The sequence below is a fragment of the Sceloporus occidentalis genome, unplaced genomic scaffold (genome assembly GCF_023333645.1).
Source record: "Sceloporus occidentalis isolate IW3139 unplaced genomic scaffold, rSceOcc1.0.p SCAF_35, whole genome shotgun sequence".
In the NCBI taxonomy this organism is placed as follows: Eukaryota; Metazoa; Chordata; class Lepidosauria; order Squamata; family Phrynosomatidae; genus Sceloporus; species Sceloporus occidentalis.
This window is the reverse complement of record NW_028317015.1, coordinates 3830616-3970376: the sequence shown is the minus strand read 5'-3', so window position 1 is coordinate 3970376 and position 139761 is coordinate 3830616. Positions and strand designations below refer to the sequence as shown.

Sequence of the window (139761 nt, the reverse complement as noted above, 5' to 3'; positions counted from 1 at the left end):
TTAAGAAATTACATTGATGAGAATCTGAAGATGTGGTTCATTTGTTCTACAACAAATTACTAAAGCTGTTATCATGAAAAATAAGACACGAGTTCTCCTTCACTGCCGCATTTGAAGAGACCAGGTCATTTGTATTCTCTATAAGAAGCACTTACCCTTTGGTTGGATATGAAAATGTTTAGATTCACTTGCTCCGTGTCTGACTTCCCTTATCACTTTCTTGAGTTTCTACTGTTAATCTCAGTCTGTTTCCTTATATCACTACTTGAGCAAGTGGGTTTCTGACGACTTGTATAAACCCAGCCCTCTGCCTCCTTGTTGACTTCTGAGCAGTTTAACAGTAATACGTTGACATCAGTTAGTGATTTCACCATTAGTTTTTTCAAAAAGACACTTAAAGGCTAGCCTGCTCTGAAGCTTAATGGTAATAAGTATACCACATGGTAGTAGAAATGTGGAAATAGGGTTATTCTGCACATCATGACACACACGTGCTCTGAAAAATACCCCTCTTCTTATATTCAAGGTCGTCTTATAATCAAAAACTATATATTCCCTGAAAGCACAAAGCGCAAGGACCTCAGTCACCTCTTACCTTTTAGTTTAGGGGGTTAGCTGATAGCATAAGGGCTAACACCAGGATTCTGTTGGTGGATAGTTATGTTAGGTTGCAGTACTGTATAGTGTCAGTGTTAGGGATGAATACAAGATTAGGTCTCTTGCTATTGAAGTGAGATGGATCAATGAATGAATCTTCAATCCCTTTAGTGAGTAATTCAGATAGAAAATTTGACTTTATCATAGATTTTATGGGACATGTTGGATTTTTATGTTATATTAAGGACATAAATAAATAAAAAAAAAATTTTCCATTACACGGAAAGAAGAGCTGCCAATCGACATAAATTCTAAGTTCATTTTTTATCAAAGATCCTTTTCAGCGGGCAGAATTTCTACCTTGCATTTGAAGAAGAGGGCAATATACAAAAACTGATTTTAAAGCATTGCCCTCCAGGAAAACTGGATGAAACCATACAGATGAAAGTTTTTTAATCCAGTAGCATCCTAAACCATCAAACATTTTGCCTACAGAGTGATAGGTCAACAAGCATTTAACCCAGTGAGAGACATACCTCTACTTCCCATATTGACCTTGTGTAACCATCTCCTTGATATGATACTGTGTATCAATAAAAGTATTTTACAGTTACCATATACAGTAGTTTCTTTACTGCTCATCATGCAAGTCAAATGCAATGTTACAATTGTTTATCACGTAAACATATGCCACACCCTCTGCGATGTTATACAGATGCCCCCCACATTTGCAGTGTAAGAATGGTGGCCATAGAGGGGGTGGCCAAGGGGTGCAGCTCCGGGTCAGGTGCCCAAGGTAAATATGTCCCTATTGATATTTACTGACAGACCAATAGACAAAGGGAGCTTGAAATTATTTAAGTTTTCTAATGTTGATATTATTATTATTATGAATGAAAAAAAAACCAGAATGGACAAAGGAGAAGCAACATTAAAAAGTGGGCTACTTTATGTCGTTTAAAAAAGGAATTTTTCAAGCAAATGCGAGTGAGATAATGGAAACCAGTATAGCTGAAAATAGAATAACTTCATGAATATGGTTTCATCAACCTCCTCATCACCAGCTCCCTTCAGGACTGCCTTGTACTCTTCATTATAAGACATATCGCTTAGTGGCATCACAGAAGCACTATTTCCTGGTACAACATCTGCTATTTTCCAAAGAAAAACAAAACAATCAGTCAACTCTGCTGGTGCCTGTTTGATTTTTCCGTGTTGTTCTGCTAAGACCTCTGCAAGTTATTTGAGTGATTTACTTACCTGTGTCCCTGAATGCCAAACATTTTGTTAAATTCAAACATTGGTTCTGGGAAGTGGAACCATTTCTTAAGGAGCTCCTATCATAGCACATGCATTTGGGTGAGATTTTTTTTATTGTTATGTGTACATTGGATTATTTGTGCTGACATTCTATGAACTTTGAGCCTATGCTGCTATGACAGAGTATTATTTTGGAGCAAATTACACTTTTTACCAATATTTTTTCCATACAAGATAACATATAAGATTACCACTTGGATTGATAATGTATTTACCAGATATATAAAGAAATCTGGGACTCCTATATTTTTGATGATTTGCAGTTTTGTATTATGTTTCAACCTAGATATTAAATTGGTGATACTTAGCACCTGTTTGGTATAATTTTTAATTTTTCACCCAACTATCTGCATAGAAAATGCCTGACGTTTGCAAGTGTACTTAGAAGAATTGATGGAAAGGATGGTCACACCTAATATTTATGTGATTTAGATTTTTCTTCTGTTTACTCACTTTGCTCTGAAGTTTTCCAAAGTGTCTATATTCTTCTGGAGATCCGGTCTCCAGTACTGTACAAAATACTCCAAGTGAGGTCTCACCGGCGCTCTGTACAACAGCATGAAACTTCCCTCTTACTACTAATTCCTTTACCTATACAACCAAGCATTTCCTGCAGCTCTATTGTATTGTCTGCCTACCTTTAAATCCTCTGAAAGAATTACCTTTAAATCCCTTTCCTCACACGTTGAGGTTACGACTGTTTTTTCTAAAACTTTTGTTTTTGTGTGGTATGACTCAAAACCAAACCTCAATTTGTGAACACTAAATCTAGTATGGCCTCCTTATGAGTTCGTTCCTCAACAACTTATTTTAAAGGTATTTGCAGCAGAGAATTTAGAATATCTACACTTCGGGCACAACCAGCTACTTTGGTCTTCCAGTTCCCATCAGGAAGGTTAAAGTCACCCATGATTATAACTTCCCTCTTCACTGTCATATTAGGTATTTCCCCAATTGGTAGGTTATCTAGCTCTTCTACTTGTCCAGGGGGTCTATAAATCACACCTACACAAGTTACTTTACTTTTACCAAATTGAAATGTAACCCAAACGGACTCTATGTTCTCCTCACCAACTTGTGTTAGGTTAGTTTTTATGTTATTTTTCACATATAGGGCCACCCCTCCCCTTTCTTGCCTTCTTTATCTTTTCTATATAAAGAGTAGCCCGTTATTGCTGTGTCCCAGTCATTTTTCTCATTATACCATGTCTCAGTAACAGTCACTAAATGAACATTCTCAGTTCCCCCCACTGTCACACGTTTTATGCGGGGCCTATTTTAACGTGCGGTGAGAAATGAAATCTGTGCATTATATATCCTCATGGATCTTATTCCCGAAACTGCGAACATATGACTCTTAGCGTGTCATTTTTAACACACATGCTACTACTTCCTAGCAATTTTGAAGTGGCCTATAGGCTTCTCCCTATTATCTGTACTAACCAGGCCCCAGATCCACTCACCGGGGTACTAACTAAAATGCCTTCCTATTCTATGCTGTCTAGCCTGGTATTTATTGCCACTCCTTCCTAGGTTAAAATGTCATCCAATTACAACCAATTATGGCACCCTTATGACTAAAAGCAAGTGAACGCAAAGTTCTTGCAGATCACCATGCTGGCTGTCCTATTACAAATCAAGAAAATAGAAAGGCCAAAGCAGGAGTAACATTAAAAATTGAATAGTTTATTTTATTTTAAAAAATGCATTTTTAAGCAATCACAAGTGAAATAATGGAAATCATTTGTCAACTAAATCCATCATTATAGTTTCATCAGCTTCCCTCTCATGATCAGTAACTTTTTTTAGGATTGCTACATTGTTTTCATTATAGGACAAATATCTGTCTGTACCATCGGCAATCTGCAAGGTGGAAAATCCATCAGCGGCATTATTCAAGTAGAAAATGAAATCACAATTGTTTCCTGACACACGAGGGGGTGGTTCCATTAGCTGAAGAAAGACAGAACAAATTGAACATGTCATCGCTTTAATGGTAGACGTCACATATTTAATATGCTCTCCAGCTATGGTCTATAAAAGTATGTAAGGTTGCAACTGTTGGCATGTGTCGGAAAAATATGTGAGGAGCCTGGCTGAGACAAAGTTAAGGAAGAAGTCTTTATCTCTTAGTGATCTGAAACATGAATTGTATCTCTGATTCTAAACCTGGTACCTTTTTGTTATATTATTCCTTTTACTGTGTTATGGTGGTACATCCTTGCAAAGAGGCTAACAGCTATGGTAGTTCCAATCCAGATGTATAGGGATATACAATACATTAAACATATTTAAAAGTAAGTTTTGTCAAGCAAGCATCAACTAACAATGTTACCTTGAAGTGAAGATATTCATCTCCTGTGGAACATATGATGTATGGCAAGCCATCTTTTTTAAAGGAGATCACAACTGATTGTCCGTTATGGCTGATGGTACTTTTATATGTGTCAAATGTAAATGAAGAAAACACTATTGAAAGATTAGAGAAGAAAATCAGTGGTCAAAATCCATTATGTAACTTGGTTATGTTATTCTACTGTTCTACTGTATTCAAGTAAAGCACTTGTGGTTAAATAATCAGCCTGGGAATTATAGACTGGTGAGCAGCCACAGGAAGCTTGGTTTTAAAGATTGCTTTATTAATTAAACCAAACGGATTAGGAGGAAATATTTGTACTTTCTTTGGGAGTTGTCTAAAAGACAGAATGAAGAGGGCTGCAGTTCCAGTTGGACAAAACTTATGAGTAGAGCAACTAAGGGCAAGTCCTAGTTCACTTTCTTTGTAAGTAATATGCATTTAGCCTAAGGTCGCATCTTGCATTTGCAGTACATAGTCATAAAAATGGCACAACAAAACCAGAAAAAGCTTGAGAAAGGCAGCAAAATGAATGAAATTGAAGGAAGATCAGAATATTTCAGAGCCATAGAAAGATCCCTCTGGGGAATTTCTCAGCGATGTTACAGACAAGAGATTCCTTGTTAAATAAAGTTAAACAGTTTAGATGTGGAATGCACTACAAGAGAAGGGGTTTTGAAGAACTCACTAAATACTTCAGAAAATGGGGTTTGATGCCTTTCTAACGAACACAGCCAATCAGGTTTTTAACAATTTAACTTTATTAATAGTAATGTTTATTCCGTAAAAAATCTCATTTTCATGAAATAATACAATATTGGAAAAAAGGTAGTATTCATTTCTCTCTCTCTCTCACTCATATATATATATTTAGTATCGGCCATTTTTAAAAAGGGAATGTGACTTTTCATAGCTATATGATCACTGTGGTAACATTGGCTACCACAGTTATCATTTAGCTAGAATACTTAAACTTTTTTTTTTTTTAAAGTTAAACTAGTTTATGTTTAGGTAATTTAATTTGGGGGTCTCTAGGCAATTTTGATCTTTATTTATCTGCCTTTAGAGACCCCCAAATAATTTTTTTTTACTTTTTTATATTTTTATTTTTTAACTTAATATTTTTTATTCTTTCTTTCACAAGCCTTATACCGTTGGAAAGGGATTACCTTTCCAATGGTATATGTTGAGGGTCTGTAGCTGCCTAGATGCCTGAGATACAGGCATCTAAGCAGCATGCCCCCATACCTCTTTAACTGACAATTGTCAGTTTTCAATAAAGTTGCGCGGTGACGTCATCGCGTCATTACGCGCGACGTCACCGGCCAGATCGGGTGGTCCTGGTGATGCCCTTCAATGTGAGGGGCAGATCGCCGGGGTAGATGGTGATGGAGGTCCACAGACCCCCATCAAGGTAGGGTAGTGCTAGCGACGGCATGGTGCCGTCGTTAGCACCTGACTGGGACTGCTAGCGACGGTACCATGCCGTCCTTAGCAGTCAAGGGGTTAATATATAAATTGGCAACAGAGTCTAATATTTATATATATATATTGTCAGCAGGGGCTAATATTGATATGTATCGGCAACAGGGTCTAATATTAATATTTACTGGCAGCAGGGTGCAAGGCCCCATTCAGGCTGTGGAGTTGCTTATCTCTAGGTTCCCCTGTCTCGCTACAGTTCCCCTGTCTCACTGTAATCCATTCCTGGATTTCCCTGTGTTCTTCCGTTTCCTTCTGATACTTTGTTCCAGTCCTGCTCTTAGCTTCAACTTCTGTTTCCTTTATAAGGTGTGCCCCACCCATTTGTTATATTTATCTCAGTCAGCAGTCTACAGGTATGTCCTCGGTTATGTGTTTAGATTCAATGTTTAGTTTCAGCTTATTAGTAATTAAGTAGGCAGGATTAAGTGCTAGGACCCACTGAATATTGGAGTACTTGGCGAGTTTTTCATTGGCGTAGTATTGGGCTAAGCATACTATGGCCATAAGATGTGAGTAAATCTCCAATTGTTTTCTTATAGTCCTAGGCTAGTCCTGTATTCATGTGTATCAGTCTTTTGTGTGCCTTTGCCCACTTTTCCCTGAATCATCTGAGGATCTCGGTTCCTCTCTCCTCTCCCCATGCCCCAGTTTAAGATATGCTATCCTTGCTTAAAGGAGAAGTGTCAGAAGATCCCGGCTCCTCACTCCATCCCCTGTGTTCCTTGCCTTGTTCCCTGTCCTTTGTTGTGCCCTGTACATGTATGTCTTGTCTGGCTGTGTTCCTTGCTCTGTCTCCTTGCTTGCTCTGTCCCCCTTGCTTGCTATGTTTCTGCTGTTACTCTGCTTAGCTTCCCTACTCTCAGCCTTCATCATCCTGCACATTTGTCTGTAGAGCTATGTCTCATGCCTACCCCAGGGTGCCTGCAGGATATCACTTTGTTTTGTTCTGGACAAATTCCGCTGCTTTGTCAGGGCCCTGGAATGTGGCTGCACAACCCTAAGTGCTCAACACCCTGGAGAGTGCAGTCACCCTGCTCCAGTCTCTGTCCAACTCTGCTACTCCGCAATACCTCCTGAATACTATCTTTGGGTGCTCTAGGTCTTTACAGTCGTCTAAAGGGTTATTTAGTTTAGAAAAAAGACGGCTTAGGGGGGACTTAATAACTATGTATAAATATATAAGGGGGCAGTACAGAGATCACTCCCAGGACCTATTTATACCCAGGACTGTATCCATAACAAGGGGACATCCTCTACGGCTGGAGGAAAGAAGGTTTCTACACCAGCACAGACGGGGGTTCTTTACAGTAAGAGCGGTGAGACTATGGAACTCTCTGCCAGAGGAAGTGGTAATGGTAAACTCAATAAAAGAGTTCAAAAGGAGCCTGGATGTGTTTCTTGAAAGCAATAATATTACAAGTTATGGATATTAGATTAATAGGTACAGAACATTGATCCAGGGATTTATTCTGATTGCCATAAGGGTTTTTGCCTTTCTTCTGGATCAACACAGTAGGGACGCAATAGGTATATAGGTTGAACTTGATGAACTTTGGTCTTTTTTCAACCTTATGAACTATGTTACTATGTTACTATGTTATTATGTCTGTATGGACCCAGTCCCTGACACAGGGTATAATATTACCGTATTTGCTCGATTATAAGACGAGGTTTTTTTCAGAGCAAATGCTCTGAAAAATACCCCTCGTCTTCTAATCGTGGTCGTCTTCTAATCAGACCTCAAACAGAGGTCTGATTATGAGACAGATCCAGATCCCCCGCACCGCTGCAGGGGACCTGGATCCTCCTGTCTCCCCCCCCCACACACTTACCGGTGCTTCCTGCTGTATTGCCGGGGCAGCGGGTTGACGTCTACGCGATCCACGTAGACAACGTCCGCTGCAGCCGGAAGGAGGTGTGGCTAGCAGCGGGGGTTGTCTGCGTCCGTCGCGGATACCTTCCTCGACTGTCAGAGATCAGAGTTCCCCGCAGGGTCTAATATTAAAGAATGAAAACTAACTGCCAATTCAGCTGTTATTTTGAAATCATATTTCAATCACGGTCTTTACTTCTAAGGGATAAGTACATATTATGTAGTTAAAAATGCATGTCTAACGCATATATATATATATATATATATATATATACACATATACCTGTGTGTGTAATCTCATGCGCTCCATAGTGTGTCCCTGAATGGCAGAAATGAAATGTGGTCACCCTAACTCCCATGTGGGTACAAATGTAAAGCCTTATATAGAAAGACCTAGTAGGGGCCCACAACAAAAACCTTAATACATACAGAGAAGGTCCAAGCAGATTGCCATGAACTCAAATGAAAGAAGTTGAGTGCTCTGATTGTGAGTTATGTAAGACTGTTAGTAGCTGAAGAGTTAGGCATGTATATTACCTTCACATAACACCTCAGTTGAATAAGTATTGTAAAAAAATGCGTTAGAGAGATTTTGTCGGACCGCAAACATGTATTTTTTCATATTCTTGATCTGTTGTATCTTTCTTCTAGAAGGACCTGTCAAAAAGGAAAGAAAATAAGTACACACAGCTGAAGCTATCCCAAAAAAACACAACTTTTTCAAATCACTCATATAAAACACCTCAGGTACTTGAGGTAATGTGGAAAATTAATTTGATAAATTTAATAATTAAGTTAAAAACATTTATAATCCCGCCCCCTTTCCTTGGGGTTAGATGTATACATACCTCTCCTCCATATACACTCTTCCATTCTTGAGCAGAGTGAGCAAAGACTAAAAACAAGAAAACAATAAATTGGAATTTGTCATAAAGATATGACTCGTGTATCTGGGTGCCAGGACTGGCCTTTGGGGTGTGCAACCTATGATCTATACCTGTGATTTAGGGTTTCCATGCATTATTTATTTGATTTACACCTTCAATGCTGAGTTTGCGTGTGAATCTTCAGTTGATCTCTACCTCAAAGGCTGGTGTTATGTGTTATTAAGTTGCTCTATACCTGCTATGTTTATTGGGTTATTTATTTAATCTATACATGCAAATTCACTGTGCACATACATTTATATTTATTCTGTACACACCAACTACTAAAAATTGGAGGAAACATTGCTGATCAAAGCAACCCAAGTAATAGCACGGGGCTGCAATGGTTAAATTAAATGAAATTAGCTATTAAAACACTTTTAAAAGTACCCACAAAAATAAAAATAGGTTAAATAAAATGTTAAAAACAATTAGCATGAAAAACCTTGGTCACAGTTTATTACAGTGCTCAGGAAGGGATGGGAAGGGATCATTATCATAAAAAAAATGTAACACTCTGAAAGGCTGACACACAATGTAACTCTCTGTACCTCACAATCAGTGTGCGGGGTACAGTTGGTCACACAAAGACAAAGTCAATTTTTCAGAACATTGACTATGCCATGTGAGTCTCAGTGATTGCTGTGATTGGTTAATCACAGCGATAATCTGACACCACGTTCGCCAACTGGGTCCAAGAGCTCTACCTCAGTTCCGAGGGGGAGTCACGGACCCAGGAAACACTGAGATCAACGATCAACGCTTTTTGACAAGTTAACTCGTCATAAGGACACCTAGGGGTTAACATCTACTACTTTACCAGTAGGCCTAAGAAATCTACAATAGAGTAAACATAGGGTAGACTCTAAAGTAGACTAAATGAGGAGCTACAAGGAGAAAGCATCAGAGTTGGCATCATAACACACTCAATGCTCTAAGAATCTTAGCTACCTTACTGAAGAAACGCCTCAGAGAACAATAGTCTGAAAGCTTAGCCTCTAGCAATACAAGTTGGGGGAAGATCCTCATAGCAGGTCTGCTGACTCAAAGCCTTGTGCAGGGTGAGCACTCTCCACCAGGAGTGGAGCAGCTGCAAGCAGACAGGCCATAGCCAGGCAGAGTAAAAGTAATTAAAAACGAGCAAAGTCTGGGTCTTTGATTCAGAATGGTCAGGAAACAAGCCAAGATCCAGCAGGACAGTCTGGAAACAAGTGGAATTCAGGTACACCACAAGGCAAATCCAAAACTACAAGGCTAGCAAAATGTACCTGGACTGATTGCTGGGATGATGAGGTTTATGTATCCCAAGGGCTCATTAAGGAATAACCAGAACCTGGACTTCCGGGAGCCGGGCCCCTGTGATGGCCGCTTTTTAGATGAGCTCCGTGAGGGCTAGCACAATCGACATCCATCCACGCTTTTGACCCGTAAATTTTGCACCAACTTACCATCGTTGCTGAGGTATACCTACTCGGCATTGGATCGCGGGTTTATTGGCTACGCTGCCCTCTTTTCTTCACTCCCCGGGAGCCGTGTGCGGACCACACATGTTAGGCCTGGAGTGGGGTACTTCCTCTACTCTGCCTTACCAGATCCAGCCGCTTCGACGGTGCCGTCCATCCACTTGCCTTCTGCCGTTCCGGTGGTGAGCTTTGCCTTTGCCGTGGTCCTCCATGGCGGGCGACGGGGTTGGGGCTGTTTCCCTTCCTCGCGTGCGCTGGATGAGGGCCTCTGCTGCCCGGCTAATCTACGCCGACGACCACGCTGTGCCTGCGTCTGTGTTACACCCTCTGCTGCTGCTCGACGGCCCTACGTTACATTGCACCTCATTGTATTGCATCTTGCGGCTGACCTCGGTACCTGGTCAGGTAGGCCCCGGCAGTATACCTGCAGGGCTGGTCTATTTTTATTTTTATTATTTTACTTTCTCTTTTTTTTCTGTTTTTAGTTCTTTTTCTTTGCCATTAGTTAGCTAAGGGTACGGGAGGGTTGTAGTTAGGTTGGGAGGGTTGGGAAGGGGTATTGGGGACATATTGGGGACATATTATTATTTTCCACTTCACTAGTCCTCGGGTCGCTGGATATTCGGCTGAACTGTCTGCCTAATCATCACGGGACTCTGTTGCCCTTTTTTTTTGGTTTTGTTTTTTTTTGTTGTTGTTCATCATTAGCTAGGTCAGGGTTACGGGTGGGCTCTAGTTAGGTTGGGTGGTTTGGGCCCAATTTGGAAGGGGTGTGCATCATATCAAGCAGGACTGCATCACGCTCTGACAGCGCGGGGTCATACCTCGGAGTGACTACGCCTGACCTGTTGTGCTACACTCACTGCTTTTGTGCTATATCCATGCGTATATGTATGTTTGACTGCTTAACCTTATCAACATTTTTGTGATCAGATTGTAGTTTTGTGTCGTATCTCCTTGTGCTGTCCCATTCTTTCCTACTCTTGGGGGTGAGTTCCTCACGGCCTCTAGTCTACACATGGAGAAATACATGGATCCACCACCTAAAACATCCACTCGACAAAGCAAGACAAGAGATAGGTCCACAGCGTCCTTCAAACCGGCTCCACCTCCTGGGCCGGGCTCTGTTGTAGCGGAGGGCGACTCCGTGTCGGACGCCTCCTCCAAAGATCCACTGACGGCTCAAGACCTTATTGGTGTCATATCTCCACTCTTGGATGTAAAGCTTGAAAAATTGTCTGATTCCATTAATGCCGTTCTCGCTGAGTTGGTCTCTCAAGGACAGAGAATTACTACTTTGGAATCCAGGGTCTCTGACGTAGAAGATGGGAACGTCTCCATGGCTGCATCCCTCCGCTCACAGGATCATGTAATTACATAGTTACAGGAACGTATAGATGATCTTGAAAATCGTAGTAGGCGCAATAACCTGCGTCTGGTTGGTCTGCCTGAGGAGGTTAAGGGCACGGCGCTGCATGACCTTGTAACGACCTGGCTTCCCAAGTCCTTGGGCCTGGTGTTTCCTCAGGGTGAACTAATCATCGAAAGAGTGCATCGTATTGGTCAATTACCAGTTTCTACTACATCTCGCCCTAGGGCGGTGATCTTTCGGGTCCTGAACTATACTGACAAGGTCAAGATCCTGGACGCTTATAGAAAAGTTACATCACTCTATTATCACAAAAATAAGCTGTTACTTTTTCAGGATTTCTCTGCGGCGGTCACAGCCAAGCGACGCCAGTTCTCCGAAATCTGTACGGAACTTTACAATAAGCGTGTGAAATTCGCTCTTCTCTATCCTGCTAAGCTCAGGATTACCCATGAGGGACATGCCTACTTTTTTGACACCCCTCAGGCGGCCAAAGAATTTCTTCACGCTGGATCCAGATCTCCTCCCCTCTCCGACTGAAAGTTCAGCAGTGCCTGGGCCTCCCCCCTCCTTCTTCTCGCTCTCGCCCTGCTTCTCTGCCTCGTTCCTCACCGCCTGTCTCTCCTAGGGCTCGAGATCTTTGAAAACCGTTGGTGTCTGGTTAGGTATCTTCCGGCTCACCTTTATTTGTCATTGTACGCTCTTTTGTTGGTTCTTAGTTATACTTATTTTTTTTGGTTATCCTGTTGTGTTTCTAGGCACACAATTCATTGTGCCACGTTCTGGTTTATGCAAAAAAACAAAAAATGGGAGAAGCATAGCACTTTACAGCTAGTGATGTACAGTTTTGTTCTCTACATGGTCTGTTGGGTGTTTGGGGGGGCTGGCTGGGACCTCCCTAAGCCAAAATGTTCCGGCTCACTCTTTGCTTTATCTTTTCCTCAGCGGGGCATTGGGTGAAATCCTGGCTCCGTTGTCACTGTTGTTGTGATACCGTCAGATAATAGATGTGATGCGCCATCCTCACTGCGTATTGTATCATGGAAGGTGGAAGGTTTAAATACACCTGTTAAGCGTAAAAAAGTTCTTACCCATCTCAAACGTATGCCTCCGGATGTTATTTATCTCCAAGAAACCCATTGGTGTGACCCTGTCAAAAATGCGCTAAAAGCTCCATGGCTTCGCGCTTGTTACTCCGCCATGTATACAAAAAAATCTAGAGGTGCCACTATCCTACTCTCCAAACGATTGCCCTTTGTTGTAGAGTCTGAGATTAGTGACCCGGAGGGAAGATATATTATTCTTAGGGTTAAGCTGTTTACGGAGTCTTTCACCTTTGTCAATATATATGCTCCCAATTCTGATCAGCCCGCTTTTCTGGCCAAAGTTTATTCGCTCCTGCTGGAAATTTCGGCCCCCAACGTAATTTTGGGGGGTGACTTTAATTTAGTGGCCAACGTTTCTTTAGATGTATCTGGCCCTTCCTCTCGCCCTGTCGGCCTCACCTCCTTACCTATGCTGGATCACCTCCGTTTGCGGGATACTTGGAGGTTTCTTAACCCGACGGATAAACAATATCTACTCTCATCCCCATAACTCCTTTTCTAGGCTGGACTACCTGTTCATACCCGTGTTATTTTTACACAGGTTAAAGGATGCCCACATTGGTCAAATTGTAATCTCTGACCATGCCCCTATCTGGGTTGATATCTGTCTGGCTTCCCCATATCAGGTGTCCCGTAATTGGAGGTTTCCTAATTATTTATATACTTCGGAGGCGTTTAAACAATTCCTGATTGCAAAATGGAATGACTATGTCGATGATAACCATGAACACCTCGATGACCCTGATCTATTCTGGGGTGCTTCTAAGCCGGTTTTGAGGGGACATATCATTGCTTATGTTGTGGGACGCAGGAGAGAGGCCCAAACCAAACTTGTCCAACTCACGGATGATCTTTCCAGGGCATATGCTGCCCATAAAACCCACCCAAGTCCAGATACCCTAAAAACGTATAAAGAAATTAAATCCCTCTACGATGCTTGGGTTACTGAAAAGGCGCAGCTTTCTTATAATTATACTCGTAATACCTTTTTCTGCTGGGGCAATAGATCCGGCAAGCTTTTGGGCAATCTTATCCATCACTCTAAGTCTAAGTGTCATAATGTGACTCGGCTCCAGGACGCTTCCCAATCGGTTGTGACCGAACCTAGTGAAATTACACAGCTCTTTGCTAAGTACTTTGAGGATTTTTACTCCTCAGAATCCAATGACCCCGACATGATGCTTCAAATGTTTAGGCAGGCTAATATTCCAAAACTGTCGCCTGCGGACCGCGAGCGTTTGATTAAACAGTTTACCCCTCCTGAAATTGCTGCTGCTATAAAATCCCTTCCTAACGGCAAATCCCCAGGCCCAGATGGCCTGGGGGCCGAATACTATAAACTTCTTTCTACGTGCCTGCCGACGCATCTTACTGATGTTTATAACGGATTTCTGCAAGGAAGGATTCCCCCGAGGGAATTTACAGCCTCCCGCATCATAGTCCTTCCCAAACCTCACAGGGACCCTACCTTGCTCTCCTCCTATCGCCCCATTCCCTTGTTGAACCAAGATCTAAAAATATTTACCAAAATTATGGCCTCTCGATTGCAACCTATTCTATTGAAACTCACCTCCCCCTCTCAAACTGGTTTTGTTAAAGGGCGCAACTCCACTCAAAATATTAGAGGCCTTATCTCAGCTATCCTTACTGCCAAGCTTACGAATAGTAGGGCCTCTATCGTAATTAGTTGTGATGCTGATAAAGCATTTGATAGAATTTCCTGGCCCTACCTTGTTAGTTTTTTTAAATTCCATCATTTTGGTTTACCTTTCATTCAGATGTTTCGAGCATTGTACCATTCACCGATGGCTCAGGTTACGGTGAATAACATGAATTCCCGTTGGTTCTCTCTTGGCAGAGGTACTCGTCAAGGTTGTCCCCTGTCCCCTCTACTTTTTAATCTGGCAATTGAACCTCTAATACGTGTCATTGAGCGTTCCGCCGAGCTTGAGGGAATCAGGGTGGGTGATATTGAAGTAAAGATTGCTGCCTTTGCTGACGATCTTTTGTTGTATCTTTCTAACCCCAAAGCAGTGATGCCTTACCTACTTAACTTATTTGATCAATTTCATAAGGCCTCGGGTTTCTTGATAAATAAGCTTAAGACTGAGGCGCTTCCCATTTTCCCCCAGGCTAAGCGCGGATGGGGTGGGTCGTTCCCCTTCAATTGGACTCAACTTCTCTCTTTGAAATATCTGGGCCTTACTATTCCCACGAATTTGGCGCATCTTTATAAACTAAACTTTTCCCCATTGTTGCGTCAAATGGAGGACTCTTTTAAATCCTGGTCCAAATTTAATCTTTCCTTTTTAGGTAGATGCCACCTATATAAAATGGCCTTTTTCCCCAAACTATTATATCCCATCCACATGCTGCCCATTACCTTGAGGAATAACCAGAACCTGAGCAGCTGGAGAAAGTGGACGAACAGGCAGAGAATAGAGCGTCCAGTTAAGGCTGATTGTGACATACGCGTGTCTTTTTTCAGCCTATGTAACTATGTAACAAGAACATGCGCCAGAAAAAACAGAAGTCATGGTTTGAATCCCTGCAGATCATGACAGTATTTGGAAGATGTTAGGGTTGGTATGGGTGCTTCCTCTCCAAAAGCAAAGCAACACAGAAAAAAAACTGAATGCTGCAGTTCCCCTAACCACAATCTAGATAAAGTGGTTATCTGTACAGAAAATAAATACTGTAGTAATTTACCATTACTAAGCCACAAATTAAACCTCTATCTTTACCCGTATAATTACAAGACACTACAGTAAACAATGACTACATAGTACATATTAGTTTACAATGATTATAACTCAAAGTAGCTTTTTAGAGCGGATCAAGCTACATGTATATCCTGAGGTTTTAGTTAGAGCTAAGAGATTTACCTTTACAGTGTAAGAAAGGGTAGGTACAATAAGTGGGTCAAATAATTAGTAATACTTTCTACAGACATTTTTATTGGGGTACAGTAAGTATGACTACATTAAGAAAGGAGGTCTGTGCCCTGTGGCACTTACAGATCCCACTTTTCCAGGCCAATGCTGTTCTCAACCCAGTTATTTCTTTTATACCACCCTGATGACTCTTCTAAGGTCAAAGCAGACAAACGTCCAAGCTATGCTACTGTCCTACTGAACGCGTACACATATACAGTATGGCTGTGTTTTCCCTAATCTGTAGAAGAACGCATGCTTAAGAAATTACATTGATGAGAATCTGAAGAAGTGGTTCATTTGTTCTTTTACTGCACCTGAGGATTTAGGTATATTTTTGTTCCAAACACCCCATCATTCTGTACTGCATAAAAGACTGCTAAACTATTCTACTTACTCATGAACCATTAGAAAGACTAAGAACTACAACAAATGTCACTAAATATTTTACAGTCCGTTACTAAATCTGTTATTATGAAGAATAAGACATGAGTTCTCCTTCACTGCCTCATTTGAAGAGACCACATCATTTACATTCTGTACAAGAAGCACTTACCCTTTGGTTGGATATGAAAATGTTTAGATTCACTTGCTCCGTGTCTGACTTCCCTTATCACTTTCTTGAATTCCTACTGGTAATCTAAGTCTGTTTCCTTATATCACTACTTTAGCGAGTGGGTTTCTGACGACTTGTATAAACCCAGCCCTCTGCCTCCTTGTTGACCTCTGAGCAGTTTAACAGTAATATGTTGGCATCAGTTAGTGATTTCACCTTCAGCTTTTTTCAAAAAGACAGGCAGGATTCTTAAGTACTTTAGTTAAATGCTAGCCTGCTCTGAAGCTTAATGGTGATAAGTATACCATACCATGGTAGTAGAAACGTGGAAATAGGGTGATTCTGCACATCATGACACACGCATATACTGTATTTGCTCAAAAAAATGCTCTGAAAAATACCCCTTTTCTTATATTCAAGGTCGTCTTATAATCAAAAACTATATATTCCCTGAAAGAGCAAGAACCTCAGTCACCTCTTACCTTTTAGTTTAGTAACACCAGGATTGTGTTGGTGGATAGTTATGTTAGGTGACAGTACTGTATAGTGTCAGTGTTAAGGATGATGACAAGATTAGGTCTCTGGCTATTGAAGTGAGATGGACCAATGATTGGTGACCAAAAAGGTCACATAGCATTTTATTAGGTTAAATATATATTGTATTTTTTATACCATATTTGCTTGAATATAAGATGAGTTTTTTCAGAGCAAATACTCTGAAAAATACCCGTACTTTTTTTTCCTTATAATCGGACCTCAAGTAGAGGTCTGAATATAAGACTAAGCATTTTCTCTGGGGCTTTTATGACCGAGCGCCGGCATGACATGACCTTAGTGCTCTATCATAGATGCCCCAGCAGAAATGCCTGGCAGAAGCATAGGTTGTTTGCACACATAGCACAGCCATTCATCAGCTGCCAAAAAGGAGAATCCCCCGCAGTGCTCCAAAGGGACCTGGACCCTCCTCTTTGGCAGCTTGTGAACGTCTGCACTATGCGGCAGGACAACCTCTTCTTCCACTCGGCACTTCCGCTGGGGCTTCTATGATGGAGAACATGACCTTCTGGTGCTCAGTCATAGAAGCCCAGGCGGAAGTGCTGGGTAGCAGCAGAGGTCGTCCACCAGGGAGTCTGAAGCACTGGCGACAGGATGCACTGGTAAGTGTGGGGGCATATCAGGGGGGCACAATCATGTGGGGACCGAAGAAACCTTACTCCCTGTCCCTGAAGCTGCCTCCGGTGATTGTGGGGAGGAGCCTCTTTGATAACTCCAACAGAGTGAGCAAAGGGTTGGGGGGATCTTTTTTTGCTGTTACTGGTCTGCTTGGCAGCAGCAGAGCCCCGTACAAAATTGGTATTAATACCCAAAATGCACTGTTGCTCTCATGAAGAGATCAGGCAGCAGGGGACTCAAGCAACACACAGCTCCCTTCCCTGAAAGGCAGCTGGGAACACGATTGCAGGTTTAACAACTGTTGCGTGTTGAGTCTGTAGAATTGCTCCTGTAAGAGCGATCAAAGGCTCGGGGTGGCTATGCTGGTCTGGACAGACAGCAGCAGCAGTGCCCATGACAACGTGGGGGCATTTTTTTTTGCATGACGTACCAGGTACATCGCAGAACCAATGAGCCTACTTGGGCATGACATACCTGCTACGTCACCGGATATGAAGAGGTTAATCTTTGACTTTGGCCTCTCTTACCTCTAGAATGTAACATTCTACATCATTGTGGTAATTTACTTGCTTTGTCTGCATGGTTCAAACTCTGGTTCTTTATCCATTTCTGGTATTTTACGATTGTATTCATGATTTACCATTGAACCTATTGGCCCGCGTCTTTTAGGCCATTAGCAGCATATACTGCGCTATTTGAGTTTGGGATATACTTTTTTGTGAGTGTTTTATTCTTCAAATTATAGATTTAAATAAAACTTTAAATTGAATAAAAATCATTTACCTTCTTGCATTCACTGTGTACATTATAATTTTTTATTTGTAAAGGGTCAGCCTTTTTGAAGAATCACTGATGGAAAAGGAAAGTGGATAAACTCTGTTTTGATGGCTCACGTCACAGATGGTCCTGCTGATGTCAGCAGACGATTCCGCTGATGTTGCGGGCTGTGCGGTCGAGGTTGTGGCAGTCCTGCTGATGCCGCAGGAAACACACCATTGTTGGAGGGTAAGAGGGCAGGGATTGGGGTGTGCTGGAGAATGGGGTGAAACCTGGAGAGTTCCCAGGTATGATCCCGACTTTCTACTCCATGCAGTAGCAGAAGGGAGTCAACAGAGATTTGTGCTGGTATGACACAGATTTCTACTGCCTCATGTCCCAACAGGGCAGCATTCAACCCCGAGGGCAAGTGCCGCTTTAGACTTGCCTAACACGTAATACAAAATAAATATGTAGCCCTGGCATTTTAAGGCTGGTGGCCCCCTAATGACAAAACTGCGGCCAACAGCTGTATATGACAAGTCATAGGTTATGTTTTTATGCTTGCTGGCGGCAGAAACACTATAGCTGAAGCAGCAGAATGGGTGCGTATGGATCGATTTCAGGCAGCAGGCAAATGTCCAGTCAGGGCTTTATAGTCATACCTGGGAACTTCTGGGCTCCGGCTACTCGGAGCCTTCCCTTGCGGGACACGGCCAGGACTGCCCACTGACGTGAGTGGGCGGGTCTTGACCCGGAGTATTTAGGTCTTGACCCAGAGGACCGGAGAAGCTGTGCTCACCCGGCCTTCTCCGGGTCAAACCCAGAGAGTTTCCAGGTAGGTTTATAGTAGTGCAGCAACACTCTTCTACTGATAGGTAATTACGAGTAATGCTATATAGTCGATGTAAAACCAATAGAAACAAGTGACAGGCATTTACAGAAAGGGCTTGCATAGTCAGTTGATAAAATGAGCCCAGAAGGGATCCAGTTATTATGTAACTGACTTAACCCTTTGAGTGCTGGAGATTGGGGCTCATTTTTTCCTTTTGGGAAACCACGTCTATTTTCGTAATTTTGCTTTAGTTTTTAAATTAAGGTGATAACCTTATAAAAAGTTTACACTTTACCTAGGTTAACTTATATATTTTATTCAGGACAAATTAAGCTGTTCACAAATATCTAGTTTCAGGCAAACTGTGCATCGGATTGCTCTGTCACCTGTTTCCATTTACTTGTACTATCCTTCAATCATGCTATACAATGAATTTTGTTTGCCCTTCACCTATTTCTGCATCCCTTCTGTTCATTTCCCCTTACTTTTCCCGACTCTCATCTGTTTAGCCCACCACCACCTTACAATTAGTCCATCTCCTTCAGCTGCTTCTGATCTGCTTCTTCAATCCCATTCCAATATCCAAAACACTTAATCAACCCTTATTCATATATATATATATATATATATATATATATATCATTCAGCTAATCCATGTCCACTTGTGCCTCCCCATGGCCAAGGGCTCTCATTCTGGGTAGCCTCCACAGAACTCGTCTCCCCAAGCCTTCTTCAGGCTCCAGATCTTCCACCAAAAAAGTGGCTAGCCATGACGTTCTATGACTAAAACAAAAGAGAACACCAACAGCAAGCAACATACCATGAGATAAAGAATAATCCAACATGGGAGGGGGTAAGAAGCTGCCTCCTGTCACCAGCAACTGCCACTGGCTCCAAGGTAATACCCTCTACTTATACAACCTTCACACTTGCAACATAGTTGCTACTACATCTCCTGTCCATTATTCTGAACTATTGACCCCGGCATGTGCCACCAGTCATGCTTCCCCTTCCTGCTAGTCCAGTGGGCGCCTTTCTCTTCAAAGAACCAGATAGGGATCTCCTATCTCTCTGCTTGTGGTTGGATGGTGACACCAACTTGAGACCAAGCCACCCCAGATGTGTGCAACATACAGTTAATATCCCAGCACCATGAGCAGGCCTAGCTGTGCAGATGACACACCTGAACACGAAATAAAACGGCTCATTATGTCTTCATAGTGATGGGAGAAACAGCCTTCGGATTATGAATACAAATGAATTAATGTATTTGGCATAACCTCTATAGTATCTTATTATACTTAAATTTATATAGATAAACGGTCAAAATATCCGCTTTGTACATTCTGAAAAGTGAAGATCTATTTCATTTTCTAACCCAAGGAGGTTACATTTTTGTATGACTGCTTCGAATACAACATAGTACACATAGTACACATAGTACACATAGTACACATAGTGCACTTACAACATAGTAACAACCCACCTTCTACTACTACGGTAGTCATAAGTATCTAAATGAATGTACGCTAAGGTATTTCACAAAGTGACAAAATGACATCCACCCACCTAACGAATGACCTAATGAAACCCCAGCGGAATCCTCGCCACACCCTCAGGCTTTCTCTCGGAGCTGTACAGTATACTACCGGTATTGCATTATAGCTGCAAATACAACTGCATGTGTTTGACGTTCTCCGAGTAAAATTATCTATGATGGACACTGATCAATGCCGTTTCGAAATGTCTGGTAAATTTATACTATATTTTTTGGAGAAAAAGTAAAAAGAAAGAGAGGGGGGGGTGATAGAAACTACTAAAATACTTAAATGGATCTAACAAAATACAGGAAGGAAGTTAATTTAAAAGGGGGAGGAATGTTAGAACAAGAGGTCATAATCTAAACGTCTGGGTGGCAGAGGCTTAGATGTAATACAGCAAGTTTTACTTTACCGAGAGAGCGGTAGATAAATGGAATGGCTTCCCAGCAGAAGTGTCACAGGTTAACCCAATAAAAGAACGTAAACATGCATGGGATAGGCATTCGGCTAAAAATATGAAACCAAGGACTAGACAAAGGTTTTAAAGCAGGAAAAGAGCAGACTAGATGGGCTAAATGGTTCTTATCTGCCGTTAAATTGTATGTTTCTTTTTATACAGTCTGCTCTTTATACCATTGTAGTTGTGTTAATGCTTTGCCTGTATATGTAAAGTGCAGGAAGATTACTTGTCGTATCTGTAAAACTGATCCTCCACAGGTGAGATACACACAGTACAGATACTCAGGTTAACCCTCCGTTTTCCATTTATGAGCTGATATTATAGTTTTTGAACATTTATTTTGCCGTTAAGAAATAGGATTCTTTCTTGAGGCTGGCTAATAATTGTGATCGTGAAAAACAAATCTTTGTATACATGAATGATTGTCTGTATTTTACTGATGAGAATCAGCCCTTAACACTTTCATTTCCATGCCTGTATAGTGCATGTTTTTTTGCTTAAGGGCAGGTGGGCAGTTTTTAATAATCTAAACTCAAGAAGCTCCTTTCTTTTACACTTTGTATAATTACTTTATAATTATATAGTGGTGCTATTTACAATTAAAAAGTAATTATATGATGCCTCTTGATGACATCATAGAAATGTTCACTGCCCACCGGAGATTATTAGGGCACTCATTAAACTTACTTGGACCTTAGTAGGATGCAGTTGTTTTCTTGAGTATGTGAGTATGTAACTATTATCATTTTTCAAAGGGTGACAGTTTAACTGAGGATGTGGTTGCTGGCATGCGTTTGGTGCATTCCAAAACTTTTGATTGAGTTTCATGACCTGTTAATGACACACCAGCCATTATATGCAATTTAAATCATAAAATAACTGGGAAGTCCCTTCAAAGTTCCATAGATGTCTCCGTTTCCGGGGACAGTCCCTGGATTGAGGACAAATAAGGTCCCTGGGCATGGCCCTGGAAAAGATTGAGAAATAATATGCAATATCATACAATCACTTCATAAACATATACCAAACACACTGCATATATAGTTTGAAGAAAATATGCTTATAAAATAGATTTTTACCATTTGCCAATTTTTAAAAAAATCTCCCCGGGTTTCATTTTAAAAATCTGGTCACCTTACCCTAGTGTTTCGAGTGCAGGAGAACGTACCTGTTGACATGTACCAGTCTTTTCCAACCCTGTGTAGGTGAAAGCTTCAGGTGGAGGGTCGCTCCATACATATACATTAAAAGCACTCCTATTGAATTTCGGGAACTGTGTCACTATATCTGCTAGCTGCCTTGCTTTCCCGCATTTGAAGGTTGTGGGGATGGTTGGTCATTTGGGGAGATCTAGGGAGATCTCTACAAAAAAAAGATTAATTAACCATGGTTTTAATTAATAAAGACCAGTACAATGTCTGCATTGTCACATTGTCTTTTATGTTTAACAGATACAGAGTTCTACCTGCATGTCACAGAAAGAGGAATTCTAATTTTTATAGGTAAGTGTGTATCCATACATTTACTTGGAGTTTAGTCCTGGGATGTCAACGTTTAAGCTCAATGGTAATAACATGGAGATTAGAGCACTGATTCTAAGTAAAAGTATTAATCTTTCGAGCGGCGTCACAGTTTGAATATAGCAAACCGTCCAAATGCAGGTTCATATTCTGATTGTTCACATAGGTATAGATAGACAAATGGATTAACACAGAGCCAGATTGGGGATGACTAAGGGGCCCCCGGCACTTTAAGGCCAGAGGCTGAAAAATTCTGTACATGCGCCGGCGGCAGGCAGAATATACATGGCTTCATGTTACATTTTTGTATTATGTGGCCGCACGTATCCAGTCGGTACCCACACTGCATAACTGGTTTCCACTCCACATATAATTGGAGCCCAGCGAGCCAGATGGCCAGTATGAGCCTGGATCACCGAAACTAGATATTGGTATTTATAACTTTGCATCGCATCGGGATATTTTGTATGATTTCACTTACTTGATGACCATGATGGTTTGCAATAACTTGAGATTTATAGTAATAAGAGAGACAGCGAATAAAGTACTTATCGCATGATGTGCTTTTTTCCATGTTGTGTCCGGCCATCCTGTAGTGTCATAGAAAATATAGTCCAAGAAAAAGTGTCATGCGATAATATTAAGTGTGATTAATAAATATCACTATTAAATATCAATTGCAATCTCTAAATGATACATTCTAATTAATACATCAATAAATAAATATATAAATAAATAAAATATACATACAAACTTAAGAAGATTCAGTTCAAAAGAAAGAGGTATCAAGAGGGTAATTCAGTAGTTCCTATAGTGTGGTAAAGGTAGACAATTTAGTTCTGGACCCTAAAACCAATACTGCTTTCTCACTTGATTGTCTGGTATGCTTGTTATCTTGTTTGAAGAGTTTTTCGCCTATATTAAATAAGCAATAACAATGAAATAGGTGATACTTATTCTACACTGTAAAGATATTACTTCATGAGCTACGTGAGTTTATCTACTAGATGCATGATCGGGGAACGTGAAGTCAGAGTAAAAATAACTGTCAGCTCCAAAGCCTTGTGATCGTTGTCTTGTCATTATTACAGAAAGTGAACTGCAGTGTGATTCATGGGCGAAAGCTCCGAACACCCCTCTCAAAAGCATTATTTTAAATTGTTTTAAACAAGGACTTGAAGCTTACCCTGAAGAACTTAACGGGTCATGCACTCTTTTCAGGACGGAATATGATAAAGGTAGTAAAGAAAAATGTATCCATCGTTTTAATGACTGTTGTTGTGTAAGGAATGGAATAGATGTAAGGCCTTCAGAAATATGAAATCTACAAGTTGCATACATTTACAGCTCCTTTGGGCCATGTAAAATCACCTCTGTCAATCATAATAAGATGAAACCACAGTTTCTATGTTTTTTGTGGCACCAATCAGCATATATAGCATTATTGTGCGGCATTAGGAGGGCCGTGAAAAGTGTATGGCGTATGGTGACTTTAATGGAAGAATGAGAGACCAACAGTAGGAAGATCTACCCCTGGTTTCGTGGAAAAAGAGAAGACTATGTCTCTGCTTATATGAATTGGTAAAAAATGTTGTGATATTTATTTGCTTGAAAATTACTACCTTTTGTGGCAACTTATAGATATGCATTCTCTTATAGGCTAATTCTATATGACCATAATAGCATTCCATAAAACATAATTGCCTTGGTATTAATAGATATGGCCTTTGCACTGTACGGCCCTTGAATGTTTTGAGGCAGAACCCACATTAATACGATTCAATCCCTCGGGGGAAGAAGGGTAGGGAACAATAGATGCTCATGGGGTGTAGCAGAGGGAGCTGAAGTCTGGTGACCGCAGGAGTGCTAAATTATTAGGAAAAGGGGCTAACCCCTCAAAAACTGTTTTCTGCTTTAAACTTTAAAGATGCATAGTTTTGTAACGCACTTACTGTGCTACTTCGTCAAGTCATCTTCTATGCTATAGGAATAATTCAAGTCCTGTGTTTTGTAAAGAACTATGACACCGATCACTGATAAAGACACTGATAAGTGATAAAGAAGTAGCGAAGGACATTGTAAAGTATAACAAGAATGGTTATTACATGGGATGAATGGAATGTGGAGGTTACTACATGGGGTGTGAATTAACCTTAAAATGGGGACATTTAAATAAGAATGATAGTAATGAAGGGAGAGGTGTCCACATTTTTTCTGCAGTGGGCCACTTTATCAGAAATGTATGTGTGCGCGGCCCACTCGGTTTCCATTGGGAGAAAATATGGCATTTTAGCTATGAAATGCATGTCAATGCAGACTTGATTTGGCAATAACGCAAAAGAAGCAAACAGTTTTTAGATAAAACACACAGTAATGTGCCGTGTACGCGTGTAATTATAATTCACAATAATACGCAGTATGCGTGTAACACATAGCCCCGTAAAATTCACAGTAATGTGCAGTGTATGCTAACATACCTGGACACACACACTTTTATTAATATACCCAGACACATATTACCACACTAACATGCACACACACTTACATACTCAAGCGCTCACACTAACATACCCGGACACACACATCGGCACATGTACACTCACTAAAATAGATACACTCCTATTAACATACCCAGACACACACAAACATACCTAGACAAAGACACGTGTTCACACACTAACGTATGCCCATATACTAACATATCCAGACACACCAACATATCCGCACATACCAGTGTACACAGACACACCCTAACACACCTAGACACAAAGAGATGAATTATCATACCCAAACACACACATGCTATCTAGACAAACATACATAGATAGACACACAGGCAAACCTTTGCGAAGCCTTGCCGCACTACTCCAACCAAGGTCGCACAATGTAACGTTGCATGACGCCACTCAACCATAAATCCTTGAAAATAGGAAGATAAAGAGTTAAGTCCGGGCGTTGGGACTTACTTCTTTCTATCTCTGGATCCGCCAATGGTTCCAGGGGTGGTTAACACTGCAGATCTTATGCAGGCCGCACCTTGATGTCCTGCAAGTCACATTCTTTACAGGTTCCTTATGTTCCTCCAATGCTTTGCTGAGTAGCTCTCAAGCAACCATTGCGCTCCATATCTGGAATACGGGGTGATATATTTTTCTATTCTACCCAACTAACCCCCAGAAAGAAATAAAGTTGAAAGTGCAAACTTAACATATAAAAATATACCTTTTTATATACTATTAAACTGCTCATTAAATATAGCTAATTCACATTAAATGTAAGGTTCAGGGCCTCTGCTACTTTGTAATAGTTATTGAACTGTAATTATATTTGGTTTTATTATTGTCTAGTTCAAGGTTTGATCATTTGATAAAATATTTGTTAAATATGTTATATACATTTTCACACAACCCACTATATAAAGATTCTGATCTAGACCAGTCAAAAGCTTTGGCACTTGAAGAGGCCATTAGCCACCATGGCGTGGTGCATATATGGGGCAATAGAGAATGGTCTATCTGTTTTATCCTTCTATAGCACTGTTAGCAGGGTGTAGACACTGCCATTTGGTGAAATATTGGTAGTGGAGGGTCTGCACAGGATAGCAAGCCTGGTAAAGTTAGAACTTGTATACGTATGCATATTCGGAAAAGTAGGGTCCCTAACACAGCGATTAGTGTGATTTGAGGCTTTAAGGGCTGGAAGAATGGTTTCCACTGTGGTGTGTTAAACATTTTTGTTTGTTTGGTCCATGGAGTCTTTTACGTTTAATGAAACAAATAAATATTCACATTTACTTGACCTTGCATGCCTATTCCTTAACCTCTTCTGTTAAATTTCAACATATGTCACTTGTTTCCAAATGAATTTTTTTTATTATTTTTTTACACAGATAGAGCAATTTTTGAGCTGCAAGTTTATAAAGACACAACAAGAAGAGGATTTCCAGTGGCATTTTCCATCAAGTATAATGGAAAGACTTACTATCTCTACTGTACAAGCTCAAAGGAGCTTTCCTTTAAGGTAGGATTTACGCAATAAAACTGTTGCATCTGAAAAATAGCCGTAATAGATTTAAGATTTATGTTTTATATTTATATGTCAATATATACTGAGGATTTATGCGAATACGCCTTAATTTGCTTATCTCAGGTATGTTTGCTTTAGAACTAAACTATTAGCTCACGTAGGAAGTTGCGACACTTTAACTGTGTTGTCAGCACATGGACAATCAAGACATTGTTCCTCTTTCACTTTTATTATATCCTCAGACGTAGGCTCCAAGTTGGCAGTTCCTGCTCACAGCACAAAAGAACAGGTTTTTGTTTTTTTTTACATTGTAAAATAATCTAAGAATTGGGGAAAACTAACTGCATGTTCTCTTTTTTAAATAACCATGTAGATTTACACATAGTAAAACTGTATGGCTATAAATTATTATTAGAATGAACAATTACGCACCTTACATAAATGAAACTACAATGTTTAGCAATACTCACACCCTTTTCTCTTTTTAGAACAGTTTATAGATTAATTATGGTAATAAATCAAGTAATAATAATTTTATTATTTAATAGTAATGAGTCTACCTGGCTCCACACCAAAGTTTAGCTCCTGCCCTACTTTTTAGCAGGCTCAATAATTATCTCAATTAAAAAAAAACCTGTATTTATTATTATTATTTTTAAAGTTAGGTTTTATTTAAAATTATGCTTTGCGAACTACATAAAAGTATATTTAAAAAACATAGAATCTCTGAAAGCGTTTTTATGCCTGGAGTAGATAATTTCACAAATTCATCAATTCCAAATTTATACACCTGTTTAATTGACAGTATATTATGTAGTATTTTTTTTGTAACATTTTAATATTTTTATTTGTAACAATGTTTCCCCATAATTTTTGTTTTGTTCGCACATTTTATTTTTCTTGATGATGTTAAATATACTTTAGTCATTTTATATTTGAATGTTTTCTGAATAAATACATTACACAGAAGAAACTTTTATTTTATAATTTGCACAGATTTATGAAGCAATCTTCAGAAGATCAATATGTTAAAATTAAGAGGTCAAATAAAATCTTAGCTCTTAAAAGTTTTGCGGTAGTTGTTCATGCCCACTCCACTAAAGTGGTTGCGGCATACAAACGAATCGCTGATTGCGCCAAATGTAATGTTTTCACAAAATTGCTCATTTTGCTAAATTAGTCAGCAGCTGAGTTTCTCATCCACTGCATTTGTGTTCGCAATATTTAGGTTTACATTAAAAAGAAAAAAAGGAAAAAAAAAAATAATAATAATAATAATATTTTTTTTTATATATATATATATATATTAAAATTAAACTGTTCTTTACTTTTAGGAAGGAGTCCTACCTGCATATATCAGTGGGACAACCAGCGATATTATCTTCTATCAAAAGACATTTAGCAGAGGAGACGTAAGGGGCTTTCTGTTCGAATCTGCTCTGGTCGAAAAGCACTTCCTGGCTTTCCAGGATGGTGAAAATGGTTCACAAAAGCTAATCCTTAAGCAGTCCTTTGAAGATGAAGTGGATGAATTCAAACGTTTTCAAATTTCTGCCCCCTAGTAAATTTTTATATTTCAAATTCAAGTACGTATATACTTTAAGCCCTTTTAAGTTTATACTTTGCCTAAAGTCTACTTTAGAAGTATGTTTTATTATTGGAAATAAAATGATGTATATTTGTAATTATGGATTAAAAATAAAATATTTCAATGAGCACAGTTGGTAACACTTTATTTATTTAATGGTGGAGGATCAACAAATTATGCAGGCAACCACAACACAAGGGACAGAGGACTTTGCTTGTAAAACTGAACATATAGACTTGAGTTTTATATATTCTTGGGATAGAAAGAGGTTCTTTGAAGCTGACATTAGACTTGTGCATGGCAAGCAAAATCCCTTCCGGATACATTTTTGTTTCGTTTTTGCCGCGCTTGTTTTGGAGCAGCAAATTTTGTTTCCTGGCCGGTTGAAATTTGGGGGGGCTTTTGTGATTCTGAACAACATTCGGGAGGTGTTTCCAAAGGAGGGGGTCCCTGACACCTTCTTGACTCCCATTTTATTACAGAAACTTTAAAAAAATATTCCCCCAGAGTAAGAAGGGTTAAAGAGGTACAGTAGCAGCAAGTAGTAGTAGGGCACTGGACAGGCAGACACTGGAAGGTGTAAGGAACATGCACCCCGTGGAGCAGGACTGAATTCCTACCACAATATTATAGAAATTTAAAAAAAAGGACGGTCAAAGGGGTGCAGCAGTAGTAGGGCACTGGCCATGGAGAGGCAGACACTGTATATCATAGGCACATGCAGCCTCGTGGAGCAGGACTGAATTTAACAAAGTTAACAAAAAATGATCAATCAAAGTAAGGAAGGAGACAGAACAGCAGCACTAGACCTCACTCACTAGTTTGAATATTGAGTGATTGGTAGCCATCTGCTTAACCAGTTCTGAGGAGAGTTGTGTTCTTTGGGGGTTCAGTATGTTGCCTGTCACAGAGAAAATCCTCTGGCATTGAACACTGTGAGTGGGCATGAAAACAACTGCTGGATCACTAAAGAGATACCTTGCTAGCTTTTTGGTCCCAATAATGTAGAGGGTCAGTTCTATCAGTTCCAGGAGGTACTGGTAGTTCCTCAAGTTAAGCCTCTGAGTTTAACTTGAGGAGGTAGTCGGTCGGACTATCCAGCTCCATGACAAGTGCCTTTGCCCCAAGTAGTTTACAAGTGCCATCATAACCCCCAGTCTGTTTCTGCCATCTTTGCCCAAGCTTGTCAGTGTCCCAAACAACTTATCTGTGCAATCTTTTCCCCAAACAGCTGGTCTGTCCCATCACTGCCCTCAAACAGCTTGCCTGTGCCATCATTGCCCCTTGCACCCCCTTTGAACTTACTTTCTTGCATACATATGCAAACACAAATTACACACTTACTTACTAACATACATAGTAACATAGTAACATAGTTCATAAGGTTGAAAAAAGACCAAAGTCCATCAAGTTCAACCTATATACATATTGTGTCCCTACTGTGTTGATCCAGAGGAAGGCAAAAAACCCTTATGAAGCAGATGCCAATTGCCCCATACCAGGGGGAAAATTCCTTCCCGACTCCAAATATGGCAATCAGAATAAATCCCTGGATCAACGTTCTGTCCCTATTAATCTAATATCCATAACTTGTAATATTATTGCTTTCAAGAAACACGTCCAGGCTCCTTTTGAACTCTTTTATTGAGTTTACCATCACCACTTCCTCTGGCAGAGAGTTCCATAATCTCACCGCTCTTACTGTAAAGAACCCCCGTCTGTGCTGGTGTAGAAACCTTCTTTCCTCCAGCCGTAGAGGATGTCCCCTTGTTATAGATACAGTCCTGGGTATAAATAGGTCCTGGGAGTGATCTCTGTACTGTCCCCTTATATATTTATACATAGTTATTAAGTCCCCCCTAAGCCGTCTTTTTTCCAAACTAAATAACCCCAATTCTGATAATCTTTCTGGGTACTGTAGTCCTCCCATTCCCCTTATTACTCTGGTTGCCCGTCTTTGAACCCTCTCCAGCTCCACTATATCTTTCTTGTACACTGGTGCCCAGTACTGTACACAGTATTCCATGTGTGGTCTGACTAGTGACTTGTACAGGGGTAGAATTATTTCCTTGTCGTGGGCATCTATGCCCCTTTTGATGCACCCCATGATTTTATTTGCCTTAGCAGCAGCTGCCTGACACTGGTCGCTACAGGTAAATTTACTGTTAACTAAAACTCCTAAGTCCTTTTCCATGTCAGTCGTCCCCAGTGTTTTCCCATTTAATACATATTCCCAGCCTGGATTTTTCTTCCCCATGTGCATAACCTTACATTTATCTGTGTTGAACCTCATCTGCCACATCCCAGCCCAAGCCTCCAACCTATGCAGATCCATTTGTAATCGTGCGCTGTCCTCTATTGTGTTAACCACGTTACAGAGCTTAGTATCGTCTGCAAAGATTGATACTTTACTATGCAATCCCTCTACAAGGTCATTAATAAATATATTAAAAAGAATAGGACCTAAAACTGACCCCTGTGGTACCCCACTAGCAACAGTCACCCACTCAGAGTATGTACCATTAATAACCACCCTCTGTTTCCTATCACTGAGCCAGTTACTTACCCACATACACACATTCTCCCCCAGCCCAAGCATTCTCATTTTATGTACGAGCCTTTTATGTGGCACCGTATCAAATGCTTTGGAAAAATCAAGATATACGACATCCAGCGATTCACCCCGATCCAGTCTTGAGCTCACCTCCTCATAAAAGCTGATCAGGTTAGTTTGACAGGACCGATCCCTTGTAAACCCATGCTGATATGGAGTCATACACTTATTTTCATTGAGATACTCCAAAATAGCATCTCTTAGGAAACCCTCAAACAGTTTACACACAACAGAAGTTAAACTAACAGGCCTATAATTCCCCGGGTCACTTTTTGTCCCCTTTTTGAATATTGGCACAACATTTGCTATGCGCCAGTCCTGGGGAACAGACCCTGTCACTATAGAGTCCTTGAATATTAGAAATAGGGGTCTGTCTATTACATTACTTAACTCCCTTAGAACGCGGGGGTGAATGCCATCTGGACCTGGTGATTTGTCTATTTTGATTTTTTTTAGGCGGCACTGCACTTCTTCCTGCGTTAGACAGGCGACATGTACTGGGGCATTTATCTCATCCTGCTGTATATTACCTGGCATTTCATTTTCCTCTGTGAATACAGCAGAGAAGAATATATTTAATAGATTAGCTTTTTCCTGATCCCCGTCTATAACTTCTCCCTCATTACTTTTTAAGGGGCCAACGCTTTCATTGTTAACCTTTTTACTATTTATATAGTTAAAGAACATTTTGGGGTTTGTTTTACTCTCTTTGGCAATGAGTCTTTCTGTCTCCAATTTTGCTGCTTTTATCTGATTTTTACATATTTTATTTTTTTCCCGATAGCTTTTTAGTGCTTCCTCACTGCCTTCCTGTTTTAGTAGCTTAAATGCCTTTTTTTTGCCATTTATTGCCCCCTTTACATTTTTATTTATCCACATTGGTTTTCTCTTGTTCCTGACTCTTTTATTCCCATACGGTATGTACCTTTCACAGTGAGAATTTAAGATATTCTTAAAAATCTCCCATTGAGCGTCTGTACTCTTGTTTTTGAGGACATTTTCCCAATTTACAGTGTTAAGGGCTTCTCTTAGTTGATCAAACTTTGCCCTCCTAAAGTGCATAGTTCTTGTGGCTCCTCTAAGAGTTCCCTTATTGAAGGACAAGTTATAATGTATCATATTGTGATCACTATTTCCTAGATGTCCCCTGACCTGCACATTAGTTACTCTGTCAGGTCTGTTGGTTAATATTAAGTCCAGTAGGGCGCCCCCTCTGGTCGGGTCCTGTACCATTTGGGACAGATAATTATCCTTACTTATAGTCAGAAACCGGTTTCCTTTATGAGATTCACAGGTCTCGGTTTCCCAGTTTATGTCGGGATAGTTAAAGTCCCCCATAGTAACCACCTCATTGTGATTAGCTGCCTTGTTTATTTGCTTTAATAATTGATCTTCTGCTGCTTCCATTATATTTGGTGGCTTATAGCAAACCCCGATCAGTATTTTATTATTTTTCTTTCCATATATTTCTACCCATAATGACTCCACATTATCATTTCCCTCACATATATTCTCCCGCAGTGTGGCCTTTAGGCTGGACTTTACATAAAGGCAAACTCCTCCCCCTTTTCGTTTTTTCCGATCCTTCCTGAATAGACTATACCCCTGTATGTTAACCGCCCAGTCATAGCTATCATCCAACCATGTCTCTGTTATACCCACTATGTCATAATTTTCTTCAGACATTATTAACTCCAGTTCGTCAGTTTTATTGGTCAGACTTCTGGCATTAGTAAGCATACAATTTAGAGGTGTATGGTTTTTTTCCCTATGAAGCCTATCCCTATTAACTATTATAACCCCTCCCTCTGCTCCACCCCCAGGTACATTTATAAGCCCCAGCTCTCTATCTACACTATCTTCCCCTTCTATATTGTAGTTTCCCTCCCCCCCTTTCCCTAGTTTAAACACTCCTCCACCCTTCTGACCATCTTCTCCCCAAGCACAGCTGCACCCTCCCCATTGAGGTGCAGCCCGTCCCTACCGTAGAGCCTGTATCCGACAGAGAAGTCGGCCCAGTTCTCCATGAACCCAAACCCCTCCTTCCTACACCAGGTTCTGAGCCACTTGTTTAGCTCCCTAATCTCCCGCTGCCTCTCTGGTGTGGCACGTGGTACAGGTAATATTTCAGAAAATACTACCTTGGAGGTCCTTGCCTTAAGCTTGCTACCTAAGTCCCTGAAATCATTTTTAAGGACACTCCGCCTCCCTCTCACTTTGTCATTGGTGCCAATGTGCACCATGACTGCTGGGTCTTCTCCAGCCCCTCCCAGTAATCTGTCAACCCGATCCGCGATGTGCCGAACTCGAGCGCCAGGCAGACAACACACTGTTCGGCGATCCCGGTCTTTGTGACAGATCGCCCTGTCTGTCCCCCTAATAATTGAGTCCCCCACTACCAGCACCTGTCTGGTCTGCCCTGCGCTCCTCCTTCCCTCCTTACTGGAGCAGACACCCCTCTGGTGGTCAGAGGCAGTGACTTGCTGCAGTACTGCTAACTCTGAACTAACATCCCCCTCATCTGCCAACCGGGCAAACTTGTTGGGGTGTGCTAGATCAGGACTAGCCTCCCTGGCGCTTTTCCCCCTACCCCGCCTTCTAACTGTAACCCAGCTAGCTGCCTGACTGTCTTGTACCTCCATCCCACTATCCTCCCCCACCTCTACCTGCGAGAGAGCTTGCTCAGTGAGCAGCAGACTCCTCTCCAAGTTGTCAATAGATCTCAGTGTTGCCAGTTGCTCCTCTAGACTCAGGATTTGTGCTTCCAAATGAGCAACCCGCACACATCTCGCACAGCAATATGCACCCTCGAAGCGCTGCTCAAGGATTGCATACATTGAGCAAGATGTACACCTGACCGCATTGTCAAACATGGAGGACATCTTGGCAATGGGGATAGCTCCAATAACTGGCAAAAACAGACAGTAAGGCGCAAAATATATATAAATATATTATATGCAATCACAAGGATTTATACTTTACCCTCCTTCTTGCTTTTTAACTCCTTCTTTGCTTGTAACTCCTCACTTAGAGATGTCACTTAGGAGATTCGCCCCAGCTCAGGATTCGCTTGTGTGTCCAAGCTAAATGCAACTGCAAAAGCCAAGCAGAACTCACAGAGAAGGTTACTTAATTAGCAACACACCTGAAATAGCCCTTACCCTTTTTTATTTTGCTATTTTCAACAAAACTTTACACTGAACACAACACAAACAAACACAGTGCTCCCCCTTGCAATAGTAATGAATATACTCTCCTTCTTTGCTTGTAACTCCTCACTTAGAGATGTCACTTAGGAGATTCGCCCCAGCTCAGGATTCGCTTGTGTGTCCAAGCTAAATGCAACTGCAAAAGCCAAGCAGAACTCACAGAGAAGGTTACTTAATTAGCAACACACCTGAAATAGCCCTTACCCTTTTTTATTTTGCTTTTTTCAACAAAACTTTACACTGAACACAACACAAACAAACACAGTGCTCCCCCTTGCAATAGTAATGAATATACTCTCCTTCTTTGCTTGTAACTCCTCACTTAGAGATGTCACTTAGGAGATTCGCCCCAGCTCAGGATTCGCTTGTGTGTCCAAGCTAAATGCAACTGCAAAAGCCAAGCAGAACTCACAGAGAAGGTTACTTAATTAGCAACGTACACATTTATTCTAACACACACATTTCACCCCATTTGGATATCCATACTCACATGCATACATACCCCACCCCTTCCCAGTTACCTATCACTTCTCCAGCAGCTTTCTATCCAGCTGCTTACATGCTTTGAACTGTTATAAGAAGACTGGAACAATTGGTCGCAGAGGTTGCCCCAGGCCCGCTAGAGGCACCGGCCTGTCGCAGTTGCAACCACGGAGACCCCTAGGATGAGCATGTCTCTCAAACTTTTAAAATTATTTTACCCTTAACCCTTGGGTCACAGAGGGTTGCCAGCATGTACTCTGGGGTGTCTTAAATGGCTTGCATGCAACTTTTCGTTTATCTGCCTGCTGACCTGCTTTGCAACCCATCCCTTGTAATCTTTTCCCTGGAAAGACCTCATTTTTTCCAGCAAGTCCTGCATATGTTGTTTAAAGTAGGTAAGTAAGATGACCTAGCTCAAAGTGGCAGTACTCTGGCTTAAGTCCTGGGTCACATCCCTAAATGGCTTCAGGACCCCCACCGTTTGCCCCATTAATGCCCATTACTCTCTGTTGAATGGGCTGGACACCCTAATGCTCAGAGCATATGGAGTGAAGAGCCCACCCATACTCGAAGATCCGCTCCATCATGTCTTTGCCCTGGATCCTGACCTCTCAGTGAGTCCTTGGTTGTAGTCAGGCCCGGACTGGGACAAAAAATAGGCCCGGGCATTTCAGACTGAGAAGCTCATTTTTATGAAAAAACATATATGTACATACATATACATAATACTTGGTCATTCAACATGGGAAGCCTGAAGCCACAATTTAGTGCGACTAATCCTTGAAATAAATATTATAGAGTAAATAACACAATACCTTATCTTTTCCACTAAATGATTTCAGGGCCTTGAATGTTTTGTCCCCTGAAGTCACTACAAATTCAGGAGGGCGTTTTATCTCTGGATAAATATAAATTAAATAATTCCTACTGTAACACACACACCAGGACAGGCTTTTCCACACCGACACCCAGACACACACACCAGGACAGGCTCTGCCACACCGACACCCAAACACACACCAGGACAGGCTCTGCCACACCGACATCCAAACACACACACACCAGGACAGTTAAAAAAAAAAAAGAAATGGTTCAGCACTCAACTCCCAGGAAGCTGGGAGCTAGCAGCTAAAAAGGGCAAAACAAAAACAGAAAGCATAACAAAAATAGCAACGTTTCGGCCAAACAGGGCCTTTTGAGCTTGACAAAGGCCCTGTTTGGCCAAAAGATTGCTTTTTTGTTTTGCTTTCTTTGAATAAAGTAACCTAAGGATTGGAAGCTGATTGGAGTGCTGGGCTTTCTTTCTGTGTTCGTACACACACCAGGACAGGCTCTACCACACTGACACCCGAACACACACAACAGGATAGGCTCTGCCACACTGACACCCGAACACACAACAGGACAGGCTCTGCCACACTGACACCCGCATCCGGAGGGTTTCTACGGACGGTTTCACTCAGCCTGCCTGTGGCAACTTTGCCACCAAAACAGCCTGCCTGTGGCATCTTTGCCACCAAAATAGCCTGCCTGTGGCATCTTTGCCACCAAAACAGCCTGCCTGTGGCATCTTTGCCACCAAAACAGCCTGCTTGTTGCATCTTTGCCCCCCTTACACATCCATGCTATGACACACACATATTCATTCACTCGTTCACAAATATTTATTCACTAATTCACAGATAATCATTCACTCGTTCAGATTGTTGGATTCCTGCGTCCCCCTGGCGGTAGAAGAGATGCTGCTCGCGCGCGTCTGCCAGGTAAGTAGCGGGCCCACTGCTAGAGTTGCGGGCCCGGCCACAGTTGCCCCTTTTGCCCTGCGTTAAGGACGGCCGCATAGGCCCAGTCAGTCCAGTCCTGAATGGGCCTATTTTAAGGTAGGGGTCTGGAGCTGCAGCTCCATTAGCCCCTAAATCAATCCGGCCCTGCCCCGGCCCGGCCCACCGGGCAAATGATTGGTGTGCCCGATGGCCAGTCCGGGCCTGGTTGTAGTTGTGACTAAAACTGCGCCTTACTTTGGTAGGTGTGGTGGAAAAGATTTTACCACTGGTAGTAGATTGAGAGTGTCGGTACTGCTGCAGCTGCTCCATGCAACTCATGGAAGGGGTAGTTCAACCCCTGACTCCAAGCAAGAAGGCTTCTGCCTACTTAGGAGTAGTATACTGGTGGTGACCTGACTACAACTGTTTCGTATACACCTGTTGTCACGAATCCACCCTACTCCAAGCGTGCGCGTGACTTGGTTCTGGTGGTAAAAGGGTTAAAACTCAAAATCTGTCTGCCCTAGACCTGAAATAGTGATAAAAATATCCACCCTTAATACCACCCACAATTAACCATAGTGATATAAGTAATATCATAACGCTGCCACCACCAAGGCAATTTATAGATGGAGTGCCTTGGTCCCCCAAGTGAATTAGACTAAGAACTCACACAATATACTTTAACAGAATAATTATGTGATTTCAAATTACAATAAAATGGTCTAATCCGGTAACGTGAGTCTTTACCAGACAAAGGCATTACTTAAAAAAGGAAAATGTATTATGAACAAAATATAGTCACAGTGCATACAAAAAAAACAGATGATAAACAGATTATTTACACCAAACAGATACAAATAAAAAGGAGAAATTACAGAAAACCTAACTACTCACTTGAATGGTAAAGTAACAGTTTTTCTGTCCGTAAGGCTCCGTCAAGGAAATATGGTGATTTACTCAAAATTAGGTCTTGGCCCCTAGTAAGCACACTAGGGGCCAATTTCCTCTCATTAACTTTATACCTTTTCCAGTTCATCTCGAGTTTCCAAGCCGGCCCAGAGGTGGTATAAGCGTAGGGAAGGTGTACCTATAGGAACCATAAGTGCCCTCCCCCTTGTGTTGTGGAAACATATTAGTCAAAATAACTCATTTTCATTTTATTCTCCCTCCTGCGCTCATCACAGCAATAATTCATTTGCATTATGAATTTATGAATTTCTGGTAAATTATGAAGTCCATAGATATGTCACACTTGCTACTTATGACTCAATGCCACGGACTTCCCAATTTATTCCAAACAGCTTACGTTGCACTAGCCATATTTGTATTCTTTTTGTAGGGTGCGCTTTCCCCGTTCTAGATATGCACAAAAGGAGGTATGATTATGAATCTATGGGTTATTATTGATGTATATGTTGGATATGACCTTGGAAGAATTGGTTTTCCTGACTGCTAGTGGTCACTTAGTATATCAAAAGAATCCACTCTCTATGAGGGATACAGGCATATGGTGGATTACTCGGTCTGTTTACATTGGACCTAGACATAGCGCCACCTTCTTTGTAGCATTTCACACCTTGCGGAGGGCCCTGGTTGGAGTCCGAGCTTCAAAAGACAAATTCATGTTAAAAGACCTTTTGGCACCACATGCCTATACAATAGAATTAACCCCTCTCATCTTTGCCCAACCCAAGAACACTAGAATCACCCCTTCTCACGGACATTCTTAAATGTTTTATATACTGGCCGGTAAAAATGAAATAATTCAAAGGTATACCCCCCTAATGCCAGATTTTTGGTTGCATAACTTTGGTGTGGACGAACTCATATATTTAATTTTCTCTAAAGTGACCATGTTCTGAAAAGTAGCACTGGATTCATTACGATTTATGTTTTACAACCTCAATATAGACTGGGGATTTATGTCTTAACTTCCTGTGTTTATCTCAGTGATGTTTGTTTTAGAATTCAATTATCAGCTCATGTAGGAAGTTGCAACACTTTAAATGCAACACTTTAATCTAGATATTGTCCCTCTGTCATTTTTACTATATCCTCAGGCGTAGGCACCAAGTTGGCAGTTTCTGCACACAGCACAATAGAACAAAGGTGTTTTTTTACAGTAACACTAAAAATTGTAAAGGAAAAGAAAAATTGTAAAATAATCCAAGAATTGCAGTTGTAGGATTCATATTCAGCTGTAGGCACAATCATAAAACAGAACATGGCAAGAATGAAAACATTGAAATGACCCCTGTTCAAAGGTCTGCATACCCTTAGTTCTTAATACTGTGTGTGACAGAACTACATTGCTGGGCCAGACACATCCCTTTGCGGAGAGTTGCAGTCCCGTGGACACTTGCCCATGTTCAGCCTGGGCATTTGGGCCGTGGTTCTTCCTGTGGGGGAAGTGTGGGGGTCACTTGTAAAAATGCAGGTTGAAATGTTCAAAGACTATTTGCTCACACCACAGGAGGCCCCTTCCATAGTCACTGTTTCCCTGCACCTTAAATAAATTAATATTATAATAGTTCTGTTAAGTCTTAATCTTGTGTGATGTCATTTAATTATGCACTGATGTAATTGAGCCCTTTTGTTCTGTTTAAAACCTGGCTGTTGTCTTGATGTTTCTGGATAAATATGCTATATTCTGTTCAATAAAATGTTCATTCCTGTACTCAATTCAAGGTAGTTGTGTCTACTTATTGGGTACACATAGCAGGGTTCCAAAGTGTGCATGCTGACTGGTGCTGGAAGTGATTTCGGGGACAACAGGAAAATACATGGGTGATCTCTGGGAGCGACTACAGCTCTCTTGGGGAACCCGTTACACTGTGTTTTGTCCCCTTTAGCATCATAGACAGCAGTCTTTTGTAATGGTTGTCTATAAGGCCCAAAATTCTTGCAGGTGGTATAGCTGCCCATTCTTCATGGCAAATGCCTCCAGGTCATGCAAAGTCTTTGGTTATCTCGCATGAACCGCAACTGTGAGAGTGGCAATTTAAAAAGCCACAGGTGTGGGAAATTAACCTTTATGTAAGGACTTACCTCCAACATCTGTGCCCGGGCTGCTCCCGCGACTTCCTAAGGTGGCTCCCTGGGCTGAATCCAGACCTTCCCGGGTAGCGAGAGCGCGTCCTGGGACGCTTCCCGTCCGCCGGCTTCACCGCATGGTCGACCACGTGGCATACTAGATCAACAGCACCACCGTGTGTCCAAACCTCAAAATGCGCGTTTGACCCGGCTCGTCTACTACACAACTTCTCCGTTCCTGTCTCTCCTGGCAGGCTCTGCCCGCCGGGGTCCTACTTCACCAGACCGTTTCACTTTAAATGCCATTTTAACCTGTGTGTGGCATCTTGTGTAAACTTTTGATCAGGGCCATTTGCGTGATATCTGTTATCATTATGATTTAAATAAGAGCCAAACAACCGTGTGATAATAAATGGCTTCATCTGATCACTAGCCTTAAATAAAAGTGTTTTTCTGCAAGATCAGCCATATTTTCAAAATCAATGCCAACATTTCACAATTTCTGCCAGGGTATGCAAACTTTGGAGCACAACTGTATATTCATATATATATATATAAATAAATATTACATTTAAATTGTTCTTCAATTTTAGAAAGGAGTCCTACCTGCATATATCAGTGGGACAACCAGCGATATTTAGTAGAGAAGACATTAGTAGAGACTTAATATGCTTTCTGTTCGAATCTGCTCTGATTGAAAGATACTTCCAGGCTTTCCAGGATGGTGAAAATGGTTCACAAAAGCTAATCCTTAAGCAGTCCTTTGAAGATGAAGTGAATGAATTCAAATGTTTTCTCATTTCTGCCCCCTAGTAAATGCTTATTTTTTCAAATTCAAGTACGTATAAGCTATGTTTAATGTACTGTAAGCACTTTTAAGTTTCTACTGTACCTGAAGTCACCTTTAGGAGTATATTTTATTATTTGAAATAAAAACATGTATATTTGTATTAATTATGGGCAAGCACAAGATTTTCACTTACCTTATCACTTGCTTATTTCTGCATAAACATGTAATCAGCAGATAATTTCCATTTTGTATGGCATTACAAGAAAACCCCTCAATAGTCACCTCCTAAGCTTCAATGGTGTCGCTGAAACACCTTGATCGCGAGGCATTCAGTGACACCGAACACCCACCCCAGGACGCACTGTGACCGATCCGGAGAGCGGTCACAAGCGCCACTGCGAGAGAGTTTGCCACTCACAAGATGGAGGTGTCCTTTAAAAAAAATAAACAAGTTTCCAAAGTTTTCAAGACGGTCTCACCAGACCCTCCCTCCTGAAAACTCTCAAGTTGCAGGTTGAATACAGGTACTGCATACAACCATGCAAGTCAATGGAGCCCAGCTTTCTAATCAGAATGCGATTAGTAAAATATTTTTAAAAAATGGAAAGAAAAAAAAAAGAAAATTAAAAGAAACGCTGTAACTTTCCAAATATCCTGACATGGAAAGAGGTAGAATACTAGCATTTCAAATACCCAAGGGGTGTCTACTCCCACATATGGGGTGGTGTTTATACCAGAAGCTGTACATTCATACCTGAAGTACGATTTGTGTGATAAAAACACAAGATAAATTACTACTTATTTGGGAAGTCTTCAAAATATTTAACTTGCATTGCCCGGGTTCAATGATACCCAAAATAGCACATGGGGCAGAATGTCCAGATTTTGAAAAAAAAAGTGAGAAGCATGTTTTTTTTTTTCTTTCACCTTACATCAGGGCTCGACAAATCCCAGGCGCCAGGTCGCCATGGCGACAGAGAATTGTGTCCTGGCGCCTAGGTTTTGTCAGCCTCTTACATCCAGAAAAAATTGTGGATGTAAGAGGCTGAGTCACCACACGGGGGCGCTGCTGGTGCTGTCTGCCCAGGAGTCTGGGCAGACAGCACAGCCACTCAGAGCCCGCCCCCGAGCCTGAGATCCCTCCCACGGAGTGATCCTGTAGGCTGAAAACGCGGTTGCTGCAAAACCAGCAATCGTGTTTTCAGCTGCCACAGGCAGCTTCAGGGAAGGGGGTTGTGTGTTGATTGGGCCCCCACGCAAGTGTGGGGACCTGACCCAACACCCCCCAGCTGCCTGATCGCTCCATGAGAGCGACAGTGCAGTGTTAACCCCTTCAATGCCGCGATCGCGGCATTTAGGGGTTAATTCCCGTTTTGTACGGGGCTCTGCTGCTGGTGGTCTGCCTGGAAGCCCAGGCAGACCAGCAACAGCAAAAACGAGCCCCCCACAAGCTCTTTGATGATTCCTGTAGGCATGGAAGCCTACAGCAGTCATCAGAGACTCCCCCTGCAATGGCTGGTCTATAGACCAGTAATTGCGTCCCAGCTGCCACAGGCAGCTTCAGGGACAGGGGAGATGGTTCTTTGGTCTCCACATGAGTGAGGAGACCAGCCCCAACACCCCCCTGCTGCCTGATCGCTCCATGAGAGCGACAGTGCAGCGTTAACCCCTTCAATGCCACAATTGTGTATGACACATTTGTGGCATTGCAGGGGTTAACATTTGTCCCCACAAACTTGTGGGGACTAAATATCAGTCAATGCTGTGCTCCAATGGAACATCAGCATTGAAAGAGTTAATAAAAGTTAATTAAAAATTAATTAAAAAAAAAAAAAAAAAACAGCACTGACCTGAAAGTCCAGGGTGCTTCCAGGTCAAATGCTGTGAGTTTAGTAAGTGGGCTGATGATGATCAGATCACTCCTGACCAACTGTTAGTTTAAAAAAATCCTGGCTCCTAACTTTTTTACCTGGCGCCTAGATTCACAACAAATTTGTCAAGCCCTGCCTTACATCATATTGTAAGTTGGTTAGGTAGGTTGGTATGAGCCCTATTACTACTGACTGTGAGCACCATATACTATGGCTTTTGGCAGGATTTATACTGCACAACACCAATCACTAATTCAAGATATCTTACCTTGAGTGTAGGCATCTAAATAAAAAATCCACTGAGCTACATATTTCCAGGCAAGAATGCACAGAATTCTTAGTCTACTTGTAGCCCTTGAGGTCTGGAGCCATGTACCACAAATATGTTTTTTAAACACAATGACACTTCTGCCAACACTTCAAACTATTTACCATTTTAAGCAGCAAAAAAACAAAACACTACTCTTAAACAATTAAGTCACGCTTTTTATTTAAAGAATAATGCAAATTACATTTGCTTGCAAAATAACCATGTTTAGTGCCTCAAATGAAGTGTATACTTTAGCATCGCAATTCTTGTGAGCGGATTATTGTCACTTTAACGTAAAGCTTGAACATAAAGTAGCACGCTTTCAACATTGGGAAAACGTTAAACAGGTCAATCATGTTGATCATTCTGGCAAACTATCATTTTTTATTGCAAAATGTTCTCAGAATAAATGTTTTCTTAGAAGGAACTCATATACAATCATCTTCTGGCAAATTACAGGCTCCAAAGCATGGCTACCGCTTTGCAGATGCCCACATCATGGTAGTTGAAGTAACAAAGGCCTGCAAAGGTCAAGGCTGAAACTGCGAAGAGACCTGTGTTGGCCAATTTAACCTTTGTGTCTCCGTGGACGTAATCTGTCAACACTTGTCCAATGCCCCTGTAGATAACGCAAAAAAAGAGAATTAGAAGAGGGGCTTAGATGCCTGAATCAGTTATTCAAAGGAGATTATGAAAATACTACCCTTAAGGACTAATATTTTGGGTCATTTTTTCAGCTACTGCTCATTTGTATTCATGGAAGCTGCTTCCTGAGTTCAGCCAAGCAGTACTACTGTATTTTTGTGTGCATTAATTGGTCTTGAGAGATATTTTTAAAGGTCCAAAGGCATGGGAGAAAGACAGATAGGCCCGGGATTTATCTTATTTGCGAACAAGCAAACACTCCCATCACCTCAGTTGGAGATTGGATGTTACCAGACCAGGCTATAATGGTGTGGTCAGAGGATTCCACATTACAATCAACAAAAACTAGAGCAGAATTTACATTGACAATACAGTAAAAAATGTAGAGACATTTTAACCTCATTTCCTTACCAGTGCCCATGGAGGGTGAGGGCTGCAGCCAGCGAGTAATCCATTGCAGCTCCAGGATATAGGTATGCTGCAGGTAAGAGCCCAAGGAGAAACACACTCAAGGCTCTTTCACTTGTCCAGTGCAGCGAGGCAGCCTTTGAGCCACCTAAAGAGGACACACAAGGAAATGGCTTTACCCAATATGAAAATAAAAAAATATTTAATACCCAACTTTAAAAGTGCTATGGTGATGACAGCTTTTAATTTGCTGTGGGTAAGTTGCTATTCCACGAGCAGAAATCTGAAGGACAAGATAACTTATTGTCAGTTTAATAACGTATTACAGATGGAATAGCAAGAACCAGAACTGAATGGTTTTCAGTCAATTATATGAACTAAAACCTGGATCCTATATAGGAATTTTAAAATAAATCTACAGCTTCCATTATGGCTACATTTCTGAAGACTTCTCCTAAAAAGAAAATTAAAAAAAATGAAATACAACCTCTTGTCGCATACATACCTTGCCGGATCGGGGTAACATGGATCTGAGAAGTTTGAAGTGCAAGGCGGTCTTGTGGGACAACAGTCACAGGTCTGATCAGCAGTAATTTGTTGAATGTTAATGCTGCAAAATAAAATACAGTTTATGTTACATAGTTAATTAGGCTGAAAAAAGACAAACAGTCCATCAACTTCAACCGTACTGTCAACCCATATTAGCTGACCCAGAAGGAGGATCAACTTTACCTTGTAAATCTACCATATGTAGATTGCATTAGCCAAAAGGACTTCAGTTTATTACAAAATGTAACCGCCCTAACATTAAATAAACCTTCTCAAAGTTTAAGACGGAAGCTCCTGTCTTCTAAGTTTAAGGGGTGCTCACGTATGGGTCTGCATTAATCTCTTTTTTCAAATGACCATAAAGTATTATAAAACTTTTTTTTTTCCAGGAGACAGAAAAAGATCTGGGTTAACAGTGAAGTGATGGGCTGTCTGTAACACACTTGAGGCAGCTTGCTAGTGGAATATCCTATGTATTAACATGGAAAAGACGGAACTTATGTTTTTTTGGACTCGGCATGTTTAATAATCACGGTGGGCTTTCTTCTATTAATCTCTATGTATTCATCCTGTTGGTGTTTGTTCAATAAGCAGATGTTGGCAGGCGAGTGGCAGTTTCAACTAAACAGCATTACAGAACACGAAGGGCCAAATTCAGTTGGCTGCCCCTTAATAATGCATAACAAATTTAGTGAGATCTCTTAAAAGTTGTCTAGTCTAATAAACTGCATTTTATACAGACCAGCGTGCAAGGTATGACTCTCCATACTACATAATAATTCAGTGATCTGAAACCATTCCTTTCCTGCTAACTCTTCCATCTCTTACTTTAGTGAATAGACCCCAATGCCCGTCAAGCTTACTACATTCTGTATACACCTGTCCATGCATTTTAAAAGAAACTCAGATCATCATTTTGGTCTGCACTAAAACAGTGCTTTTATTGTATTCTCAATATAAACAGTATCACAAAACAACATAAATCATATTGAATAGTACAATGTTTCTAGATTCGAGGAATGTAATAATTACAGTTAGTTATTACGGTTTGTATAGGTATCAACTTGAACTTGGTCTGCTGGGTAGATTTTTCATCTCTACCTCATCTCATCATTTAGCTAATAAGCTCCAGTCATTTTAACATCACATGCTTTTATGCATACATCCACATTATTGACAGACATTTACTAAAAGGGACACTCCAGTCATCATATGCACATTAATGTATATGACGCTGAGAGTTTACATTGTGTGCTTGTTGCAAATGCACGGGTAGGTTCTGCAGAATCCCCCATATGCACTTGCCGTTTTAACCACCTCCTTTCTAAATCCTTGTACGTTATATAGGTTCCTGCTAGTCTGCTCTAGCTTGGCTAATGCTGTGTATAGGGGGATCTATTAAATCCCCTATGCGCATGCCTTGAAAGAGCTCCCATTGACCTCAAGCAGCCTATCAGGAGCAATAATCAGACCACGGAGAAGGGGGGGCAGCTGCAGCTTTTTCCTTTTCATTGTTGAAGAATACATATTAAAGCATTCCTTACATTAAACTTTTATATACATTCTCCGATTGTAGGCTGTCAGAGAAGGTAAGCCGTCCCTTAAAAAAAACAAAAAGCTAAGCCACGCAACAGGGGTTAAAATATAATGTCTCAAAGTACATCATCATTATTGAGTGCACTTCTGTATAAAACAATTAGCTGAAAAAAACCAACGTTGGAACATCATCAAAAGAGGGATGCAATTTTTAGTTTAGAGTTGTTTTAGGCTGTGCATAATAGGTATTGACCATTTTGTAGATTCTGCGATTCCACTATAATCCCGCAATTTATCTGACATTATTTGTAAGTAAAAAGCTTCAAATGGAAAATAAAAGTCAGTTTCTTTCTTTTTCCATTGTTTCTATTACATCAATTAGCATAGGGGTGCACAAATAAAAGTAGACCAAGGGGACAATGCCATCACTCTTAATATACACCAATCAGCCATAACATTATGGCTAATGTGTCCCCCTTTTGCCTCCAATACAGCCCTGACCCGTCGAGGCATGGACTCCACTAGGCCTCTGAAGTTGTGTTGTGGTATCCAACACAGAGACGTTAGCAGCAGATCCTTTTAATCCTGTAAATTGCGAGGTGGGGCCTCCATGGATGCATGCTGGTGCCATGTGTAATCCAGGTCAGCGGCACAAACGCACCCAGCCATCCACGTGATGTAAAAGAAAACATGTTTCATCAGACCAGGCCACCTTCGTCGATTGCTCTGTGGTCCAGTTCTTATGCTCACATGCCCATTGTTGCCAGTGGACAGGGGTCAGCATGGGCTCCCTGACTGGTCAGCGGCTACTCAGCCCCATACGCAACAAACTGCGATGCACTGTGTGTTTCAACAATCTGAGCTACAGTAGATCATCTGTTGAATTTGACCAGACAGACCAGCCTTCTCCCCCCACGTGCATCAATCAGCCTTGGCCGCCCATGAGTTTTGGAGATGCTCTTACCCAATCATCTAGCCACCCTAATTAAGTCCTTGTCAAAACACCCCAGATCTTTATGCTTGCCCATTTTTCCTGCTTCCAACACATCAACTTTGAGGACGAAATGTTCACTTGCTGCCTAATACATCCCACCCAGATGACCTGCCAGCGGGCATAATAGTATGGCTGATTGGTGTAAAACCTCCAATAAATCTCTGTACGGGTGTTATTTTAGAAAGACATAGAATTTGGATACAGTGGCCAAGCTATACAATATATATATGTCCAGTTCAAAAGCCGAGTTATAATCAGCAGATTGAATAATTAGTTGTAACCTTACAGTCGCCTATCTTAATGGATTGTGCAGATACACTGTATGTTCTATTAGCAGATGCTGTTTAAGTCAACTAATCATAAGTATTGCATCACAAAGTAACTTCACTCCACATGATGGATAATCTTGGTGCAATGCATATTACACATCCCAATTCTTTATATAGCACCAGCAGATTCCGTAGCGATGTTACAATAAGGTACTCTATATGAATTAATAATAGCTATTACACTGCTAAATCATGTTACTACACTATATTAATGATTTTATATCAGCAGAACTATATAATTACTATATACATATATATCAAGATGGGTCAGAAATAGTCATTACATTTTATGTATACGTGTTATTGCCTTGCGCAGCACTGAAGAGCAGGATATCGCTTTAAATGTTTTTATAATTTATAACAGTAATAATTATAAACAATATACTTACGTCCAGCTGCCCTACACAGAGAACTTATTCTCACTAAAGACGCCATATTCCCCAACAAGGTCACTTTGTAACCTGGAAGTGAATTGTCAGACACCTTACGATGACAGGAAGAAGTCTGATTTGCCCTCTTTATCAACAACACTTTATTTAAAGAACAACGTCCAATTTATTTACAAAGCACTTGGAATAGTTTCAGCAAACCCGAGGCTTCAGCGAAAGTTACATAGCTGCGTGCCACCAATGGTAACCGTTCCGGTTAAAGAAACCTTGCATCTGCCATTCAATGCGCAGCGACATATTATTGGTGGGAAATCCGAATTGAGCGAACGTAATGTAAAACAGGAATGAGGTTTGACACGCAGCTCCAGCCAATAGTTATTATGATCGTTTATGTCCAAGCCTCGATATGGGAAAAGTCTTCCGGATTCGCGCTGCGTGACCCGATGCTCTACACCAATAGCAGAGCGGCTCGGGCTCTCGGCTTTTCAGCGTGGTTGCACAAGGTTGCCCGGAGTTTGCTGTAGGTGAAGGTCGGAGCGGCTGGCCATGGCAGACTTTGATTCCAACATGGATTTGTCGGGGGTTGGCAGTTCAGCTGAAACGGCGGAGCTTCGGAGAATGATCGCCGTGGAGCAGCAGAAGGCGCAGTTCACAGCTCAGGTGAGAATGGGGATAAGTAGAGTTGTGTGGGGAGCCATGATATACAGGACAGGCCGCATAAGAATGTCCTGCCCGATGTTATTAGTACCCTCAGAGACGTTATATTGCAGAAGGATATCCTCCGTAACAGACCCGTAAATAGAATGTGGCGCAGCCTATCTCAGTAATAATATTTAACGGAGACCTGTATGGTTTGCGTATATTTTTCTATAAGGATGAGCTGTTTCTTAGTGGCAGCGGATCTAAGGATCTGGAAATCTGGCTTTTGGACTTTTATTGTTATTTTTTTAATAAATATTTAATTTGCCTACGTCCGAGTAGAACCCTGGAATGGTCCAAGGTGCCACTTGAGTTGCCTTCACAGGGATGGTAGGAAGAAGCAAGACCTGGTGTTTCCAGCAGAGAAGATAAACCAATACATCAGATAAAGAGAAGCTCTGCTTACTTCAAATTGCTTAGTGTGTGTGGAATGGCGTAACGGGAGTCACGTAAAGGAATGTTTTCCCCTAGAATAGAATATATGCTTTTAGAAGGACAATTTTGTCTTGGCTCAAGAAGAACCCTACTCCTTCCTCGCCACTCGAGTCCCTTAAGAGTTTAATTCGATCCTTATTCAAGTTTTCCCATTCAAGCGTTAAAATCAACCAAGGCCAGCTTGGCATTTGTTGAATAATCACGTTAAGCATTACATGTTCAACTTTAGAGCTCAGCACGCCGGTTAACTATACCTCAGATGAACATATGGTGGCTTAAAGGGGCTGCAGTGCAACGGTCACCTTGCCAACAATCAGTGGTGCTGATTATCAATCGCAGAGCCTCTTAAAGTTCTGCCGTGGATTGTTTTGCACAAAAAAGTGGTACCAGGTGGCAAAATGCTTTTATGTAGCATGTCTGTCAATAAAAATATTGTTGTTTTTTTTTGTCTTTGCAGGTCCATAACTTTATGGATGTGTGCTGGGACAAGTGTATGGATAAGCCCGGGACAAAGTTGGACTCACGGACTGAGAGCTGCTTGGTTAGCTGCGTGGACCGATTCATTGACACAACGCTGTCCATCACCAACCGTTTCGCCCAATTAGTACAGAAAGGAGCACATTAATGTAACCAACTAGTTCAAGGACTGATCCAGCATCATACCTCTGATACTCTGCAGTAACTCTCCGGCGATACTGAAGATATTTGCAGCAGTCGTGGAACTTTGAATATGTATCTTCTAGCATTGGTGCTGTCGGGCTCAGCTGTTTCTTTAGGCTTGAGCTGTGTAACATGGATAGTAAAAATACTAGCAGTCCATGTATTTTACCGAAAATCTGTTATCCATTCAAATTGTGTTAATACTGGTGAAATGACGAAATAAGAAAGTTAATATGGAATAAAAAAAAAAATACATAGCAAATGTCTGATATTCGTATGACTGCTTTGAGAAAAGGGGCAGATGCACATTTTTGGTGTGTGTGTATAGAACATAACGGAGTATTTGATGGGATGGTAACATACGGTGTTTTATTCACTAAACATCTGGTTTGAGTAGACTGGAAGTGGAATAATGGTTTGGCGGGCTCCTTGGATAGAAAATAAATCTTGCATTAACTCAAGCTGTAATAGAACAACATATCTACAATGGAAAACTATACAATTAGACAATTATATAGCTTATTATACAGTTTTATCAACAAAACTAACAAGCATTTTTATGATTTTAGGTATATCACAGTTTCAGTATATTATTTTCTGATTCTTCTGGTGTTTATACTTGTGCAGATGTGTTAATTCTAAAAATTACGTTAACTGTACAAAACATACATATTATATCAATGCATGAACGCAGATAAACCAGAAAAACAAACAATTGCTCAGTTTGGCTGAAGCAAACAATGGCATTATTTCAAGTAAGGCTGTTGCTGCTGTGTGTGTGTGGGGGTAAATCAATATTTATTGAAATTTTAAAATTTTGTAGGGATACAGAAGAGAAAAATCAGGGAAGGTAAACAAGGGAACACACACTCCAATATAGCATGTAAGGGGGATGACAAGGCGGCATACAATAGTGCAATAACCAGTAGTCATGCGGAGTACGTCAAAAACATGCCAAATGAGCATAGTCACGCGGTCATGACCCCCATCAGTGGTAGGAACATGAATACAGAATGGGTGAAGCCCCAGCAGATAGAACAACAGGGCATAAGAGCACATCAACATTAGCATATATGAAACCTAGTGCTTAGATGAAGCAAGTGCCGAGATAACACAGCACACCAGTACATCACATGAAAGAACCAGGCAGACGCCGAACTAGAGATACGATATACGAGTGTATGAGCGGGGCATGCCAAGGAGAGAGGTGCGTGTGTCCCAGAAGGGAAAATTTAAAAAAAGGGGGGGGAAGAGGAGAGAAAGAAAGGGAGGAAAAGGAGAGAGGAGGGAGAGGAAGAAGAAAAAATAAATAATAATAATAACATATATATAGGGGGGGGCAGAGCAGGCAATAGAAGTAGAATAAACAAAAACAGAACAAAATAAAAAGTCCCAACAGAAGCCCATTACAGTCACGCACGTGGCGCGTCAAACAAGGAGTTGGCCGGAGAATCGGAAAGGAGCTGCATCCAATAGAACCAGGTACGTAGATGTCTAGTCGCCGCATCCGAGGCAGAACAGATAAGCTCATCAAGCGCCCTCTCAACACGTTGAAACCATTCCCGAATCGTGGGGGGGGGCAGAATCACCCCAGTGCAGGGGGATCAGGGCCTTCGCCGCAGTCACTAAATGGCTGAGCACAGAGGATTTATACCAAGAGATCGGGTATGGCATATGGTTTAGGAGCAGAAACTCAGGGGTAAAGGGGATAGCGTTATCCGACAGGGTTTGAAGATAGGAGTGCACAGTCGTCCAGAAAGGGCGTATGCTAGGACATTCCCACCAGAGGTGGAGGATGGAACAAGGCGAGAAGCTGCATCTCCAGCACGCGCTGCTGTGTGTGTGAGCAGCTAATACCTTATGTCTCATGTCATTAGAATAGGAACAAGGTTTCATCCATTTAGTTAAGATTTTAATTACCGGTATATATATTAACTTATAGTGAATCTTAACCAGCGTATCCCTTTAAATGACGCATCAATAAAGCAAGCTTTGGTTGCTTCACTGATCCTTTAACTACAGTTTTGTTGCATTAGCCTAACCGGTCATTACAGTCCTATTGAGGATGGATTCCCTGATACACCTAACATCAGCCTTAGTTCTTTATGTGATTTTAGGGTTATTTCTATACGGTTATTCTATTTGGGATAATATAAACCCAACACCCTTCAAACTTATGTAATGGATTTATTAAATCCTTTAAAAACCTGCTACTCTGCCCTGTTTCCACAACAATGTGATTAGATGTTTCAAACTGAGTGAATAGAATTAATCTTCAGTTGTGATGTATATTAACTATCTGGAAAGGTGAGAAGGATCCATGATAACAGAAGACAGAAAAGAATGTAAGTCATCTCAGGGGATGGATATCTATTTTTCACGATTGTAAAACATTTCCACCGTCTCGGGCAGAAAATAGCGAAGGAATTAAATTCCACTTGGACAGCTAAATGTAGCCAGTTGTAGACTCAGCAAGGCTACCTCGGTATTTTGTTCACAAAGGGTCGATAAGTCTATTCGAGCTCTGAAGGCCCTTTATACCGGTAAGCTCCACAGTCCGGTGACAGCTTTACACCACTGCAGCCGACGTTTGGCATTGCACATAGTGATCTTTGGCTTGTGTACCGCTGCTTGGCCATTCCATGGAGAGAGCCCTGCACGCAAGCTTACAATCTTGAGGACTCACTTTAGTACTCGGCAGCTCGGCAGCTCCCCTTTGTTATATGTGGTCTGACCTGTTTTTTACTCCAAGATGCTTCCACTTCACAATAATAGGACCTACAGTGGACCTGGACAGTTCTAGCAGGGCAGAAAGTCTATTTGCCAATAACTGTGAAAGCCATAACTATACTGTGTGCAATATGGCTACCCATTCTAGGTGGGGAAGATAGGTGGCTGGCATCTTGACTCTTTTTATATAGTAACACTAAATTTGTTTCCCTGGCTGGTTATAGATTAGGTCCACCTTGTCATTAGTGTTGGATATATTTTACTGGCTGTTACGATAATTTATGTTTTTTTCAGTTATGATATATACTTGTCTCTTGTTTTATTTTTCCATGTTAGAATTGCTGGATGTAGGCAATGATAAATGATAAATACAGGCAATGATAAATACAGATTAGTTTAAAATATTGTACACACGAAAAAGAAGTTCACATAAAATACATTAATAATCTTTCTATGGTCTTCCAACACAGCAGAGCAAGTATTAACTTTCATCAGTCTCTAGATATTTCACTTCTTAACCAATGAAGCCAAAAGAACAACCACTTCACATACTAGTATGTACAAGGAGAAGCATATCAGCAATAGGAAACCAGGGGCATACTGGAGTAAATGGTCATATCATCCATGATATATGTACAAATGTGTTATTGAAACATCTCATTATATTAGTATTTGTATTAATTTCATTATTGAAGTGTAAGGCAACATTGAGGTACTTAATATATATATATAAATTGTTTCAGTAGTCACAGGATCATAGTTGAAGGTGATTTTTATACTATTAAGTTAGTTATAGTCTCATTTTCAGGAGTCATATGGGGTTACCATGTACCATGTATCCTATGCATTATACAGGTTCTAACCTTGTAAAAGTTCTACTGTTATATATTTTAACACACATACAAAAACTCTGTATTTGTTAAAGTATTGATTAAGTAATAATCTTTACTGCACTTTTTCTAACTGTATTTAGAAGAGGTGGGTGAGCCAGCCATGATGGGACATAAGCCAAGCTGGACCAATCAAGACCAAATGAAAGGAAGGAGGCATTTCTACTGGCATAGTGATTCCTCCCGTTTTGATGAGCTGGGTTTTGGACTCAAATCCAAAGCTAGTTCGCCCAACTGTAGTATTTCTTATGGCAGAAATTGTGCAGTTCTAGGAAAAAAGGTTGGAGCAATCACTATGTAAGTAAAAGTTAATGCTGGTGACATAAAGTTTAGAACAGCCCTTAGAATTATTTCTTTTATTGGGAGGGACTATCGTTTGCTTTCCTTTTCTTGTCAGCTCCTTTATATGAAGGTCTAGATGCTGCTCTTTGATCCATACTAGCTTCTTCATCAGAATCATCACTGGACATCATTATGGCATATTTTGTATCAAGAGTACGTTGCACATGATCTAACTTGTCATTGACCATATTGAAGGAGTTCTCCAAAACACGTTCATTGTTTTTTGACATCTTTTCAGTAAATATTCTAGAATCTCGCATCTCAGTTAAGTTATTTTTCAGAAGACGATTCATTTTCTTCTGGAGGCCAAGAGTTTCAGAAATAGCGCTCTGTATACTTTGCAAGATCTTATTGTTATCACTTTCTTTGGAAATTAGTAGATCTAACCTAGCATTCAGGTTTTTGATGTACCATCTTTGTTTAAGTTCAGCATCATTTTCAGAATCCTCAGTCGAAGAATCTTGTCCACAAACTAAGTGGCAATTGCAATGAAAAAGAACCAAACAAATAATATTTTTTATTACTTTTATAGTGAAGTTAACACTTGTATTATATATAAACCTGTTTGAAGACTCAAGTGAGCCGACGAAGCAGGAAAGGCCTGTTAGTTACTGGTTAAACGAGAACAAAAACCAGAACAATGTGCATGATCACACCTGCGGCAGCTACATACCTGACTAGTGAATCTGACATTACCTAGCTAGTCTTGGCTTGACAATTTTATAATATTTTTCCAGTCTCCTTTCTTTCTAACACCACCACAACTCAAATGTGTGTGTATATATATATATATATATATATAAAGTCCAAAATTAACAATTGCACTCCAAATGCCAAGTTTCTGCCCGGTGCCAAAAAGCTGTAGCAGTAAATAATATAAAGTCCATGAAGTCCATAAAGTCCGTGCCGGTAACTATTTTTGGACTTTATATATATATATATATATATATAGATATATACAGTATATCTATATATATATATATATATATATATATATATATATACACATAAATCCATTCTCACCCCGATGGGTAAGGGTTCTGAGCAGTATCTTAGCTGTTTCTAGCACAGCACTCTTCTGGACAGGGTGTTCTGATCTAACTCCTGGAATCTGTTGGAGTCATTCTCCCAGTACCTGCTTGTCTGTCTGAATTTGGAAGTCCCACAAGACTTTAGCTCTTTAATTCTCCACAACCTTCTGTGGAATCTCCCATTTGGACTTGGGAGGGTTTAGCACATACTCTGTGCAGATGTACACAATGCCAGCTACTTGGTTGTGGTGTTCACCTTCCATTATAGAATTTTTGCCACATGCAGCCCCTTGGAACAGGACTGGATTTCCCCAATATTATATATTATAATGCCTGGTTTTGTCACCAATATTTATTTATCAATGAAGAATAATATATGATATGATGGAAAAACGATAAAAAATAACTTGCCCACAAATTACAGGTTTGGCTTGTAGCATAAATGGTCTTAATCACCTAAACTCTACTCAGGAACAGGGGAAAATGTCTGCTGCAGTCCCTGTAATAGACTACAGTAGCCACTACAGCTTCTCCAATCCTCCCCACAACAGTACATTATCTGCGCTAAAATAAACTATTCATTAACTTGCAGTATGGTAGGTGATGGTAAATTAAAATGGCGTCAATAAACATACCGTATTGGCTCGGATATAGGCCGCACCCTAAAAGTTTGGTGCTTTTTTAAAGAAAAAGTTTTGTAATAGATATGCTGCCACTCTGTCCCCCCCACCCCCGAGATATGCTGCCACTCTGCCCCCCCGAGATATGCTGCCACTCTGCCCTCCCCCCCCGAGATATGCTGCCACTCTGTCCCCCCCGAGATATGCTGCCACTCTGTCCTCCCCCCCTCGAGATATGCTGCCACTCTGTCCTCCCCCCCTCGAGATATGCTGCCACTCTGCCCCCCCCCAACTTACCAGAGTAGACTCCCAGGTGTCTTGCGGGGCCGGAGGGGGACATCTACGCAATACGCGTATATAACTCGCGTATTGCGTAGATTGCGTTGTATACGCGTATTGCGTAGATGTCCCCCGCCGGCTCCGCAAAACACCCGGGAGTCTGCTCTGGTAAGTCTTGGGGGCAGAGGTAAAACGCATCGTGCGGACGTTCACCGGCTGCAGCGATGCGCGTAAACAACCTCCGCTGCCAGCATGTCTGCACGATGTGCTTTAACAATCTCCCTTGCCGGGACTCCCCTCGTGGGAATTCCCACCGTGGAAAGTGCCGGCAGGGGGGGCTGTCTGAGCGTATCAGAGAGTAGGATGCAGGTCCCCTGCACCGCTGCGGGGGATCTGAATCCTAATCCTGCTGCCTTCCCGGCACCCGGAACTGCATGTCCCGGGTGTCGGGCGCTAGACCCCGAATATAGGCTGCACCCCCACTTTAAAGACTTAAAGTGGGAGGAAAAAAGTGCGGCCTATATTCGGACCAATATGGTATATATATATATATATAATGCTTGTCTCTTCCCCTTGTAATTGCTAAGTGACCAGAGTGAAAAGTAAGGAAAATCAGGTTGCTGGAGCCATCAATCACAGCCATAACCATCAATGAGACGACCCCCTTTAGTTTGGCTACTTTTTCTATCAGTTATTGACATGTACCCTCCTGTACACAGTGCCTCCCACTTTACCTAATGAATCAGCGCCAAAACGCCTTGTAATGCCGGCTACAAGTGGCAATGAATGGATGAATCATGACAAATTTTTGGCACTTTTGCAGTTAGTTTTTGTCAGTTTCTTAGGGTATCGTCCTCGTTTTTGTTGATTCGTACAAACACAGGAAACAGGCAATTTCCGTTAAAAATAAAGTTTGTACGAAAATGAATGCACAAGTGTAACCGATAGCAGCCACTAGGAGAGTAAATGAGCGGCAATTGTTTAGTGAAACACCACTTCTTTGACTTTTGAAGGACATCAGGGATGGACTCTTTCATTCAAAGATTCCTTAAATAGCCCTAAGATCTAATTACTGTATTCATTTTGTACTTAATTAGCCAATAAACTGTAAAATGAGGCATACAATTTTGCCATGTTAGCCATGAAAGAAAACTAGCAAATTTGGTTGCTTACCAGATTTCCACATTTGTGTAAAACCAAAAAAAAGTCAAATGTTTCGATGTATTTGTTTGCTGACCCCTCAAAACCCAATATGTCACTTTTTATACTTCAGCCATCAGTAACAAAAACAATGATACCATTGCACCGGTTTTGAGAGGACATTTTGGTGTAAACTTTGGTTCTCCATTGTGTTGCACTTCTTATATTTAGTTCTTAAAGTTTTGAAGCTTTCACAGTTTTATTGGCTCCATTTTTTACACCATCAACAACTATTAACTAATTAACTCATCATATTGTAACTTACAGGGCCGGCCCAAGACAAAATGCCGCCTGGGGCGAAGTTTAAAATGCCCCCCCCCATTATCTACCTTTCCTCTCCCTCCGTCCCTGCCGCCCCCTCATTATCTACCCTTCCTCTCCCTCCCTCCCTATTATCCAGCCCCCCCCCTTGTACTTACCTTTCAGCAGTCCTGAGGCGAGTCTCCCTGTTCGGTCTCGGTGCCGGCTTGTAATGCTGAGCGCCGGAAATTACGCCATCTTCCGGTGCTCAGCATTACGAACCAGCACCGGAGAGAGAGAGGGCCGGATACTGACAACTTGGTAAGCGAAAACCACTCTGCGCCCCTCTCTCTTTCTTCCGCTTAAAAAAAAAAAAATAAATAAAAAAGGGGGCTTGGGGCTGCAAAGAGTGCCGCCCCTTCAAAAGTGCCGCCTGGTGCAGTTGCCCCACTCGGCTCCATTGTCGGGCCGGCCCTGCTAACTTAACACCACTGTCCTCTTTTAAAGATAATTTAATTTACTAATTGTTAAAATGCCCCTTTAGAGAATTGTTAAACACTTTATCTTAAAATTGCATATTTGTTCATTTCTATTCTAATTGTTCAACACCTAGTAAAATACTTTATAAAGAATAAATCACTTATAATAATAATAATAACAACTCAAGGACTGAATCATTTTAGACTTTTGGTTCTAACCATAATTTCTATCCCTCACATTTAGGTTACCCACGCAAATTACATATTATTTTAGTTGCACACTTGCTAAATAAAGTGCATTCACTTAGCCTGTAGAATAAATGATATAAGTCATATTAGGCATGTGCAGCCTTCTTCATCCTTTTATTATATATAATATGGTATTGTTTCTGCTGCTGAATTCACAGCATGTTTGCTATTTTAGTGGATGGGTGGTCTTTTTGTTTTGCTTTGTTTTTCTTAATTTCCATGTTTTATTATGAAGATGGATTGCTACAAAACCTTCATTATATGAATAACTGGTTGATGAGCCACATGGCAATGCGGTCAAATATGGAGTAACGTCGAATCACCATACCTGGGAACTCTCCGGATTTGACCCGGAGATTGCTGGGTGAGCGCTGCTCCGGGTCGTGGGATCGGCGTCTTGACACGCCCCGCTCCCTGCCCATTTTTCCTTTAAATGGGGGTGTTTCCCACTGCCGTCAGCGGGAACGCCCCCGACGTCAGCGGGAACTCCCCAGACGTCAGTGTGCAGTCCTGGCCGCGTCCCGCAAGGGAAGGTTCCGGGTAGTCGGAGCCCAGAAGTTCCAAGGTATGCGAATCATATGTGAAAAAAGTAAATAAAATAACACATAATAGTGCAATATGTATGGTATTGATTTGGACACTCGTATGTGTTTTGGGCTACAAGGCAGGCGAGAGTGCACCCAACAACCAGGCATCTTGGTGTTAATCTGAGTCGGGTCAATGTACTATAGATCATAGCTAGGTGGCTGCAATGGGACCGATTTCGATGGAAATTTGGTTGGTATGTTGGATACACAATCCTTTTCAGGACAATGAGAGCAGATTTGGAGTGGCTGCGTTTCAAGTATCCTGGTTTGGTTGTAGTTTGGTCTGAGGTTGTGAGACAGATTCCATGGTGCAGTGCGAAGTAAGTATTTATTACTAGGTATGGATTGTTATTATAAATTAAATGTAAAATAAAGTAAAATAATTTAATACATTCATTTATGTGTCTTTATTCATATGATTGGGGTCCTTAGACAATCCACCAGTCATGTAAAATACATAGAGCAGCACAGCATGAAGTAAAATTACCCAATGGAATCACTCAGGAAGCAGCCGTTACTGGAGTATGCTGGCTCGCAGTAATCTGAGCAAGCAGCAATACTATAGCCCAAAGAGTACACAATGAAGGTCTTGGGACCAACAAATAAAACTTCTCAATGTGTTTCACCTAGTAAAGATCCTGGCTTCATCAGGAGAAATTGGTTTATGTGAGTCACATTGCTGGGTTTTAAATGCTATATCATCTTGGTGGTTTAAGCAGCTCAAAAAGAATTGGGGCGCAGGTACATATAAAGGGAAGAAAAAATAACACAATATAGTGTAGATGTATATTCAATGTGAATGGAAGATAGTGTATTGCACTCACAAGTGAAGAATGTGATTCTGACCCATCAGCATGGAGTATAAGAAATTCTTTAATATTCTTCGTAAAATCTAAAAAAACAAACAAAAATGGTGCAATAACTTCAGATAAAACGCAAGTTTGCTGGTAGAAATGCACTCACAATTTTGTTCATGCACAAAGGTGCATATGCAGGCGTTAATATAAAGTCCGCCAAAAAGCAGAAAGTAGTAAAAGTCCACATGGATCCCTCTCTCGGCGCGTTTCGCCCCTTGGGCTTCCTCAGGAGATCAAACGGTGAGTATATCAGTGATCGGTAAGTTTGTTTTTTTAGAATTTACGAAGAATATTAAAGAATTTCTTATACTCCATGCTGATGGGTCAGAATCACATTCTTCACTTGTGAGTGCAATACATCACCTTTCATTCACATTGAATATACATCTACACTATATTGTGTTATTTTTTCTTCCCTTTATATGTACCTGCGCCCCAATTCTTTTTGGTTTGTCATATTTTCTACACTTTGAGGAAGAAGTGTCGTTTGGGCAGCTGCGGTCCATTGGGGAAGTATTTATTTATCTATTTTACGTACTTTCACTATAGTAGCACGTATTATTAGGTTTTTCACGGTGGTATATATTAAGCAGCTGTTATTATTATCTTTTGCTTCTATACCACTAATAGTTTACGCGGGGTATATATATTTTAGTATATACAGTATATCCAAAAGGTATGACAGGGCTAGAACTGACAGACTAAGAAGAACCAATACAATAATTAAAATAATATGCACACCTGTATTAATGGAGGCATCTAATTCTGCAACTACTTGAAGCAGAATTCACCAAAAAATGCACCAAGGAGAGTACCCTAATATCAAATGTTTCTGCTGTAAATATAATTACAGTTCATTGCCGGTCACCTCCTAGGTTGTTGGAATAGGGTTAAGAAAGTAGAATGCATTAGACACGCGAAAGTTCTCATGCACACTGACAGGGGCCAGAGTTATCAGTCCGACCTACTTTGGCTTTCTTACGTTAAGTTTCTCTCTTCTGATGGTCTCGTTTCAGAAGTCCTTGCTACAGGGAGAAGGTAGCATCACGATTAACACCTGTACTAGGGGAATGATTCCAGTGGCTACTCGGGCTGAGCAATTCATGGATATAAAAGGAGTCATGTATAAAATTGTATAATTTTGTAAAATAATGTACCGTTTTAGTTCATTTATTTTATGTTTCTTCTTCCTTCTATTTATGAACATGATATGGTTTTTCTCAGTTCCATTGCCTATAATGTCAAACATAATGGAAGGAATAGTTTTATTTTGTCTAGTAATAGAATGACCAGTCTGTTTTATAATACAAGACAGATTTTTTGGAGGTGTCTGCTATATAGTCTGTTACCTTGTAACATGGCTACTATCTTTCTTGTTGATGAAAATCACACTAATAAGTAGCTACTAACTAAACTAACCAACAAACTAAATGATTAAACAAAAAAGACATGGTATAAAATATTTTTATTGTTGCAAGAGACAGTTGTTAAATTTGATGCAAGATATATTGTTTGTTTAAGGGAAAGCCATAAGAAACATGAAGGAATTGATACTTTTTCGAGAATTCCTTAACATGTAGTTAACATCTACTGCAGATATTGTGCAAATCTTGGGGGAGCTTTCTCGATGCCTACCACTTTAATCCTCCTGGGATCCCAAACACAATCCTCCTCTAATCCACTTTTAACCATGCCACAGTAAGCAGGCACCCAGGCTGTATCATAGCCATGGTCATGCCAAGTCTTCTGCAAAGGATGGTTCTGATAGTCTATCTTCTTAACTTTACCTACATTCACTCTGAGTTTTAAAATAACCTGATCACTTTTATCGTCTAAAGGGTAACGTGCTGCTTTCTCTTGATCTCTGCTAATATAGACTCCTCTTCCTAACATGCCATCATTTGATTGCTTAAATCCATAATTGATTATTTGTTGAGCCGCCTTCGCAGTTGTGCCGTGATACATAACATAGATCTTTCCATCCACTGGTTGGTTATCGGCACGGAGAAACACTTCATGAAAGTTTGGCAAACTCTCCTCCCGCCAAATGTCTTCAACATTGAATCCAAAAAAATATGCAGCCATAGTCTCTAGAACAAAAAACATATTTATTTACATAATAACCTCACTGGATTACATGCATTTAAATTACCGTATTTGTATAAAGACGCTTTTTTTCTTCAATGTCAAAACATTACACAAATTTGAACAAACTACAACTTGCCAAATGGGGATCCCTACCATAGCCCGCAGCAAGGATTACAATAACATTAATGCTCTCGGTGCCGGTATTGTCAGGGAATCTAGTTTCACAATTGGACAGAAAGTGATGCATGGAACAGCTCGATGTCAGCAAACAAGCCAGATGAATAGGGTATTTTGCACGTAATATGGAAAGGAAATCTCTCATGGTTGAGTATCTAGACAGTTACCTACTGTTATCATATATTAATACCTGGGAACTTCCCCGGGTAGAGGACACCTGAAGCTCTCCCTTTCTGGGGATGTAGCTTTGTGTGGAGGAGGGGCTAGATGGAGGCAGGGTGGAGCTAGCTATGCATAGAGGCAGGGCTAGCTACAAAAAAGGGTGTGGCTATCCACAGATAGCCTTACATTAATTGGGAGTGGGAGGGGAATTGGGCAGGGGCCAAACGCCACCCCTCTACCTGCAGACAGAGAAAGTATAGCGTCACCCAGAGACTCCAAGTCAAACCCGAGTTCCCAGATTTGCACATAATTATCAGTTGTTTATTTAGTTAATGTTGCATCCCTTTAGAAAATGAACTGGTGTTATACATACCTAGGATTTGCTTCACAAATATTAGTATTAGAAATTGTTTTCTTGATTACTTGTCAATATCCTTTTCTCTTCACAAGATAAACCAAGATGTGATAACATTCCCAAAAAGAAAAACAAAAGTTTACTGCTTTATTTGTTATACAACAACACAAATATGGTATAAAATCTCTAAACACTACTAAATCATCAAGTGATTTTATTTCATATTCAACAAAATAAAAAAATCATATATTAAAATCTTATTTTATATATATATATATATATATATATATATATAAACAGTGACTGTAACCATCAAAGCAAGTATAGACCTCATGCAAGATACATATTAATATTTAAAAGCATGCACACAGTAGAAATAGCAATGCATAAAATATAAATAAAATGCAATAACATGTGAAGTGATTGCAGCCAGTTTAGTAGATAGAAAATCTATGGAAGCAAGCAAAGGGTTAATAGATGAAGATCGCAAGCAGCAGAGTTCTTTGGCAAAAGTTAACCCAGCCAATCATTCCAATATCACCATCATCCTTTAAGAAACGGTGTGTATAACCAAAACGGATTTAATGCGCAAAAACCATGAGGCTACTCACTGGATGGCAAAGTTAAACAGGCACATCAATATCCAAAATGCAGAGGTGCCTGTGGGATATTTACTTAGTAGTGGAAATCAGAAGAGATCTCGCTCATTGGAATATTCTATGTTGTGAAATACTTTGATTTCTATTTTTTTGTAACTTTTTTATGTATTCCTCATAGAGCATGTAGAATTTGTGCTGTTTAACATTGTTATACTATTATGATGTTCTGCGTACTCACCCTGGGACGACTCAAACACGAATGCTTAACATATGTAATCCAGGCGCCTATTTATAAATCTTGCACCTTGTTTCACTTTCACTTCTTCAAGAATTATATGTTTATATGTATTTTGAAGAAAAAAAAATCCATCTTTTACCAGCACATACTACCCACCAAGAAAGAATTATCAAAACAACTAACTATTTCCTCAAATCAGTGCCACAACTACCATGCAGACACTCTAGACAGATTCTTATGTTGCTTGACTGTTGAGGGACATCTCCACAATGCTTTCTCCTATATTTTATAAAGCAAGTATGTTCTGGCGGTAGGTGCAAGAGACATAGTCCTCCTAGGCTGCAATCATACCCCAACACTTCAGATGTCCAAAGTGGAACATCTTCAACGGAGGGCATGGTAAAGGCTTGGCGGGTGGCATGGGTAGATGTGGGGCTGGGGGAGAGGAACATCTACCCACCTTAACCTTATGATGCATTGAAGCAGAACATTGCAATATAATGTGATATTGCGGTGCTCTGCTGTAGTACATTACTAGGTAGCCACATGGGAGGTGCGATTGAGGACTCTACTTCAAAAGTGCAGACTGATTAATTTATAGCTCACTGTGTGGTTAGAAGGACTTATCTACCCTCTCTTACAGTCCATGATCTCCACTGTTCACAAACGTGGGACAGTGGGGCAGCTTCACAGAACAGTGGACCAAATATCAGGACTGTCCATTTTAAAACAGGACTCTGGGGTGGCATTCACTAGAGACCATCGGGCCACTAGAGATAAAAGGTTATTAATATCCATGCAATATTAGAATGTAATGTTTTTTTTCAGAATGGCTGTTTGAATTTCTTTATAACATTCTAGCTTAGTATCTTGGCACTGACATACGTGGAAACATTTAGTGTGTGGTTTCCCAGAGGAGAATATAACTCACTCTGGAATGTGCGTTTTTATCTATAAAAATTGTCTGTAGTAGATATTCAGAATGTAGACACTCAGAATGTAACTTAAACAAATTTTTTTTTTTCGTGCTCTTAGAATTCCCCTTTTTCAACTAGTTGGCTAAACATGTGAGTTTGCAACACCAAACACAAGTTAAGCAAAAGTCCAACAATGCAGGACAGACACGTGTATATGAGTTATAAAAAGCAGTAAACTCACAAATGTTTTAACCCGCCAGTTGAAAATATGAGTTGGAACTTAGTTGCAAGTCTCTCCCACTCCCTCTCTGTACAAATAAATACAAATGGCAAATGCCTCATGCTCACCAGGATGAAATTGACTAAAAGCCCATTTTGTATCCTATGCCCCCCATCTCCATCCCTCCCATATGTAGGGGTTTAAACTGAAGTCAAGCATCTGATGGCTTAATCACTGATTTAGAACCGTCTGATAGCTTGACTTCAGTGGATTTAACTGGAGAGATGTCTTCTCCTTCAGTGACCAATGTGGTACAGAACAGTTGGGTCCTTACGTGATTATCTGCGCAGCGTGGAAGTGTGCGCAATTATGGTTTCAGGTTTTTCCGCTTGCAGTCTCTGGGGTAAGCAGCATTCAATTACCCGGTGGCACACTGATGGGAATGACATGTCCCATTCATTTTCAATGTGTGGCCAAGTCAGGAAATCATTGAGATCTGTGCTGGAAGAGCTCAGATTTGTGCTCCTTTAATTATCCATGATGGCCACAGGATCCGTCCGACAGCTAACAGAACTCCTCTGTGGTGTCGACACATGTAAATCCCTTACAATGAGGCAAGCGTCTAGTCTGAGCCCTCTTACATGTTTACATTACATGTTTTTGTTAGCAAGAAGACGGGGATGACCTCCTCTGCATCAGCATGGAGATTTCCTGCTAATGCAAGATGCCAGTGTTAAATGTGTTAAGGGCCAGGTTTGCAGGGACAGAACATTATTGCCTTCAAGAGGATAATATATTTGATTAAGCCAATGAATTAACCATCTTCACCAAATCTGCAATTATTGCAGCTAAGTCTAAATCTTGTTAAAAGAAAAAATCATTGGTGTTCGCGAAATCCAGGAAATGTTTGTATATTTTAAAAGTGAAGTACTGCCCTTAAATGTGAGTTTCGTTTTACTGCTATTTCCTCTCAGAATAGGCTGTTTCCCATAATAAACTTTGAAGTTCAGTTTCACGAGGCACACTTAATGCTTTTTGTTATTGTCATTTTTCATATGTATCGATAGCTGATTGAGCACTTCTTATAAACACACCTGTCTGGGGTTAACCTCCAGTCTCCAGCTAAAGTGCTGTTTTACCTGGGGCTTTGGCTCCTGGCCACTGCTTGCCTAGGTTCTACCCAATACTGCCTATTCCCCATCCACTGCCACTCACCCCACTCCACTTAATGCTTCCTCTCACCCTCCAAAGTCTGACTGCAGCCATTGCTGCCCCTACTCAGTACTAGCCACATCACCAGAATTATAGGCTTAGATGCAAAGAGGACCTAAAGCAACTGTTTTTGGGTCCATGTTAGGTGAGGTTATGTTGGCCACAAACCTCGGAGCTTTAGGCATGAATATTCACGTTTGTGATTTTAATGTGAAAGTCACGAACATGTTATTTGATGTTATAATCCTTCAGCTGTGTTTCATTTCTTGAGTATCTGCACGTTTATGGCCAGATATATATAAAAGCAGATCTTTCTCACAATTTCCTGGTTACACCTCGCCGCTTTAAAGTTCAATGGGTTTCACCCTGCCTCTTGTACAAAGATCAATCATGCATTGTATGAAAAGCAAGAAGGTAGAAAAATCACATCACTAGCATGGGCAGCCTGTCCTTTAGCAGTAAGAAGCAAAAGTGTGATGCAAAAGTGCAGTCGGGCACATCCCTGTGTTTATTAGCCACGGGCATTAAAGCCCCCGGGACCTAACTTCTGTTATGAGCTGGTCGAGCTCAACTCAAATGTGACTCAAATGAGCTGGCTCTGGCAACTCTACAAAATAACATGACACAAGCTGGCCTTAATATATCATGGGAAAGGCCTTATTTTCATTGGGTATAGTAGAGGGAGTATTTAATTTTAACAGTTCTCATCTTCACTCTACCTCTCTCCCTTGTTTCCCTCCATACCCTTAGTTATTTGGTGCCCTCCTCATCCACTATTAGCCCATTGCACGGTGGGAAAGTTACCTTTCACAAATCACCTGTTCACAATATAGGATGTAAAACGCAGAGGTTTGCCCTAAAGGAGACACAGTAATTATAAAGTTATGTCTGCCTAATTCCTGACAACTCACGTATTTGCCTTAAGGGTTGTCATATTTGATGTTCTCACCCCATAAGCATTTGGATGAGACTCATGGGACAAATACCACAACAGAAACTGAAAAATAAAAGTAGCAGAAACTTTGATGACTATGTGGAAGAGTGTGAACCAAAATTGTAGGGCAAATGTGTTGTTTTGGTTACTACGTTACCAAATACCACGTAGTTATGGATGCCTTAGGTTGCTTTTTTGAAGAAAATACATACATATGTTTTGTTGTATTAGTCTGCCAGTTACAACCTACTGAACAGGCCAAGTCTTGTGTGTTTGCTTAAAACATCCTTAATGAAATATGTTTAGTCTTTTTAACAATGTGGTCCTGTGTGGCTCAAGCATGTGTGCTATGCTGTAGATGTGTGATACCTGTTGATACCATGCAGAACCAGCCCTTCTATTAACTGGTATGTGCTAATTATAACCGGTTTATGTGTATTTTGATTTTAACAAAGTTTACCAAACTGAGCCGTTCATAAACAACAGGCCAAGTATAGATTACGATGGTCTGTTAGGTATGGCAGGTAGATCATATTCACCGGGTATCCAATGTTTATTGAATAATGCAATGTGATGTACAGCTCTTGTCAGTTTTAACCCTCCATCCATGGGGTGTTGGAAGGTGTTCAGTGACCCCTCTGTTCTTACAATAGGTCTTTGGAAGTTGGAACTCCCACCTATTGTATTTTTTGAATTATTTATTTGTTTTATTATATGTTAAGGAATTTTACCATACTGGCTTACATTTTGGACTTAATTTAAGTTTTTTGTTTTGTTTTTTTTTAACATAAAAGGCAAGTCCCATGGAAACAATATACATATTTCCTTGAGTATAAAATCCAGTGCTGTGTACTGGAAAGGGTCAGCGTTGACAAAAATGTTGTTTTATCTCATTTTTGTTCCAATAAAATCTCTTTATCTGCAGGCCTCACCTCAAGTCCTCCATTTGATATTTTGGATGACTTTCCTGTTCACGTACCATAGTGGGCTGATTCTTTATGGAAATGTTCAGGAATTCTATTCTATCACAGACTTTCATTAATTAGAGTGTTTTGATGGGTGATTAACACTGAGCCAGTCTATTGCTTACCACAGGCAGAATGCTAATTGTTTTGGGTGTTTGTCAAGAAGATTGAGTTAAGATAACAGAACTAGAACATTATTCAAAAACTAGAGCTGTTTGTTAAACAAAAAAAATGCACAAAGCTACGGAAAACCTCCTTTTAATCTTATACTAGTGTTTAAAATACCATGACAATTCCCCTTTAGCACAACTCCCCTGTCAAATAGCATCAACATGATTTGGTATCAAGTCTGTGGTCTACTATAAGTAAATTCACACATTCAACTTGGACCAGGTGTGTGCCTTGCAAACTCAAACTGACTGCCAACTCACCAGCAGTTGAATCTTCCCACGTTAGTAATTTTTGACAGGATAGTATGCAACATAATGTGAATTCAGTGGAAATATTGCCATCTTGAAAGTCAAGGTACCATGATGCAGATAGTTTACTGATCATTATCATTTTTGCCAGCGCCTGTCATGTTGTGCATGTTGTGAAATTGCGTGACGGGACCTTTAAACACAATCAGTAGATAGGAGAACCAGAAATCACTTAATCAACAGTTTCTGTTTCGCGGTTATTACATCCTAAGATATGAAACGAAACTTGCATCTTATTTATGTTTCAAAATGCTAGACACAGAGATTTGTTTCATTCATATTTTGTGAAAATAATTAATATCCACAAAATAGAGTCTCTTGCGGTGTTTACTGTATATCAGATTGTTAGCTTCATGTTGCCTTCTATTACTTAATCAGATAAACAAATTCAATATTTTAATTACCACGAAAGATATATTTACTGTTTTTTTTGCATTTACACTTCCCTGTTAATGTTTCCCCTATTTTTTTTTCTTTTTGTTTAATATGGTCTCCAACCAACACCCTGTCTCTGAATTTGTACTTTAGTTGTTTTCCTTCTTCTCTCACCTCCACCACATCAAAGCCCACCATATTATGACCTACATATCCAGGGTTTTGATAAGACTCTTTTTGCAACTTTTGGAAAGAGTCACATTCCCGGGTTGTTCGCCTTCAAAAGAAGATCAAGTTGCTGAATGGTAAAGAGCACCAGGATATTATGCCACTCCGCTCTGTGAAACAACAAACATGAAACAAGCTGTAGATTTAGCTGCAGATTTAGGGGGAAACAATTGAAAAAGAGAGGAGTGAAACCATTAGGGGACGCCATTGAAAGATAAAAATAATTTAAGAACATGTGAAAAGAAGACCAAAAAGAAAAAATAACTAGTGGTGAGAGAGGGAGAGATGGAAAAGATTGGTAGTGCAATCCATTTATAAAATATTGGTAAGGGAAGGTAAAAATGAGAGACTGGGAGAAAGATGGGTGTACAAAAAAACTACATAAATGAGTCCAAGCAAGAGCAATAAAAGGAGAGACTATGGTGGCAGAGAGGTGGAACAAACTGGAATAGAGAGAGTGGGGTTTAGACATAGTAGGAAAGAAAAAGAAAACAGAGCAATTGTAGCATTAGAAAAAGTCTGAGGTATAATCAGGAAAATGTATATGACGTGATCAGAAAATGTGTTCCGAGCATTATAGTCACACTTCTTGTATGGAGGGGCATCCATAATTTCCTGCACTCAGACAAACTGACAAACTCTTTCTTACCCCTGCAATGTTCCCTAAAGCAGCACATGAAAGACCCTATTTTACTGCCTCCATTTCGGCAAACCTGACATTTTCATTGAACTTCTATCCATATGTCCGTCATGATGCTCTACCTTGAGTAATTCCTAAAACTTCAATACGGTTTTGTTTGACACTATGGCACATACCTCCCCTGTTCAATGCATATCGTGGTATAGTAATAACACATGTCCATGTTTCTGTTTGTAAAACTTTCATGGGATTTCTTCAATGTAGTACCCCAGTATCAAACCCTTCTTTATTAAATGCCTCTTATTGAGGTAGGTATTGAGCCAGGTAGACTCAGCTCACTTAATGATTTGTACTACTTTGGACTGCTCTCTATGGATATGAACTTCCTTGCCCCCAAAAAACATCTTAAGCAGAGAACCCATGCTCAAGCTCCATGCGTCATGTACTGGCGGTAAATGTTAATCATTCACTGATATTCTATCTCCAATGTACACAGGGTAGGTAAATGATTACTTTTAGGCCAGTGTTTGATGTTGTGGAAGACATGGACTTTTGGGGCCTCTGTGGAAGACTAAGTTAAGAGGCTGTGTTGCCTTACAAACTCCATTTTGTCTTTCTGTGTACTAACTTTTGTTGGAATGTGTGCATTGTGATCTTTGAGGTTTTGCTCAGCCTTACGAATCCAGCCAATGATTTTTGGCTCATAGTCTAAAAACATCCCACTATACTGCTAGCAACTATTTCGGAAATAATTGGTTCTCTACTGAAACCAGATGTTTGTTATCACTCCTGTGTGATGTTAAGTAATATATTTTTAGTTATTGGTTAAAAGTAGTAAAAAATGTTAATCATATTGAAATGACTTGTGTGCACTCATAATAAACTTACTACAATATCATTGTACATTGTGGCTTAAATGTCTAAGTTTCAACAATTCATAGCACTGACGTGAGGGGGCAGGAAGATAGCCTATTGGGGCTATAACATGAATTTGTGTGTGTGTTTGACTTGCAATTCCACATATAGCCACCAGTGTCAACTATAATAAAGACTTTTGTTGGTTTTCTATGTATTGCTATTCTGTAAATGTGTTGTCGTCAGAGCTGGATACATACACATTGACTGTATTGTTTTGGCTGCGTTATAATTGTGCCACTTGGATGGATATATAGATATAGGGGCAGAATTAAGCAAAATAGCTTGTTGTGATGAGTGCAGTTCGCTCTACACTTAGTCCTTCCCCAATGCTTCCAGATTTTATGGATCCTGTTGTCTATATCTTTAGGTGTCCAGCTCTACCAATATATAATTAAGTCAATAATATGACCATGTAGTAACAGAAAAGAGTAGTTGTACTTGGATGCCTGTGTACCTATATGGCAGAAACTGGTAAGCCTGTGCTTGGATTTGAGATGGTTTCTATATTATTGTCGTGCAGAATGGTTCTGTTGAGGCAATACAGTACCAAGCATATATATGCAAATCAAACTGTGACATACCGTGTGCCTTTTTCTGCATGTCACTGCCAAGATGTTTTACACCCTTTGACGTGTGATTGTTGTTGGACATGCCCATATTGGCATTTTGCTTAATAATGCAAAACATATTGTCACTCTACTGTCTCAGCAATTTAATGTGGGAGCTCTCAAAATGTGCACATTATCGGGAGTTACATGCCTGAATTTCCCTCATGCATTCCACTTCTGTTGACGTCATTACTGACATCACCTGGGTATCCCCTGACAGTCACACGGACCAGAGCCTCTTGATAACTGTGTTCAGAGACAGAACAATCGTTGCAGGCTCTGTGACAGGCTAACACAGCAGCCACCAAGAGTACTAAAAGAGATAAAACAGAAATTCCTTCTTATATAAAAATAATAATTGTAAACAGCTCTTTATGAGCACCCTGCACTTTGGTAGCACAGAGAAAACCCCTCTAGTGATGTCATCATGACATCACAAGGGTTCCCCCTTTTTCCAAAGAAAAAGTATTGGATCTCTATCTGTAGTGTACTGCTGCAGTGCAAACTCTCCCTCAAAAAAAGAAATAGGGGTGTTTTGTGCAGTTGCACATTTGCTGCATAAGGAATCCAAGAGACATAGCAATACATTTGTAAAAAAAAAAAAAGATTAGCTGCATGAAAAGTGCCAAAATGACCACTGAGTTGTCTTATATCCATAAATATATTGTTTTATAGGGGTGATTTGAATTTAGGGGCTGCAAAAGGGTCCCAAATAGGACATGGGCACTGTAAAACAAACTGTGAAAATTCCAAGTTTGCAAAACAATATGTAACATAACCAAAGCATGTCGAATCTATGCATGCAGAGCTATACTGTACTCGGAGGATGTTGCTGAACACAAATTGGTGTTTTTTCTACAGTTTGATATACACTGGGCAAAAAATTAAAAGCAACATTGCAAAATATTACAATATAGAAAACATGCACACCTTTTAATATTTGCCTTATAACTGCCAAAATAAATGCATATTTATATATCTACAGCATACAGTTACATGAATATATTTTGGGTATGTATTTCTCATTTGCACTAGCTGAGTAAAATATATAAAAGGTAAACTATAATAAATAATTTCCAAAATAATCATTTTTTAACATATGAACATATGAAAATAATATATATTTTCTGTGGGTAAACTAAATGAGTACAAGAGAAATTACAGTTGAAGACTATAGCAGAAATGCTGAAAATGCGATTGCCCGCAAGTGTAAAAAATGAATTTGTCCTGAATGGGTTACAATCTAGTATTTAGCAAAATAAATTCTAAAATATATTAACAAGGGTATAACACAGGAAAATATGTTCTATTTAAGATGCATACACTGTATAATCTAATTTATCCAGATGTAAGAAAAGTGTATAACTGGAAATAGTTATGCAGTGCTATAGTATAAGCACATACTAATGGAAAAGATTTTAGGATAATCTCTTCAGATACTATAGGTGAAATACCAGAGACCATCGGAAAACACATATTTCACAATATATATTTACATAATTTTATGGTTGGGGGTCACCACAACATGAGGAACTGTTTTAAAGGGTCGCAGCATTAGGAAGGTTGAGAAACACTGCTTTAAAGGGTAACGTGCTGCTTTGTCTTGATCTCTGCTAATATAGACTCCTCTTCCTAACATGCCATCATTTGATTTCTTAAATCCATATTTGATGATTTGTTCAGCTGCTGTCGTAGTTGTGCCGTGATACATAGCATAGATCTTTCCATCTGTTGGCTGGTTATCGCTGAAGAGACACATTTCATGGAAACCTGGCAAGGTCTCCTCCTGCCAAAAGTTGGTAGTTCCACCAAGTGAAAATGCCATAGTTCTTAGGGGGAAAAAAACAGGGGCAAATCATGTTGAGGCACATCAAGAAGTTGATTACAAAACACCTACTACGTTAGTACAGAACACCTACTTAATGACTAAGTTAAGAAAATGTATATCAACGTCTTTATTTTGAATAAAATAACAGTGTGTTCTGACTAGTTTGTGTTGCATTCCTATTCTGTTGTGCGATCTGTTTGGTTACGGGCAATAAAATAGATTATGTTGTGTGTGATGATGCCTGCTGGTTCAGACTTTTTAGAAACTTGGATGGGTTTGCCTCATGGGCTGATTAGTAGAGCAGAAAGTTAAAAAGATGTTAAAGAAATAAAGATGAAAGTAGCATCAATTAAAAGTAAATAAAATTGGAACCAGTCTTTTCATCTAGAATTATCAAGCCATGAAAGCAACTCTAAAAATCATTAGAAAGGATATACAATTTTCCAACATCTTAGGTTTCACTCTTCTATGGTTTATTAAACACATTTCCAGTGGTTTCTACATCATAGGAAGCTGAATATTCCAGGTACTCACATGCTCTCTACTCCCATAGAAATGTGTAATATGACGTGATGCTCTTCCTTTTATAAACCTTTCACTGTCTTTTAGTTTCATTTATGCAATATCTGTTATTGTCAGGGTCCACTCTCTGCTGCCTGAACCATGGCTGAATTATACTTCAGGCTAATACATCTGCTACCACTAGTGGCCACCCTCCTCCCTCTGGAGCAGGGGTGGGCAATTAATTTTCCCATGGGGCCACATGAGAAATTGGAATGGTTTTAGAGGGCCAGACCAACATACGAGAGGGCACAGAGAGCTGCCCCAAGAAGAGAGCTTAAAAAGTGAATATTATTAGCATTATTATTATTGTAATTACAATGCAAAGGGAAAAGTCCTGACACTTACCAATGACGAGCGTGGAACGATTGTCCTGGCACTCCCCAAGGTCCGCAACGAGCATCCTGGCACTCAGAAGTTACAGTGGCATCACTTACTCAGCATCGGGAAGCAGTGAAACTACAAACTCCGAAGCCTTGTCCATTTTGTTAACTTATGTGCTGTTTAATAAAGTTATTCAAGCCTACGTCATTGGTAGAGGTGCTTGAATAAGTAAGGCCTGAATAACTATTAGCACAGCACAGAAGTGAACAAAATGAACAAGGCTTCGGAGTGCATAGTTTCGCTGCTTCCCGTTGCTGACACCGGACTCATTGGTGAGTCACCAGGACACTCTTTGCGGGCCGGTCCGAGCTATTCAGCGGGCCGGATGTGGCCCGCGGGCCGTGCTTTGCCCAGGTCTGCTCTGGAGTGATCTGAACCTGATTATCAGGTACAGCTGCGCCTCATGAATTGAGTGAAGCCCTGCCTTTAAAAGACCGGCCCTGCCCTTCAGTCAGGGCCTCGGCATTGTAGTTGTAGGACTGCCTTTGCTCTGAGCCGCTACCCGTGCCCGTGCCCGTGCCCGTGCCTGAACCCGTGCCTGTGCCTGAACCCGTGCCTGTGCCTGAACCCGTGCCTGTGCCTGAACCCGTGCCTGAGCCCGTTCCTGTACCCGTGCCTGAGCCGGTACTCGTGCATGATCCAGTACCCGAGTGTTAGTTCGTACCCGTGCATGAACCTGTACACGTGCCTGGCCCGGTAGTACTCCGTTCCCGTCCGCCCTGCCAGTGGGCCTCGCCTGTACCTGAACCTGCCTGTGGGCTTACCTGCCAGTGGGCTTACCTGCCAGTGGGCCTGCACCCGAGCCTGTACCTGTACCTGCACCCGAGCCTGTACCTGTACCTGCACCCGAGCCTGTACCTGTGCCTGCACCTGCCTGTGGGCTTACCTGCCAGTGGGCCCGCACCCGAGCCTGTACCTGTGCCTGAACCTGCCTGTGGGCTTACCTGCCAGTGGGCCCGCACCCGAGCCTGTACCTGCACCTGCACCTGCACCCGAGCCTGTACCTGCCTCAGCTCCCGTCTCTCTGCCTCAGCTCCCGAGCCTGTACCTTCCTCTGCTCCCGTCTCTCTGCCTCAGCTCCCGTCCTTTCCAGTTCTGCTACTCTGCCTGTGCCTATCTCTCTGTCACCATGCATAAAGGAGTACAGACAGAGTCCCCCGTATCCCCTGCACATGGATTCCTACCAGACCTGCTCGCCCGGGTCCTGACAGTTATCTCCAGAAAAAAAATAAGTACTTTGACTGCTTCTTATACTGCGAAAGAGTTATTGAAATATGAATAACAGAAACAAATACATTTAATTAAGAAGAATTCAAGACTAATATTGCAATTAAAACAAAAATAAATAAATAATGGATTCTGCTGTGTATGCAATGCCCTCAAGTCTATCATAACCTTATTTACAGATTAGATATAAACCATGGACTATGTCATAGACATGTCTACAAAAATGTAAGAACAGTCAAGCAGATGCATTGGCAGTGATGACGTCAAGCAGAGTTAAGTCACTTTGATGACCTACTACCTTTTGGGAACAGGTCTGCAGCTGCTGGATGTTTTCATCCTCCATACATACCTGACCTCAGGATGTATGGGGTATTAATAAACGCATGGGACAAACCTTGTTGGATCTCGGAGTAAGTGGTAAATAAAAAGCCAACTTGACACCATCCACCGGTAGCGTTTCTTTTATAAAATCACCACTATCACAAACAAACAAATTTGGAACGTTATGTGACAAACAAGGAACACATATGCTTCAATAACAAATCCATTACTAAAGGCTGACAATGTGTTTCTATCTCCTTGCTTAAACTGCAAAAAGGATAATGCCGCAAAACATTAAATACTTTTACAAACAAAAATAGAGAGGAAAAGTTAAAACGAAAAAAAACAATCTGTCTGCAACCCACATTCTTGACGCACTGTTTAATGTGTCATCCCGAGGAGCGATATATCTGGGAGCGATATATCTTTCCTTTATCTCGTTCTTTTTCTTGTCTTCCTTCCTTTAAAGCAGCACTTCAATAAGGCATTTCTGTGAAAGAACATACTATTGATTGAAATTGTGAAAGCATTAGGGTCTCTAAACGAGATATATTCAAAAAGATTGAATTTAATGACCTGAGATAACTTTACCTCTTGTGATTGCATGTTACCACTCCCATAGGCTGCAATACAGAAATGATTATTACTATTATTTATTGTTTTATATAGCGCCTTCAAATTCCGTAGCGCTGTACAATGGGTAACAAGTAGTATGTAACATAACAAATTGACTAACAGAGACAACAGGCGAGGAGGGCTCTGCTCGAACGAGCTTACAGTCTAGAGTATGAGATAACGAACCCTGGCAACTGATTTCAATTAGTAGAAACTTAAACTTGTGAGGTGCAGTTCTGAGATGTAAGTTTCATTTTTATAAAACTGCCTGTCTGTATGTCTGTGAGCTCTGATGGCCTGCTGTCAGCCAGCTGCCCACCAGGCATTTGCCCAGTGGGCCAAATGGCCAGTCCATGCCTGGACATAGCGATCCTAAACAACTACTTTCATGAAACTAAGTACCACTACTTTATGAATTTCTTACTGGCCTAATTGGAAAGATTGCTGCAGCTGTTGACTACATTAACTAAGCAGATACTGGAGTTCTTACCTAGCACAGGTCTCAGATTCCTGCCTAAAACCTAGTGTTTTTAGTATATTTTTGGGTTAATCCCTATATAAAAGGACGAGGACCGGTGTCAAGGAATTGTATAATGTATTTTTTCATACTTGTGTATCGCTAAGTGTTATTAACATAACAATCTTCCCTACTTACTGTTGTGGTGCCCTGCACATTGTGTGAGGTAACTTTATTTTCAAAATTCAAATAAAACCTTAATCTTGATTTAAGGCTGAAGATCTTTGGAGCCTTAGCCTCAGAAATCTTGCGCTATTAAGGTATAAACAGGAAAAAGAAAAAATGTTGGTGCGCTAAGCTAAGGTATAGTCAGTGTCTGTGAGGAGATTTTTACGACATGGAAGAACCTCTAGCAAATTGAATTTCTAATATTTACATGTTGAAATGGTTATGTGAAAATATAATAAAAGATTTAGGAGAATAAAATAAATTAATAAAATGTGCCCATGTTTGTAGTAAGAATGTGGTAAGAACCATGTTTGTCTATATGATACTGAAAACTGAAAACGGTAGTTACCCATCCAGCACAAATAATCCACCCCACAGCCTTTACAATGACAGCTGGTCTATTTAAAACAAGGGATAGAAGAATGAGGGCAAGCATTAGCCCACTCTTGGCAGAGCCGCCATCAAGAGTACAGTCTGGTCTCTCTGCGCTTTTCAATGGCCCCTAATAAACACAATCTGTTATCTGTTCCTGCCATTCCATTGGTGAAGGAGTCGGACCTACAGTGCTAATATGAAAAAATCTATTTAAAAAATCAAATTTAGTTTTTTTATTTTCTTAGAATTTCCTCTACATAGTAGGTGCCACTGATGAATAATGACCCAATTTATGTTCGGCAACATCCCCTGAGTACATACCCCATGTCTGAAAGTACTTTTAACGCAGTTTTTTTTTTTTTTAGGATGTACCAGGACATCTATATGATATTTAAAGGGTTAAGGATTAGCTGGTAAGTGAAAGGTTTATTTACTCAAGTCATACAGACCATTTTGATTTTCTCTTACACTGCAAGGTGTCACTGATCTACTTGTTTCTGTGAAACGTTAGCAGGATACACACCAGCTGCTGAAGTACATATTCCCCTCCTGATTTGTGTTGTATACTTTCTCTCTGGATCTCTGGATTGCACACATAGGACTTGCTCAGCACCCAGACTGTATCCACAGGACTTTCTCCTCTTTCTCATTACCCCCCTTTGTCTCATCTCTCCAGTTTTCTTTTTAGCTCTCTTCCTCTTTCTTTTTCTCTCCCCTTTTTCACTATCTGTCTTTCTTGCCATCTCGTCCTTCTTCCCGTACCTATCCCCTTCTTCTTTACTTCACCCTTTTCTTTATCTTCCCTTTTAATGTTCATCTGCCTTGCTCTCACGTTATGTCTTCTCCTCGTTCCCTATCTTTTTAATGTATCTCTATACCTTTTCTCCTCCTATCTCCTTGTCCCCATATCTCCTCGTCCTACTCATTATTTCTCCCCTTTCTTTCCACTTATTTCCCTTCTTCTCCCTCCTGTGTATCCTCTATTCTCTCTATCGCTTTCCTTTCTTCTAATCATTCTCTCTCCTATATTTTTTTTCTCTTTATCTCTCCCTTTCTCACTAATCCACTTTAATCAATAATTTACCTTGCTGATTTCTTGTGCTGGGAGCACAAGGCCTCTGTCTCACTGCTCCGTTACGGTGCACGCAGCTTCACTGTTGAGCGCATGGATGCGCAGCATCGATTGCCTGCCCCGTTAGGGAGCAGAGAGACAGAAGCCTTGCGCCCTCACCCATTGCAGTCCTCCTCTGCGGTGGACAGGACCTCTCGCCGCTGCCCCTGCTCCTCCACGAACAGGCAGTTCTGTGCAGAGGATATGAACCTACAGATTGGCGCTCTAGGCCAGCACCTAACTTGCCTAAAGATACCGCCAGCCCTGTGCCCATCTGTGACATGAGGCAGCCTTAAAATCTGGACACGGGGCCCAGCCTTTAACGCTGTACTGTCCCAAGATATCTAATGGCGCCCCTGACTCTGTGTTTTCCATGCTGCCGCTGTGGTATGCATCCAGTTTCTGGTATATCTGTGCCTAGTTTTGTGTTTCTCTGTTCCTCTGTTTCTTTACGACATGCTACAAGCAAGCACCTTGGTTCTTTTTTCTGGTTTTAGAGTTGATGTTATGTTTATTCGTTTAGGCTAGTGTTAGGACATGCCTAATGTGAAGTACCATGATGTAGTGGCAAACTTACATCTTATGGCCATATGATAAACTGAACTTTCGCATGTTTTCATTAGTGTCTCAGTCTTTGTCTTGTTTTGTGCCTGCATTTATCCCCATCCTCTGCTCCAGTTTTCTATCCCTGGATCTGCCTACACACCTGTACCATCAGACCAGGCTTGAAGAGGGATCCTACAGAAATGGCTTATAGTCCTCCTCTACTGCTTAACAGCATCCTCAGCCAACGAGTAGTTTGTAAGTTCACAAGATCAGGGCTCTTTTCTGCTGAGAACTAAAACGAAAGTACATTTGCACACCAAATACGAGAAAAAGGCATCTAGGGAATATGCAGGGTTAATATAGGATTCAGGAAGCAGTCTGGTGATGTCACAAGCAGCTAATAACATGCAAAAATGCTGTTTTAGGGGCAGAAACGGCACAGGCAGCTTGTTTGGGGGTAGAGATGACACAGGCAGGCTGTTTGTGGGACCTGACAAGCTGCTTGGGGCAAAGTGGGCAGATACATGCTGCTTGGGGACAAAGGTGGCACATGTTGCTTGTCAAGTGGTGTGTGGACACAAGAGCTCACCAAGATCAAATACATGGGGCTGATGTCCAAATATTTCCAGGCTGCTCTTCATTCCTAGTCTGGCCGTGTCGCTAACTAAAACTAAGTAAAGTGCCAACCTCTTTGGCCATTAACCATTTGTTTGGCTGGTATGATGAACGCAACATGTTTTGTCACCTGCAACAGAGTTCAACTAAATAGTCAACTAAACAGTCAGGTCCAAAAAAAATATCTTTGATGGGCTTTTTGGGTTGATTCTACAATCCACTCATTAGGTTGACAAAAACGCATCATCTGGCAAAAAACAGGCTCATAAAATGTTCTTTCTGGCTTTATTTGCATTAAACAAGCATTCGAGAAGAAAAAAAAAATTTTTTTTTTTTACCAATTGCCAAGTTGAAGGCAGACTTTTCAGAGTTATGTCTATGGGGATATCCAACAGTCTCCTCAAGCAGATCACATCAAAACACATTGAATTTCGGCCAATATTCAATCTTGTAGAATATCCATTAATTAGGTAAAGTCCCATTAATGTTTTCTTTTGCCCTGTGTATTTCTATTAAGCACCATTCAGTTCTCAATTAATTCTTCTAGAAGGGGCAAGATATGATCAGGTGCTTTGAAAATACCTATTACTTTAATTCTGTCAGGATCCCATATGCAGTCTTCCTGTAATCCGCTACCAGTCATACCACAGTGTGGCGGCACCCATGCTGTATCGTATCCATGATCATGCCAAGTCTTTTGCATTGGGTGACCTTGAAAATCAATCTTTTTCACTCTGCCCACTCTCACTTTGAGCTTTAAGATAACCTGGTCGCTTTGATCATTTAAAGGGTAACGTGCGGCTTTGTCTTCATCTCTGCTAATATACACTCCTCTTCCTAACATGCCATCTTCTGATTGTTTAAATCCATGCTTGAGTATTTGTATTGCAGAGTCAACATCTGTACCGTGATACATAGTGTAGAAAGGCAAGCAAGGCTTATATGTTTGAGAAGGAGTTTGAACTCCTTTTAATATTTGCCCATTTGGTAATAATTGAAAATAGTTAAAGGCCATTTTCACTGGGGGGGAAAAAAAAAATTTAAGTTTACAATGATGAAATGTATACAATATGCAGTATATTTTAACCATTTCAATCAGCTTCTTGTAATGTTCAAAGATAAAATACATATTTATGGTATATATAAACACACACTGATCAGCCATAACATTATGAACACCTGCCTAACATTTGCCATCGAAACAGCCCTGACCTATCGAGGCATGGACTTCACTAGACCTCTGATTTTGTGCTGTGGTATCCGGCACCAAGATGTTAGCAGCAGGTCATTTAAGTCCTGTAAGTTGCGAGGTGCGGCCTCCATGGATGCATCCTGGTGCCAAGTGTTCTCCATGTAGGCGACGCACATGCACCCAGCCATCCACGTGATATAAGAGAAAATGTGATTCATCAGATCAGCCCACCTTCTTCCATTGCTCCATGATCTAGTTCTCATGCTCACGTGCCTGTTCTAGGTGCATTCGTCAGTGGACAGGGGTCAGCATGGGCTCCCTGACTGGTCTGCGGCTATGCAGCCCCATACGCAACAAACTGCGATGCACTGTGTGTTCTGACTCCTTTCTTTCAGAACCAGCATTACGCGTTTCAGCAATTTGAGCTACAGTAGCATGTCAGACCATGTGGATTGTCTGGATTTGACTATGCGGCCAGTCCTCACCCCACGCTTGCCCATTTTTCCTGCTTGTACCACAACTTTGAAGACGAAACGTTCACAGTGTTATACACTTCACCAGTCAGTGGTCATAATGTTATGGCTGGTAGGTGTATATAAACAGAATAGTGACAGCGTTCTTTGGAATTGTGACAGGGGGTGTATATGGCTCCAGAAATATTGTAAAGTAAAACTGCAACAGTGTTTATTTCATTCTGGATTCGGTGGTGGAGCATTTGGTGAGTAAGGTGGGCCAAGAGTTCCAGCGCTCCGATTTCACTCAGCTGTATCTCATAGTTAGGAGGGAAGGGATTAAGTACTCTACCTTCACTCAGGGCTGGCGCAAGGATTTTTGCCCCCTAGGCAAAACATCATTTTGCCGCCCCTGGCTCCACCCCCACAAGCCCCTCTCCCTTTGCTACACCCACTGTGCTGACTCATTGACTCGCTTCCACTCCTCCCCATAGTGACCGGGAGCCGCGGCCGCGGTTCTAATGAATGACCGCGGCTGTGCAACTGCCGGTGCCCCCTCCAAGTAGGCTCCCTAGGTGGGCTCCTACTTTGCCTATAGGTGGCGCCGGCCCTGCCTGCACTCATGTAGAAAGATTTTTTTTTGTTCCCTGACAAGAGGGGGCAAACACCCTGAACTTGCAGTTGGTGACTATCTTGGCAATAGAATTGTTTAGCGACTACTGATTATTTTTGCGCACGAAAGTGGGGGGGGGGGGAAGGGTAAGCTTCTGATTTGAAGAAACATCTGTTTATAAAGTCTCTGCACCCTAAAGGACTGTATGTTTAAGGTAATCCTGGGACAATAGCAAAAAGGTAATCTTGTCACATATATAAATTGAATGCGTTATGTTTCAGAAGTTAATGTCAGAGATACACTTCCCAGAGGAAGCCACTATACAGTTTGTTTGCAGATCCCTTTCTCTCCCCCCCCCCCTCAGATTTTTAAAACCCATTAAAGTATAGATAACAGACAATAGATGTCACCTTCTATCCCCAGTGAAGATAGTGTCACTGGCAGCTCTGCGAGTGTCAAAACACAATGCTGGGGAGAACATCATTGGCAGTAATTATTCTCCTGTGTCCTAGACACTTCAGAATGAAATCAGGAACACAGGATTGAACCATAGGTGGTACAGTAAAGCAAGCCAGAGGCCCTGTTTTATGAATGCTATTTGGAGCCAATGCTACCCCTCCCCACTTTAGAAGTCTCGATATAGGGGCAGGGTTACCATATAAGAATCAAGGGTTCACTAAGGTCTAATTAAGTCGCATTATGCAGCTCCTCAATAGGGTTGCACCAGCATGACAAGTGGGAGCTGCAGTGACAACAGGGCTCCAAGAAGTAAAAGGGCGTGCTGTTCTGTATTTATGGTGGGAGACGGTGTATATGGATGTTTGTAGTGTGCATTTATGTTGGTGTTAGCATGTGTGTGTGTCAGTATTTAATTTTAGCATCTATATGGGTGGGTGTATCATGTTAGCCTGAGTGGTGCAAATTAGAAAGTGTATGGCATGACAGGCTGGTCAAATGATACACCTTGACATTTGATAAGGTCTTACATTGCTTTATTTTATAACTGAATAATAAGAATTATAAATATTACAATAAAAATAAACATAATAATATTCTAAACTGGTTTCCACACCATACCTTATGCAGGGTCTCTCTCCCACAGCGAGACACCCAACTACCTTCAGAGTTGTCTGTTATACCTTGCAGGAGAGGGGACAATTACATTCAGCTGAAAAGGGATAAAATTGCAGTATTAACCCTTCCAGACATTGAATCGAGTGCGCTCCAGCATTTGGCTTACACGAAAAGCCTCTTAAATTGCCACCGTGGTTTTAAAGTGAATGGGTGTTAGAACAAGTTTCCGTGTTAGAATGTAAGTGTGTTTTAGTTACGGGGTGGGGGGGGGGCACTGAAGAGATACTGCACCCAGAAGCTACTAGACCTAGGCTCACTCTTGGAAGTAGGCCCCAGCGCTCCAGAGTGTCTCTTTGAAGATGGAGAGAGAATGCTAAACATGCAGATTGTTTATTATTAGTGCCTTTTAAAAAAAAAATAAAAAAAATGAGTCCAAATATTGTGTTCCTTTGTTTCTTGTATAAATATTTTTACTATTTGTGTTGAAGATGATCTCTCAAACCTTCCACGTCTAAATGGAGACAAATGTATTAAAAAAATAAAATTTTGCCCAAATGAAGCAATATAATTACATTACGCATTGAGTTATTTTAAATATATTTAAGCATAAATGTATGGTCACAGTTAAAGCATATCTGTTGTCTTTGTGAATCTTTAACCCTGAAGCCAAGAACATGTCAATTTAAAATGATTAATCCCAGAAACTGGGAATATCATTATGATAAAGAATATCACTAGTTCTATTCCTTTCATTTTTTTTTATGGGGCCCACTCCACTCATGACTAGTCCTGTCCACTCACAAATCTACTTCCCTAGAAGATCTCTGGGTAGCCTACACTTGGAAGTCCCCAGCTAATGTGAAAAAGGCGTTAGCCCTTGGTAGTATATGCTATGGTTCAAAAGTCTGGGGTCACCTAGGAATGTCCTTGTTTTTGAAAGAAAAGGAAATTTTCTCCGTTAAAATATCAAATGGATCAGAAATACAGTGTAGACGTTAATGTTGTAAATTACTATTGTAACTGATTTTTAATGGAATATCATCACTCCTGTGCTCTAATGGCACATGGTGTTCACTAATACAGGTGAAAGTTTAAAAGGTTAATGGATCGTAAGAAAACCCTTTTGCAATTATGTTACACAGCTAGCTGTCATTTTATGTGACCCCAAACTTTTGAACGGTACTGTATAGATAAATAAAAATAAAATAATATAATAAAATATAATAATAAGTTACTTTAATGTATTAAAGCCATTTATATTCAGTTGGTGATATTTTACCACCACCAAAAGCCCAGCTTCCAATATGGAACAAAAGCATAATACCTCTGACATGCTCCGGCTGTACACAGATATCCACGCCAATAAAATACATCTTGTGTCCCATGTTGTTACTTAAAGTTTTATGGAACGCATGTGAAATAATTTCTGAGAATATACATGGAACTTTCACTTACCAGAGGAGTGGCTCAAGTCACTAAACTCTTTCTTAGATAACATCTATGACCCCTAAATTACTGTAGTATCAGTAAGAAAGAAATATGATTTACACATACATAGTATTTTTTGCTGAAACTCAACAGCTGGAGTACACATATTACCTGAGAACGGGGGTCTGCAAGCTATATACACCTTATACGTCCCAAAAGCTGATATGAAACAGGGTATGTATCTAGAATACAGAAACGCCTATTTCAATGTAATGCTGAGGATTATTCTGATATTTGATTTAAGAAAAATTGTACTCTATTTTTCAATAAGTTAAGGTGACATATATATATATATATATGTATATATATATATATATATTGCATGCAAAATACTACCCTCTCTGTGGCCTTCACTATCCTTTAACTCCTTGCTCTATACAAAAACTAACTATTTTTGTTAACCATTTAAACGGAATTTTGCCATTTTTATTCATTTGCTGGAATTCTCCTAACACTGAAAGCCCACCCCTGCTGATCTTGAAAACAGACGTGTTACCTCTGACTCCAGCGTCGCATAGATGTATGCTCAAGCACATACGGTGTTATCTCATTAAATATAACTATGTGGCAAGCATGACAAATATACATAAATATCTACATATATATAGTATTTTCACTTTCGTATATCTCCTATGAACTTTGATTCCCATTAACTGTAAAGCATACTAGTACTAATCCAGCTATTTCAAAATGAAACTATTTACGGTGTCGCTTTAGGTGTGACCCAACAACAGCTGGAGATCACAGAAGGACGTATACTAGACTAAATGAATCACTTGTTAGGGATTTTCCACTAAAATATGCCAGTAACAATCTACAGAAGTAAGAACCATATCACAACCATATATAAAAACCGCTTGGCCCACCTCATCTGCCTTTTTTTCCTGCTGAAACGACTCAGACCTTAATAAGGCTTTGCCTTGGATTCAGGATAGTCATATAAATTACCCATTCATGCTTATGTTTCTTTACTGTATTAACCTCTACACTTCAACTGGAAGGCTGTTCCACTTACCTGCAACCCCTTGAGTCACTGGTATAACTGAGGGCCCGCACAGCCCTCTCATTGAAGGGGATAGCCATGTGTAGGGGGACCCCCAAAGCCATGCCCCAACCCTGGCTGTGAAATCGCTGAGCCATAGACCTGTTTCTCCAGTCACAACACCAGGACATGATGTCCCTCCCTAAGTCGTTGACTGAGTGTGAGGACCAAGAGGGACCAGAAGAGCTCTCAGCAGCCAGCAGACAACAAAGTTAGGAGAGCAGGCAGCTTTGCATGTGTGTTTTACTGTTACAGTGAATGCGTTGAGTACTGTAGTGTGTATGTTTAAGTAACTATGTTAGCGTGGGTGAAAGTATGTTAGTGTGTTACTTTGTGTGTAAGTATATTACTGTTGTGTAAGTGTGGTACTCTGCATGATCCTGATAAAGGGTCTCGTTTAGAGCCCAAAATGTTGATGTAATTCGTGAATAAAGATTTTATTTTTTTCCTTAATTGGGAGTGTGAGCGTAGATAAGATACAGATATAGAATAAGACAAGAAATCTTACCTGACCAGTTGCGTCAAGAAAATGACTAAAATAATACTACTACAAACCGGTGTATTTATACAATTACATTTCCTGTTCTGACTTCACCTTCACTGCCTGGCTACTAGATCAGTCAGAAGAGAGACACACCACTGCTGCAGAGAAGTGGCGTGGGCAGGGGCCCAAGCAGGCTGTTTGGGGCTGTGACAAGCTGTTTGGTGAAATATGGCACAGGGAGGCTGTTTGGTGGGCACTGACAAGCTGGAGGGTGTTTTGTAACAAATGTGGCACAGACAAGCTGTTTGGGGACACAGTCAGGTGGCAAAGATGGCACAGGCAAGTTGTTTGTCAGTGCCCCAAAACAGCTTGCCTGTTCTCCCAAACTGGTGGCAAAGATGGCACAGACAAGCTGGTGGCAAAGATGGCAATTACAATCTAGGGAAACGATAAGCTGTTTTGGGGCAAACACCCAAAAAAGAAAAGAAATGCATGATACGTAGAAGCAGATTACAAAACGAAAACAGAAAAACAGTTTAAATAATGCTGGTTTAACGAAACCACAAAAAAATGTAAAAAAAAGACAGAACAATTTCCTATCAACTAAATATGTTAAAGGATATTCTTAGTGGAATTATAATCACTTATCCCTTGCTATGGAGACATTAAGAGAGAATTTACATTTTAAAGGGGGAAATGGCAGTTCAACAAATCACAAAAAGGGGAATGTGGATGTTTATTTAGAGAAATAAGGTAGTTTGATCAAAACTATTGTAGGATTGACCAATTCTAGCAGGATATAATAGATAGTCTTGCTCTTGCTCGTTTACAGTAAAACCTTGTATATCCGTATTTACCCCAATAGTTATCAATGAAGGCTCCAAGGCCAAGACAAGTACAGAGACAGTATAGTAGATATCAAATTTGATTAAAATCCTGGACTAGATATTTCCTCTTATAAACACTTAATACTTTTGGTTTGTTTTATGGTTGTTTTGAAATACTTTTTTTGCATAGTTTTTTTGGGAGTGAAAGTGTCATTGTCTTTCATTGGTACCCTTCATGCTTGTACATATGATTTACTAGGGCATTCTAAGATCTTTGGTTGAAATGTCTAGTGTTAAATTAATCTGAAATGCAGTGGGATAAGTACAGGAAAGGCCTAGCGCCCATCCATGCTGTTGATGACACGCAAAACATATTTATACTACATTTCCTTAAGTGTTACATCTCGGACAAAGACCAATTTGAACCAAGAATAGTAACCTTTTATTTTACAGATATGTTTAAAGACCAAATCTTTCTAAACATGAAATCAACAGAAAATGCAAAAAGAACATCAGCTCTGGCAACCAAAACACGTGAAATCCCAAAAGGTGCTATTGCTGCGTTTTTAATAAATCTTGTTTTTCTTCACTCTGCGAAGAATGAATTGAGAGCTCCGGCATCTGTGTTTCACATTTCTATTTATCTCATCGGTCCGCTGCCACTTGATTAAAGAAAAAAAAACAAAAAAAAAAAAAAAAAAAAGATAGTCCTCTAGCCGAGTGCTTGGTACTTCTTCACCCCTTCCACGTTAGTTCTATAAACACATTAAATACTGTTACCGGGGGTAATACCACTCCATAATATTTTACATAAAACCAATAAAAGTAGTTTTTTTTCCTCCGTTTTATTAAAAGAGGTAATGGGTTATTTGCAATCTTGGGCAGGAAATTGGTCAAGTTCTGGTGGCAACAATAAATTTTAGAGAAGAAAGTTATTTTCCTTGAATGTAGCAAAAAAACCCAAAATTACACACAATAGCATTGCACATCTGGAGAGTGGAAGAATAATTTCTTATTTTACATGTTTAGTCCAGTCCCACCATCATCATCATCAAAAGACTGATGAAGCAGTGCCTCAATCATCCTCATCTGAGCTATCTGACCCTTCATCTTTAGCCACTTTCCAATTGGTCCTTCTACTTTTCCTCCATTCCATCTCTGAATCCTTTTTGGGTTTAGAGCGGTGATGCTGTTTCTTTCTGTTTTTTTTGCTGTGTCTGTCCTTGCGTTTCTCTGCCTCAACATCTTCCGTGCTGCTCATTTCATCGCTCGAGTCACTATCTTGTCCAGAGGATGAGGGCTGCTTTCTTCTGGCTGTCTTTTTCCGTGTCTTCTTCTTGCGCTTGGATTTCTTTGGCTTTTCCACGCTGTCATCAGAACTGTCGCTCTCACAAGAGGTCTCTGTTGATACTTCATGGTCTTTCTTTTGCTTCTTTAGCTTTTTGTGGGACCTTTTCTTTTGCTTTTTCTTGTGCGTTTTCTTTGATCGTTTGCGTTTGTGAGATTGCGGTTCCTTAGGATCTCTGTCTCTTCTTGTTTCTTGGCCATTTGCTTTCTTCCTGCCCCTTTTATCTTCTGTGTCACTGTTACGAATAAGAATTTAACATTAAAAATAGGCTGAGGTTTAATATTAAAGACATTAGTATCTAAAACTATTACTAACTTGCCATTAAGGAAGTGGACAATAAAATGTAAATAAATGGATGGATCTTGCTTTTTTTTTTTTCTTTGTGGTTATATATTTGTCACAGTAAAGAACAATGAATTCAAGCATTCCTCTCATTGACACCTGTAATATTCTGCGTTTTACTTCAATGGAATAATAATCAAGAATGGTATTGAACATGTAATTTGTGCACACGGCACGCCACATACCTGTCCGAGTCAAATTCCTCAGGGTAGAGTTCCTTATATCCACTGTGCCCCCACCTGTAAGGAGGCAAAAACACAGACGGCATCATGTGATAGAGTCGGGCAAGACTAAACCCATTTGTACACAAAGCCTTATTAAACCACTACATTCGTGAGAAACGCATGCAATCCTTGAAATATTTAGTAGGTTCAGGTGTCCGTGTACAGCCTTTCATTCTACTGGAGGGAGAAAATACGATTTCTGACTCCTGTCCTCCTCCCCTGGCTGCCTCTGAAGCAAGGAGGCATTAGAATATAATCATTCTTTATTAGAGACTTTTTCTTATATCCACATGCAACAAAAACATATCTAAAATTGCAAAATATAAACTTACATTATTATCAAGCAATATGGGTCATATTGCAATATCATACACTGGCAAAAATGCGCGGGCACTGCAGTTTATGTATATGTTTGATGTTGCAACACGACATATATTGCTTGATAATAATGTAAGTTTATATTGCCAGAGGGTGGATCTTGTTTTTAAACACTACTGTGACTTCCCTCTATCTCAAATGCCCAGATATTTCTTTTATGCGATCTGGTCTACCCATTCAGAGTTTAACTGTGAAGCTTCTCTTGTTCTGGAGTTCACCCATCCAAGACTTTTTTCCATTTTCCACTGAAACAATATTTGTTTTTTTAATTGGTCCCATTTGAATGATAACCTATGATTTAAGTTTCTGGCTATCAGCAATTTTGCTGGTCATTTTGGGCCACTTCAAATGTAGTTGCGCAACCTCCTGTCGTTGCTCAAGTCTCAATATTTATGCGGTGGATAACCTAACTATATTGCCTTACGGCATTTTTCCATTCCCTGCATTAGCATATAACTTCTTACACATGCTCTGTTGCAATCCCATGGAAGTCACTGAAGCAGCAGCCGATCGCACGTATTCTAACAATCGACTAAAGAATGGCTGCACTAAATGCTGTAAAATGCAAATGGAATACAATATGCATTTAATACAAAAGCGATTTTTTTTTTTAACCTGGGAATTTCTTCTCCTTGCTTATCATCAGGTAGCCAAACACAGAATCCTCAGAGGACAAGGACAGCAAAGGTCCTGAAACGCTTTCAGACTGAGGATTTCCAAATAGCACTAGGCAGAACGTTTGCCGATTTAGCCCAGGAGGTGGAAACAGAACATGTAGAGACACTTGGGACCAAGGAAGGATAATGGCCGGCTGATATCATTAGCTCTGCTATAAGAGGGGCTTATATAAGAGACATGTAAGCCTATTATGGCACCTGAGACTATGCGCCTTTAATATGTTAGAGGCTTTCAGGGTAGAGGGGAAAGACCTTAATTAATTCATGAATGTATGACTCTGTAGAAAGGTCTTAAATACACTGGATCATGACCGGTTAGTAATCTCGACAACATCCAATCCGTGAAATTCAAGTAACAATGGAAGCAATGGCAGATTCCAGCAGCCAGTTAACAGGAGATGCTAGCCTCCTGCATCGTGCAGCATCCGGTAGCCCGGGAATGCCGTGTTGCACTTCTGCGACATCCACACGTACGGCCATATAAATAAATAAAAAAGGGATGTGCAGCATGCATGGCTGTAAACCAAGGGCCATCTTCTACAAGAACACCAATAAACTCCAGCATCAAAGGACCGAAGAGACCCAGCAACCCAGTGAGGGTATTTAAGTGTTTTTGCTGCCCTGTCTAGGAAGAGAAGGATCTATATCTCTAGAATCGCTACCAGGGATAGCAAGGGAAACTATAGCTACAGTGCATCTTTGCTCAGGAATAATAATTTGCTATTAGACAATGAAATGAACAGAATAATGCCTCACAAGAACCTATGCACAACTGTCACCATACAGCATTGACACAAATATATACCGGATCAAATAATCCATGATCTAAATGTCATAATACATAAAAAATTAGATAAAACTCACCAAACTTGGGGTACTTTGACGTAGTGGCAAGCTAAGCATTATATATCCTCACAGTGTGATTGAATCACCAATATTTATGCCTTAGATAGGTGTTGGAATGGTATTCACTGAGTATGCACTGAATTCTTGCATTGTTTTATGTCAAAATTGAATCCATCTATTACATGCATTGTTATTGCACAGCAGAATATAACAGACAAGGTGTTATATATACCGGTGTGTATGTGTGTGTGTGTATATATATATATTATATATATATATATATATAGGATCAGGAATAACCTTTAAACATGGGTGATCTTCAGAGAGACAAATCCCACTGCATAACATTGCACATTAATTTACAGTAAATTATTTCACTCATCTCTAGACCAAAGATTGTTTTGTTTTTGCATTGTGCCTCCTTCACACATTTGGTTTTATGACAATAGAAATCTACACACTTCTTCACATTCTATCTCGTGTGTGCATATTACCAGTATGGTTTTATTTCAATATCCGCATTTTTTGCAACCAAGTCTCCCAGACACGCTACGTGCTAATCCGCCCCTATCTCAGGAGTAACAGGTTGATAGAATTAGAAGCAGTCGCCTACCTGTCAGGCATACTGGACTCGCACTTGTAAAACTTCTTGTTCAAGGCCCGTATACTCAGCGCATCCTCTCCCGGACTCACTGCTGCCCTTTTCTCAGCTTCTTTCTTTACATCAGCGTCAAAACCATCTGATCTCATCCGACTCCTAAAATACACAAATTACACAATTGTATGACAAAGTGTTACAAGCCGCAATTCACATAAGACAGTGAAATTAAATTAAACTGGATAGGCTACTACAGCGATGGTGAATGTTTTTGGGCCTGGGTGCCTAATTTTCCACACGAAACCAAGTTGATGACCTAAACTGCTAACGCTGCATGTTGGTGCGTACCCCTGGTGTAGTGCAGCGTTGTTTCCGCCTTCAAGAAAAAAAACCAACACATACAACACAAGCATATACTTACACTTGCATGCATAAGCACACACACATCTTGGCAGATAGATAAAGCATACACACATTTATAAACACACACACATTTATAAACACACACACACATTTATAAACACACATGATTCTGTTGGGTGGTAAATGCAGCAAGTTGAGAATTAATCCGCATTATGCTTAACCCTTCTTTTCTCATATCTTAAGGAAGGGCAGTAGCAGCAGCACATTGGCGACTTCTCAGATGAAACCCAACGCCTTACACCCAATCCTGTTTAATACACACACACACACACACACACACCGTATTTGCTTAATATGACAAGTTTTTTTCAGAGCAAATACTCCTCATCTTATATTCAAGGTCGTCTTATAATCGGACCTCAAATACAGGTCTGACTAGAAGCCTAAGATCCAGATCCCATGCAGCGCTGCAGGCGACCCGGATCCTCCTCTCTGGCAGCCGGTGAAGGTGCGTGCGATGCGCGCAGACAACCTCCGCCGGCACTTCCTCAGTGGCCTCTGTGACGGAGTGTCGGCATCACATGACTTTCCGGTGCTCATTCATAGAAGCCCAGCAGACGTGCCGGCAAAGGTGGAGGTTGTTTGCGCGCGTAGAGGAGAAACCCCTGCAGGAGACCCGGGTCTTCCTCTCTGGCAGCTGGTGCACGTCTGTGGACAACCTCCGCTTCTGCCGGCACTTCCGCTAGGGCTTCTATTATGGAGCACGACCTTCTGGAAGCGCTGGGTAGTAGTGGAGGTTGTCTACACGCATCATGCAGACGTGTACCGGCTGCCCCCACTAGACACCAGGGTCTGAAGCACAGAGGACAAGTCTAGGGATGCACTGGTAAGTTTGCGGGGCAGAGTGGCATATAGGGAGGGAGGTATAAGGCATTTCTGGCATATAGGGGGGTATAAAAGTAAACTTTTTCTTATAGGGTAGCTTTATATTCAGCAAACATGGTATTTAGATTAAACAAGGCGGGTACAAGGTATTTGGTGGCTTCTCAGATGAAACCCATGTGCGGCTGCTGCCACTATCCCTCCCTGATTAACTTTAATCGTGACGAATGTAATAATATATTCAAGTCATAGTAAAGCATGCATTAGAACGACTTACTTGCTGTCACCAAACTCCTCTGGATATAATTCCCTGTATCCATTATGATCCCATCTAAATGAAATAAAGACCACATCACAGATTTTAAACTTTAGAAAAACAGTATTGGATGCCCATAATAAAATGTTAATATTAACTAGATGAAATGTCTAACATTCCTATTATGGTAGCTACTGATGACTGAAGTTATATGCCTTGTTTCCTCTATATAAACACATGTGACCCCTTAATACTGCATATATTTTGTACCTCAAAAGCCAGAGCTTTTTTGCATTTTTATCACATGCCTGTTCAACTATGATTCCACCTTTTCATTTCTTGCTTATACACAAACTACACTTTGGTTTTTTTTCTCAATGACAGATAGGGCTTTCCTCTTGTATACATATTCCAACACATGATTAATCACATAATATAATGAAAATTAAAATATATTATTCCCCACGTCTGTATGATAGCAGGAATTAGGCAATATATCCTGCGTGAATGCCAGCCAACCTGCCATGATGTACATGCCAAGGCCAACTATTTTATGACAGGGTGTGATGTGAAAGATGGAACAGAGTTAAAGCTAATGAATAAAAATGATTTCCCGATTTTCATACTAACTTATTAGGTTCAGGAGATGTCCGCCTCCTCTTTGCCCCGTAAAGATTTTGTGCCTGCTTCTCCATTTCTCTGATTTTCCACATTTCTGATTCTTCCTGAAGCTATCAGAAAAACATATACATTATTAATAATAATAATAAAAGCAGAAATTATGAACAAACACAAACTAGAAATTCATATTGATATATTAAATAAAATGTGATTTAACATTGTTTAACTGTACCATATATTATTTGACTCAAAAACAATACAATAGTTTAGAACTGGGGACACTAAATGTATGTTGCAGCCAAAATAAGCTTTAGTGCTCAGACACCCCAGACTAATATTGAGGGACTAAAGTACAAAAACAGGGGAGAACTCAACTAACGGAGAACTACACCATGACACCATAAAGACCCTCAAACAGAGTCAGCCTTAAACATTTCAGTTCGAAGCTACTTCATGTTGTCTTCATGTTTAGTCTGGCTGGAAGTACCACATACTGAGCTCTTTGACAGTACGTCAAAAGAAAATGATACCGAGAATAATATACAAGGTATTAGACAAAACATAGTGCTATACCTGGATCGTGTAAAAGAAATAACATTACATGTAGATCAGCCCTGAAAAACCTCAGATAGGTCTACTTATCCTGCAGTCAAGTATTACATTGTATTAGTATTATTGAACGTATCCTAGTTTAAGTAACATCACCTTGTTGTGGGCATCGGTGTGACGGATGACATTTCGGAGAAGAACCTTTCCAAGAGGAACTCGAGACATCTTAACGTCTGAAGAAGAGAAAAAGTTTGAAACAAGAGCAGTCTTTCACCAAAATGATATATAGACATGGATTAATACCCATATTTACTGTCTAATGGACAGCGAAGAAGATTTTTGTGCTTGAACAGAGTATTTTGTGTAACTGCTAAATATGAGTGAATCCAGAAAAACGGTACCCGCATTCTGATGATTGTAACCTGTTGGGCTACACTGTAACAGCAGAAGACTAACTGGAAGAAGTTGCTTGGTACTTGAAACACTCTGAACGTAGGTCTGCCAACTAAATTGGTATTAAAAAGAATTTGGTAACAGACGTAGGCGCTCGGGCAGCCAATTCCAAACACACAGAGAGTGAGATGCATGTACCATAAACACGGCACGATAGAGGAGGCCGCAGGAAAAGAAGCGGACGGGCGTTTACTTACTCATGGTTCGTCTACAATATGTTGCTTTCCTAAACTTCCTAGCTTTTTTGAAACTGCTTCTCTATTAAAATGGTCTGCTGGAAAAACAGAAATGATCAAACTCGCAAAAATCGCCCGACAACAAACATCATTTAGAAAGAAACAAAGAAATAATTGGCGTCTCACGTCCCCTAAACATGAAAATTCTATATATATCGGCCCCATTTGCACAAAATAAACCAATAACTGTGCAATTTAAAAGGCTGCCATGTTGCTTTTTGATAGGCCTCACCTGAGCCATTAAAGACTGCAAGCATAGCTGTTACAGTAAAAAGCCCCATCTGGCTGATCTTATTCATCAGAACCATTAAACAGCAAACAGGCTATTCTGGCGACCCCATACAGGGGTACACAGTGCACCCAACCCATTGAGACATTGCTAATCAACCCCAGATATCTCCTGCCTGATCGGTTAGATAGGTTATTAAATTGCCCTCATTTATTAATTAAACGTCTGGAGATCCTCAGCAAAGTCTCCCTCTGCATCCAACAACCACCCGACCGGTGCAGAGGAAAGCAATTATTAACCCCTTCTATGATCTCTCCCACAAACTCCTTTAAGGCACTACCCCAGGGCTATTACACAAACACAAGGCAATACCATGATTAGTGTAAACACTACCATTCATATCGCAAATACCCTGTTAGTACATCGCTTACTTCACCAGAACATCGCCAGCATGGCTTAGTGCTTATCTACTGATACCCCACGGGTAAAACTCTTCATACCACAAAAAGCCTCCACGTCCCATGCTCCGTTAATACCTGCTATGCCCGGTGTTACAGTAATTACCTTCCGCCCACACCCTCTCCGAGCTTGACTTGCCCTCGCAAGCTCCCTCAGCCCGTCCTCCCGCGGCGTCGCCGCCGCTTCCCTTTCTTCCCGGAAATACACATCTCAGAGCTGTGTGTGAGGGAGCTTTAGAGGGCGGAACGACATATCCAAGGCTTGCGGGGGGAACTACTTCAATGAGGTACCAGTGCTTGGTTTCTATAGAAACGGATTTGTGTTCTCTCTCAGCACAGGAGGTCCCAGGTAAGACTACAAGTGCTTGATATCTGGGGCATTATTTAATATAGTTACAGCTGTATGTACAGCCTCGATGTTTTATATGCAGTTAGGGGAATTTAAAGAGGGACTTGTATTTATATATTCGTTTAAACTTAAGTAGGACAAAGGAGAGTTAAATGAGGCACAAGGCTTCGCTTTGCATGCGGGGACATGCTTTGGAGTCCATGCAAAGTATACTTTAATATAGATTATCAAATAAAAATAACATTTTGGGACTAGACTTTACTTTTAAAAGGCCAGTTTAGTATCCCTGGCAGCGAGAAAAAAAAAAACAATTCAGTGGCAGGAATAATCCCAGATTGAAATCAATAAATTTCATTTATAATGCCTGAAAAGTCCTCAGGTGGGCTTATTTATGAAGAGAAATAAAGCCTTGGCCCAATGAGGGTCTGGGCTGAGTGGTCTTTCAAAGAAGTTGCGCAGGTTGGGGCTGTTTAGTAACTTAATGCAGAGTGTAATTGTTTGCTTTAAGATTATGTATTTATTTTCAATTGTCCAGCGGGATAGAAGAATGGAAGGTATTAGCGATCAGAATGAGCTGTTATCCCAAGTCAATCAGTTTTGGAATATGTTGGATGACATGGCTGAAAACAGTCCTGAGAGTTACCAGAGGTTTATACAGAAGCACGTGAAAGGAGGGAAGGAGATCATGGCCCCTCCACAGCCGCACATGTGTCTACAAACCAAAATATTGGTAAGCAGTGCTCTGGGGATTATACTGTGCGTTTCACTATAGAAAAGATTTAAGGTGAATATGATATCATTCATGCACACAGAACTAATATTCTTATATATCATACTTGTCTTGGATACTGCTGTATGAGGTTTTTTTTTAATTTAATATCAATTTAAATTGTGGATTTAAGCACAATAAATGCAGTAAGTTTTCACTGATAGCTAACTGAGAATAATAACATCATTCAATATTTAAGATATAAATAATGCCGAGTGAGATTAAATATTTTTGGCTGTGTTTTGCAGGATCCAGAGGAGAAGGTGTTATTCATTAACATTTGTAGCTGGAGCAGGGTGCCAGCTCCTCAATCTGAAGCCCACCCTATGCCATTAAGTGGAGGCAGGCTTGAAATCCTCTCTGAAGGAGCAGGTAAGCAGTTCTTCAAGGCTGCAAAGGCTTTGAGATGTTTTCAATAAATTGGGAGCTTGCAGGTCAGCTCAACTCTCTGGCCACTCTACTCAATTAAGGGCTCGTCCCAGTGAGCTTCTTTTGTAAGAAGCTGTCCAATGTCTTCACATTAACCTTGGATTATACAATCAACTTGCAGAAGCTCCCAGGGGTTCAAAATGCATTCTCTATGTAAACACCTCCATGAACGAATCACTTTTCATAATGTTGACATTACCAGTGAACAGCAGACTTAATATTTTATACTTGTAAACACTTTACATGAGAGAAGCAGGTCCCAAGTAAGTGGTAAGGTACACTTGCTATAATTGGCAGATATTATGTATTTAAAAAACATTAATAGCAATAGCTTTTGTTTGTAAACAAAAAAAACATTTTGTATGAATCTCAACTTGCAATCAGTTTACAGGACAAAGTATTTTTTCCTCAAATCATCTTTTGCATTTTGTGACAGTTACCGATATTGCATATAATCCCGAGGTGCTGAAGAGAGCCGATCAGGACCCGGTAGAATCAGACCAGCTGATCCGTCTTGCTATGAAGTATATTGAAGAGCAACACAAGGTTACTCTCTGCCACTCCTACCACCTTGCTCCATTTAAACTCAAGGGCAACGTGCAAAGGATGAAAGATTGTCTGCAAGGGATACGGAAACAACCAGACATGATGAAAAAGGGTGTAAAGAAAGGTATGCAAATAGCATCTGGTTTTATCGAAGCAATGTTACTACCAAGGGCGGATCCACACACTCAGACACTTGCACTAATGCACACACCTAGACACTCACACCAACACAACTAGACACTTAGCACTAACACACACTGACACATGACACCAATGTTCACACCCACTCAAACGAACACAACCAGACACACGTATACTAATATCACCAGACATATGTTCACACATTAAAATAGCTGCGCATTATTTCTCAGCAGGGAAAGAATCCTTATTGGAACAGATAAAAAACCTAACTGTTAAAGGAGCAGAGGAGGAACATAGCCCTTCCATATGTTTAACTGCAGAAAAGACTCCAAAAAACACAAGATCAAGTCTGATAGAGGAGATTTCCAGTACCGAGTTAAAGGAGGAAGATTTACTTATGTCTCCCAAGTATGATCTTTCGGTGATTAAGGATGAATCAGAAGGGACCACACAGCTTCTTCTGAAAGTGGAACTCCCGAGAGTCCGTTCAGTAGCAGAGTGTGAACTGAGTGTATCCGAGGTAAAAGACATAAGCGTGCAATTTAAATCAGTTTATTATACAAAGTAGTCACAAACCATGGAAAAGGAGACACTGTAAAACTAGACACTTATCTGCTTCTATCATGCCATTGTTCTTCATAGGCTTTGCTTTATTGCTAATTGGAGATCAGGTGTGATTAAATATATATATATATATATGTATATATAAATAGCTTGGGTTAACAGCGTGGTTATAATAGGGGAATCTTATCAGATAGAATCCCGTTATAAAAGATCCTTGATCTGTACTTAATGCCATTGCTGTAATAAACCGTAGAGCACAGTGACCTCTTCAATCCTTTCAGTGTCTTTATAGTCCTGGAGGTCGAGGGGAGCTGCTCAGTATGGTATTACCCACAGTTACTATGAAACTTAAAAGCTTCTCTTTTGCTGTGTATGAAATACATATTGTTTTCTTTTCTAGGATGATTTAATGCTTAAAGTACCCGGCAAGTATAAGCTTCACCTTAATCTACATGTTCCAGTTAATGAAGACACGGTGACAGCGCAATACAACAAAGCAAATTGTAGTCTGACTGTTAAAATGTCAGCATTGTAACATCTGGAGACATTCACTAGGACAGCGACTCCAGCGACTGAAAGTTTACTTAAAATTAGCATTACTATGACCACCTGATGACTATATACGGCTCACACATAGTATTATAATATTCCATACATTTTTTTTTTGTTGGATTAAATACACCAATACTGTAAAGGTTGGCAGATGACCTTTCATACTTGACACAGTGTATAGTTCTATCTTAGGCCAGCGAGTATTCATCGAAGAAAAACACGAGGGAATAACTTTTCCCCCCCCATGCTGTTTGAAAGGGTTTAGAAACGTAGCACAAATTAAAAACTGTCTTGTTGGCTGGACAGAGGCTGTCGTTGTTGGTAAGAAGTAGATGATGCAGCACTAATTGCGTTGGGTGTCCTGTTCCAGCGGTATTCTACCGACCCCAAATGAGAATGACAGTCTGAGCTACTGAACAGACTGCAGGGAATAAAATGAGCTTTTATTTTTCACAATGAAGCGGTTCATCTCATATAATCTACAGAAATGAATTTCCATATGCATAAAAACACAGACCAGCTGAAACCACTAATGTAGACAAACAGTACTTAGGGCCTCTTACCATCTCAAATAGAAATGCTTTATTTAGATGTTCATTTTTTGCACAGTTTGTTTTCCAGTAATATTTATATTTGTTGTTTTTTTTACTAATGTAAGACAAAAAAATCTCAAATAAACGTTTGTTACATAGTGACTTGGGTAATTTGTCCAATAGCATAGAGAGTAAAACGCGTGTAACAGATTTATTTCCCTGGTAAATAAATATATACTAAACTTGTCCGGTGGGAAAAACAATTGCAATATACATTTAGCCTTGGGCATGGAAGTTTATAAACCAACAGCTATGTCACAATTTGTTCTTCATCTCCATATTATCAAAAACATACGTGTAAAGGAGTTACGTTAAGTGCGTCTACCTTTCCTATATCAAACCTGCTTCCCATTTTAGTTCATTATTGCCTGCGTCTTGCCTGGAACGTTGTCTGAGTATTTGAAACAAAGTCCGCAGCTCCCTCCAGTCAAATAACAGTATGAATAATGCTATGCAGCTCTGGGCTTATCTAAAAGTATAGGCTTTAAATTGATATTCCTGCTTGAGCACAGGCGTGTCACCCAGTGACCTGTTTACCCGAAATTACATTTTGTTTTCGTGGAACTGCGGTACAAATCCACGGTAACCTGCACTTGATAATAGAAGGCCATCTTTTCTCAAAGCGGTCGTGTGAGGTGTACTTGTAGCCAGTTGCTTGTGGCATATCAATTCACTTATTTAAGTATTTCACTTAAAAGCACGGATGTAAGAAAATAATCTGCGCAAAACATTGTAAAACTGTCCCCAATACATATTTTAGGTGGGCAAATACATATTTACGAATTGATCAGAAAATACACAGACCACGTTGAGATGTACACATATATATTCTATTTTTATCTGTTGTTCTAGCGTGTCATGACATGACTTAAAACCATCTATGGGAAATCTGACCTTTTAGACATGACATCGCTGAAGCACCCGGCACCGTGGTTCACAGTCCTATGAAAAGGTAACATTTATCGGAGTGGAACACTGGTTATCTGTACAGAATGTAGAATAAAAAAAAGTTTTTCCGTTGTTCTTTTAAATTAAAAAGAATTTATACGCGTATCAGAGGAGTCTTGAGATGCAGAGGGTACATAAATAGCTTGTCTGGATACAACAGAGGGCCCAAGGAACGTGACGGGTCTGCGTTCTTGTTCTATAGCAGCATGGTGGTCGGCTTCTCCAAGAACTTTTTGAATTCGGCGAGCCACTGAGCTCCAACAGCTCCATCCACAACGCGGTGATCACAGCTCAAAGTGACAGACATCACGTTGGCAACATCAAAACTGGAAAAAGAAGAGAATTGTTTAAAAAATAAATAAAATTACCTTTTCTTGGAGTTATCAATGTACCAAACTAATATTTTTGAAGGCAAGAAGACAAACAGAACGAGAGTTATATAATCTTAACAGTATGATTTATAACATGGTCTCGCGTGCGATATGGATCTTCTGAAAACAGCACAAGTATCTGTGATACCAAAGAGACCTAAATTCACTCGAAAAAAAACAAAACAAAAAAAAAACCCCCATTAATCTTAAGAGAAGCAAGACAAAAGCAAAATGTGTTGATTTCACATCAAGTATATTAAGCTTTCTGCTGTTGATAACCAGTTGTGGTTCAGTCAGAAAATACTGTGACCGTACATAACACGCGTCAGATATGCAGCCAAACGGGAAGACACTTATTTTGGAAAGGTTAGGACCGATTGGGTCTCATTGTGTACGGCACGGCACATTGCATACGTACCCTTTTTCATTGTCTGCTGGTACCAGCTTGTTCTCAGAAGCTCCCACGGCAAGAATACAGGCCTGGGGAGGGTTGATTATGGCCGAAAAGTTTTTGATTCCGTACATCCCCAGATTGGAAACTGTAAAAGTTCCACCCTGGATAAGAAAAACAAAATAGCGTTCGGTTAACTTTCCAGAACGATTGCTCATTTTAAACAAGTTTGTACGTTTTAGTTCTATATAGAGAAAGGTCTTTCTATAAGATAGGTAAATTAGCTAAAAAAGGTATCAAAACCTAGGTTTGGTAAATTGGGAAGAGAAATCCCAGCCAAGCTCCCTATAAATTCATTTTTGTTAATCATGGGGGCAAACATTTCTCACGTGAAGGTTAGGTTTTTTGTTTTTTCTTTATTCCCAGACTGTCATTCCTGAAACTTTTTACTTAGCTCCTGTGCTACCATCTGGTTGTTTCAATGTAATTTTCATAAACCAAGTTAGGGGGGGAAGAGGAAACGGAGGACATTATTGATGTTTATGACATGTGTAAACACTTTCCCCTTCACTCACCTGGAATTCGTGAGGCTTAAGTTTTCCTTCACGGGCACGGTTGGCCAAGGATGCCACGTCGGTGCTGATGTTAGCCAGGCCCTTTACGTGTGCATTGAACACTATGGGGGTGATCAGACCAGCTGGAGTGCTCACCGCCACGTTCACATCCACCACATGATTCCTGGGAGACACAAAATGATCTTGTTTTCACCATTATTTCACACTGTTTAAAGTTTGCAACTACGCTGAAATGTGTTAGTTGGTAGTCGTTTAGTTGGCAGCCTTAACACACGCTAAGTTTTGCATTAACGTATTTAGTTACATTCTGAAGACAATGGTTGAGAGAACATCAGATTTTTCTCATTCAAATAAATAAACGTAAGACTAAATAAAAAAAAAAACTAAAGTCAAGTATGACATTTTGCTCATCTAGACATCTACTAAAGTCAACAAGACTACATGGGGTTTGGTCAAAGGTGTCTGCACAATGTATAGGTAAACTGGTTAGGCTTGGCTCCTATTGTAGGATAAAGCTGCTGGCTAGGGGTCCTTCATAACACATAGTTAAGCCAGTGATGTGTCTACAAACTCACAGGTTAGTAAATAAGTCCCCTTGGTCACAAAAAAGTAAAACACTCCACAACCCATGTTGTTCACTGCCCAAATATCCCATCAAGTCCTCCACACGCTTACTGTCTAATGACGGTGTCCATCCACGAGGAGTTGGCCTCTGGCACTTTGAGACACGCCAAGGCTGAGGCCTTAATGATGAAATCATTGACAGAAAGCTTAATGTTTTCAGACTTGACAACCTGCAAAGGTTCAGAAGAGACATCTCAGAACCGCTCTACAACCCCACATCGTCACTCAATATACACCTAGCCGACGGTGGGGGAAGGGCGTATGGGTTTTGCATTTATGAATTATCTGAATAAAGTGTTAAGAAGATGGCTGTATTCACACACATCAAGCCCACTACAATGGAAACATATACTAATAGAAGTAAAATCTGCATTGATTAATATGAAATGACCAACATAAAACTCTCCAAATATCATCTGTAGGTATTCTGCAAGTTACTTGGCGTGCCAAGTATTCTTCCCACCATTAACATGTAACGAGAGTGAATTAGGTATGGATAGTTAATGGTTCCTGTATAAAACTAATCGATGCAACCGTAATATATACAGGACATGATAATATACACAGTTGTATTTTATTTTTAAATTGCCCTTCAACGCCTGTCCTAAATATAGCTGGGAAAGCCAGCATTGCCGAGGCTCCCAAGACAGCTCATATCCCCGCTCTCGTTAGGGATTTGGGTCACGGCGATGCTTGTAAGGACCGTTCTTAGGCTTTTGGCAAGTTCAGCTAATGTGCGGCTCAATTAGTGAGCCCAAGGTCTGGTTCAGCTGGTGGCTTTCCAAACGGTTGACATATTGGGAATCTGCACATGTTTAATGTAGTATATTAAAATGACCACAGCGCACACACAATAAGAACCAAAAGCGGTCCTTCCTTCAAAAAGTATTTGGCCATTTATTGGTGAATACCAAAGTAAATCTTACCTCGTTTAGCTCTTTCCTTAGTTGTACGACTTCTCCCATGTTTATATCGATGGAGAGATAGTAGTGAGGTATCGTTTGTTTGGATTGCATGAGGCGTTGGGCAATTACCTAGAGAGGTACCAAGAGATCGTTGTAAAGGTTATAATTATCAAAGTAACTGGCATTTCTCCAAAGATCTGCAATTACCTCTCATTATTGTTGTGTATACCAGAATTTTGAAATACCTAATAATTCCCCCTGGACAATGCATGAACAATAAACAGGTACAGGAATTTGTTTTAGTTATGGGCGCGCCAACAAACTCCGCTCAGCTCCTACTTTTTCCTTACCCTTCGGATATTGCTAATGGGGACGTCTGTGAAGATGCCGGTAGGAACAGCGGCCACGGCTGGTGCAGTAACTGCAGGCGCTGGTTCCGTAGCTGCAACCTGATTAGTAGAAATAATACGTTATGTTTCTCATACTCCACTTAATACAATTTCTATTACTAGAACACCATTGTTTGTTCACCTGTGTGTGTGTGTTAGAGAAAAATAAGCATAATAGTAATAAAACCATGACATTTAAAGAAGTAAACAGAATATACTTACAGGAGCAGCTTTAGGAGGAACAAAGGAATCAATATCTTTCTTGGTAACCCTTCCATCTGGCCCGGTACCTGAAATATAGAAAATGGAAGGAGGTTAACACCATAGGAATATTTTTTTGTCTTGTGTAACATGAGTCAGCAGCAGCAATATGGTGAGGGAACAGTCCACGTTCAATATATATATATATATATATATATATATATATAAGACTGGTGTTACTTCGGCAGCACTGCCGGGTGAGCATAGATGAAGCATAAAACCGACAAGGTGTCTTCAAAATCAATGGAAAGACATAAATGGATAGTCCGTGTTGTGAGCTGTTTGTAAATATATAGAGGATTTTTACATTTTATTGCTCATTTCATTATCATTTGACCCATTAAAAAAAGAAAACTCATTAAACAAGTTGCTTACATTCCATAACGCAGGTATTGTGTCTGATCTACAAGGATTGAATGTAGGGCTATGGTTTAAATCATCTATAACTTCATTTTTCATAAACACGGATCAAAGGGGAGGAATTATTATGCTTTCCAAGACTTTAGGATTTTAACTTGTCCACTCACCTCTCACTTGCTTGAGGTCTATGCCTTTTTCTGCTGCTAGTTTTTTGGCCAGTGGGCTCACAAACACCCTTCCCTTGGCGGGGGCTGTGCTGGGCTTCGCAGAAGGCAGAGGAGCCGTCACAGGGGGAGGTTGTGGTGGAGGTGGTCCTCCGGCCTTAAGAGAAAACACACAAAAGTCAGGGTTCATGAAGTCAGGAGATGCCTGGTGATCGGTATTCCAATTATTCAAGTTCATTTACACGGGGGCACCAAGCCAACTGCAACTACCGTACTTTGTAGGGGACGTGAAACCGCCATTCAGATTATCCATTGTTTTCTTACCGGAGCAGAAGGTGCTGGTTGGGGTTTAATGTCGACTACTGCAGCAGACTCTTTGTAATCCACAAAGGTGGCGATGTCAGATTCCTTCTCCACTATGATACACAGAGGGGTCCCTAGAGGAACATCTCGACTCCCTTCAGGCACAAGGATTTTGGCCAAATATCCTTCTTCCTGCACCTCAAAACCTCCATGCAAAGACAACAGTATGAGATACAAGCCAAACCATCGCCATAGCCATGCCTACTTGTTATATCTTTTGACGGACTCTTATACACCAAGTATCTATATCACACTGCTATTTAACACTGGCATTAAAAGCATACTGACAGCTACTTTGTATGGCATGCAGTCTGTATTACAATGCTGGGTATGCTGGGTGTTCACAGGCTTTGCACTCATTCTTTTCACTGACTATCGTCCGGATGCTGTACATGAGTGTCCTTCCGACTGGTATTCTGATCCCACAGGTGCAAACCATACCCTCCAAATATCTCAAAAGTCAGGGACATATGCAGTGCATTCACGCAGATATACATTTTGGAACAAAGTAGAACCAGATATGGAAGTAGGTTGGTATTGAAAACCGCAAGGAGTTCATTCTCACACAAAGACATAATGAAGAATAACCTGAAATAAAAGCATAACGATATATACTGCATCCACGTCATTAAAAGTTGGCCCAATAAATACCTATTGTGGCTTTGTCAGTCTCAATTTCAGCCAGAAGGTCTCCTTCGCTCAGCTTCTCCCCGACCTTCTTCTCCCACTTCTGAACGGTGCCCATGGTCATTGTTGGCGAGAGGGCCGGCAGAACAATCTGTACAGCACAGGATAGATTTAAAGTGAAATGGGTGGACTGGATTTATTACAGGTTTTGGTGTGAAAATTACTGAGATTTGATTTAAAGACTAAATACGTGGGAGGCTCGCTAATAAATAAATAAATAAAAATAGCTGGAGAAGTTTAGAATGTCAAATTTTGTGACCCACAAGAGTGATAAAATAAATTCTACCTTCATGTGAGTAGGATATGTACTGCCGGGGGCTTGGGCTGCGGGCTGTGGGGTCTGAGCTGTGGCAGGAGGTGGCACAGGAGCAGCTGCGGCAGCCGAATCCAAGGTATAGTTTTTAAAGGCTTCGATGAACTCTGGCCTAGTAGACATAATGATTGTAATTTAGCAGGCAAAAGGGACACATTTTAATTCATCAAACAAAGAATTAGTGAACCCAGACAGTAAAGCATATAAACACAGAGGGGGGGGGGGGACCTTGTGGAGTACCGTGACTCTTTAATCTACCATCAAGTGCACGGAGGAAGTGCCCCAGCCCTTAAACCTGTATACCGACACCACATATTTGTAGAATGTCTAGTGCCTGTCTATTAAAGCGTTGTCTTATTTGATTGACTAATAAATCGTCTTCAGGTGACATACAGACCCAGCAGTGATGACATCATGACAGTGGCCGGGGATACCAAAAATGTTTGAAAACAGTAGAACTTACACTACAAACTTACAAAACGTGGAAACGGCAGTAAAACGGAGGAAATATTAACCCAAAGATGTAAATATGTTATATACCTATATTAGTAGTAAATATATAAATAGGAGACGATTTACTCCGTTAACTTACTTGTCGACTGTGATGCAAATGATTGAACCAATGGGGACATCTCGTGTTCCTTCCGGCACCAGAATTTTGGCCATGTAACATTCCTCCAGACTCTCGAATCCAACTGTGGCCTTGTCCGTCTCCACCTAGGCAACAGAAGAGAGGTGTGAGAGGTTCCTTCACTCCCATGCCTCTAATAAACATTTTGTTTAAAGAAGAAAAAAAAAACAGGAAACATTGATGATGAAAGCACCTTCTTCACAGTTTTAATATCTATTGCAATAACGACTTAAAGCAGATCTGCCAAAGCTTATGGAAAAATCCTTCCCAACCCCTGGGGACGACTGCCGTGCACTCAATCAGGCAAGGTTGCCTCCACTTATTCTTACCTCTGACTATTTTTACTGGCATGCCTAGGTTTGTTTTTATATACTTTACATTTTTTTTTATGACCTTTTTCTGATTAATTGAATATTACAGTCCTGCCTTAATTGGGTTGAAGAAGAGACCGCTGAGCTCTTCAGCACATGTGACACCACATTCTTGTATGGGAAAGTTATCACCACCTCCTACTCTGACTTATTATGTGGCAGACTCAAGAAGGTCTGTTTTTTTAATCTTACCTCCGCAATAAGGTCCCCTTCGTTAATCTTTTCTCCGTCTTTCTTTTCCCAGCGAGCGATCGTTCCCATCTGCATCGTCGGGGACAGCGCTGGCAAAGGCACCTACGGATCGAACGAAAGAGAATACAACCGAAAGAGTGATCATTCTGTACTTCTAAATTATACAGAGGTTACAGAATAGACAACAACAGGCATCACACAGAAAAACACCCATTCCAAATACTTATGTTGCTTCTTATGGGAAAAGTATATTATTTTCACTTACAAGCCTATACACACTAGCGCCAACTTACCTGTCCGCCAAGGGACAGCAATCACTCCAATAAAGGAGGTCAGTCACGTGTCTGCCCTCCACAGAAATGTTTCCTGACGTCCATCGGATGACTACACTGCTTAGAAAACGTGTCCCTACTGAAAACGGCTTCTTGATTCCCAGGCATACAATGGCTAATCCCAAGGAAACTATCCGCAACGGGATTTCACATTTAAAAGGGTTTCAGATATAACCATTGTTCAAATGTAAAGGTGAAAAAGCCCCGTCCCCTAGAGATCTCTGCTTTTATATCCACGCAGTGACGAGCACAGAGATAATAAAGGATCTCATCATTCTATGAAAGCCTAAGCATTCTGTAATAGAACACAGCTCTCCCTTTAGTAAATACACTCTCCTGCCAACTCTCTCTTTAGTGAATAAACCCCAAAGTGCTTTGGTATTTGTGACAATAGTCCGGCTTCACGTACAATGCATCTGATGCCAGTAAAACTGCATGTATGTTCTCTGGTTACACAAACCTATTTACTGACAACATACATGTGACACGTACGGCAGGTGCTTTTTCACTATTGTGGTTTTCCGGGTCCGCCTACCAACGGGGTCCGGCAGCTTTTAATATTTATTCTCCATCACATGCCGAAAGCTTCGGAAAACCAGGTGTATCCGCTGAGATACGCTGCGTGTCGATGACATCATCACACATCATTACCACGCAGGGAGGGACATTTCATCTCCCAAACCGCACAGTGAACCAAGTCAACTTTTTAACCACATGAACAGAGCATAGAAAGGATCCAGTCAGTGTGTACAACCTGCCTAAATCCTGGTAACGCTGATCATCCAGGAGAGCTGGGCAGAGTTCTGTCATTACATACGTTATGAAGGTCTAACCCCAGACAGCTTCTCATCCAGAAAGAGCTTGCCTGGCTCTTAACTCAATGAGATTTCTCCAGAGCCCCCTCACTCATTGAGTTATGCATTATGCATCCCTTCTTGCTGAAGACTCTCGCCAGTGTTGAGCCTTCATAACTAAATATTGAAACAACATGCACAGGCTGTTGTGTCCTAGAATGGGATTTGCTCATGGACTGTTATCAGGACTGCCCCAGTGAAACTGGGATGCTTGGCAACAATGACAAGGAAAAGCCATTATTCTGCTAGCGATCACACATATTCCAATCGCCCCAAGTGCCATCTGGATCACGTGACTCACCTTGCTGTCATTACCTTTACCTTATCCCGCTGACACTTGCTGTGTGCATGCTGACCCCCCCCCCTCTCCCACTCGACCCCCCCCTCTCCCACTCGCCCCCAGCCCCTTCATGTTTATTCTACCTTCTGGTGGGGGGGCAGGCTGTACCATCTCCTGCCGTTAGCCGTTTTCTGCCTTTCCACTCCTTTTGGAACAGGGGAGGCTGCTGGATTCCCAAGGAGAGCTCTCAGTCTGTTGGTGGGGCCCGCGTGATACCTCCGAAGACGCGAAGCTGGATTAGCTTGTCCCCGAACCGACAAGGCTGAGCGGACAGGGCCGCGGAGCCTCAGGCACAAGCGGAGCATAGCTGCTGAGAGTACACTCAGGGCCTCGAAGCTCTCCTTCTTCAATGACCTCCCCGGCGAAAAGGTAACATTTACGGCAGTAGCAATACACGCTACGTACAGCTAGGCGGCGCTGTTCGTCCAGACCTTAGGTCCGCCGAGTGGCGCCATGTTTCTACACCCAGAAAAAGATAAGATTCCATAAGCGGTCCTATTTTAAAATTAAAAAAAGATATACTTGAGGTACAGGAGATAATTGCGTCACATGTATTCGGTTTCTACCGTGGGAAATAATTGACTCACTGCGAGGAGAAAGATGGCAAGTAACACTTCCGGTGGCTTCAGTTCAGCCGAGATTTAAAGCAATGAGGTGGAGCAAGATGGCTGACGTTTTTTTTTATATAGTAATGAGCCGCTTCCAGGGTCAAGTACGTAGAAATGCCGTAAAGAAATACCGTTAGGGCGGGGAGGGGTGTGTGTCAGTGAGTGACAGCGGCTCCTGGCAACAAGGTGACGGGGACAAGTAGTGAAAGCCTTTGGAAGGAAGCGAGCCTGTTGAAATTATTCATTAATAATCACTTTCTTATATCCACGGGGGAAGGAAGCGTTCTGAAACCACAGACATATGTGCCAACGGTGCCAATACTGCAGCACAGCTGTGTGGTTTTTTATTGCTGTTGCTGGCTGTATTGTATGTGCAGCGCCCAAAACTGGCACTTGACATGAGAAAATGGGGCCCAGACGTGTAATAGCCGGATGACCTTGCAGGGCTTTATTTGAAAGCACGCCTGTGGCACCGATGGATCTCTATTTGATTCACTCATCCCAGAAATGAAAAGTCATAAAGAACTTACTACCTGCCCATAGCTGCCCAGCCACTGTAGTGATGTGACTTATATTACAGGGAAAAAAATGATATGGCAGACCTCTTGCCCAAGCGCAGGCAGCTTCATTTGCCCCTTTTGTCCTCATTGGGGAACATGCTGTGCGTCGGAAAGCTACACGCGATTGAATAAATAATTGGGTCCAAACTCAAACGATGATGGGAATGGGAATGGGGTCTTGCACATGTACGTTGAATGAATGTGCTGTGGCACTGGCATCGCCTCACGCTCCAGTAAGAAGGATTGATGGCGAGGTTTGAGAGGGCATCCACATGGGCACTTCCTTCATAGCGTCATCAGATAACATAATGTGTTACTTTTCCTTGTTATAGCTGTTGGTAAGGTGGCCCTGCAGTGACAGCGTGGTTACCCGCAGTATGCAAGCAGCTATAACAAAGGCTTCCAGCAGGGTAAGGGTTATAGGTGCGATAGGGTGAGATGTCCCCCCTTCCAATGTTCTGCTCCACAGAATCTCCTCATACTCATTTGCCTCTTCTCCCTGCTCCCAACTAGTGGTGTGACTCGGATGACTATCTAATGGGTGGTGTGAAAGACCAGAAGACACCCAAGCCTGCCTCAGACCCGGTGTCAGCTGAACAGGGAGGATCAGCTTGAAGCAGTGAGAAGTTGTAGGTCAGTTAGTTAAGTAACATTAGGTTGGAGACTGCTGTTCAAATTTGGTCAGAGAATCAAAAGATGTAATCATCCTGCAACCAAAATGGCTATGTAGCCCCCCTGGCTGTGCTCCTCTGCGTCCGTAAATATGTTTCTTACACGCCTCCATAACCCCTATGGGCAATTTACAAAAGAGACACTACTTATTGAATGAATGGTTAGTAGCTTTGGATATAAACAACTATACAACTTACGCCTAGGCTAAGGACAAAAAAAACAAGACTTAAAGCAATCTTTTACCTTATATCTGCAAGGCTCAGTTTCTCTAAACAGCTTAACAATGACATAGGTCACGCAAGATCTTCCTTTCCCCCTACCCATCTAGGGTCCAAGGGCTGTCACATTGCAAAGACTAATTTCACCATATGAAGTCATTAACAATGAAAGGCAATATTTCGGCTCTTCTGCATAATGTGCAAGAAACATTGCATGAGGAACTAGATGGCTTATTGTACGGCCACCATATCTCAGCATCAGAGGCAACAAAGGGTGAAGACCATATGCTGATTTTCATTTGGATGTTCAGTCAGATTCTAGGTAGGCTAATTGATAGGGTGTACCAAGCACTTAAGCCAAAAGGGCTATCTAGACCAAATTCAGCTGGGCTTTCTCCTTTTGTAACAGTTTCTCACAACGTGGCCAATAGGCCTCTTTGTGACACAGAAGACCATGCTTTATGGGCTCCTCAGTGTGTCTACTATCTCCAAAGCCCACTTTTGAAGCAAAGATCCAGATAGGAAACTGTGCCCAAAAAGGTGAAACTTACTCCCTATAAGTGCCACCAATGTGGCTCAATGCTCGCCACGCCAGCTGACTTGAGGTATAGGTTTTTCTATGCAACCAGGCATATACTGAGAAACCAGTCGATAAGCCCAGCTTTCCACTCGACCTCCAGACCTGCCAGCCTAACCCGAGAAGCCATCCGTGCAGCTACCCTGTCATAAAAGTTTGTATTGTATTTACTTATTGCATGTCCTGGTTTCTCTTGGCATTGGAGACTTGGAACACTAAGCTCTGGTTCTTTCTTTTATGACAATAGATGGCTATAGGAATTTTGCAATATCAGAGAGTTTGTACCCTACACATAAATCCCTCAAGCCTTCTTCTGATCCAGCCCAGAGATGCAAACCAGCTGGCTACAGCAAGGTTTGTACCCTCACCCTCCAGAAACCCTGAAGGGTTATTTTTGTCAACTCTCATACCTATCAAGAGCTGAGAGAGGCAATTTTTACTACACTGTGGATTAGTGACCTGTAGGGATGTTCTATTGTTTTTCATGGTTTTTACCAAACCTATTGTTTTAGTCTCCAATTTGCTTTTTTCACCTTAAGGGCTCATTGAATATATTTGGTTGTGGAGTGGGCTTAATATTGGGCACAATACACTGTATTTGTTTCACTACCAGTTGTTGTTTTACCCTCACCATGTAGGTTCTTGTTTCTATACCTATTCTCCCTGGAAGAAGCAGTTTTCATGATAACCCCCCACCACAACATCACATGGGGTTTCCCTGTATGTTGTTACTAGACTTGCACTTTCGTATTCGAGAGAACATGAAAAAGAACACAAATGTTGCGTTTTCGTTGTTCAAACTGAATATCGAATAAACTAATATGGCAGTGGCTAATTGTATACAAATACGAAGGAGCACAACACGAAGGATCTTCGTGTTCGTCTTCGTTAACCAATAGAGTCACACCCACAGACCTTGAACTCCTTGAAGCTCCCCAGGCCAAGTTTTGGCATCACAAGTAAAAAGGTCCATATAAGCGACCCTATTGGTCACCAGCACTGAGCTCCTCTGGCATCCACCAATAAAGGGCGGCTGGGGAATTGAAGAGTCCTTGCGGCGTTCACCTATAGAAGAGTATATTAATTTGCCATACTTTTCTGAATGCAGTTAAGGGGTGTAGTAACATATGTCCTTTTATTGATTGGAAGCTTTTTCAGCCCACTAGATATTGTGTAAAAAAAAAAATTCCAAATGGTTGGGGAAATAAATAATATATGATCCATAAAAACACTACTTACAAATTGTGAACAGGTTTCTGAATCTTCCGAATCCCGCCCATTTTTTCATTTACATGGGAGTGTCCCCCCGATGGGAACGCCCCCAGGATGAGTGGGACCGCCCCTGATGTAAGTGGGGCCGCCCACTGATGTCAGCGGGACCGCCCATCAACATCAGCAGGAACTCCCCTGACGTCAGCGGGAACTCCCCTGATGTCAGCGGGACCACCCACCGACGTCAGCGGGACCGCCCACCGTCGTCAGTGTGGAGTCCTGGCCGCATCCCGCAAGGGAAAGCTCCGGGTAGCCGGAGCCGAGAAGTTCCCAGGTATGCAGGTACCTCTGTGGTCGTGAAGGGGTTAAAATATAGAGACAAATGAAAGAAATGATGAAAGCCAGTAAAGTGTCTCCTTGTTGTTGGTGTTGAACATGAGCGGTGTGTTTGATTGTACTATGAATTGAAAGCTTCAGTTACTTATTTGCCACAAAGGAGATACCAACTCCTTTTACACTGATCTAGGCTGCTTCATCCGTTAGAGTAGACGTTTAATGTATCATATTGATTCATTAAAAATCATTTCTGTAGCAATGTAAAGCATTTAGAGGCATTTACACATATTTTATTCACAGTTTAATTCATAATCCATTTTCTGCTGTTGCTATACACATTAATGTTAGTTTTATTTCTGTAAAAACACCAATATGTTCATATCCATCAAAATCAAACATTCTGAGCTCCTAGAAAAGTAGGACATCAGAGGATGAATAAGAACCAGAGGAACTTTGGACCATAGCATATCTCTCCTAAACAGTAACACATGGGGAGTGTCCCTTTTGGGCTTGTCGTATGTTTAACTTGAATTAATATATCATAGTGATTCCCTATGCTCAGCTTTGACTGGGCAGGTTTTAATTTAATCACTCCTATAAGGGAATGTGAGAATCGGAATAACAAAATGGTAAGTCTAACGAGCCATCCATATAGCATGCAACCCAACTGTCCCGATTTGGCTGGGACAATCTCGATTTTAGATCTCTGTCCCGCTGTCCCGCCTATCCCTTCCTTTGTCCCACTTTGCAGGGGCAGAGGTAGGGTGAGGCAAGAGCCGTTCTCACCTCGGGTGCAGCTTCGGTGGGCGGACGCACAGTCGCCCGATCAGCAGCTGCAGCCTGCAGGACTAGTTGGGAGATCACGCTCTTCATCTAGTCGGCTCAACATTAAGGAACGCAAGGTCTGTCACTTTACTGCTCCTTTCTCACTACGCCCTGGCAAATAATGGCAAGCGCGGGGAAATGACGTCATCCCTGCGCTCTGCAGCAATAGCCTGCGTGTAGTGATGAGGGAGTAGTAAAGCGAGGTCTGAAGTGACAGGTCACGCTCCCACCACAGGATGAAGGAAGAAGGATGGTGGAAGAGGTCAGGGCCGGGCCAAGACTTAATGGCGCCTGGGGCAAAGTTTAAAATGCCGCCCCCCCCTGCCGACGCGGGGGGGGCGGCATTTTAAACTTCACCGACGCCATTATCTACCCTCCCTCCCTATTATCTACCCTATCCCCCCCTTTTTGTACTTACCTTTAAACAGTCCTGTGACGAGTCTCCCTGCTCTGCCACGGTGCCGGCTTGTAATGCTGAGCGCCGGAAATTGACATCACTTCCGGCGCTCAGCATTACAAGCCGGCACAGAGACAGAGCTAGAGGGCTCGCAGAGGAGAGAGAGGGGCGCCGAGCGGGTAAGCGAAAACCACTCGGCTCCCCTCTCCTCCGCTTCAAAAAAAAAGGCTTGGGGCGGCAATTGCCCCACTCGGCTCCATTGTAGGGCCGGCCCTGGAAGAGGTAAAAGATGAGGAGAAAGGGGTGTAATGGTAGTGTATATCAATGTATGTGTTTGTAAGCTTGGGTGTGTATGGGCAGGTGTGTGTAAGAGCAGTGTAGGTATTTGTAAGCTGTGTGTAAGGGCAGTGTATGTGTATACGTGTGTGTAAAGGCAGTTGTGTGTAACCATTTTTTTCATATTTGCTGCCAAACTGGAAAAATGTCTGACTACAAGGCAGCAAGGTTCACTTACAATGGAAGAGACATGAGGTACTCTAACCCCTTGATGACAATCGTGCCAGGATTGTCATGACTTTAAATGGGTGTAGAAAGCGATCTACGTTCGCTTTCTTCACCCAAACAGGCACTGCATTCAACCATGCAAGTCAAAGGAGCCCAGCTTTCTAATCACAATGTGATTAGTAAAATAAATAAAAAAAAGAAAAAATATAGTTAAAAATGCTTGGAAAACCCATGGTATCACTGTACTCAGGAGACGTTGCTGAACACATATTGGGCTGTTGTGTGACAGCGACATATACCAGGAGCTGTAAATTCATATCTGAAATAAAATGTGTGTGGCAAAAAAAACCGCAAAAAATGACTACCACAAAGTTTGACAAAGACTGTTGCCATAATTAGTGCATGGATAGAGTTAAAATACTAGCATTTGAAATACCCTGGGGTGTCTAGTCAATTGCATTGGCCAGCTTCAAAAATACCCGAAATGGCACATGGGGAAGAATTACCACATTTGGAAAAAATGGTTTTGAAATAGCAAAACACTACTTGTACTTATTGCTCCATAAAAAAGCAAAAAAACATTGGGTATTTCTAAACTCAGGACAAATAGTAGAATCTATTTTGCAGTTTTTATCATTAGTTTTCATAGATGAGTAAAAGATTGTCCAAGTAAAAGTCACAAAAAGTCCTCATTTCTCAATTTTATATTTTTTAAGGATGTTCATAAACTTTTCGTTAAACTTGCATTCAGCATTGTTACTTGTATTAAATACAAGGAAATGTAATGTAGAATTTTTGTATTTGCATTATCAAGAGAGAAGCCCACTGAAAATTTTTTTTGCCCCAAAAAATCACCAAACCAAACTTATTGTTTTGAGGCTGCTAAATGAAAGAGAACATTTTTAAGATTCATGGCCATAAGAAGGGTGCTCTCACTTGAAACTGCTTGACAAGTGACGATAAACCACATACACAATAAAATAAACCCACACACTAGGCAGATTATTTATTATTCTTTATGTACAGAAAACAGCTCATAAATTGGATTCACATATAATCTTATTCTGTATGCACAAAGATGGGATTCTCGACAGACCCGAATATCTCATAATAAAATAAATGTACTAGTGAAACCTTTCAGGAACGTGAGGCATTCTTTCAGCGATGTTAGAAAACTACAAGTACACGTTTGCGGTTTGCGGTGGATATGACCATACAAAAACTCAACAGTGTAAAAATAGACATGACTCTGGTAAAACAAAACATTTCTTATAAATAATTACATTGTTGTACAAATAGAAGACGTCACTAGAGAATAAACACAAACTTTTTTTTTTGCCAAAAAGGCAAATAAAGTTTAAGAAAACCAAACCAGCCTACCTTCATATTTACAGAAGCTTCCATAAAAACATAAAAAATGGGTTTGAGTGACAGTAATTGTACATATTTCTTAAAAATAATATATGTGTGTGTGATATATATATATATATATATATATATATATATATATATATATATATATATAACCACTAAAGATATATATGGCAATGTCAGGTTTTTCACTGGGTTTTAGTACTTTTATCTAACCTAAACCATGACACCAAAAGCACATCAATGCTATACAATAAGACCTTTTATTATGTTATGTTGAAAAGTACTTTTTCCTCTTGGTTATTATTACAATACAATTATCATAACCATCATGTAGTGTTGTAAATATATATATATATATATATATATATATATATATTTATATATATATTTATGTTGTATTTCATTTTCAGGCTGTAACAATTAAGCTGTCATTCTCATTTCTTTTTTCTTCCAATAGACTAGAAACTAAATGGGTCATTGACCTGTTTCCAAAATCAAATCTAAAACATCAATCACAACTGTCAATAAACTAGAAATGTTGTACTTTACTTTAAAGTGTTCTTTTGGGTATAAAAAGACAGGATTGTATAAAGAGGTTAAAACATCTGTTTTGTATTATAGAATGTATAGAAATTCAGATATGTTCATTTCAAGCATTTTTATGTTTTAGTAACTTATGTCTTAGTAGCACAGTTTCAATAAAATGTCTTTTATTTAATTGCACGACAATTCATTGCATTGACTATACTCTCCCTTTAAAAAATGTAATCCTAACATGTCTGTCATTTGTGAATAAGATATTCTCAATGCTTCCTAGCCTTTACATGAAAGGTCTTTGCACCAAAACAAAATAATTTTTTTTACATTTTATTGTTAAGATATTACGCTGGAAAACATATTCTTTTGGAAACAGAAAACAAATACAAATAAATAAGGACAAAGATATATGCTTGAGATATGAACAGATTGCATAGGTAACTAACTAGAAACCTGTATACATTAATGTGTGCAATACCGGGATTTGGGGATTTTTAGTTAAATATTCCTAAACTTTGGGACCAAAAAAAAAAAATGAAAGGTTTAGCTTAGTTGTCATTTTTTTCATGGCACAAATAATAATTAAAAAAAGAGTGCATACATTTTAATGAATAAACCTGGTATTTAATTATGTTTTCTGTATCACAGAGAAATAATAACCACCTTACAAGCTTAATTATTTATTAAATATCCAAAATTAAAGACGGAACCCCCTTAGCCAAAAATATTATAACATCCGTCTATTTTTCCACACGGATACGGAAGTTATCTACGCAACAACTATGCCCTCAGAAACAAACAGGGAATGTCAAATGTCTGTTACTGGTCTCGGGTTGAGTAAAGCTCGTGCGGTGGATAGTATTTCTAGTTATGTATCAGTTTAGTATTTCTGGTTGTGGATGTAAATAAAATATTTAAGAAGGAGCAAGAGGGACGTTCAAACGAAACATCGATTTATGAAACAGATGTCCTGCCGTTGTTGAACAGCAGGAGGCGCTGTTGGCTGTTATAGCGGCTCCACTACCCAGAGCTTCACAGCCTATTCTAATACATGGGAAAGTACATTGTGTGAATACACAGTAACAATTTCAATGCATAGTATTCATACCTCACACGTACAATGCGTATACTGTATGAAAATCTGCACATGGTATATATTTATGTATGTCTGCACAAAAATGAATTCTGGTTTCTGCATTTAATAGGCCTTTTTGACGCACCTTTGCATCTTTCTTCACGTTTACACTTGTCATACAAGAATGTATGAAGATACTGAGAATGTGATAAGTAACTGTATTTGGTATATTCATTTAGTAGACATGGGCACAGCAAGCAGGAAGGGATCGGGACATTAGCAGCAGTTAAATAAGCAGTTAGAGTATGCGATAGTATAAATTATTAATCTTTGCATTAAGTAGGGGTAAGAAGAGTGTTGAAAAGGGAGACGTTACATACAAATAACCGGTATTTGCTAAGGAGAGCATTTAGGAGAATAAGGTAAAAGTTATGTAATGGTTCTAGCAGCAATTAGTGGAAGGTTAGAGGTAGTTTTATTAAAACACAGGTCTGGGGAAAAGCACCTGATACCACAAATGATTCGCAACGCGAACAAAAATGTTATTAGTGTTAATGGTTATTAACAATGGACAAACTAATCCTTACCAGTACATGAAAAAACATTGTGGTGTAAAGTGATCTCTGTAAATCAATACAATGAAATACTGCTGAATGTCAATTTTATGGATGCTGGGAAACTGGAATTCATGAAAAACTCTACATGGTGATTAAGAAAAAACTAATTTGCATCCATCAACACAAAAGTGGGAACCAATGAACACAAATAAACAGCTCCATGGGTTAAATATAGTGATGCCAGCTCTCCAGATAAGGCAGTTCCTTGGGGACACTAGGCAATTCTTTTGTAATAAATGAGGCAACATTAAGTTTGTGATATGCCACCTTTTCCTCGCATCAGTATTTTCAGAAAGACACTTATTGACCCAAAGTGACAGTTAATGCATGAGTGGTTTAGAACCTCTTTGGAGTTAGATCGGTTTATCAGTATTTTTTACTTTGTACCTCCATATAGAGGTGCTAAATATGTCTATAAGTAGGACACAGGTTTCATATACCTAAGCAGGAAAAAAAGATTGCGTCTTTTAACCTCAATAAAATATCCAATGAAATGCATCAGTGATAGATTAGATAAATAGTCATATAACCTATAAGTGTGGTAATTAGATAAATAAGACAAAAAAAAACAATTTTGATAAGGGAAAAAAACACAGTCTCGTCTGTTATAATCAGTTAGTATATAACAGTTAGGAACTATAGCTTAAAGGGTTTTCTTGTTCTAAAAGCAATATTCAAAGTAAATCCCCCAAGAAAAGGGGTAAGACTATGTGTGGAGAATCCACTTAACAATGAAAACCTGAAGGGATTAAACGTGACAGTAATAACTCATTCTCTTAAGTGTTATTTTTAAGACGATGCATGGGTTCCTGCTTTGTGGTTCGAGGTAATGTTTAACCACTTATGATAATTATATACTTGGGATTTCATTAAGAAGGATGCAACATACCTACCTAGATAAAAGGCAGTGCAGTCACATCATCTGAGGCAAGATATACTATTACCTTTGAGACTGTATGCGATCCATGTTTATAAGATCATTACTGAATTGGCTGTCCAAACAGCAGTGAATCTGTGTAACTAAATTAGTGATGGAATATTTCGAAAGGGTGATTTTTATCCTCACTCAAGGACTGTCTAATCTGGCTAATATGTACACATTGCTAGAAGAGAGGAGATGCACTTCTACATCAGAGAGAATGCCAACACCATGTACTATTTATAAAAAATACTGAATCTTCTTCAACAACCTAGATATACACAACATACGTCTCCTCACATCTTAAAGCCATAATGGACCACTTCACCACTAAGACATATCGTTCTTTCCAGTGTCCCAAATGACCCTTTGCAATATAGATGTTCTGGATGCACCACCAGCAGCTGGTGATTAACCAGTTACCAACATGCTGTCCTCTGTCGAGAATCTTCCAATCTGTTTGGTCCACAGTGACCTATTTTGGCAGAGTGAGAAATTATCCAGACCCGTATCACAAGAGATGATTTTTATCTATATATCCATTCCATGTCCAAGGCGATGAATACATCCCATATATAGAAAGGCATCAATTTAATTGTTTCCATGATCTTCTTCCACCCAAGCCACTATTTTACCTTCCCAGCCTGGGACAATGTCATCATCATGAAATACCTGTTGAAGAAGAACAAGCAACATAAGTTCTGATCAACAGAATCAACACACATTTCTGCATTTCGCATGCATTATTTTGTCATAAGGCTCGTACCCTTTGCTGATGCCATCAACCCAACCGGTCTATAATATTTCCTTATCACATGCTAGCACAAACATGGATCCTTAGTAAACAAAGTGCCACTAAGTTCATAACTGAACACAGCCACAGTGGGATAATTATTACTGTATTTACGACTACTATAAATGACTGAGGACTTAGCCAGTGCAGAACGTTGGTCTGTTCCATGATTTCCATCACCTACAAACACTTATTAAGCACTGATTTAAATATCCATAACAGTCATAATGGACTACTCTTAATTGAACAGTATCTTTAATATCACATATTTTGATATATGCGAAAAATGTAAATAGGCAAAAGTGATATGTCAATAAAATATATATTATATATTATATATATTACTTGCTTTTATTAATGCATAGCATCTAAATAGGCAAAAATCATGTGTTTATACAAATTACAAATGACAAAGTCTTTGGCTCCAGAATACGTATGAAATATAAATGTGCTACACTGCTAATAAACTACTATAGGAAAAACCTTCAATAAAGTTATAATTTTAAGGAAAATATTATAATGAAAATCATGTATGTATAATGAAGTAGAGTCCTACTACAAAGATATATGGTAATGTTAGGTTAAAGAAAAATAAATATCTAGAACCGATTACCAGCATTAAATTAACAGATCACCAAGTACGGCATTGATATCTTGCCTTGTATGCGAGATATTAACACTGGAAGACCTATATGTATCTATAAACATCATGCCCACATTCTTTCAATGAATAATCTCCCCGGCTGGTCCAAAATTCTTCAAACTGGGCCAGCCCAACTTGGATCATACCACTTTCTTAGGCGGGAGTGCAGTAGGGTCACATACCACAATGTTACAGCCCCTTGAACAATTGCAGTTACTTCATGTCACCTTGTTACATGACAAAGACTTTTCTGTGACTAGGAATACTTTGTGCGACTGTTATTTGAAGAATGACAAGACTGGCACAATTATATAGATACCTCTTCTTTGACTGTTCCAAATTCTGGATCCAGCGCCTTGAAGTGGTACCTGTGATTCCCTTCTCTGTCGATTGCTGCTTTGAAATCTTTCAGCGTGACCTCTCCTAACCTGCAAAAAGAACATAAAAGCAAGCACGTTTCAGAAGGGTATGTAGCAGGTTTATGTGCTAAACACAAAAAAATAAAGGAAGTACGCAGAAACATCTTAGTTCCAGATACTTGACTACACAAAACATACTATGCAACGATAATTAAGACGATATTAAGGAAATGTGCATGTTCGTTTTCACCACACATTGCAATTCCACAAAATATCATGTTGATGGACAGCTAATAAACCGTAGTATGTATGGCCATCAGAAGACAAATGTTTTGACAGCCTCACCTCTTTGGTATGTTAACCATGAAAGGTGTCAGCGAGCGATCAGTAAAGTAGAGCACTTTGGTACAGGAGCTGCTGCCCATAGCTGGGGCGCTCTGCGAGTGAGGCATCTCTGCAAAACACATACAGAAGACATTATTACTATTATGTGGCAAAACAGTTCAAACCCCAAAAACATCTGGCAAGGTTGTATAGCAGCTCGTCACTGGGCTGAAACAAGAAAACTATGGATATGGATGTAATAGTTCAAGACAAGATAAAGTCTTTAGTCAAAGGTGATACCTTTTATTGGGCCAACATACAAAGAGATGCAAAGTCACGTAAGCTTTTGGTACCTTGAGTCTCTTCTTCTTCTGAATGGCCAATCTCAAAGTCATTGAACATGTCTTAAGCAGTAAATGTCATGGATTTAGCGTGCGTGCGCATGAAAGAACCCAACAACTGTGTCACCACCAGCAGAATCTCCCGTCGGCACAGGTTTCAAACCCAAGAGAGATTATACAGTATTTGTTGATCTACAGTTTAAACATGGAATAAGACTATAGTTTTTCTTTTGCACTTATGGGAAGACGTATTGAGGAGTGAAACACTGGAGGTAAAAACATTAATGTAATTGCATTAAGACTAATTTTCAGGCTCTGAGGACAAGATTTTTCGATCTTTAATTTTACATATTTTAAAGTAGAACCAATATTTAAAACATTTTATATTAAGTTTAATAAATAGTTAATAGAACGGAAACAATCATAATATATAAATATATATTTTTTGCCATAAGCTTTTTGGGAATAACACGCCTGAACAATGGCGTATTTGTGTTTTGATGTGTAGCTGGTGCTCTATGTCCACTCACAGCATCATTGTATAGCATTTGTTACTCTTACGCTGGTTGATTTTACAAAATGTTGTAAATGCAGCTGTTTTTTGTAAACCGTGTCCGGCTACAAAAATACCTAATTAACCAAAGAACCGTGAAAACTAACCTTATAGTAAGGATATTGCATAGTCGGAGTAAACCCAAACCCGAGAACATTTTTTAGTGAAGCGTTTCTTGCAAAATCTGTTTAAATTATACTCAGGATCCTTTAAGGTTAGAGGAAAGGGGATTTAATGCTGAATTTTAGGATTTTGTTTTGTCTCAGTATGAGGAGTTGAGATGTGGCATTTACTGGTAAATAAAAGTCTACAGGCAATTAACTTTCTATAAAAGGTTGACTATAACAACTAATTACATTTCTATGGTTGATAATGGAAATGCCAAACGCCTTGGCAGACAGTAAATAGTTTTTTTTAATTAACCGACTACTGGAAGCAATCAAAGCCGTTTATTATATTTCTTCTAGACCCAATTAAAATAAATACATGTACTTACAAAAAAACATAACTTGATGTACCACTGTTCCTTTTCACCATTAACGTTTATTATTTTATTAATTATGCAATTGTAACCCAAAAGGCAAAAATGTGTTACAAGCTCCAGCATAGGTTTAACGAGTCCAAATATACAGATCACTATTTCTTGGATTGGTTAAACGGTCTCACTAAAGAAGATCGTCTCACTAGGTCCATCAGAACAGTTTAATATCATAAGTGAATTAACAAATCTAAAATAGTTAAAATGCAAATCCATGCTTACTGGAGTTGGGAGGCCAGGAATCCCGGTATTCATTGACTCCTTTATTTCCAGAAGCCCTTCCCCGAGCCTAGTAGAGGCAAAAAAATATAGCATAGTAGGATATACAGACTGTTCTCAGCTAAATCAACAGGAAAATAAGAAAGTTATATTGATCGGGTTTGGAACAGTGACGATATGACCATGTTTGAAATGCAGGACATTTTGTATACTAAATACGTACCGCATCTCAGATTGTTGTGTAGAGCTTGAGAACATTTATCCTGCCACGCTGAATGTTTATATGTAGTATACTGTATATGTATATATATATATATATATATATATATATATATATATATATATATATATACATACACACACACTACTGTTGAAAAGTTTGGGGTCACTTAGAAATGTCCTTGTTTTTTAAAAAACAAAACAAATGAATGTGCCAGCAATTATAGGGTTCAGATACTGCTGGGTCAATGCAGTTAAAATGAATGTCATAACATAGCATTTGCTCTCAAATTCTGATATAACCATAAGGTTGCTTCGTTTAAGCAGCAATATGTTTGATGTTATATGAGCTCCATAATGTCATGCACAACTGGGTCATTGTCAGTATTGCACTGAACAACAAATTGCCATAAGTATGGTGATACAGAACTCAGTGGAACCATATGGACATCCCCCAGTAAAGTAAGGATTCTACAGGCAGACACAAATAAAATAAAAATAACAGAAAAAATAACTTGTCAGCAATAGCACAAAGCTTGAAAGAATATCCATTACTTAATGTACTTAGATCAGTAAATGGATAATTTACAAAACCATATGATAATAATATAAGGAGGCTAACAAGGAATGTGAAAGAAAGTGAGGGACTGCTGGATGAGGAAAATGTAGCAAGGGCCATATGGAGGAGTCTATGGTTGTAGAGATTTTAAAGGGTGGGGAGAAAAATGATTTCTTTATAATGCAGATTGCAGGTATTCAGAAGCTAGATTATATGCTTAGTGCACAGACTGAATGTAAGAATTATAGAGGTTTTGGTCAATAAAGCAAAAGTGGGACTGGTAGATACAGGACTGCATTTTCCACAAGGCTAGCCACTCATTTTCCAGTTTTTGTTGTAAAATTAAGAATTTTGGAACAAACACCTACCCTCCTGTCTTGTCTCCGTTGGGTTTCAATGGCATGCAGCCTGTCCATCAAGCTGGAGATCCCCTGCTCCAGACTGTCTATCGTGTGGTGTTGAGGATCATGGCCACTAAAGCTGTTTCTAAGACTACGCAAAGCATCACGTACCAACTGTAGATCATTGGCCTGAGAAGTGTCACAATGAATGGTGTTAGTATAAGTATCCAGATGAGAGAAAACAATACTCCACTCCTCTCTTTCATTAATATGTTTTTGCACCTTTGGATAGACACCATAATATTACCGAATGGGCTAAGGATTATCCAATAAGTAAAGAAGGAACCAGGTATGGAAATGTGTAATATACAGAAACAAAATAAATAGGTAGGAATGGATAGATGATAAAAGACTATGGGGAATCAGGCATACAAGAAATGAGTGTGGGCAGAATGAAGAGAAATGGGCAAAAAATGACTGGGAAAGGTACATAAACAGAGTGTGGTTAGCCAGTCAGACATAGAATTATAGATATAGTGGCACCACACGGTCTTTAAGATGTATCGAGTTTCCTATATTAAAAGACTGTGCTCCGACGAGCAATGTCTATAATCAACAACCAAGATCCAAAATATAATACTGCTCCCACCGTTCTCTGAGGAGCAGTTTCTCGTGAAGACCCTTTGACTATTGGCTGTAGGAAGCCATTGGTATGGGATGGGTGACTGATATAGCTGCTGACCTGAAAAAATGGAAACTTCATTTTAAAACACTGGAGCTTCACTAAAAGTTGAACACAGTGGAAAAAAGTCATTCTCACACTGGCATACATTGTAGCACAAGACTGAAAATAGACAGGATATGAAATAGCATAGAAACACACTTTCATAATATTATGTTTAATAATAATAGTGTATTTATTAGATCCATTAGATTTTACTTATAGAGTGTCAGTAGGTTCCATAGCACAATAACAAAAAGGGGAGAATACAAAAAAATAGAAAAATGTACACCATGTTAATTAACAATAACATTATATATATATATATATATATATATATATTGTGACATTCATGTAGGATTGGTGGTGGAAGGGAGGTATGTTTCTCCTAGATTCCTTTCCTATGTGAAGTAACACCTGAGTCTTCCACCTGCTAGGTGATTAATTTAGGTGAATGAGAGGGTGGATATAAAAGAGAAGCCAGGAGGGCAGAGGACACAGAAAGCCTGTCTGTGGGAGAGACGTGTGAGTAAAGGTTGCTGGACGTATTGTGTTAAGTTGGCAGAGAGAAGCGCTCCAGCTGGTAGTGAGGGACATCCTTTGTATAATAAGTGCCGGACAGAAAGGTATTTCTTTGTTGCTGTGTTGTTATATTTCTTTTGTCTTTGCAACCCTTCTAATAAACCTGACCCTGTGTCAGATTGCACAAATTTACTGCTGTTTGCCTGGTGTGAATGAAGACGGGCACTTGTCCCTTGACCTCAGCGAGGGGCGATCCCTGACCTATCTCACAATATATACATATATATATATATATATATATATATATATATAGACATAAGAGAAGAGGGCGCTGCCCTAGCAGGTTACAGTCTATAATGAATCATTGGTGTTGGTTTACTTAAAGCCAACAGCACTAACATCTTTAATATATTAAATTATTTCTTAAATAAAGATATAGGTAGAAGGGGGTACCATTGCAACATATGATGCTTCAGGATTCAGGAATGGTAGACTGTGAAGTGTTTTACAGAGCTTAGATGTAGCTTAGATCAAGTTCTTCCTGACACCTGCTGTATCCCCATATCAAACTTTTACTTCATATACAAATTGGATCAATCCAGAACACATTACAGTACCTGCTCATCCTCGCTGTTCAAGAACTGTTGTAGAAGAGCTTTCCTGTGATCTAATTCTTTCTGGAGTTCATTCTAAAAAAGCACAAAGTAAAACGAACAATGTCAATACATATCTTATTTATGAAATGGACTGAAAGCAATACAGACCAATATTAAAACATTATTATTTGGAATATGGAATGTTATTTACAGTATAAGCCTTATAGAAGCACATATGACCTTGTAATATTTTACTTTTTTACTTTAAAATGTTCATTTAGAATGGTACTTAGACATTTCAACATTAAATGGAAAAACCAAGAATGGAGCATTTCAAATGAAAATGCCAAGGACTATTTTTCTTATGCTGTAATTCCTGAGTGACACAGTTATTGGACGATATATATATCAGTCTTTTGGAAACAAACATAGAATTAATAAATTAGCTTTTGTTTTGTAAGGTACAAAGGAACACTAACAAGTCTATATTTTTTGTATACGGAAATAAACGGCAGTGAGCCAACAAATTTAATGGGAGGCACAAAATAAGGAAACGGGATTTTATATCCTCTTATGTTTCCAACATGCTTTCCCTAAAGTCTCATTATCACTTTAAACTGGTCTCCACCTAGCATGGACTGGTTTCACGACCTAGATTTGTATGTGCCCGTTCTATGGTTGAAACTGAAGACCTTTGACTGGTCTGGGACACCTACAGACACACATCTATACCAAATGTACAGATAAATGTACAATGTACAAACACATGGACGAGACAACATTAGAAATGAGCCAACTATGTCTTATTTGCTAGATAAATACAAATAAAACCAAAGCACAATGATTAATCACAGATCTGGAAGCTGGATACTTTTAGGAGCTATGGCTCTTGGGTCTGTCCCTGGTTAAAGACAAGCCTACACAAGGAGTCCTGTTTATTTGCATCTTGCAGATCAATCAACACATAACATGGAAAGAACGAGTAGCTAAAGTACTATAGTTTGTATAGGGGATAAGAGAACTATTCTGATGTACTCATGGCTTTAGGCCAACATGGTAAATCCTATCTATTATCAGCATTAAATCCCCAAAACTCCAAAAAAAAGTCTGCTCAGGCCTAGAAAACAAGATAACATTGCTAGATAACGACCATAACCCAGTATATACATGTATATATGTGTTTCACATAACCTTGATCAAAGAAACATACGCTACTGCTGAGATCAGATACATCACAGTACCTTTTGATAGTTGGCTTCTGTGAGTTTACGATGAGCTTCATCCAGCTTTCCCTGCATCTGCTGTACGACCCAATCCTTTTGGTTCAATTCTTTCTGCAAATGAATAAGAATTTACATAACGGACATATTCAGTTCACATGATGGAGATATTATCATACAATTTATAAAATATAGGTCAACATACTAAACTAATCATTATACAGGCTCTGTGAGAAGAGACATGGATTAGTGTGGAGGGTCCTGGTACTAGTCCAAGCAAAATCTTCTTTTAATATCAGTACAAGTGCAGGGTAACAGAGACATGTTACAGATCTTAGTAAAGTCTTATTAAGTGAGTTGAAAACAGAACACCGGTGAGAAGTCTAGCAGCATGATCAGCAGGGGAGAGGGGACACAAATGTTCCATCCCAGTCTTAGAAAGACCGTAGTAATGAAGCCAAAAACAGGATTCAGTCTAGTAGTTCATGTCTAATAATAATAATGACCATGTGAATGGTTGATCATTGGTGATAATGTTGGTGCCATGGCTAAAGCTATGAATGGCTGAGATGAAAATGAGCACACGTTTTACAAGTTGTTGTAGGATTGGGGTGCACAGACCTCTGTAGCTACTGGTGGGTGACGGTTGATTATGCGTAACAGAAAATAAAAGGAAAAAATTAGAAAACTTTAAAAATACTATTTCAAAGTGAAGGCTCAATAATCCTATAACAAGAAAAGCCTTACATTTTACCAGTGCATGCCATAAGAGTACGGAAAGTGCCCTTACTTTGTATTCTGCAATTAACTGGTTCCGCTCCTCCATTTTCCTCTGTAAATCCACCTAAAAATAAGTAAACCTTTGTTTCTTTATGTTCAAAATTTTGTTAACGAATGCACTTTTGTTTTAACTGACATACAAACTATTGGAAGACAATGATGTAGTTTATAAAGTAAGAGCCACCTTCTAAATGTGTCTTTAGTGGATGGGACACCATCTTCTTATACACTAAGTGCCAGTTAATGTATTAACCTCTACTATTTCTGCTAGGATGCAGTTCCTCTAATCTACCACTCTCTCAGTAGAGGGTGGTAGACGGCGTATGTCTATTCCAATCACCGCTGTCTCTCACTTCTCTAACTCCTAAGAGCACCATGGCCCATCGATGCAGAATGTTCCATTTTGCACATTGCACTTTTTTTACTCACATTTTGGTTGCACAGTTCATCTTTGTCCATGTTGGTACGCAACAACTCCTGCTTTATTTTAAGAACAGAAGCTTCTTGGTTTGCCATTCTCTGCTGTAATGCATCCTGGGAGAAGTAAAGCATTTGTTTACTCACCAGCCCCTGATCAATAATGAAAATCCTAATTTATCAAAATATTACATATGTGACAATGGTTGAGATGTAATCATAGTTAACACTGAGAAACAGCATGTGTTTGAGATATTGTATGTGGAAATATTTGGAAGCAGTTTGAAGCACTAAAGCTCAAACAGCCTGTATAATAATTTGTTTTACATACCTATTAACATAGCTACTGTCATGATAGAGGGTCAAACTCTGGACTATTACATATTAAATAACCTGTCTAAATTTTCTTAATTTGTTTGGAGACTAGTCAGGATCTGTTTCATCTTTACTAGATGCCTTCAAACCTTTTAAGCTATTGGGGCTAAGATATAAACCACCCAGGTTTCATTAACAATTGCCTTGCTGTGTTCCTCACCTTTATACCCTGTAAATTTCGGTTTTCTTGTTTGTAGTTCAAAAGTTCGTTCTGAAATAATAAAAGTTTCAAGCGGTTACAGTGCATTTGTCATGCAGGTTTTTGGGTTAATTCCAGCCATGTATTCTGCGACTCATACTGACAGAACTGGTTTTATCCCTCTGCTAGGGCAAATTGGTCACAAAACACTTACAATAATCAAGGATATGCCAAACACTATCATGGGGTGGATCATTAATCTATCAAATATGATTGCTAGGACAGTCCCCGGATTAAGGACACTGTCCCTGGACAGATTATGTCCCCGGAAATGTCCCCAGGTGCAGGTCCATGCTTGCTTGAATCCACGCAGGGGAAGAAGGAACCCAGCTGAGCCACAGGAATTTATGGTACGTCACATGACTCTGCCCCGTTCCTGCTTCCCCTGGGTGGGGCAAGAGAAGTGCTCACACGGAGTGCGAGCAACGCAGAGGGAAGCAGCAGCCCGTGCGGAAGTCTGTAAGCTCTACAGGGCAGGGACTTCCGTTTCCAACGTATTCATACAACTGCAGCAAAATGTCTATAGACTGATGTACTTACTATATGAAAGCCCTTACTGTACCTGTCCTTTATTATACTGTAAACCATAAAGCATTAAGTACTTTACTATTAGAGTTTATTACATAAAAATCTGCACACATAAAAAGATTTCTGTTTGAACAATTTCTTAATCTCTTATTTAAATATTGTATTGTCAATTGATTTGTATACAGGTTTCGGTCACCAAATTTTCATTTTATTTGTTATCATATTGTTTATAACATTATAAGAAATATTTATAAGAAAAAACTGTAATCACATGCATAGGTACAGGAGGTGAAATGCAATACATAATGACAATTACCTCAAGGCTTTATAAAGGATCTTCAAAAAAGTTAAAACATTAATATTAAAATAACACCATACCTTTAAAGATTGGTTTTCACCCATGCTTTGATCAAGACGGCTTTTGATGATGACCTTAAAGTTAAACACAAATGAGGTAAACTTCAGTCCTACTTGTACCCACATACGCAGTGTAGAAAGTCTGAGAAGTGGCCTCACCAGTTGTTCTTCTGGACACGCCCCGTCTTCTCGAAGGGAGAATAAACTCTCTTGTTCATCCTCGGGAAGGGATCCGTTTAATAGCAAAGCCTGAATGGGAAACACAATACTGTAACCAAGGCAAAGAATGACGCTTTGGATCCGATTACATGGATCCAGATGAATACAAGCTTAAATAATTCCATTATTACTCTTAAAGTCGGCACTGATGTTTTGTACAGGGAATCACTGAAATAATTGCAGCCGACCAACTACTATAATAAGCCCTCATTTCATCTGACCATTTGACCTGTTCCCACATCCTCCTGATCTCTGCCAGCATGGTGTCTGCCTTTGTTTCGTATAGTTAAATAACATCCAGTAGCCAAAAGACTACATGATTTGCTTTAGTTTTATTTTTCTGTTCAAACTGAGCCTAACTCTGCAAACAAAAAATAACAAAAGAGTTCACTGTCTGAAAGAGTCATACAGGTATTATAATATAAAAGGAACTTAATCAGCATCAGCGCATCATTCATAAATGGCCAATCTGAAAGGAAAATACCAGGGATGCTTTGAACCAGACAATTTGTATGGAGCTTTGTAGTTGCTGCCCATACATTCACATAAGGGGCACATCAGGAGCCAAAACAGATACGGGCCTAAAACTGCATTAAGAGTTAGGAATCAAATGATCTATTAACTTTTTTTAGAATTAAACTTCTCAAGACAGAGGCTTACTAACAACAGCGACATTTAGTGACCCTTTACATCAGAAAAAAATGAAACTGTCAATTTCTAGTCAAGAAGGAGTGGATATATTAAGCTTTCAAAAGTGACTGACTGTATGAGAGTGAACACAAGTCTCCTACATCGAAATAAGTGTAGTTCATAATTTAGGGTGACCAGACATCCCTGTTTTCCAGGGACAGTCCCAGGATTGAGGACGCTGTCCCTGGACAAATTATGTCCCCGAACATATCCGCAAATGCAGGGCCTTCCGCAGGGCCCCTGCTTACTCGTCTCTTGAATCCTCCCAGGGGAAGCAGGAACCCAGCTGAGTCACGGGAATTTACGTCACTTCACATGACTCCGCTCCTGCTTCCCCTGGGCGGGGCAAGAGAAGTGCTTACACAGAGTGTGAGCCACTCAAAGGGAAGCAGCGGCCCATGCGGAAGTCTGCGAGCGGCACAAAGCGATCTGCAGTTCAGATAAGAAGGTGGGGGAGGGTTATGAAGGAGAAAGCGTGACCGAGGGAATGAATGAGTATCTGTTAATGAGTATATGAATGAGTGAATGACTGTGTGGGTGTCGGTGTGGCAGAGCCTGTCCTGGTGTGTGTGTGTTTGGGTGTCGGTGTGGCAGAGCCTGTCCTGGTCTGTGTGTGTCTGGGTGTCGGTGTGGCAGAGCCTGTCCTGGTGTGTGTGTTTGGGTGTCGGTGTGTCAGAGCCTGTCCTGGTGTGTGTGTTTGGGTGTCGGTGTGACAGAGCCTGTCCTGGTGTGTGTGTTTGGGTGTCGGTGTGACAGAGCCTGTCCTGGTCTGTGTGTTTGGGTGTTGGTGTGGCACAGCATGTCCTGGTGTGTATTTGGTGATCTTTTTCCTGGCACTTTCCTAAAAATTTAACTATTAATTTTTATCTATCCAGAGAAAAAACGCCCTCCTGAATTTGTAGTCACTTCAGAGGACAAAACTTTCTAGGCCCAGAAATCAGTGAGGGAAAAAATGAAGGTTTTGTGTTATTTACTTTATTCACAATAAAATAATTATTTACATTGAAAAGGATTAGTGGCTCTAAATTGTGGCTTCAGGCGTCCTGTGTATGATGACCTTTTTTAGTGTACTGATGTACCCCCAATCCCATCACATAAGATTCTTTCCTATATTATCTGCCAATTGATGTGACTGCATATATATACGCTTATAAATTATTTTTTTACCCAATTAAAACAAAATGTCCATGGATTTTATTTTTACTATAATTGCCTATATTTGGGGCAGTATAGTAATATACCTCTCAACATTTCCATTGAGTAGATACTTTCGTTTTAGCGGTGAGATGAGAGATAGGGCTGGGGCAAATGTTTACCAAGTTTTATGGGTCTTTGTGGCCTACTTATATCTATGAATGAAAGGTTGGGGTGAACTCCTGAAAAACAGGATGAATGAATTTAGATCTCAAAGAGGGACTTGTATAGTATGCAATAAGGCAATCCTCTGAACTTAATATGATACGATATAGTAAAATTAAAACTTGTAAAAAATTGGGCAAGTTTGTAAATCTTATCTACAGTCTCCAGCCACTGCAGAATAACCTTATGCATTTGTATGGGGTGCAGCATGAAAATGTAAAAAGACTACACAACTATCATATACATCTAAGTGCATACGATACCTGCCGCTTCCTCGTAAATTACTAACCACACCTGGTATAAATCTCAGGCTGGCTGGAACAAAACTGAGGGCACATCAGACACTGCAAACTGACTATAAACCAAGGCATTTAATGATATTTATAATAATATGAAAACATGCTTGGACTACCTAGTAGAACATTAGCTCATGCAGACAGGCCTTCCGTACCAGCGTGTTTTATGCTTGTTTATGTTAATGTTAGTATGTATTTGTATTGTAACAGCTTTGTCTCTCTTTTGGGTTAAAAATGCAGCTCAGTCCCACGCGTGGGGTAATCAATATATGGTCATATAGTGGGACAGAATCCCCAATATTTATGCCTTAAAAAGGCATTTTTTGAATGGCATTCGCTGGGTATGCCCTGAATTCTTGCTTTTTTCAGTACTACAACTCAGAGTCCCCGTTGTTAACATAAACAAGCTAAAATCACATTTTGTTCTGTTTTATCTCCACCTGTGACTATAAAATAGACCTACAAACCTACATTTGCACTAAGACCGATTAAGTCTTTCCTCTTTGAATTAACTGATCTGTTTCTTACCTTACATTTTATTAACAGAGCACCAGCAGATTACCTAGAATTAATACAATGAATGACAATAACATGAATAAACTCTTTAAAATCAAATCGCAAGGATATTTTATAGCAATTTAGCTCTTCTTTACAACCCATAGAGAAATTATGGAAATAATTAGAGAAATGAAGAAACCATAAAGAAATTATGAAATTAATAAGAGAAATAAAGAAACCATAGAGAAATAATTAAAATAATAAGAGACTTACCTGTAAACCAGATATCATTTTCTTGGCTTCTTCCATCTCCTTCTCTAAGTGATCCTGCTGCTCCAGGAGATGCTCTTCCCATGAGGTGTCCTGGTGTGTGGCTGGGCTGGCAGGGGGGCACTCTGGGAAAGGTGCAGGGTGAGGATCTTCTGCTGTATGGACATTGTATTACAATATGAAGTACTCTTGTTATAATTCATGTCCTCATTTAAAAGCCTTTTCAAGCACTGGTACAAATCTGGACAGCTAAGTCTACGGCACATGAGCTAATTGTTCTTTGAGAAAGTGGAATGTGCAGAGAATATGTTCAGTTCCCATCGGCACTGGCACGTTTCAGATTGACTTGGGCATCGTCACCAGTAATGTTATACCCCTTGAATATATGTACTGTAAGAAGTGCTGGGTAAATTGTTGGCCTTATATAAATTAAAGAGAATAATGTACTCCTGTAGCACTAACAGAGCCAGTGATATGTGGGAAACAGTAAGCAATGCTAATGGAAGTAATACCCACCTCTCTTGGAAACACATTCCTCTGTTTGGATAACAGTAAATTCTGCTTTCTCTTCACAGCGAGCCTCATTGATGTCCAGCTTCGCGCTGTGTACAGGGCTTGGTGAGGTTAGGCTGAGAAACACAAAAAGAAAGCATAATGTTGTGCTAATTTAATACGCTTTATAACCAAATCAGCACTGGTGCAAACATCCGTACACTAAATGGATGTTTGTTCGCATAGCCAGTATAAAAAACAATTTAATGTCAAATTAATCTACATGCAGAGACTATGCCTCTTTGGACATGTGTAAGTTACTGAAGGCATAAAAACTATAGCAAATATACTCCAAAAATATTTTCTTTAATAAAACAAATTGCATTTCTACCTTGCCTTGTAATCGCACAAATAATGAAAGCATTGCATTGAAAAGTGAGCTTCAAGAAACAGGGAAGAGCGCAAAAAAACAAGCAAATAATGTAGGTAATATATATATATATAGGTTTTAAATACATGATAATAAATAAAGATTTGGGATTTAAATACTATTAAAACATCAAAAAGTTGGTTAAAAAGATTTTTGCTAGACATAATAACATCATGGAACTTTTAGGGTGGGTTATACAATGGGTGGGAAGTTATTAGCGCTGTCCAAGGATGTGTCTAAGCCTTGCAGAGGATCAGTCTCCATCTGTAAGAGATTACATGCATTTTACTATTCTACCGCCTAGAGAATAATCGCATTAGATGAGTAGGGAGCCGCCTGGCAAATGCCACGTGGAAACTTGACAAAGCTCTGGAAGAGATACAAGGATGATTTGTAAATGAAAGTGTCTTGGATGGTGACAGTGGGAAAAGTACTTCACAGTTAGACGTCTACGGCATCCTTACAAGAATAGCTCACTACCGAGCCCATGCTTGCAAATGGTATGAAGCCTTCTTCAGGTTATCAAGAAACAGATTATAGCATGCAAGCTTGTGAGAGCAGGGTTTCCTTCTCCTTATGCCCCAGTATGTTTTATGTTATTGTTATAATTGCATTTCCCCCTCATTGTAATTGTGCTATGGGATATGCTAGCACTCTACAAACAAAATGTAAAGTAATAAAAAAATATAAGGAAAAACTACAAGAGGCTGTAAAGAGGGGGTGACAGATACATGGGAGAGCTGTCCAGGTGCTGTAGATAAGGAAGGAATTAAGAACCAAATGGGATCAGGGGTTGCTCTAGGTTTTTAGGGACACTAATCAACTTGATTTTGTGGGGTTCATCACAAATCACGGGATTGGATATAAATAAGAACTGTAGCAACCATCTAGTTTGCCCAGTTAAAATGTCAAAACAAATACAAATTATATATAAAAAAAGAGAACGGTAAATACTGAAATAGCAAAATACCAAGAAATTGCAGACAATTGATGGGGTCATGACATTGGGACATTGTCCATGACCTTGACAAAGTAGAGATGGCTCACATGGTAAGTGAAAGGAGACACAGTATATGTTAGGTGTAATAGAGTATTAATGAAGTATTAAAGAAAACCGTGATATGGTAAAATGACATTGAAATGTTTTTTGTTTTGGCTTCTGCACATGTCCTACACAATTTATTATTATAGGTCTATGGTATGGGCAATAAAGAAAGAGCAGGTCAGGGCTCCATTCCAAAGTGTTATTTAATAGGATTTTGGTGCCAATAGAAAGATGCAGAATAAGCAACTTAAAATGTTAAAATATTATAAAAAAAAAAAGGCTTAAGTAAAGAATTCATTTTGTGGAATACAATTTAATTTAAATCTTTGGAAAGCCAACAATTAAAAGAGGATATTGATTGTAGATTATGATAAATCCAGGTGAAAATGGTGACGGCATGACAGGTGGCAGCTTCATGCTGGGGTTTCCTCTTATCTTGATGAGACTGCTCGACTTATTTAGCAGCTTAGAAGACCACACATCTAATTCATTCTAAGAAGCAGCTGAGTCCCTTGTTTAAAAATTGATTTGCTTGAATTAATATCTTCCTTTTCAAAAGCAGAATGACGCTGGGCAACACATTATAAGAGAGACGTATCTTATCAGAAGAACTTGAAATGCATTTATTATCGTTTTCAGATTTTTATCACACAATTTGCAATAGCTTCATATGGTTTGTTTTTTTCTGCCGTTTTGGATATAGAATTATTTTCTATGGAAAATATTTGACGAACAAATCTCTACCTTGTACCTTATTCTTGTCACTAATGGTTCACTCTTATCGATTAAATGTTCACAGCTGAATTCCAATCATATTAGCTTCCATCAAAGGAGTATCACCGAAAAATAGATGTTAAAAAATCAAATCAGGGTGAATGTCCCCATTAGTGCATGAATTTGGGGAAGGGGCAGGTCCAAATACAAATGAACAGATTTTAGGTTTTGTACAAGGATAACAATCATATATTTGTGGAATAAAATGCACTTATGGGATAGGCAATCCTCAATCTAAGAAAAGAACCAAAGGCTGATTACGTTCTGAGTCTCTACATCTAAAGAAAGATATAAATCTGTAGTCAGATTTCAGCCACATAGAACATCTCCTACAATAAATCTCTAGTGGGTGCAGGGTAAAGGCTTTCCAAGAAATGGTACTGCTCTTCTACAGTATTAGTTTAGTAAAGTTACTGACAACCCCTTCTTATACCTGCATCTTCCTTCCTGCCACCCAATATCTAATATGTATCTTAATAGACAACATTTCAATTTTACACCCATGCAGAGCAAAATATACACGGTGTAGAATGCCGAGAAATCCTCTTGAAAGATATTGCCCCCCCAAACACATTCCAGCCGCTCGTCAAACTCTTATTGAATGACTTCATCAGATAACCAATTTAGTTTAACAAATCGTCAGTGAGAACATTGAAATCGAGGCCAGCTGGGTCACAAATAAATCACAGACTAGACTGATTATCAATATTTTCTTAACACAAACAGAGAGAAGATAAGAAGACTGTGACAGCCAGATACAGGTTTAGCTAGCGATAAAAGTAATCTACAAACAATCCAAAAATACTGATATTAGGCGTAATACACAATCATGTATAATACACCTAATAAACAGATCCACATCTGCAGAATGGTTATACATAGAGGTCCTGTTAGGAAATGTGCATTATACACAAACTAAGTGTTGTAAAACTGGGGAAATGTATTATATGGGAGATTTCAGAGGAATATACATTTACCAGCTAGATCTATTTCTCCTAATGGGAGTTCCAACCTAAAAAGGTGCAGAATCCCCCCATTAATTTACAAGGGGGGATAACACGTAAATTTAAAGGGACTTCTCAGGTATCGTATGCATGAACTCATCAAACATAAAAGTGTATAGATAATCTACTAAGCCCCAAATGTCATATGCTATTTTATGTAATATGTGCATCCCTAAAGCCAAGCATCTAAATCGTTGCAGCCTCCTCGAGTTCTTAGGTTTTAAGTGAAATGATCTACATAGCCGTTTGTCCCCAAAATTATGGGCATACGAATTAGAGACTAAATTCTCCTATTGTGATTTACCATGCTAAATTAGCCTCTGTAATCAGTTTAGCAACAATAGTGTATGTGGAAGTCACAGTAAATATTAGCTCTCAATCAGTGTGACCACAATGCGCTGGCTGTCCAGGGGAATAAACACAACTAATTGGTCTTGGGCACGCAAGGGCGGAAACTGCTGGCACAATACAGAACAACACTAACCTAAAAAAAAAAGTTTTAACATGTTGGAAAGACAAACAGGCCGGCAGCAAGAAACACAGACAGGCCTACAGCAAAAAACACTGAGAAGACCAGTGGATAGACACTCAATCAACAAACAGGTAGACCTCTAGATTGTAAGCTCGTTTGAGCAGGGCCTCCCCTCCTGTTGTCTCTGTAAGTCAATTTGTTATGTCACATACTACTTGTTATGTCCTGTCTACCCATTGTACAGCGCTACGGAATTTGATGGCGCTATATAAACAATAAATAATAATAATACTTGATTATGAACACAAGATACACAGCTTTTGTGTTAGTTCTCCAATAGGCACCTGTTTCATTTCTATAACTGATGTTCAAACTGTTGCATGTATGAGCTATGGATGATAAGGTAATGTTAGTAACTTTTGGTTATAGAGTGCTGAGAAAAAGTATTTGCCCCATTCCTGATTTTTTCACCCTTGCCAGCAACTATGGCAATCACAATTTGCAATAACTGGAAATGAGTCTTTTCCATTGGTGTGGAGGAAATGTGGCCACTCTTCTTGGCAGAGGGTTTACGAGCATGAACTGCCTTTTTGAGGCAACAGCACCTCAGTCTGATTCATGTCAGGAAGTTTACTTGGCCACTCCATAAACTTTCATTTGGTTTCTTTTGAGCAATTCAGAAATGGACTTGCTTGTGTGCTTCAGATCATTGTCCTGCTGCATAACCCAACTGCACTTGAGCTTTAGGTAACAAACCGGTGGCCGGACATTCTCCTTCAGGCTTTACTGGTAGGGAGCAGAATTCATGGTTCCATCAATTATGACAAGCTGTCCAGGTCCTGAAGCAGCAAAGCAACCCCAATACCATCACACTACTACCACTGTTTGTATGATGTCCTTACTGTGGAATGATGTGGCTTTACTCCAGATGTAACGGGACCCATGTCTTCCAAAAAGTTCCAATATAAAAAAAATTGACAGTGAGTGTATCAGTTCGTGTTTTCTGTTGCAATTTATCCAAGCACATTGAGGTAATCTCTCATGGCAGTATGTGAAAAGACAGTGATTAACTACAAGGTATTTGATCTTTGAAGGGAAGTATACAGTATCCACGGTTCCACTTTTGACTCATCAGTCCACAGAATACTATCTCAAAAGTCTCGGTGGTCATGTCCTGTTTGGTCAGCAATGGTTTTCGCCTTGCAATTCTCCCATGGATGGCATTTTTACACAGTCTTTCCTTTTGTGGAATCATGAACCTTGATAGGTTGACCACTCCTGGGAAGGTGCACCACTGTTCCAACTTTCCTCCATTTGTAGATAATGGCTCCCACCATGGTTTACTGGAGTTCCAGAGCCTTAGAAATGGCTTTGTAACCCTTTCCAGGCTGATAGATGTTAATGACTTTGCTTACTTTGTGTTTACTCAAGTTATCTTTGTAATTTATAATATTAAACTTAGCCTGATGATCTGAAACTTTTAAGTGTAACAAATATGCAAAAAGAGGTATATATTGGGGTGGAATCTATTATCCATGCTAGATGTATCTCTGATGCATAAATACAAATTTACCTAGCATCTGAAAAGGAGAAATAATCTAGAATCATTGATATTTCATCTAAAAAAGTACTTGTGTATACACTGTTATTTAATGATTATATACATTCTATATGCTATCCAGAATAGTTAACCTCTGTATACTATATGCCATACAAACACATGCACGCATACACACACATGTATATACACAATATATATGGATATTCACAGTCTATCTATACGTATAGAAATATATATTTTTAAAGATAAATACTATCGCCCGAGGATATGTTCTGCATTTGGTAACTTTGCCCACGCTGTCTTCCAAATGGTTAAAAACCTACTTCCAGCAATTTACATGTTAAACAAGCCCTTTCCTCCCCTCCCCCATCTCCCAAACATATCTGCAGCCATTGGCATTGGACATCTCTCACCATTTCACCAGCTTCCCTCCCATGATTTCGATTCAAGCGGTTGGCATTGCGAACTCTCGAGCCGTGCAGCTGTGAGCCGAGCGTGGCGTATCAGCAGCCTCCTGTCTCCAGATGTTGCTGGATGCCTCTTGCCAGATCTAGCGATGCTGCATTCCCTCCGCCATGTGAATTCTGCTACCCCTCAGTAACAGGATCAGAGCTGCCGTCTCCATACACTGTCTCTGTTCTCCGCATCGCCAAATCAGACTCTCCTGGTTTTTTGCCTTCAAACGTCGTTTGCTCCATTACACATTGCCTTTTCCCATAAACATACAGCCTGCCTATTTCTATTCTGGCCAGCGTCCTAGGTGCCTGCAGACACAATTTCCCTTCCAGCCACGGAACAAATTTTTCGTCTGAACCATTACAAGGCACCCATCCTTGCGTTAATGAAAGCTTTTCGCCGGATCCCCTTTTAGAAGCTCCGATGCCTGTTTATTAGCTGCCTGCTTCTCTCCTTCTGTCACCCGCAGCCCTGTAGACTGTCCTACCCAGCCAGCATCACGCGAAGATGAATGCAAGCTCAGGGTAAGGGGGGGAGGGAGGACCATGTTATCCAATAGGCAGAGGATATCTCGGTACCCTGGGAATAGGTGAGAATTCTTTTTTACATTGTTTGAATTATTTATACATACAGCACCTCCAGAAGAGTGGTAGGAAAAGGAGAAGACCACTGACAATGTATTAATGAAAATATAATTGGCATGACTTTCTTTTATCAGTAGTTGTCTCTATCTGTTTTGATATGCAAATAATGTATAGATTATTTTTAGACTATATACAGATTGTAAATTTCTTTCAGCAGGGCCCTTGTTTCTGCGAGTCGAATCGTTATGCTATGCATGGTATTTCCTCTTTACCCATTGTACAGCGCTATGGATTATGATGATGCTATATAAAATAATAAATATATATTATATATATGTATATATATATATTGTTATGTAGCTTGGGATAGCCGTGTTAGCCAGGTAGTGTAATTTGGAAAACAAATTACATTGGAGGAACCAGCCAGAAGCTGAACCTAAGTATGAATCTACAATTAACAGACACTACGAAAATAATAATAATAATAAACTGCTCCCCGGTCCGCCGCCGCTTCACCCAGAGGGACCACTCCATTGAAGAGTATTGGAGTATTGAAGTATGGAAGGGGAACTTCAAAACCACGCAGAAAAACATTTGAAACAAAGATGATTAACCATTTCAACACTGGATTAAACACGGTCATGTGATTCTTCTCACATTACTAGAGCTTCATATGGCATTTCTGTGATTTTATTCTAATTTATGCCTTTTCCTCATTCATCAGACATCACTTTGCTTATCTAAAGATATAGGTATCAATTCTTAGCAATGCCATTATTACCCTCACTCGCTCTACACCTCCAATTATTCTCACATTGGCTAAACATACTTATCACTCCCTATCCTTCTCCCTATACTGCTGCCCATGTCTCACTTAGATGTTTTGTGGTTAGTATCGCTTTTGATAAAGGGAGGTTGACACTCATGAACATTTATATATATATATATATATATATATATATATCACACAACCATAAGTGCTCCAAAATTGCTATGGTGGGCTTTCTGTAATAATGACAAATTTCAACCAATTTAAGAAAGCATTTTCTGCAGCATTTTATGTACATATAATATAAGACATATATCATAAAGGCGTATTGAACGAAAGAAATGACAGATGTATGTGGATAATATAAGTGTGAAATTATAGGGGAAAAGGTCAGAGGTCTCCACCTTCCGTGACCTGCAATATACATGCAAAGGAGGACCAGCAGAAGGGAGCCAGGCATATGAACAGGCAGACACACCTATGGTAATGGTAAACTGCAGACGAGATCTAGGCAAATGCTATATCTGTTTAAATATATTCAAATATTCACAGAGACCTACATGAATTCCTGATTAGTGAAAAGCCATACAAATATCGCAGTGAGGGCTACAATGTGTGGCACGCACGGTGCATGGTGGAGCTGGCCGGGTGCTTCATGCACAATAGCAATAAATCACAACTTGGGTTACTATCACCATCCCGATCACACATATCTTGCAATTCATTATAAGTGCAATGAATATCCTTATTTCACAGCATCTGTGACTGCTGACTAATCCATAATTGACAAAGGTCCCTTCTCACCTATAGGAGGCACAATATGACCTTTTTACTCCCAATGGACTTTCTGCCACATGAGGACCTTTCTATCACCCCAAAGGAACAATATGACTTTTGTACGCTGAAGCAAGCTGTTTTATCAGGTATTGCCAGACAAGTAAATCCTACACGTTGTTGTAATCTACAACAAACGTCGCATCCACCTTTCCATACAAATAAATAAAATAAACAATATTTAAATAACCCAAGTTAAATTTAGAGTATATAGAATAAACTGTATTTGGAAGAAATCCCAATAATTACTGTCTAAAACAATGTTTTTAGTTAATTGGTCAGTTTTGTCTTGTTTTGCCAATGATTATGCATCTGTTTTTTTCTCCCCAATCCTCCTTTGTTATGTCTTGAATTTAAACGATGTAAATTACGGCTGCAGCATTTACTTCTACTGCCGGTGGGCTTACCGGTTAGGGGTCTCACGTTTGTGCTCTGGGTTTCTTTTCCGGTACATGCGCTGGCAAGGGTGGTTGAAGCCCCTCAATCTACCCTAGTGTGAGTGCACTAGTGACTTTCATTGTACCTTTAAGTTTCTTATCAGGATTTAATGTTATTTAGACCTTCTGACCTAGAGCAATACCACCATTCAGCTCTGCACTCGGACACTGCTCTGGTACATCAACATAGTGTAAAACAATAGGATTTCTGCCTGGGGTCCAACAAATATTGTCCTGTACAGAGCAAAGATATCATATATTCTGTTGGCCCATGTCCATTACAAAAGCTTTGGTTCATATACTTATCCCCAAAAACATGTGTCATGTAATAATAATCCAAAAGAAAATCCTTCTTCGAACGATGTACCCAATTTATGTGTTAAATTAAAGTAAATAAATC

At 40.2% G+C, this 139761-nt stretch overlaps 7 protein-coding genes across 7 annotated transcripts; 2 read left to right on the top strand and 5 right to left on the bottom strand.

The window, feature by feature from the left end:
* Positions 1 to 42412: 42412 nt before the first annotated feature.
* On the bottom strand, positions 42413 to 46855 carry SDHD (succinate dehydrogenase complex subunit D). Its single transcript, XM_089487995.1, has 3 exons — positions 46810 to 46855; positions 43016 to 43160; positions 42413 to 42578 (listed from the first exon to the last, which is right to left on the bottom strand). The coding sequence occupies exons 1-3, from the start codon at positions 46853 to 46855 to the stop codon at positions 42413 to 42415; spliced, it is 357 nt and encodes a 118-aa protein (XP_089344121.1).
* A 500-nt stretch (positions 46856 to 47355) lies between these two features.
* LOC149297983 (mitochondrial import inner membrane translocase subunit Tim8 A) lies at positions 47356 to 48568 on the top strand. The gene is made up of 2 exons (XM_089487848.1): positions 47356 to 47469; positions 48401 to 48568. Exons 1-2 carry the CDS (start codon positions 47356 to 47358, stop codon positions 48566 to 48568), a joined length of 282 nt encoding a protein of 93 aa, XP_089343974.1.
* Positions 48569 to 52579: 4011 nt separating this feature from the next.
* On the bottom strand, positions 52580 to 78406 carry LOC149297982 (uncharacterized). The gene is made up of 5 exons (XM_089487847.1): positions 78073 to 78406; positions 63141 to 63151; positions 59743 to 60144; positions 58097 to 58142; positions 52580 to 53037 (listed from the first exon to the last, which is right to left on the bottom strand). Exons 1-5 carry the CDS (start codon positions 78404 to 78406, stop codon positions 52580 to 52582), a joined length of 1251 nt encoding a protein of 416 aa, XP_089343973.1.
* Positions 78407 to 85737: 7331 nt separating this feature from the next.
* Positions 85738 to 91971, bottom strand: LOC149297981 (uncharacterized). Its single transcript, XM_089487983.1, has 5 exons — positions 91903 to 91971; positions 91207 to 91307; positions 89091 to 89231; positions 86538 to 86591; positions 85738 to 86245 (listed from the first exon to the last, which is right to left on the bottom strand). The coding sequence occupies exons 1-5, from the start codon at positions 91969 to 91971 to the stop codon at positions 85738 to 85740; spliced, it is 873 nt and encodes a 290-aa protein (XP_089344109.1).
* Positions 91972 to 94018: 2047 nt separating this feature from the next.
* LOC149297980 (PIH1 domain-containing protein 2-like) lies at positions 94019 to 96455 on the top strand. The gene is made up of 5 exons (XM_089487846.1): positions 94019 to 94201; positions 94489 to 94612; positions 95106 to 95339; positions 95587 to 95876; positions 96321 to 96455. The coding sequence occupies exons 1-5, from the start codon at positions 94019 to 94021 to the stop codon at positions 96453 to 96455; spliced, it is 966 nt and encodes a 321-aa protein (XP_089343972.1).
* Positions 96456 to 98209: 1754 nt separating this feature from the next.
* DLAT (dihydrolipoamide S-acetyltransferase) lies at positions 98210 to 106441 on the bottom strand. The gene is made up of 14 exons (XM_089487936.1): positions 106220 to 106441; positions 104611 to 104712; positions 104009 to 104133; positions 103390 to 103528; positions 103068 to 103194; positions 102378 to 102562; positions 102057 to 102210; positions 101491 to 101558; positions 101230 to 101328; positions 100901 to 101008; positions 100026 to 100144; positions 99351 to 99513; positions 98803 to 98939; positions 98210 to 98339 (listed from the first exon to the last, which is right to left on the bottom strand). Exons 1-14 carry the CDS (start codon positions 106439 to 106441, stop codon positions 98210 to 98212), a joined length of 1878 nt encoding a protein of 625 aa, XP_089344062.1.
* A 10717-nt stretch (positions 106442 to 117158) lies between these two features.
* On the bottom strand, positions 117159 to 136717 carry LOC149297978 (dixin-like). The gene is made up of 16 exons (XM_089487937.1): positions 136695 to 136717; positions 131020 to 131132; positions 130507 to 130655; positions 127331 to 127420; positions 127193 to 127246; positions 126248 to 126298; positions 125725 to 125829; positions 125306 to 125359; positions 124537 to 124629; positions 123312 to 123388; positions 122106 to 122193; positions 121484 to 121645; positions 120341 to 120407; positions 118708 to 118816; positions 118323 to 118431; positions 117159 to 117239 (listed from the first exon to the last, which is right to left on the bottom strand). The coding sequence occupies exons 1-16, from the start codon at positions 136715 to 136717 to the stop codon at positions 117159 to 117161; spliced, it is 1425 nt and encodes a 474-aa protein (XP_089344063.1).
* Between the last annotated feature and the right edge of the window lie 3044 nt (positions 136718 to 139761).

Excerpts from the sequence above, each read along its gene's own strand:
- SDHD (XM_089487995.1), bottom strand. The coding sequence starts at position 46,855 with ATGGCGTCTTTAGTGAGAATAAGTTCTCTGTGTAGGGCAGCTGGAC. Across the intron at positions 43,161-46,809 it reads TCTGTGTAGGGCAGCTGGAC|GTGGCTCAAAGGCTGCCTCG; the intron begins GTAAGTATATTG and ends TGTCCTCTTTAG. Across the intron at positions 42,579-43,015 it reads CTCACCCTCCATGGGCACTG|GGGCATTGGACAAGTGTTGA; the intron begins GTAAGGAAATGA and ends CGTTATCTACAG.
- LOC149297983 (XM_089487848.1), top strand. The coding sequence starts at position 47,356 with ATGGCAGACTTTGATTCCAACATGGATTTGTCGGGGGTTGGCAGTTCA. Across the intron at positions 47,470-48,400 it reads AGGCGCAGTTCACAGCTCAG|GTCCATAACTTTATGGATGT; the intron begins GTGAGAATGGGG and ends TTGTCTTTGCAG.
- LOC149297982 (XM_089487847.1), bottom strand. The coding sequence starts at position 78,406 with ATGTATCACGGTACAGATGTTGACTCTGCAATACAAATACTCAAGCAT. Across the intron at positions 58,143-59,742 it reads ATCCCAGGAGGATTAAAGTG|ATTTTACGAAGAATATTAAA; the intron begins GTAGGCATCGAG and ends TTGTTTTTTTAG. Across the intron at positions 53,038-58,096 it reads CTTATACTCCATGCTGATGG|TTTGTGGACAAGATTCTTCG; the intron begins GTCAGAATCACA and ends ATTGCCACTTAG.
- LOC149297981 (XM_089487983.1), bottom strand. The coding sequence starts at position 91,971 with ATGTCTCGAGTTCCTCTTGGAAAGGTTCTTCTCCGAAATGTCATCCGT. Across the intron at positions 91,308-91,902 it reads ACACCGATGCCCACAACAAG|CTTCAGGAAGAATCAGAAAT; the intron begins GTGATGTTACTT and ends TTTTTCTGATAG. Across the intron at positions 86,592-89,090 it reads GAGTCCAGTATGCCTGACAG|GTGGGGGCACAGTGGATATA; the intron begins GTAGGCGACTGC and ends GCCTCCTTACAG.
- LOC149297980 (XM_089487846.1), top strand. The coding sequence starts at position 94,019 with ATGGAAGGTATTAGCGATCAGAATGAGCTGTTATCCCAAGTCAATCAG. Across the intron at positions 94,202-94,488 it reads GTCTACAAACCAAAATATTG|GATCCAGAGGAGAAGGTGTT; the intron begins GTAAGCAGTGCT and ends TGTGTTTTGCAG. Across the intron at positions 95,877-96,320 it reads GTGAACTGAGTGTATCCGAG|GATGATTTAATGCTTAAAGT; the intron begins GTAAAAGACATA and ends TTTCTTTTCTAG.
- DLAT (XM_089487936.1), bottom strand. The coding sequence starts at position 106,441 with ATGCTCCGCTTGTGCCTGAGGCTCCGCGGCCCTGTCCGCTCAGCCTTG. Across the intron at positions 102,211-102,377 it reads AACCAGCACCTTCTGCTCCG|GCCGGAGGACCACCTCCACC; the intron begins GTAAGAAAACAA and ends TTTTCTCTTAAG. Across the intron at positions 101,329-101,490 it reads TTCCTCCTAAAGCTGCTCCT|GTTGCAGCTACGGAACCAGC; the intron begins GTAAGTATATTC and ends TCTACTAATCAG.
- LOC149297978 (XM_089487937.1), bottom strand. The coding sequence starts at position 136,717 with ATGGGAGGGAAGCTGGTGAAATG. Across the intron at positions 127,247-127,330 it reads CGTGTCCAGAAGAACAACTG|GTCATCATCAAAAGCCGTCT; the intron begins GTGAGGCCACTT and ends TTTAACTTTAAG. Across the intron at positions 126,299-127,192 it reads GTGAAAACCAATCTTTAAAG|AACGAACTTTTGAACTACAA; the intron begins GTATGGTGTTAT and ends TTATTATTTCAG.